Raw genomic sequence first — 104,929 nt, 5'->3', positions numbered from 1 at the left:
CAGCTTCTCAATGAGCCCGTCCAGTGGGGACCCGCCGGCCCTCAGACCCAGGGAGGTACGGTGCCTGGTGAGGTCACTCCACATCCCATCCAAGGGTGAGGTCCGGGTCCCTGCAGGTTTTCCTAATCAGTGCTGCCTGTCCCTCTGTCCTCCTCCTGGAAAGGGAAGAGACGCTGCTCTCAACCTGAGATCTGGTGCAGTCGCCGCAGCCTCCGCTAGAACCCAGCTGAACTGCTGTCCCCTCAGTCATTTCTCAGAAACCAGGTGGCCACCGTCTTGAGTTCAGAGCACTGAGATGGTGTAATTACTCTGTAATCATTTGGCGATGTGAAGTCACCTGCTACCGGTCACGGCAGCGCCTCTTGTGTTCAATCAGAATGACACACAGCCCGGGAGAGGGCGGAGCGCCAGGCTGGGGGACAGGCACGACGTGTCTGACGGCAGAGGCACTTGCAATACAACTGAACCCTCACGGGGGGGGACCAGGCCTCCGTCCACGTGTCTACCAGTCAACACTCTTAGCTGAATCCCTCTTCTAAACTGCTCACGGGCTCGTGGTGCTAGACAGTCGAGATCGTGTACGTGGGATTATACGAGAAATCAAGACTCAAAAAAGGAGCCTGGATTTTTGTCCCTGACCTTTTCAACAAACTCACGTATTAACAAAGAGTCAACATCTAAATAGACTTTTATTTTTTTTCTTTTACTTATTTGGACAGAAAAGAAAATTCATCAGCTTTCATTAGAGTCTCCCTAAGCGTTGGAGACGCGTTAAACTCGGAAATAGTGGACCTTGTAGAAAAGCATCACAAATTAAAAATAGATTTCTCCACGTGGTAAAAGTGCTTCCAATCCAATTAAAGGACACGGCGAAGGTGTGTTGAGACGCGATTTAAAATTTGGCCTACGATCCGTGGCACCGGATTAAAACCACAGGCGAGGTGACCGTCATGACCCCGGGGACAGAAATGTGAGTTGGGAGCATGCCGCCAGCAACACTTGTAATTAACTGAGTGACAAGGAAGAACGTCCCAAAGCCTGAGTAGAGTAGGTTTGCATCTGTAAAAATAAGGGGGCGACATAAACTGGGTCGAAGGGGGATCACGTAACTCTAGGAATGACTTGCTTCTTATCTGCGGGGACAGCCAGACCAGCCGACCACCCTGGCCGAGGTCTCCCAGGGAGACCTGTGGACCTCGGTTCAGAAAAGGCCCAAGTGTTCTGGGCAGTAAGCAAAGCCCTTGCTGCCAGCTGCTCGTCACGTAGGCCTTTCTGGCTGGCGGTGAGCAGGCCCCCGGCCTGCGGGAATCAGGCCCAGCCAGGCTGGTACAGGTGGGTTTGCCAATGCCCGCCACAGCGCTCTGAGGGGTGCTGTGAGGCCGGCAGACGCTGCCCGGTGACCATGCGAGGGACAGAGTTAGCCAGTGGTCATCTGCAGAGACATTCTGGTGTCTCAGCCAGGCTGTGTGTTTTCCAAAACAGGTAGTTCTGCTAATGGTGACAGAGCTCAAGGCCCGCAGGCCCCCGTGCTCTGATGGAGGCGAGGTGCCCTCTCTGGCCCAGGTCTAGGCCTGTGATCACATGCGAGGAGCCACGACGGGGTGGGGTGAGAGGGGGAGGTAAGAAAAGAAGAAGGATATCTCCTTTTACAGAAGATCTGAAGCAACAGTAAGAAAATAACCTGAAGACATATTTAAAAACAAAAAGCAGCCTCACACTTCACCGTCATCCTATCGCCGTTGTCCCTTTCTCCCTGTCCACCAGCCACGCAGGGATGGGCAGGAAGGCCGCGTGGACGTATCAGAGGGCCCCGCTCCCCACGCCCTCGCTGCCTTTTAATGGCGCCGTGTTGTGTTTCTTCTTCTACGAGCCCCGTTCTAAGCTGCCTGCGCGGGGCAAACGCTGGAAAACCCTCCGGGCTCCCGCACACACCTGAGCGGTCCCAGCTGCTCAGAGCCCACCCGGCTCGCTTCCCGCCCCCGCAGGCACGGCGAGACGCGGACCACGTCACGGATGTCTCTCCACCTTCACCGAGCAGAGCGCGCTCCGGCTCATCTCATCCCATCCCTGGCGCCCCTGGTGGCAGCAGCCCTCCCAGGTCCCCTGTGCTAAGCGGGCTCTCCCGCGGCCTCCGGGGGGTCGTGAGGGTGCCCTCCATGGCCCCCCGCTGGCGGCACGGAGGGTCTGGTTCAGGGCTACACCTGCCGGGTGCTCGCTGCGAGGCGGTGGCCGCTCTCCGGAGGGAGGCCGTGCTCTTCTTTGCGTGGAAAGCGGGATGACGCCATCCTCTGACCAGGTCCGTCCTGGTCCCTCCAGAGGCCCCGAGCACCCCTCCCGGGCCGCAGCCCCACGCAGGGCGTCTCCGGGTCTCTGGCCGGCGGGTCGGACGTCAGGCTCCCCCTCCCCTCCCTGGACCTGGTCCTTACCTAACCTGGGCCACGCCCCCGGCATCAGAGGCTCGGAGAAGTGTCCTCCAGGCCCAGCAGCTCTCGCACGAGTCTCTCCCCGAACTGGGCCCGGCTGTACCTCTTCACGTGGTAGGCCTCCGACATCTTGTACAGGATGTAGGCGTTATTGATGGCAATGCTTACGGCAAACCAGAACACCTGTTGCCAGGTCTTGTTTGGTTTATGAGAAATGAAATACCTACGAGGACAGAACGGCAAGAAAGGCTGGCTCAGACGGTGCCCAGGGACCCGGTGCAGGAGAGACATCCCTAAAAGGCCTCATCGGGGTCAGCGAGATGCTGCAGGGGACGCGGCGTGGGAATCCGGCTGTGGGGAGGGGCAGCCTCTCGCTGAGGCTCGGTCACGTGAACCGTACTTGAACGTGCAAACAACCCCTATCAAAGATCAGGTGGGAGGAGGCGGGTCACCACAGGGGACACCGAGACCAGGAGCCGGGCCTCTGCGGTGCAGCCCGGAGCTCTGGCGGGAACCGGGCCTAGGGGCTCCCCTGCTCGCCGAGGGCCCTGCGCAACTGCGGCACAGCCCAAGCCATCTCGCGCCGCGTCCGCCCGCAGCTCTGTGCATGTCTCTTCACCACGCCCGCCTGCCCTCAGTGGAGGCCTCCTCTGCCCCGAGGCGGAGGACGGCGCTCCCCCCGGACCACCAACTCAGAACCCATCCCTGCACCGCGCCCTCCGTCTGCACGTGTGTCTCTGCACCCCGGGGGCCAGGAGCCTCGGCACCACCGAGACGCCCAGCCAGGGCGGCCACGGATGTCCATTCGCTCAATCGTGCCGATTCCCCTGGAGCCACTGCGCAGGCCCGCGAGGTGCCAAGCACGCTGCAGGCTCCGCGGAGCCCGTCCAGTGACTCCGTGGGCAACGGGGCTCCCTCTTACACCCGGGCTTTCCCAGGGACCCAGGTCCACGTGCTGCCCTCCCCGCCCATAAGCAGCCCCGGGAGACGTCCGTGGCCCTCAAGGAGGGCTGAGAAAATGCCCACCACCTTTGGGGTTAGTGCAACCCTGTTTCAGGCTGAGGCTCAGGCCCAGTCATTTCATAGGCAGACCGAGGTTCAAGGGCAATCACTTTTTCCCTCCTGTTGTGGACACAGGAGCTCGCCCCGAGACAGCAGGGGGCCATGTACATGCACACCGTGCGGCGCTTGACGACGACCCCACACCTGAGACCGCGCCCGCACGCCAAAGAGCTCCGTAACCAGTGCCGGAAAACACGCGGCCCGGCCCGACGCCGCCCAGGGCCCAGAGGGTGTGGGGTGAAGGCCAGCGGCTGGGCCGGGGGGGAGGGGCAGAGAGGGCACTGGTGCAGGAGGTGGGGGGCTGGGCGGGCCAGGCCGCGGGCCCAGGATTTTCTCTCTCGGGCTCTCCCGTTGACAGCTCTGAACCTGGGGAGGCTGACCGCCCAGCAGCCGCTCTGCTCTCGGCGGCGAGGCCTCCCGTGCCGGGCGCCGGCTCACTTACTTGCTGTACTTGTCATCGTACTTGCAGATGTAGCTGAGGTGGGCGGCGAAGGCCTCCACGGCCAGGGGGCAGGGGATCTCCCCACTCCTCCTCTTGATGATCACTCCTGCGGGAAACAGACGGGACATCCCCTCTGAGCCGCCCCCCGCAGACCCCCGTGCAAAATGCGCCCCTCCCCCCTGCCTGCTCGTCAAATAGACGGCAGGGGACGAGATGGAGGAAAACCACCACCAACACCACCACTGCAGCTTCAGGGGAGTGCAGGACACCAGGCCACGACAGGGCCACGGCACGGGCCACAGCAGGGGAGGAGATGGAGGGGAACCACCACCAACACCGCCACCGCAGCTTCAGGGGAGTGCGGGACACCGGGACACGGCACGGGCCACGGCAGGGCCCGCTGCACCCGATGGGGCCTTGAGAGCAGAAGGGGAGCTCAGGACCCACCTTCCCCCTCCCTCCCTCCCTCCCTCCCCCGGGCTTCAACCCCTCCCTCCAGGGTCTGAGCGGGGTGGGAGGAGGTGGCCACCAAGGTCAGGGAGCCGGGGGGTCCCTTCCACCTGCCCCACCGCCCCCATCAAGGCAGAGGGTGGCACTAGAGGCTCAGGAGAGGCAGGAGCTGCCCCGACCCCAGGCTCTTCCACGCCTCGCGCCGCGCACAGAGTGCTTCACACCCAGCCGCCCCTGGCGCTCCCTCTCTCACACGCTTTCAAACGCCTCTTCCTCCCAAATACACGTGGAACCGCGTCCCAGGGCCACTCGCCAAGGTCACGGCAAGATTCAAACGGCCCACTGACCGGGCATGAGAAGCAAGAGGTCATCAGTCCTCTTCAGCCTGCTGCCCAACAACCTGTTTTCCAAGACCTGCCCCGCCCACCTGGGTGGACGTCCACTGCGCCCACGGAGGTGACGCGGGGGCGGGAAGGACGCTCCTGCGAGCGAGGTCGGGATTACAGAGCGCTTCCTCCGCGCAGCCCGCCCCCATCCCCGGTGCCCGCAGAACGGTGTGATAGCAGAACAGCGCCATTCAAAGGGCTGTGGGTTTTCAGCGCTACTTAAGTAGGCGTAACTGAAGTAAAAATGGTCACACAGGTCCATGTGCTGAGGCTGAGCCCTGAGCCGGGATCTTTTTTGTCTCCCACCCCGCTCCCCCAGTACTGAATTTTTGCACTGAAGAAGCACCTGGACATCTTGTGAGAGACTGAGAAGCCAGGCCCCGCCCCTAGAGCTGTGGTCTGGGGACGCCCGGGGCAGGACCCGGGCAACACACTTCCTAAAACCTCCAAAGCTCAGAGGATCTCTGTGCCCAGCCAGAGGGTCCTGGGCCCTGGTTGCTTAGGGATCCTTCCCCCACTCAGAGAGACGTTCTATGGATGGGTGATGCAGATGCACGTGCATCCTCCACGGCTGGGCTCCTGGCCAGAGGGTCCTGGGCCCTGGTTGCTTAGGGATCCTTTTCCCACTCAGAGAGACGTTCCATGGTCGGGTGATGCAGACGCACGTGCATCCTCCAAGGCTGGGCTCCTGCCTCCAAGGAGGGCTGTGTCTCTGCAGCACCCTTCCTGAGGGGACCTGTGCTGGTGTCTTTGCTCACCACCCCACCCGACCTCAAGTCCAAGTGGGCAAACACCCCAGTTTCACACCCCGGCCCAGGCACATGGCCTTGGGAGGTTTCCCACCTCCAGCTCCATTTTAATTTGCCCGACTTTCAACCACAGCCTCCTCTGGGACTAAGGAGGCGCCTGTAGGGCTCCCCAGAGTCCACATGTGTATGAGCAGATCAGACCATCCCATAAGGAAATAAAACCCCCTCCGTTCTTTTCCCAGAGGAAGAGGACAACTCACTCCGAGTCACCAGGGCTCCCAGCGGGTCAGGCCCACTGTCCGAGGGCCTCGGCCAGCACCGTGCCCCTGGGGCTCCCCGCCTGCAGCTCCGGCTGCCGCCTTCTGCACAGCCAGGGCCGCCGCTGTCCCAGCACACCCAGCCATGCCGGGCCTGCTTTCCTTCTCCGTTTCCCTCCCATCCCTTCGAATGTTTTAACTCAGCATGAGGATTGCAGCTGGAAATCTCAGGGGACTGGTTACAAAATCCAGGTGTGCGTCAGTCTCTGAGCATTTCCCCAAGTTCATAAACCAGTCCACGCTCCTCTCTGCTGACGTTTTGGATTTTAGATACTATTCGAGCTGGAAAGGGTAAGACTGCTGTCCTATAGTATCCTTTTCTGAGGACTGAAAAGCTTTAGACATTGGAAATACTGACAAGAGGTGATGTGACATTTATTGTGTCCCCTGGCATCATAACCAGGAATGCCGTGCTCTCCTGGGTGCACCTGTACATTTCCAGCCGTGTGGGGGACCCTCTGCGCACAGCTTCATTCCACGTGTCTACCTCTGTGACACTGTAGGTCCACGTGGGCCTATGAGAGAACCACGTTGTCTTCATGTTCCAGTGAGTTCTGTCTTCTGCCTTCCCCAGGCTTTTTCTGGCTGGGATGACCTTCTTTCCGTCCTTCTGTAAGTCTGAATGAATGAGCCAAGACCTGACTCACAGACCCATGCAGACATTCCACACTCACATTAGCCTCATGGAAACTGAACCCTAAGTGGGCAAAGACGGAGATGGCAACGAGACGGTAGACTCAACATGGATTCTAGAAGAAACGCAAAAGGATGCGGTTCTCAACGGGGATGTCCCTGGATGAATGAAAGCCTGCATGTGCTCACCATCTCTGAAAGAGGGCTCATTTCCCCTTAGAACCTGGAGTAAAGAATAATAAATCAATCCCTAAAATGTTCATAACTAGTTACATGTTTGCTAAAATTCGAAATTCTGCTCATGTTCTAGAAGAGCAAATACGGTCACGGTAGAAGACGGTATAAAGCTGAGATGCAGCCTTTAGAATACAGGAGACTTTGTCATCTGGGTGACGTGTAAAGTAAGTAGGGAATAAAAGAATTATCTGATAAATGGTGCAGGTACACAGGTGGGGCTGCTTGGTCAACCGATCTTTGCCACTTAACGAAAAAAAACATCGTAGCAGCCCGACTGGTGCCGTGACCAAAATAAATTCCAAGTGGATGGTTGCGAAGAGCACAAAATCACCCTATGAAACAACCAGGTGAACTGCACTTGCCTGGCCTTGGGACACAGCCGGGGCTTTTAGGCATGAGAGCAAATAACATGATCAACAGCTGTGCCTATGCGGAAATGAAAAACGCTTTTGATGTTAAAATTACTGGCCATAAATAAAAGCAAAAGGAAAACAAACGAAGAAAAATGTCTGCTATAGGCATAAAATCTGCTTTCAATTTCGGAAGACACATACCTCCAATGAAAAATTGACAAGAACATGAAGCAAGCATTGAAAATTAGCTGAAAACACAGGAAAAGATGTTCAATCCCACCAACAGTCACCGCAATTATATTTAAAATTCTGCAGCATTTTCAGCCATCATATTGACAAATTTAGAAAAGAAAAAAACTAGTGTTGATAAAGCAGGAGGAATAACCCACTGCAACGGCAGTAAGTACAGCCTTTTGGCAACACAGCATCGAGAGCCTTAAAAACGTTCAGACCCTTTGGCCCAGCCGTCCAACTTTTAGATTTACCTGGAGGAAGTGATCAAAGATGTACCTGAAGATTTACATGTGAAGATCTTCACTACATCATTCTTCATATTATGAAAAAATGATCATTCATAGGGGCCAAGATAAAGAAATTATGATACATCTAAGGATGGAATACGAGGTGCTTTTTATTATTATTATTTTTTGCAGGCCTCTCACCGTTGTGGCCTCTCCCGTTGCGGAGCACAGGCTCCGGACGCGCAGGCTCAGTGGCCATGGCTCACAGGTCCAGCCGCTCCATGGCATGTGGGATCTTCCTGGACCGGGGCACGAACCCGTGTCTCCTTCATCGGCAGGCGGATTCCCAACCACTGCGCCACCAGGGAAGCCCACGAGGTGCTTTTTAAAAATTATGCCTTTGAAGTACACAGAAAGGAATACTACCTCCTTCATTAAGAAACGAGGCCCTAGGATGTGGGCCAGGAGAAGGACTCCCGGTGGGGCGCGTGCCGGCCACATGGCCTCCGCTCTGAGCCCCCTGGGCCGCACCCAGGGTCTCCTCTCACCCGCCGGGCTCCCAGTGTCCACAGGCCCTGGGGGTGCCCAGGGGCCTGGTGGTGGGGGTCAGTCTGTGGCCAGGCTGTGGACACACTCCATGGAATTTTCAAGGGCGACTAGGATTGGGGACTGCATGATGTATAATAGAGTACGTACTTTAGAAAACTACCACGGAATTGAACACAAATACCAGTTGCGGCGTATTTAAAAATCCCCCCTCCCAATTTTCTCATCTAGCCTCAACAGCCTCCCGCCTCCTTCCCTTGGGGCCTGATTTAAGGGTTCTCAGGTGTGTCATCTTCAGTCCTAGTGCAGGCTTCTCCCTAACCTCCCCAGGTGCGGTCTTTTCTCTGCTACCTCATTTCACCCAGCTCAGACAGGTGCGAAGTCCTTGCTTCGGGACATCGTTTCAGAGACTATCATTTAACATAACTTGGTGGGAAGCAGCTCCCATGCCCTACACCCAGACCTGTTCCTAGAGACACTCTGGCCCCAAGGCCCGAACCGCAAGAGAGCCGAAGTCCAATTCAAACTGGCATTCAGCTGACAAGGTCAATTCCAAACCTCTCCTCTAAGTGCCCTTGACACAGCACTCGAGGGGGGGGCGCCTTCTCCACCCCCTACACGTAAGTAGGGTCACGACACCCACGTGCTTGAGTCCCTCGATTGCAATCCCCACTGAAAAGTAACAACTTAGGTGTGTGTGGGGGGTGAAGGATGGGAATAAATGAACAAGAGGCACGAAATACACACCCACATACCACATACACGCACACATACCACGCACACGCAGACACACACACACACATCGCACACCCCTGAGCTCCTTGGCAGTGTTCCTTCAATAGAGAAGAGGAAAGATGGCTTAATGTAAAGGAACACAAGGGACTTTTCAAATACACTACGCAACGATAAATATTTTTGTAAAGGGTCCCTTTGTCACTGCAATTTCCTTTTCTGTTGTTTAATCGTGTTTGAGCTGTAGGTTACCTTAAATATAGGCTCCTTGCTAAATGAATCCCCTTGTTAGCAATGGATTTTAAATCCCAAGGAAAATCAATGATACCAGCTGAACCCCCCAAAAACCCAACGCTAGCGATTAACTTCTAAGGAAGACATTTCAAAGATAAGAATGGTTGACTATTCCCCCGCCTCCCATCAGAACAGATTTTTCACAGAATCCTAGATGATGATCGTGTAAATACCGTTCAAACGGAGCCTATTAATCACACCGCGTACGACCTGGGGGACCTGCAAATGCCAGCCTCATGGCTTCTGTTGACGGCTGGCAAGTCCCAGGCAGCGGACAGCCTGAGGGCCCAGGAAGCGCTTGCCGTCCCGTGAAGGGCAGCAGCCGTCACCCTGCGGTCCAGAGCCGACGAGGGGCAGGGGTCACCCGACGCCAGAGCTCACCCACACCCCTGCCCCAGCGCCCACCGCGTGCCCACCTTGCTGCACGGGCGAGTAGGCATTGGTCAGGAAGCGGAAGTGCCCCTTGTTGTACCAGCAGATCAGGGACATGCTCCCCTTCGTTCGGATGCTGTGCTGGCCCCGGGCGGGCGGCAAGGCCGGGCTGTTCAACATGGAGGGCGGCAGGCCGGTGCAGTCACTCTTCCTGGGGCTGAGCAGCCCGCAGCAGTAGATCCCTGCGAGGACACGGACCGCATGGCCTCAGGGCGGCTCCCCCCGACCCCCCGGGCTCGGCCCTCGGGGGCCCCCTAGAAGAGATGGTGAAGTCCGGGGGCTTTCATCCCAGATGTGCCACCGCCCCCAACTTCCGGACGTACTAAGATCGCAGGGAAGAGCTAACGCAAGCAGGGCGTCGGCAGTAACAACGGCAGCTCTCGCGGCCAGAGGGCTGGCTACCTGCCAGCACAGGGCTGAGCCCGAGGACCCAACCTCCCACCTGCTTCTAAAAACTTCTGAGCACATGCGATGCACCAGAACTGCAGGCTCCCGGCTGGGCGGGCAGAGACGGACATCATTAGCACAGATCTGTCTGCCATCTAAGCCTGACCCAGCTAATCACCCTGCCCCCTCACCAAGACTCGCTGGGCACCCGGGCAGCCCCGGTCCCGTGCAGCCAAGTGAAAGGCAGAGGAGGCAGGGAGTCCTCACAGGACACGCGCGCTACACGGGGTCCTGCCTGTGCTGTACACCAGGCCCCTGGGGGCGGGGCTTCCCTGGGGCGGGGCTTCCTGGGGGCGGGGCTTCCTGGGGGGCCTCAACGCGCCCAGCACCTTCCACGGGGCAGGAGACCCTCCAGGCAGAGACCAGCAGGAACAAGGAGGCTTCTCTAAATTCCGCGGGACTCAAGGTCTTTCCCAGCCCTCCCTGCTCGTGGTCTCCGGCTCTCCCTGAGCCCAGGAAGCCGTGGGGAAGCCCGCCCCTCCCCACACCCGCGGGGAGGGGGACGTGAAGGGGCACTTTGACTGAAGGCCCGCGAGCAGTCCGCCCCTCCGGGCTCACTGACACTATGGGCACATGTCCCAGGCCCATGCGCTCCTCTCCACTGCATCCCCCCCAATGCTGAAAGGACCGCTGATGACTTCCTGTCTTCCTTGCCGCCCCAGGAGCAGCAGTGGGTGAAGAATAACACCCGCGGGGGGGTGGGGGGGGCAGGCCCCGTCTTGCTGCCAGAAAAAAGAGGGCTCCCTGCAGCTCCCATCTCTACAGATCCAACTACCCAGACTCCGCTGGCCTTGAGATTTAAGAAGAACGTGTCTTCCAAACAGGGAAGAGGATTAGACGAATGGGGATAACGTTTTAAATCGCCCATCGGGCTCGGTGAACCCACCCACCCAAAGGGCAGCTGCATTCTCCTAACGGGGAGGAAGAGAATCAGCAGCCCACGAGTTTACTTATGAAAACGGCCAATCTTGCGTGAGCATCCCTCCTGGCTGCTGTTTTACAGAGCAGTCTCCGTGCGCCCAGGAGGGACAGCCAGACTCTCAGCTGGGGCTCCTGTCTTCAACCCCGGCCGCCCTGCCCGTTAGACGCCCCTGGGGGCACCAGGCCAGACAAGGCAGTCAGAGTCCCTGCGGATGGGGGGCAGCCATCCGTGAGCAACGTGGAGACAACCTCCCCGTGTGTCAGTCATCACAGGGGAAGCCCAGGAGGTCGTGTGGGAGGGCTCACAGCCTCAGATGCTTCTAACAAACAGGCGAAGAAATCTCTGTCTGCTCTCGGAAAACTTCAAATTCCATGTCTAATTATTTTCTTCCCACTGGAAGATTCTCCTCCATCCTCCGCTAATTCCCCGTGTGGGGAGGGCCCAGGCCAGCGGCCCAGCTCTCAGGGAAGCCTCTGGCGTCCTCACTCAGCACCCCACCAGCCCACATGCTGCAAGCGGGTCCTGACTACGTCATGCGGCTCTTGGCCCAGGAGACAGGGACACCCATGGTGTGGGGCAGGGAGCGGGCCTGCAGGGCACACGGATGCTGTGGGGGGCAGTTCTGGGAACCCCGGCGGCCATGCACGTGACACTCACCCTGGGACCCGCACGAGCGGGCCAGCGGGTCACCCCACGCTCTGACACGGGCACCCATTGTGCTGGGTTAAAGTGCGTCAGCGCCAGTTTTCTCCAACTTGACTCCACGGCCCCTCTTCACATAGTCTGACCTCTCCACACGGAATTCTCTCAACAATTAAGCCCTGAGCCCCGTTGGGACCAGCCTTACAGATGAGTAAGACGCAGCCCAGGCCGGCAAGAGCACAGGGTCCAGGCTGAGGCCGTAGGTCGGAAGCTGTGGGCTCCCCATTACTTAAGAGGGTTTTGCTTTTTTTCTTTTTTTTGGCTGCGTCAGGTCTTAGTTGTGGCACACAGGCTTCTCTCTAGTTGCAGCATGCAGGCTCTCTAGTTGAGGTATGTGGGCTCAGTAGTTGTGCACGGGTTTAGCTGCCCTGCAGCAGGTGGGATCTTAGTTCCCCGACCAGGGACTGAACCCACATCCCCTGCATTGGAAGGCGGATTCCTTACCACTGGACCAGCAGGGAAGTCCAGAGGAGGTTTGGTTTTAAGGGCAGACATCAGATCTGTTGCTAAGCAACAGGTCTGCAATTCCAGCGTCTGGAGTAGCTGAGTGGGGGCTTTCTGTGTTTCTCCCGAGTGGACTGGATATAAATCCCAGATGTAGGATGAAGTGAAGGCAGATACAACCTGCCATGGGGCTTCCTGACTCGGCCCAGGTCTGTCTCTATAGCCCCATTTCTGCCAGAGCCCTGGAAGGCTTGCCCAGTCTTTGCAACAAACGAACCAGGCATCTTAGCACTGAGGGGAACTAACACCTTTCTGAGGCCCGTTGTACTGCTGCCTGTATTAATGCACACAATTCTCTGCCCAGCTGGAAGAGGCCACGTTACAGACTGGGGTGGGGAGTTCAGACTTCCTAAGAGTCTTAGTAGGAGCTGTGCCTTGGTGCTGCGGATTTAACGTTTGTGTCCGCTGCACCCCAAATTCCTATGCCGAAAACCTAATGCCTGAAGTGATGGTATTTGGAGGTGGGTCTTTGGGAGGTGCTTAGGTCATGAGGGTGGAGCCCTCATGAATGGGATTAGTGCCCTCATAAAAGAGGCCCTACAGAGCTCCCTAGTCCCTTCCACCATGTGAAGACACAGGGAGAAGTCTGCAACCTGGAAGAGGGCCCTCACCCGACCACACTGGCACCCTGATCTTGGACATCCAGCCTCCAGAACTGTGAGCAGTGAATTCCTATTTATAGGAACTATAAAAAGGATTTATAGGGTGGTCTATAAACCACCCACTCTGTGGTACTTTGTTATAGCAGCCCGAATGGACTAAAACACTAGGAGGACTCCTTGGATGGCCATGGCCTTACCACAAAGGACACAAAGAGATGTGCCCGGAAGACCTGAACTGACCTGTCCCCCAGACCACGAGTCTGGTCTCCCTCCAGACCTCCAGTGCCCAGCAGGGTGCAGGCAGCCGGCAGGTTGGCATGACCTGTCCCCCCAGGGGCGGGCCCCCCCGCCCGGCATCCTGTGCTCTGTGCTGCCCGCCACACGCCTGCGTCCCCAGCCTTGCCCACCACTTCTCGGGGGCGGGGGACTGCGCTCAGACTCGCTCCCCACTTGCCAAACCTTGCTTTTCAAACTCCTCAAACAGGGTCAAGCTGGTGATGCTGGGCCCCGTGAAGATGATGTAGTTCTTCCCGGCCGCGGTCCGGCACAGGCTCCTGGCCACCATGCTGTGCAGCTGTGGCTTGTTCTTCAGCGCGTCCAGCCCATCAGGGCCCCCGCCTTCCTTCAGGTGGACGTAAATCTGCATCAGAAACACAAAAGGGTCAGTGAGCTCACAGAAAGGTCGGGCAGGGGTCCAACCATTCTGGAAGCACAGGCTTCCGTCTCCAGGCCGGGTGTGTGGGAAAGCCACTCCTCCCCGGGCTTCCGGTTCCACAGTCCCCACTGATCCCAGCATCTCCGTGGCCCACAGAGGCCACCAGTCACTCCCAAGGCTGCCCATCAGCTGGTGCCTCAGCCCCAGACTCTGCAATTTAGAAATGTCAAGGTAAAGAAGGGAAAGGTCAAACTGTTACAAGTAATGAATCTGGCAGCTGGGATCAAAAGCAAACACATCCCCCCATTCGGAAGCACAGGAGTCAGTTCACAGTAAACAAGTAAAGGCTACTTCACCTGTAAGAGATAAACATATCCGTGCACATTCTGTTTGAATACAGCTTTTTAATTCACAGAGCACATCCACAATTACCCCCTTACTCTTTACAGTAATCACCGTGTGGGCAGAAGGGGTAATACTGACTTCATACTGCAGAGGAGGGGACAGGATCAGGGATTTAAAACTCACCTGACGTCCCAGGACCAGCAAGGATATGCTGCAACTAGTACACAATAATTTTAAATTCTGTCCGTGAACATCCTCGAGGAACATCATCTAAGAGGTGGGTGCAGGAAGTGGGAACGGAGTCAAGAAGCGTGTGGTCCTCCCTACGGCTGACTGAGCCACGCAGAATTATCATATGGGTATTAACCACTGACCTCCTTCAGGGAGAACAGCTCTTCTCATGGAATGTTCTGGGTGCCTTTGCTGGCAGCGGTTCACAGGCAGTGTGCCCGTCACACTGATCAGGGACCCTGACTGTCCTCCGAGGCATAGAATTGCTGAGTGCAGGCCCGTCCGTGCAGACTGAGCACAGCCGAGGGCGGGCACAGGGAGGACCGGCAAGTCCACGGTACCGCCCTCGGGCAAACGACTGCGGACAATCATTCGCAAAATACAGTGTCTCAGGTTCCTGAGGCAGACGAACAGCAGGCGGTGTAGGTCCTTCTCTAAAAGCAGCTCATCCTCCAAGGCTAATTCTGTCCCGAATACTCATCTGAGACGTCCCCAGGGAGGACCGACTTGCCCGCAGCCCAGCAGGCAACAGCGGGATCACGCAGCAGGACCCCAGCACTTCATTTTGGGGTCTTTACGCCTTCACCACCTCATTCCCAGGAGGAACCTCTCTGATAGAGAGTAAAACACCGACACAGAGAAGCCAATCGTCTTGGCCACGTGTCACGTGAGGTTGCGACCGAGCAAGGACATTTCCTCAGAACCCGCCTGGTCTCCTTCAGCAAAGCCCAGTCCTGCGGCTCCCACCATGGGTTCTGCACCAAGGCCAGCTCCGACTCACGGCCCCTCCCAGGTATCCTGCCTGAACTGCTGGCACTGCCACGCTGGGCACTGTGTCCCCAAGCCTACCTGGGGACAGTTAGTTTTGTCCCGGGTGTCCCTCGAAAAGCAATCATCTGGCTACACACACCCAGGGTTCTCACCAGGGAACAGAAGGTGTGCTGCTGGAAACTCTCAGGCCAACCCTGATGACACCCCATGTGGCTTCCAAAGTCCCCTGAGAGACGGGCAGACCGTGGCATATCCAGCCCGTGGCAGGCAATATGTCGTAGGATGAAATGCAAAATCCTACAACCAAGTTCAAAAACTTAACTGCATCTAGTACAGGATGCAAGAAACGTGACTTAGCAAGAATATTTTTGGAAAACAAACACTAAACCCTTGGAGATGGCCAACTGCAGGCCTCAGATACCATGACTGGCCTAAGTGATCATGACCCACATTAAAAACCAGGGTGGTGAGCATCTCATCCTTCCCTGGTCAGGCGTAAAGAGAAGGGTGGTGGTCGGCATGTTAGTTTGCTAGGGCTGCCATGACAAAGAACCACAGAGGAGCACAGAGGACTCCAAGAACTGCTTTGGCTAGAGAGCTGTGTCATGGAATGATGAAGAGCTTTCTAAGGCAAAACCAAGATGAATGTATACAAACAGAAAACAGATCTGCAAGCATCAGAGCCCTTACTAACACCCAGAGCTGTCCAAACACTGAATGGGTGGCCTCAGAGAGGCTCCAGGACAAGCTGGTGGCCCCTCGGGAGGTCTGAGCTTCAAGTACAGGGGGTGTATGCCAGTGTCGGAGGACGGTTCAGAACCACACGGATGCCAAGTTCAGGTGCCCCAACAAAGCGGCACATAAGACCCTGGAGCCAGCAAGGCTAAACGTGGCCATCGCAGGGCGGGCGACACCTGAAGCGTAACCTTGCCCTGCGTCAGTCCTAACAGCAAAGGGTGTCGGAGTCTAAATTCAGAGAACACCGCTGCTCTCCCGGATCTAATAATACCCTGGAGAGCATCACGTCTTTCTCACCAACCGCCTTCCCAGCTGAGGCACTGCGTGAGCCAGGGCCTTATAAACTCATTTCCAGCAATAAAGCCAGTGTTTTGGAAGGTGGGTTATCCAGGCTCCCGGATATGAGATGCTTTCAAAACATCACCCCACCTGGATTTCCAGACCCGACTCAGCTGCACAGACTGGTGTCCTCCCCCGTCCCGCCCCCGCCCTCTTTGGAAGCGTGGATGTCCTCGGGGTCGGCCAGGTGGGGAAGGGGTGGCACGCAGGGGCGGTGAGGACCTGCCACAGTCCCTGTTGGGACAATGCTTGGAAGGGAACCGGGGTGCCCGGTCAGGGGACAGTGGATCCCTCACACGGCCCCGAGGGACTGGCCGCTTCTGCTCATCACAAGACATGCACCAGGGTATGTGAGCCAGGAACTGAAGGCAAGGGAGGACCGTCCCGTCTCAGACTCACCCATCAGGGCAGAAGAGGGCCGAGGCGCCAGCTCCCACTTAGCAGTGATGTGCAGCCCTCCCCAGGACCCAGAGCTGCGAGACATCCCCTGAGGTCGTGTCTCAAAGTACCTCCCCTACTTGCCAGGCCACGGGCAAGGTGACGCGTGCCCCCTTCAGGGCAAACGTCGTCACTCCGCAAAACAGTGTGGCGTCGGGACTGCGTTGTGACTTTCGTGGGCGCTTTTGCTTCCACGGGCCTCTTCCTCCATGAGAAAGTATTTGAAATTATATTTTACAAGTGCATTGGCATACAGAGAAGTATTACACGTCGAAGCACTTCCTGCAACTTACAAGTTCGTTATTTTGTCCCTTCTGATTTTAAGAGAAACAGAAACACCGTCGCAGGCCCCTGAAGTGCTGTGGGCCTCGGCACTGATCCCGTCGTGCTGTGGAGCCGTCGGCCCCGGGCGGGCGGGCGAGGGAGGAACACACGAAGGCCGTGAAGCGGTGGCCCGGGCGGCAGGTGGTGCGGGCAGGATGCGCAGGCCCCGGCGTGGTGGCGTTGAGGGCCGTCCGGGCAGCAGCCACGCACAGAGGAAGGTGGAGAGGAGACGGTCGGGCAGGCAGATACAGGGGAAGAGTCGGCGCCTGTGGGTGCCAGGGGCTGAGCCGGGCCCCTGGGCCGCCAGCATTGGGGGGCGGGCCGTGGAGGAGGGGCTCACAAGGAGGCGTCGGGGGGATGGGGGGAGGGCACCCGGAAGAGGAGGGAGGGCTCAGGAAGGCCCAACAGCCCGGCTGGAAAGCAGTGACCGGGGGGGGACACCCGAGGACGCTGGTGACTCCTCCAAGGCCACGGGGCTCGACGCAGAACTGAAACAGAAATTCTGTTTCTAACTACACGTTATTTAAAATCCGGTCTAAAGGACGATTTCGACCTTCACACACACAACTGTCCTCTCCTCACGCAGCTTGTTCAGTATTTCTGGACAGATATCCACACTCAAATGTAGACACACTGTGCACTTGCCGCCTCTTTTCTGCTGGGTCACGAGCCACCACAAGCCAAGTGGCTTATACAGCACCCGCTGGCACTCCGGCTCTGCAGGGCACCGTCAAGGTTCTGCTCAGGGAACTGCGGGGCTGCAATCAATCAGCATCGCTGGCTGTGTGCGCCCCGTCCCCTGCTGGCCGAGCCGGGGGGGCTCTCAGCTCCTAGAGGCCCCTGCCCTCTCCCCCCAGGGGCCCCTCCATCCTCAGAGCCGGCAGTGGAGACTCTCCCTTGGGTTGAGTCCCTCCTGTGCTGCGTGTCCCTTCGCCAAGGAGAGCCCTGTTCCTTTTAAAGGCTCCCCTCGTTAGGTCAGGTCCACCTGGGATCATTTCCTTCTTAAAGTCAGCGGGTTTAGGACCATAATTATACCCGCAAAATCAAATTCCCTCCACAGCAACACCTAGATCAGCGTTTGAGTGAAGAGCTGGGGCCATTACACGGGGGCAGGAATCTGCGGGCGTCTTCGATTCCACCTGCCACCCACGGGGGCACAGCGTTTCAACAGCCGCGTGCCTATGCACCTGACGGACCCAAACACCACGGCTGATGAAGGCAACGCTCCCCCATCTCAGTAATAAACCCAGCAGGGTGCTGATGATGTCATAAAGTTGTTGATGTAAAAGTAAAGTGGATGATGTCAACTTTATTCCCTGAAAATAGACTGATTCCATGTACAACGTACGGAGACCAGCAGTGAGACCTCCCTACCCAAACACCCCACACGGGTGAGGGTTTGGGAGTGTTCATCACTGCTGGGAACGCTGCCTTGGTACAATCTTTGTGTGCGCGTGTGCGTGTGTGCGTGCGCGTGCGTGTGTGTGTGTGCGCGTGCGTGTGTGTGCATGTGTGCGCGTGCGTGCGTGTGCGTGTGTGCATGTAGATATGTTGACTATACCCTTAAATGGCTATTTTTATATGTTGCAAGTATAGATAATTTGAGATTTTTGTTTTGCATGCTAAACGCTCAAGCCAATTTAATAAAAAAAGACAAACTAAATATAATTATAGAAGAGCCCCCCCATCAGGGTTACCCGAGCATAGGCCCACGTGGAACTCGTATCTACTCCCGAGACAGCCCCACCTCAGTTAGCGCTTGTTAATATGCACTGCATTAAGCCCACACCTGGAGGTGATGACAGCCTCTTCGCTGGGATAACACATTTCTCCAAAAGCCATGACGTGTGGTGGTGTTACAGGACCATCTCAGATGACTTAGCTTCGTATGCCCACACAGACAAGTCTGAACACTGGCGTTTCCCCAGATTCCAGCCAGTCCCTTCCCAAGGAGTAGACACTCAGCTGCTGCATCAGGAGAAGGGGAGAGGTATGGGGTCAGACGTCTCCCTGTTCCTATTAGGAAATCTGGAAGAAGCCTGAGGCCAAAAAGTGGCACCAATAGGAGTCCAAGGAGGGTCTTGAATTATGGCACTCGTGCTAGAAGGTAAGGTGAGTTTATGTTTAAAGTGAATATAGGGCTTCCCTGGTGGCGCAGTGGTTGAGGGTCCACCTGCTGATGCAGGGGACACAGGTTCGTGCTCCGGTCCGGGAAGATCCCACATGCCGCAGAGCGGCTGGGCCCGTGAGCCATGGCCGCTGAGCCTGCGCGTCCGGAGCCTGTGCTCCGCAACGGGAGAGGCCCCAGCAGTGAGAGGCCTGCGTACCGCAAATAATAATAATAATAAAGTGAATATAAAATAGGATTTAAATAGGGACTTCCCTGGCGGTCCTGTGGTTAAGCCTTCGCCTTCCAATGCAGGGGGTGCGAGTTCGATCCCTGGTCGGGGAGCTAAGATCCCACATACCTCGGGGCCAAAAATACCAAAACATAAAACAGAAGCAGTATTGTAACAAATTCAATAAAGACTTTAAAAATGGTCCATGTCAAAAAGTCTTTAAAAATATATATATGTGATCTACAAAAATAGTAACCTCAAAAGTCCCAGCTGAGGGGCACGGTTTCCAATGAAGTGTTAAACTGGGCAGTCAAAAGGCTACACAAGGACTCAACCTGCCTGACCAGCGCCGCTGGGTCAGCCTGGTCCAGCTCCCACTGGTCTGGGTTTGCTTTGACTGAATAACTTTAGCTGGTCTAAGATGTGAACCTGTAACCCTGAGTTGGATGAATGAATCTATGACTCTATGAAAACAGTCATAAGCTCCCATGGAATCTTACCCCAACTACACGCCATTGCTCCAACTGCTGAAGACAGGCGGCCGATCGTGTGCAGATTTGAAAGCCCTCCTTAGACAATCCCATCACACCCCGACAGAGGCAGCCCCACTGAGCACCCCCACACACCCATACACCGCGCTGGCGGCCAAGGAAACGCCACACACCTAAGTGCGTAATTGCTGCCTCGTTGGCTTTTCAAACGTTCTCTCTCTCCGTCCACGCATGCAGAGAGCACCGTCACTGTACAACAGCCCCTCCTCCAGCAGGGAGGGGCACGGGGGGACTCCCATCGCTGCGTAAAACGGAATGTGCGGTTGAGACCGTTCCCCTCTGAGCTACAAGCTCGTTTGACAAGTGTCGTTAGGGCAGAAAAATGCATCTTTCAGTTGCCAAGCTTTTCACTTTTCCTGCAAAAAAGTTCTTCTTCCTCCTAGGATTTATTAACTTTTTCATATAGATTTAGAAAGAGAAGGAAGAAAATTTATTGATATATGATGTCATACGGTATTACATTTTGCCCCAGGATGTTTTTACTAATGTGTATTTTTTATTGACATCGTAACAGAAAGAATCTTAGGAAACATGGAGTACAGTGGTAATGCCTTGGGAGATGCCTGCACCACGTGACTGTCTATCTTAGCCCTACTTCTGAAATGCCCCAAGACCTCGAGAGGTGGGACCTAGTTCATCACCGCCTCCCCCAAAAGAACACTGGTGACAGCTGCCGTCACGGATGGACTCAAGGGTCATGAAGATGCACCAGCTGACGCCTCCACTAAGCTGTCCCTGGGCTTTGCTGGTCTTGACCACTGGCCCTACTTCTCTCGCAGAACAGACGAGAATCGGGTTTTTCCATGGCTGGTGGAGGGCATACCTGGGGACGGGGAAGTCATTCGTCGGGGACTACGGTGCACAGAGCAGGTGTAGGCTGTAATCCCAGCAGTGGGGCAACAGCACAGGAGTGCAGGGGCCGCACTCATGGAAACCACGCGGAACAAGCACGTGGAGATGGGTGGGGCTGTCACCCATGCGGGGGGACGGCCACGCGTGAGAGCCATCAGGTTTAAAGGATGCTCACTCCTCTCGCGAGGAACGGAGTCTGCCACCAGGAGACGATGAGGGCAGAAGCCCTGGATTCGATGGGCAAAGCCTCTGCCATTTAGCGGCTTATGTGATTTGGGGCCAGTTACTTAATTGCTCTGAGCCTTGATTTCCTCATTTGTAAGGATAGTACTACTCTCTGTACCTCGCAAGGCCACTGTCTTTACGTGTGAGTCGTGTGCACGGAAGTGATTTTTTTTTTTTATGGCAAAGCTTCATATCTGTGCTGTAGTCTCTAGATACATGGGGCTGTTTTAATTTAAATTCGCTGAAATTAAGTACAATGAAAAACTCAGTTCCTCAGTCACACTGGTCAGGTACGCAGCAGGCACATGTGGCTAGTGGCTGCCGTGGTGGAGCCCACGGGTACAGGACGTTCCATCCTCACGGGAAGTTCCACTGGACGTGCTGCCTTACGCCATCCTTGGCTCACCAGACTGGTTTTCCAGCAAAGTCTCCATGCCATCACCTTGTGGATGGTTTTTACTACCAGTGTTTTCTCAGGTCACCTCTCGCCACGACCACGGCCAGGAAGGGCTTGTGCACTGAGACCGTTCTCTACCCCGTCTTCTCCAGCACCTTCAGTACTACAGGCCCTTACAAGAACCTTGCTTTGTTTTATCCCAAAGCTCAAATAATCGGTGAGTCCATCTTTCAAAATGACGGATTGCGGAGGAAACTCTAATTCGAAAACATACATGCACCCCAATGTTCAGAGCAGCTCTATTTACAACAGCCAAGACATGGAAGCAACCTAAATGTCCATCGACAGATGAATGGATAAAGAAGAGGTTGTACCTATATACAATGGAATACTACTCAGGGACTTCCCTGGTGGTGCAGTGGTTAAGAATCCGCCTGCCAATGAAGGGGACACGGGTTCGAGCCCTGGTCCGGGAAGATCCCACATGCCGCGCAACAACTAAGCCTGTGCACCACAACTACTGAGCCTGTGCTCTAGAGCCCACGAGCCACAACTACTGAGACCACGAGCCACAACTACTGAAGCCTGCACGCCTAGAGCCCACGCTCTGCAACAAGAGAAGCCACAGCAATGAGAAGCCCACGCACCGCAACAAAGAGCAGCCCCCGGTCGCCACAACTGGAGAAAGCCCGCACGCAGTAACGAACACCCAATGCAGCCAAAAATAAATAAATAAATTTTTAAAAAAAGAATGCTTTCTTAAAAAAGAAAAAAAAGAAATACTACTCAGCCATAAAGAAGAATGAAATAATGCCATTTGCAGCAACATGGATGGACCTAGAGATTATCATACTAAGTGAAGTAAGTCAGACAGAGAAAGACAAATATCATATGATGTTGCTTATATATGGAATCTAAAAAAATGATACAAATGAACTTATTTACAAAATAGAAAGAGACTCACAGACATAGAAAACAAACTTATGGTTACCAAAGGGGAAAGAGGGGGAGGGATAAATTAGGGATAAATTATACACACTACTATATATAAAATAGATAAACAACAGGGACCGACTGTATGGCACAGGGAGCTACATTCAATATATTGTAATAAACCATAACAGAAAAGAATATGAAAAAGAAGAGATATATAAAGGAATCACTTTGCTGTGCTAACACAACATTGTAAATCAACCAACTATACTTCAATAAAAAACAACAACGGATTGGAGGAGAAGGTGGCTCTGCATCCCTCACGTGAGTGTAGTTCCTTGGGGAGAGGGCCAGGGTTTCATCTGATCCAGTTAGTGCCTGAGGCACCTACACGGCACTTACATCCTTTACTGTCTCTCCTTCCCTATACGGTAAGAAGGGCTGGGCAAACTAAACCGTTCCACAGCATGAGGAAGGGATTAGCGCTCAGCCACTTGCTCAAGGACACTCAGGTCTGTGACAGATGTCCTGTGCCCCGGCCAGTTCCATCCTGGGACACAGCCACATTCAACCTGGACAGGATTGAAGCCAGCATCCCGGCCACTGCACAATTAAACAGATGGGTATATGCGCTGCCCAGGTTTTGATTCCACAAGCAAAATTCACTCTTGTTAATTAATTCCATTCTGAGCCTCATTTTTCAAGCTAATCCGGTTAGTTTTAGGTCAGGAGCAATTCACTGGTACACAAAAAAATTAAAAGTCAAATAAGAAAAAAAAAAAAACCTTCAGTGCAAAATCCTCAAGTTCTTTCAATATAAAAAGCACGTCTCAAAATAAGGGAGATCAGTGACAATTTGAGGCTAGAACATCAATCACACAACAATCAAGTTGGGTAAGAAACAGAGACTTGGTTTTTGTCTCAAGGGAGAAAAGTTATCTCCCTGGGGACAGACCATACCCTAGTGGTCCAGAGGGTGGGCTCCGGGGTTGGGAAGGCTGGGTTTAATCCCAGGTCGGTCCCTTTAGGCTGAGACTTCGGACGAGGTAGCGAATCCCTCTGGGCTTTGGCTTCCTTACCGTGAAACAGAGGCAGGAGCACCCCTACCTCCCAAGACGGCTGTGAACAGAAAATGAGCACTGCACATAGAGTGCTTAGGTGTGGAGCCTGGCCCGCGGCAAGCGCTCCACGGATGCAAACTGTCATTTTCTGAACTGCAGAAGCAGCTCATAATCTACTGATTAGACTGAAGGGAGGAAAAGGCTCCCAGAGCAGCTGGTCCAGCCACACCAACTGTGCGGCCCCTCACAGATGCTCCCAGGGTCTCCCGGACACCGCCGGTGATGTGCACGGGGTCAGGCGGCAGGGTCCCCTGGCCTGGGGGCTCCATTTGGCTTCCGGCTTCTGAAGCCCAGTGTCTCTGGTGTAGGTGCACTCACTGAGCGGTAGGACCACGCTCGCCATTTAGAACGGCTCTGCCCCCGCTCGGCACCCAGCACTCAACCCTCTAGAGACTGTCCAGTTGTCCTCTGCAGGCAGAGCACCGGCCCCTAACTAAAGCTCCCGCACGGGCCTCCCAGGCCTCTGCTCTGTGCCCCACTCTGCCCAGTGCTCTCCCAGCCGCCACCTCCGGCACGGGGACCCTGGGTCTCACACTGCAGAGGCAGGCAGCCTATTTCAACACATTCAAATGGGAGAATTCGGCGCTTTTGACGATACCAGCTTTTTTTTTTCATTAGTAGACTCTTTTCTTTCTTCCCCAAAGAGTCTCAGGGCTGCACATAACCACCGTAGGTCAACACAGCATTAACTAAACTGTGCTCCTTTTCCCCACTTTATTCTCAATCTTTCTGACATGGTAGAGACAGAACAGTCTCTACAGAGACAGTTTCCTCCTGTGCCCATGGAAGGGTCACAGGCTTCCAAGGTGAGTGACCTCAGTGTCGCAGACTAAGAGCCCACGGACGTCCGGTGACACGGCTTCCCCTGAAACTGGACATGCCCTCTTCTGTGCAAACCCCTCCTTGCACCCCTCAGCTCACTGGGAGCCATGGACGAGGGCACAGGCGGGGACCTCAGCTCACAGGCGGCACGGGCCGGAGGGCCTGCTGGGGTCGGGCAGCTCTCGGCAGGCCTGTGACTCACCGAGAACATTCTCTCCAGTGTACCACGTGCCTCTGATCTGGAAACGGCGGTGGGTTTGCAAAAAGAAGGCATCAGCCGCGGTCTCAGAGCACAGAGCTTTGTACCCGAGGAGCAAGCACGTCTCGGGATGGTCAGAGCCTCACGTCACCAGTGATTCCCCCACCTGCTCGTTCCACTGCCGTCAAAACCTGGGGTCACAAAGCCTAAAGATCCTCCAGGGGACCCGCGACAAGTACTCCAGGCCGTGGGCGCCTCCGTCAGCCTCGAGGATTCTCCACTGTGGACAGAAACGCCGCCGATCACCTGATTCTCCTGAAATGGACACTTCAAAGGCGAGTCACAGAAATGCTCCGATGGGTGTCAAAGACGCCCGCCCGTGTTTGAAAGAAGATACTGCATGGGCACGCACTGGCCCCGAGCCGGGTCACCGGGTGTCTCCTCTCCCTCCCTGAAGGGGTCCTGGGAGCGGAGACCACGGAGTAGGGGGCCGGCCAGCCCTGTGGCTCACATCCCTGCCTCCATCTATCATCGCCTGGAGATCTGGGGTAAATGACTCCATCTCTTCGGTTTTCCCAGGTGTAAAGTAAGGACAGCAAGACGCCTGTCAAGGTTGCATCCTCTCAGTGGCCATGCTCAGGGCTGGCCTGTGGCGAGTGACACTGGCTCTCACCTGTCAACCTCAATCCCTGCCTGCACGGTCCACCTTCCCCTCTGGGGCACCCGGGAGCCTTTCTTAGCCCCACAGGCGCCACCCTACAGCCTCACAACATTCCACACACCCCTCACACGCAGGTCACACTGTACTCAGGGATATTTTTTAACTTGCTTTTTTATTGAAGTGTAGTTGACTTACAGTGCTGTGTTCATTTCTGCTGTACAGCACAGCGACTCAGTTACACACATATAGACATTCTTGTTCATACTCTTTTCCACGATGGTTTATCACAGGATACTGAATACGGTTCCCTGTGCTGTACAGTAGGACCCTGTTGTTTACCCATTCTATATGTAATAGTGTGTACCTGCTGACCCCAAACTCCCAGTCCTTCCCTCCCCCACCCTCCCTCCCCCTTGGCAACCACAAGTCTGTTCCCCATGTCTGTGAGGCTGTTTCTGTTTCATAGATGACGTCAGTTGTGTCCCACTTTAGACTCCACATATAAGTGATATCATAGGGTATCTGTCTTTCTCTGTCTGTCTTACTTCACTTAGCATGATCATCTCTAGGCCCATCCCTGTTGCTGCAGCTGGCATTATTTCACTCTTTTTTATGGCTGAGTAGTATTCCATTGTATCTATTACTCATGAATATTTTTCATACTTCCATCTCTCCTATGAGGAAGGCCATTAGGGCTCCATTCACTTCTGGGTCTTCGGTGCTGAGCACAACGCTAATCCCATAAAGTGTGGTTGGAAAACAACCTGCACTTAGGTTTTCCTTTGTAGACGTCTTGTTTTCCCATCTATTTTGTAAACTCCTTGATTATAGGGATGTCTCTGACTTCAGAAGAAAAAAAAAAAAGCTGGCAAGCCCCTTAGGCTCTAGAGAGGGAAGGCTGAAGAAGCCGTGGTCCCTGCCCTCTAGGAAGCCAGGGAGCCTCAGACACAAACAGGCTGTGTGAGTTAGGTGGTAGCGGAAATCCCTCTGCAGTGGAACCAACGGGATGGAGACAGAGATACAGAGAGAGGTCTATCCATCTATCCATCTAGCAAGAGATAGAGGTATTTATTTCAAGAAACTGATTGTGTGATTACGGAGGTTCATTAAGTCCAAAATCTGCACGACAGCCTGGCAGGCTGGAGACCCAGGGCAGAGCTGCAGTTCGTATCCAAGGCCGTCTGCTGGCAGAACTGCCTCTCCTTTCAGTGAGGTCAGGCTTTTTCTACTTAGGCCTTCAACTGATTGGATGAGGCCCACCCACACGAGGGAGGGCACTCTGCTTTACTCAAAGTCCACTGATCTAAATGTTAACGTCGTCTAAAAATACCTCCCCCGGGACATCCAGAATAGTGTTCGACCAAATACCTGGGTGCTGTGGCCCAGCCAAATTGGCACGAAACTACCCATCACGCCCTCCGAGCCCTGCTAACGTCAGAGGGTAAAGCCAGAAAGGCCGGGTCAGAAAAGAGGTGAAGCAGAGCAGGCATTCACGGGCACCCCGCAACCGCCCCCTTCCCCTCCCCCCCCACACCAGAGCCACCTGACAACAGACTGCCCGAGAACACTACACGTGACTGCAAGCACCTCTCCTGCACGGAACGCAGACGACCCGCGCTGGGACCAAAGGCCGAGCACATACCCTGTCCCGGCCACTCACCTGCCCGTAACTAGGAGTCCCAAAGGCACAGCAGGGAGAGCAGCCTGACCAGGGGGAGTGGGACCAGAGTTGAACATTCAACCAGACCAGGTGCCAGGTGACCCCGCCTCCGAGCTCCGGAAGCAACCATAGTGTATCCGGAGGATGCCTTTGCTCGGGGGGAATTCACGCTTTCTGTGTGATCGTGTATCATCCCGCGGCTAAGAGAGATGCTCCCGGCTGTTGGGGTTGATGAAACAGTTCTGGAGATGGATCGTGATGACGGCTGCACAACACTGTGATGTATTTAATGCCACTTAAAGGTAAATTCCACGTTACGTACATTTCACCACAATAAAAAAAAAAAAGATACGCTCCTTCAGGATAGGCCCACAAGATACAATACAAATTTCATCCCTCAAAGTCCTCGAATGAGTTTGCCAGATTACCTCAGACTCGTGGCCCCAGTCCTACAGGCAGCAGTCTCCTCCCCAGGGCAGTGTGGCTGGCCTCATTTGATTGTTCCTCGGCCCTGAGCACTGCAGGCTGCCATCGTCACATGCTGATTCGGTATTCAGCGTTCGGTGCAGGGGGAGACCCCAAGGTAGACACCTTGGACCCGAGGGCTCTTGTGGTGAGTAGGCCTGCAGGGAAGCTCTACAAGCGCCAAGTGGGGGACCGGCCCCACCGCGACCAAGGCCTCTCGTACAAGATTCTGGAAGGAGGGCTGGAGGAGAGCACTGAGGACAGACGAGGCAGCGCCACCTCATCACACGGGACAGCGTCTCCACATGGGTGTGAGTCTGCAGTGACTGCACCTCCTCTGATGGCTTCTTCCTCCTGGAAGAAATCCCTCCCTCCCTCTTGCACCCCCAGAAGTGAAACACATTAACTCCTTCATTTTCAGGGTGACACAGTTCACCTCTTCTCCCACACACCTCCCTACCGTCTCCTCACGGGTTAGATCACCCAGGACTCTTAACCACTTTCATCTGATTCTGAGATTCCCCTTCAGATGAATTCAAGAATAGTGAACCTATAAAAGTACTGAAAATACCGGGGTTCCTCTGGACACCCTGCCCGTTAGCAGCAGTGTCTGTCAAACTGTGGGTTTTCCCTCCTCGCTCGGGTGCCCTTAGAGCACTCACCGCTTCTGAGGTTGGAGCTCCTGGTCAGCTCTCACAATGACCTTTACTGGGACCACTTGAGAAACCACGACCCAATCTGGAATGTTTTTTTCCTCACTTAAACCTTGATCTAGAATCTTTCAAGCGGAGCTAATCCCCAATGCGGCCCTACCTCAGAAGCATGCAGTCCAGTCAGCAAACCTTACAGTCTTGGCCGAATGACACTATAAAGCCAAAGCCAGGCCTTGGGTCTCCTGGAATCCACTGTCCCTTCCAGGTATCAGCTGTGTCCATGACAGGGTAACAGGAGGAAAGTTATCTGGTCAGCTTTGCAGACCCTAACTGGCAGGCCCGGGACAATTCTGTTACTGTGTCACACACAACAGCAAAGCCTCAGTGGCCCGCGATCACTTTTATGAGTTCATGGTTTCAGGACTCGGCGATCCAGCCGGGACATCTGCCCATGGTCAGGGCGGAGAGGCCAGAGGAGAACCATGCACACGCCCTTTCCAACCCCTTCATGCGCCACGTCTGCCGGCCTCCCATCGGCCAGCCTCAGACCTGCTACCGGCAGGAGGGCAGCAGGGGGTGAAGGGCCACTTGGGCAGCAGCATGGCCACAGCCTCTTTAGGCTCAGCAACCGGGATCCTCCAGTGGAAAGTTATTTAGAAGAAGAATTTATTTGACAAACTTAAATGAAGAAAATGGGCTCGTGTACACCATCCCACAGGTGATGTTAAAAAAGAGAAGAATCACAGACCCTTGCAGTAGAAGGGGCCTCACCGATTAAGGCCCCCCATCCTTTCACTCTACAGCTAAGGACACTAAGATCCAGGACAATTTGGGAGCCGGCTTAGTTCACACAGGAAGTAGCAGAGCTGGGCTTGTAGCTGGCCCCCAGGACTGAGGAGGGGGTCCCTAAACATCAGCAGTGCTGAGCCAACTCATCTGGGAAACGGGTGTGAGAACAGAGGAGATGCAGGTGTGAAAGCTCAGGGGTGGGAGGCTCCCCCTGCCCCTCGCCCCATGGCTGGATCTGCCTGGGCCACTGCCTAACCAGGATTAGGGTCTGGGGGACCAAGACAAGGGCCAGGATGCTAAAAGGACAACCGTCCTCAGGCCGCGTGGGTCCTTCTCAGACAGAGGTGTCCCTCCCTGCTTTGCTGCCACCACAAACACCTTCATCTCGACCAACGAACCGGGGAGGCCACGGAAGTCCTCGCTCCACCTGCCATGGGACAGCCTGCAGTCAAGGGTAGGTACCCCTTCAGCACCTGCGTGCACGGGGCTTCCAGTCACCCCGGCCTCGGCGGAGCCCAGACTGCTTGGGACCGGGAGCTGCCAGCTTCCATCCTGACTTCTAAATTCAAACCCTCAAGCTGCACAAAGCTTCCTAGGATCAGAGTTTTAGAAATAAAAGGAAATTTCAAGGCACCATCGAACCTTTTATCTGACAGATGGGGATTTTATAGGTTTCACAGAAACTAGGAGGAACCTGCACAGAGAGGAAGAGAGAGAGAGAGAGAGAGAGAGAGAGAGAGAGAGAGGAGAGAGAGAGAGAGAGGGAGAGAGAGAGAGGGGCCTTGCAGGTAATGGTCGTGACTCCTCGCTACTCGTCAAGTTTACAGTAAAAAGGAAGTGGTGGGCTTCCCTGGTGGCGCAGTGGTTGAGAGTCCGCCTGCCGATGCAGGGGACACGGGTTTGTGCCCCGGTCTGGGAGGATCCCACATGCCGCGGAGCGGCTGGGCCCGTGAGCCATGGCCGCTGAGCCTGCGCGTCCGGAGCCTGTGCTCCGCAGCGGGAGAGGCCACAGCAGTGAGAGGCCCCCGTACCGCAAAAAAAAAAAAAAAAAAAAAAAAAGGCAGTGGTGCCAGATGCACACAGAAGCCACGTGCGCACATTCCTTCAGAGCCCGCACAGGCAGAGCCCTGGGAAGGCAGAGCCATGACTTTGTACCCCGGTGCCTGGCACGACGCTGCAGGCCACAGCACTCAGCAGTAAGTATTTACTCAAAGGATGACTGAATGTCATATATATACAGGGAAATGGGCCCCCCTGTCCCCAGGGCAGTGTCACTGCAAAAGATACTATAGCGATGGCAGGGGTTGTGTGGGGAGGGAGGGCCCAGGCTGTACGTCCAGAGTGTTTCCCGCTCTGGGGTGGGTCTGTCTAGCAACAGCCTGAAGCCTGTGCGTGAGCCCAGCTGGAGAGCCTGGGCCCAGCCCGACCTGAAGCCCCCCGGCCTGCGGGGCAGGGCGGGCTGCTGCTTGGGGCACATGCACCTTCCTTGCCACGGCTCGAGCACATGCGGCACGGAGATGCTCAGCTGAACCTCCCTACGAATCCTTCCCTGGCTCGGGGGAGCGGGGAGGAGGTGTGCAAAGCCCCTGCGCCTTGGGCCTGGGGCTGCAGCCGGGCAGGGCAGTGAGGGCCGCCGAGTGGCCTGAGCGGCAGGGCGGGAGGAACCAGCCCAGCCGGGGTCCGCTTCGCCAGCCCCATCTCTTCCTTCCGTGCGCCCCGCACCCTGCCGCTCCGGCAGCTCGGCGGCGTCTGACACTGTTCCCGCAGCAGAGCTCGGCCACCTCTGCAGGGCAGAGCCAGGGAGCAGGCAGCAAGGCAGGCTCAGAGGGCCGGGCTCCTGACGCCGTTGCAGGCCTCTGAAGAAGGTGTCCTTAGGACAGAGCCCCGGCGGGGTCTGGGGGGTGTTTCTGGGGCGTCACACGGCGCGCTCTCGAGAGCCATGGCAGCGACCTCTGTGCCCAGCATTCTGGTGAAGCCTTTGGCTGACACTGTAAGGGCCTGAGCCCTGATCGGTGTTTACGGCTGTTGTTTAACCCCAGGGGCCGGAGTGGGCAGGAAGAACGTGCAGCGGATAGCGCCAGCTAGCCCCGTGCCCCAGCAAGGAAGAGAGCAGCGCAGCCCAGCCTAAGCTGCAGCATCCAGTGAGGCGCAGTGAAAAGGGTAAGTGGGCAAGTTCACCGGTTACCAAATCCTCCCTCGGCCTCCAGGGCCGGCCCAGGGCTCACCTGGATGATGAAGCCAGTGGAAGAGCACTGCCGGACCCAGAGGCTGAATTTCCGCTTTTTCCTCTTCCGCAGCTCCCGCTCTGTGCACGTGGCAATGAACACAGGGTCCTCATCAATCAGGGGTTCGTGTAGCACCTGCCGGGAAAGAAAAAGCAGAGATTCTCATGGAAGGCAGCGTGAGCGCAGGGTGGGTCTTCAGGTCTGGGCTCAAATCTAGTCTCTGCCTTTGACCAGCTGTGTGACCTTGGCTAAGTTACTTTACCTCTCTGATCCTGAGTCCCCTTGAGTCTCCTCGAGTCTCCTCATTTGTCTATACCAGTGTTTGGGGGAGGATTAAATGAGAAACTGGCACTTAGCAGGTATTTAGTAAATGGAAATCATCATGATAGTTATTATTATTGGCCTAAGGTCCTCAGTCCAAACTCTCACTTGGGAGAGGGACCTCCAGCAGGGGTCCTGACTTCCAGCTGGACATGCCTGGTGGGGACACCCACTTCCTTTCAAGGAAGACCTTTCCACTGATGGACGCTCCAACCGTTCACTGACGCAAAGGTGACCTACATCTAACCTAAACCTACCGACCCAACTTCACACGATTCCTTAGGTTCTTTAGGTTTTCCGGACAGCTCTCATGCTGGCCCATGACCTTCTTTTTCCCAGGCTAAACATTCTCTTTTTAAAAACTCTTCCTGAAATGACCCAGTTCCCTCATTGCCACAACCGAGCCTCTGGCTCTCCTCTGGGTCATCACGTCCTTTCTGACGTGGGACTCCCCAGGCAATTTTTAAACTTACTTCACCTATTTCCACTTCTACATGGCACGGTGACAGGACTTTTTCAATGACAAGACAATAAAGTAAAAAGAAATGGCATAAAAACAGGTTCCAGGGGTTCCCCAAGTTTTGTTTCTTCAAGCTAAAGCTTTTGGGGGGACTTCTGGGTAAATTTTAGGAAGCTGCTACACTTCCCTTCCAATCCAGTTTCAAGCTTCCTTACGGATTGGTACGTACATGTGTGGTTCACTGAAATGAAGAATGCTGGAAGTACTATGATTCCAAGAACTCTTCACAAAACTCCAGATCGGGGCTGGCCCACTGCCCGCTGTGAATGAAGTTTTCCCAGAACCCGCCGTGCCCCTCACTGATGTGCTGTCAGTGGCTGCTTTTGGGCTACAAGGTCCCGACACAGACCACACGGCCCCCAAAGTCTAATACCTGGCCACTGACAGAAAAAGCGTGCCCATGCCCGCTCTCCGTCAGGGCCTTTCAACTTGAATGAACAAACTAGTCACCTGGGAATCTTACAAAATGTGGGTTCTGTTTCGGAAAGCTTGGGGCAGGGCCTGAGTTTCTGCATTCCCAGCGAGCTCCCAGGTGATGTCAGAAAGTGGCCTGACGAGGGCAGAACAGGGGATAACACTGACCGAGTGTGAGATGGACAGTGGCCTTCCACTCTCCCATCAATGTTACCTCGAATTCCACTTAAGAAATAATGGCCCTGCAGTGTTGGGTCTTAGGTGTTCATACCAGCCCCTCCAGTGCTCTGTTGCTGGAAGCGGGGGGCATTAAGCCCGGCCTCCCCTGCCTTGAGCTCACAAAGGGGAGGCTGGAGAGGCTGACCTCGCGCCCGGTTCCGTGCGGCTCCCCAGACCTTCAAAGCCCATGTGGAACCACTGCAGCAGGATGGCCACGTCCCACACACGGAGGGGCGGGCGGGTGGAGTGGGGAGTGAGGAAGATGCGGCCCTCTCTCTGCTCTCCAGAAAGCCAACGTCCTCTACTCCACCTGCACTTACCACAGAATCCCGTTCAAGTTTCTATTTAATCACATGCTTCACCGAAGCAAAAGAGCCAGCAGGAACGCCTGGCCTTCCATGGCTTCTCCTCTTTTCTACCCTCATTACAGGCATGTGGAACGGGTCACAGCTGAGCGCAGCACGGGGTAGGGCGCTCTCCAGAGCTCCGAAAACTGCCCCCTCCTCTGCCAGGCTGTCGTAGGCCAGCACTGCTGTCACCCAGCTGTGTGTTCTGAGTCCCTCCCGGGCATGACGAGCTCAGGCTGGGGGGGCAGTGGTTATGCAGGGGAGACACGGCAGCCACGTATTGACTTCCGCAATCCCTCCCCCAACCCTCCTTTAACTAATCTGCCCCCCGGGCTTGAGGAGACGCAGCAGCTCCCCATTTGGTAGCTGTGTATAAACACTCGTGCCTGGGCGCACCCCACTGCTGGGGTTACTGATGGAGTCTGGGGACTCTGTAAGCTCATCCCAAAGGGTCCCATTTGCTGGAATAAAAAGGCTCCAGAGACTGCAGGGCAGAGGGTGCCGTGTGCCGTGTGCCCAGGTGCGGTGTGTGCGTGGCGGCGATGCAGGGCTGTTCTCCGGAGCCTGGAGCGGAGTCTGCTGGCGGATGGGACGGGGACTGTTCCCACTGGTCTCAACAGGCAGAGTGAAGACCGGTCAATGGAGCCCTGAGGCCTCGGGGTGGAGGACTGCCACTTGAAAACACACCTTCTCCTTGGATGGAATGTTCCAGAGCCAACAGGGATTTCAGAAAAGGAGAAGCTGGAAAGCCAGGAAACCTTGAGGGTTTCCTTTATTTTACTTAACGAAGACGTATATGACCCTGACGTTTCTATGTGTAAGAACGAGGCAGCCTCTGCGGCAGTGAGGCAGAGAGGCTAAGGGCGTGCGCGTGTGTGCCCAGAGCCGCCGCTCGACGGCCCGCGTTGGTGGGACCGCCAGCCCACAGGAAGGCCTGAGCATGCCCCAATCCACGCTGCACCTTCTGGTCTCACGTCCTTTGGCTGGCCCTCCTCACGCAGAGCTGGCTCAATGGGGCCCAGAGTCGGGAGGAAGAGGAAATTCCAGGTGATGACCAGCGCACTGGAAAGCCAATCCCAGGGACTCGGACTTCCCCTCTGCCTCGTGTTCCTGTCTGGTGGGTGGACTCTACCGGGTACTGTTTGCCCCCCAGACCCCCTTTCCATCTTCCTACCCTGCAATGTGTCCTGGTGGCCAACCTCTTATAAACCGCACACCCCAGGGCCCTGCCCCCAGCACCTGGCTTGTGTGGCCACGAGGGAGGGATGAACAAGAGATGCGAGCCCTGCCTGCCTGCCCACGCCGTCGCCACAGGCTCACGGCGGCTTCCCGCTGCTGCCAGCCCAGGTGTTCGCCGCCCTGGTGATGCCCCTAAACCTTGACTGTCCACAGTCCCTGCTTCCAATTCTCTGCAACTGCCCTTCTGGAACATAGCATTTGTTTCCTGCTGGGATCCTGACCGACATTTAGAGCATGGGATGGAAAATGGTAGCAACAAGAGCACATAAGTTTGCAAATACAAAGGTGAAAATAAAAATTAAATACAAAGTAAAATTTTAAAAAGAAAAAGCGAAGTGGGGGGAACAAAAAAACCCAACGTGAGCAGAGAGCCGCGAGCCCTTCCCCAGACTAAATCTCACGTCAGCCCCTCTTTTCTCGTCTCAACAACTGGACGCAAAGAAAAGACGTGGGCGGCAAGAATAAAGTGACCGTCTCTCGAGGGTCTCCCCTCGCACCCATCTGAGCCGTACGACGCAGGAGGGCAGAGCTGCCGCCCCAGACGCCTGCCCCCCTCACGGCACCCATGCCTGGGGTTGGGAAGGGGTGAGCCCACACAGCTCAGAATTCGCTAGTGGGTGCTGCAGTGTGCCCACCGGCTAAACGGACCCTGGGGACACACACAGAGGCATGGCGATCGCCCGGGACGCAGGTCTCAGGTGTCTGATGCTGCAGTTCCAGAGGGATCAGACCACCCGGGGCCGGCACACGGCAGGCACACACAGACATGGGTGTAATCACGGGTACAGCTCGTCTAGGGGCTGGAAGGACCCTGGGCAGCCTTATCTTTAGGCTGTTGAATATCAATCATCCAGGGAGTTGCTTGCTTGACTCTGGGAAGATGCTTAGTCTTAGTGAGCTCACAGCCCTGTCCAGCAGCTCTTCAAATGTTTGATGCCAAAGATGGCCAGAATATTGATTTTTCCCCTTGCATCCCAGCTGGTCTGGCTCATTTTCAACCAAGCAAATATTCAGTGACACACACAAAAAAGCCACGCCCAGCCCTGAACTTGGTCCTGCAGGGCCTGTTATAAGGCAGGGCGTGTGTCCCCAAAGACCCCACCTCCTGGTAAGAAGGAAGGTGAGTGACAAGACAAAACGGCATTCGTTGCCCTATAAGTAGTTGGGGGATTCGGGAAGCCTGGAGTCACACGGGGTCCTGGAGATGGGAAACCTGCAAAGCCAGAGAGGAGGGAACACCTCCCAGGAGTCGGAAGGCGCGTCACAGACACCTGGAGACCCTCATGAGCCGGCACATTCACAGGACAGCAGAGCAGAGGCAGGAGGACCGTGCAGGGACCGCGGACCTGACACAGGACATTATCTTCCCCACAGAAACCCTGTGCTTTCCAGCTGTGCGGAGAAGGTGAGGCAGGGAATTAGGAGAGGATCTCAAAGAGAACAGCGGAAAGAACCTGGGGCTCGTGACGAAGGCCTTTAAGGAAAAGCACAGGGAAAAGTAGTTGGGTGGGTGGGTCTTTAAATGTACAGATAAAAGAGAAGTAAGATTCTGTCTCCGTATGGAACAGGTCAAAAGGAACTGGGCTCACGTGGGCCAAGAACCTCCTGATGTTGTCCTTAGAGAAATTTCTAGAAAGAGCCACCTCCTCAGTTTCCCGACCCGCAGAGCAACTTTGAGGACGATTCTGAGACTGTCTCACCACAGCCAAGTGCGATTGCCTCAGCCAACCAGAAGGCCTGGGCTCGGGAGCTGGGACACACACAGCCTCCATTTAGGAAGCGAGGAAGGTGAGGGGCCGTAACAGTCAGGGCCGGGGCTCTGTTACCTCCAGTCCAAAGGGGCCCCGCGCCAGGGGACCTCAGCACCTGAGCCACTCCGACGGCCTGAGGACGGCTGCAACCCCAGGTTCGTTCCCTTCACCCCCTAGAAGGCCTCTCGCCTCCTTTCACCACCAGCAGATGAGCACGTACTCGGATGATACAAGAAAATTAACATCACCCTGAGCAAACTATCATTTACAAAGAAAGTGTAATTAAAGGAGACGGAGGGGCTTCCCTGGTGGCGCAGTGGTTGAGAGTCCGCCTGCCAATGCAGGGGACGCAGGTTCGCCGGGAAGATCCCACATGCCGCGGGGCGGCTGGGCCCGTGAGCCATGGCCGCTGAGCCTGCGCGTCCGGAGCCTGTGCTCCGCAACGGGAGAGGCCACAGCAGTGAGAGGTCCGTATACCGCAAAAAAAAAAAAAAAGAGAAGGGAAACTGCATCTCGGAGCAAAACGCTGAATGTGCGTTGGAACTGTTCCTCCTTCAGCTCCCTCTGATTGGATGGGGATGGATGGGCTGGGGGACGAGCAGGGATACCCCGGAGGTGACCTCGGGGTCAAGTCAGGATGGGAGGGTGCCAAGGGCACCACCCACCGTTTCCCCAAACCACTGCCACCCCTGAAGGCCCGGCCCTGGCTGGCGGCCTCACCTGGGTTTGGGAAGGCCTGAAGGCGGCGTCGAAGCCATTCTGCAGGGAGTCCAGGAAGGGCTGGACCTTGTAGAGGCCGTGTGTGGTCTGGCTGGAGCGGAAGGCCACGACGTGGAAGTACTTGAGGATCTTCTCGAAGCGGGCCTGGCTCATGACCAAGGCAAGGCTGCGGTTGCTGTAGAAGCCGCCGCTCCAGATGCTGAGGACGGACTCGCAGTGGGAGGTGCTGGTGGAGATCACGTAGCCCAGGAACGCCTTCATCTCCGGCAGCGTCACGTCCACCCAGGCCCCGTCGCTCCCGAACCGCTCCTGGAACTTCTTGGCGTACAGGTTGGTCTGCACCACCATGTTCTTGAGGACGTTGTCAGGGACGAAAAGCTGGAAGAAGTCCACGGCACTGGCGCTGGGCGGCATCTTCCGGATGGGACCTGGACAGGCAGGCCAAGCGCCACTGCTACAGCCACTGGGTCCCCTCGAGGCCTCCGCCCGAGCGCCACCTTCCCTCCCGACTCCCTCCAGGGAGGAGCCCGAACACGCGCCCCGAAGCGTCCTGCTCTCCACCCCTCCCCCGACAGGACACGCCGCCCCGCTTCCCCACTGCGCCCTGCCCTCGGCCCCGCCTCACAGCTCTGGCAGACCAGAAACACCATCGGAGAGAAAGGCCCGCGGGGTAGGAGGGTGGAGGGCCCCCACCAGCGACACAGCGAATTCGGAACAGAGGAGCTCGGCGTGGCGCTCTGGCTCTCGTCTCCTTGTAAGTTAAGGTGACTTTGGAAATAATCCTTTCACCACTCGGGGCCCGAAAGATTCCGTTCAAGCGAGACGGCAACCTATTAGGTACTGTCTGGGTGGTGACTCTTAATTTATTAGTAAATAAATCCGAAGGGTCTTGTTTAGATAATTTCACCAATGCAATGAAAACCTCACAGTTTTTTACAAATGCAAGGACAGCCTTTTGAAACACACACACACACACACACACACACACATACACACACACATCCTTAAAGAGACATGGCTTTCAACTCCATGTAAGCCAGGCTAACAGCACGTAGAGACTTGAAGGGGACAAGCTTTGCTTCTACTGCATCCTCATAGTGACTTCTAATAAAAGCTGTGCACGTTCTTTGGAAGCTTAAACTCACCCCCAGCCCACCCCCAACTTTCCTCTACGACTGAATTAGGCAGTCTCTGAAAAACAACTTTTCTACAGCAAAATTAACACTGACAGTGTACATGAGGCATCCCAGGTCTTAAACGCAGATGGACAGATCTGGGACGTGCAACCCTAAATTTACTGCTCGCTAACTGCACGGTCTTGGATAGATTTCTTCATCCCTCCCGTTCATAAAGTGGGCACAGTAATAGCTGCTTTGCCAGGCTGTCGTGTGGGGCAGGCTGAACGGGGGACGCAGGGGATGCCCCGCGCACAGTGCCTGGCCCTACGGAGGTACCTACAACTGGGTAACCTTTACTGAGACGTTATCTACAGAAATCCATTGACGGCGGGCTGAGGGCTTTAGAATGCTCTAACTGCCCTCATTTTACAGAAGAAGAAACCAAGGCCCAGAGAGCAAAGCGGCCACCATATTCTTGCTCACCAGTCGTTTCTTGGAAGGGCTCCAGGCGGTCCTGGTGCCACGGGCACCGCCCTGGCTGACCTGACAATGAGGCCGGGAAGGCGACTCCACGGCCGCCCTGACTGAAATCATTTTATTTCCGCGAACCTTGCAGTAGGTGAGGCCATAAATTATTCAGGGGTAGCTTTCAAAAAGGAGGCAAACCAGCATTTTAATGGCTACATCATGCTGAGTAAGCAGAATGAAATGTTCTCTTCCAAAAGTTATGTTTAAAGTCATTTTGCCTCTCAGACCATTTCAAAATGAATTCACACAGGGGCCTGGCCGACCGCTTAATGAAGAAACCGGGAAGTAGCTGATACCCTCTTATAAACTCACACAGCCGTCTCCCTCCCCTCCCTCCTCACGGCCACCCACCCCATCGTGTCACCACACCGCTCCTTCAAGGCCCCATCGCCACCACCCACCTGGTTCCCTCGGCCTCCAGGGGATCAAACCCAGGATGTGGCAGCAGGCCTGCAGACCGGGGGGCCCCGACAGTCGCTCAGAGACTCCCCAGCCCACCGCATGCGAGGAAACCCTAACCCCCCTTCTCAGCAGCGGCTACAAAAGCAGATGTGCTGTTTGGAAAGGGGACGGTCACTCGAGGGTGGCAGGGAACCACCATTCAGTGAAAAACGTCGTGGTGACCCTGGGAACAGAAAGGAGTGCAAGCGGTATTCCCTCCCCAGACGTTCTCGATGGGGTGAGGGGAGCAGGCCACGGAGAGTGACCCGGTGACGTCAGGCTGGGGAAGGCTGTGCCCAAGAGGGGACCCTGAGTCCAGGGCCTGGGGACAGGGTCCGGGAGGCTCCCTGAAGGGGCCACGCGAGCTGGGCTTCATGGGTGGAAAGTCATCAGCCCGTGGGGCGGGGCTGCAGACGTTGCAGAGTATTTCGGGCAGAGAGAACATCTCGTGCAAAGGCCCCGGGAGGAGGGTAAGCGGCTCGAGGCGTCGAGGGGCATGGGACCTGGGCTGGCACCGGGGCCGGGCCAGTGAAGCACCGTGAGCACGACGGACCACACCTCAGGGGGTCCTCGCTGTCGCAGAGTGGGGGAGGTCTGGGCAGCTCCTGAAGTCACTGAGACCCGGCGGGGACCCAACGGAGCGGGAAGGGTGGCCACGGCCCATCCCTGTGCTTCTCGGGCTCCTCCCCTGGTCCCCCTGCAGGTGTGCTGGGCACGGGCACAGACTACAGGTGAGGGGGCAGTGGGGACGGCCTGAGCCCGGGAGCCTCCATGCAGAAGCGGCCACATCCACTGATCACTTCTGCTGGCACCAGGACTGGCACGCAGGCTGATACCGTAAGCTAACGGTGTCTGGACCGAAACCCCAGGCCCCCACTGCGCCCCCCACCCTCCGCTCCTCCCCACCGGCCCCCCGGTTACCTGGGCCAGACACCTGGACCACCGTGGGTCCTGCGCCTCCTGCAGCCCACGCCCACCCCTGCGGCACGTCCTGCCACCCTCACCGCCACACCGTGCCCACCAACCAGCGCATGCAGCCCGCCCTCCCACGCGGCCGCCACCTCTGGCCCGGACGATTAAAGCAGCCTCCCGCACGGGCATCCCCCCTCCCCAAATAACTGACAGCAACAGGGAAATTATTTTAAAGACACAAACCGGAGCACAGTACCCCTGCGTAAGGAAAACGCCCCCACGAGCGCCCACTGCACTTCAAGCAGAGCCACATTCCTCCCCAAGCGCTCAGGGTTCAGGGCCCTGCATGCCCCACCCCCAGGCTCGCCTGGGCCGCGCTGCATGCCGGGCAGGTGGAGCTGGTGTCAGGCCTGGGCCCCGGCATCTCTCCCCACCACAGGCCCTGCGTCCACGCAGGCCCGTCTGCGGGGACGAAGCCCTCCTGGCCTCTGGATTCAATGAGCATCCCCGGTAGGCTTTCCTGCCCACCCAACTGCAAGCTGACCAGCGCCGGGCTTCTCAGTCTCGGCCCCCACTTGGTCTCCCCGCTTATGTTCATCAGCCTACGGTGGTTTTCTTAGGGACTGACACTTGCTGTGGCCTGCCTCTGCTGCCCCACCCTCAGAGGTCGAGGCGTCGTATCACCCTGCCGCCTCGGAGCCCAGTACACGGTATGTTCATCACATTCCCGCTGATGGTGGATGGAACGTGAGTGGCAGGGAGGAAGGAGCCACGCCCGCCAATGAGATGCCCCTAGGCAGGGCCTGGTGTCTGGACAGCAGCCCCCGTGCTAATGCCTGGTGGAGAGGCCAGGCCAGCCAGCAGCTTCTGTGTGTAACAGGAGGCCTGAGTGGGCGGGCAGGGTGGAGCAGAGCTGGCACGCCCCTGGCTGCACCTCCCTGAGGACACCAAGCTGGGGTGGCCAGGGGAGCCCTGGGTGGGAAACACTTGGTCACGGACAGCATGTGGGAAGGGGCACGTCACAGACACCTACCAGGTGCCCAGCTTCGGTGAGCTGGCTTGGGATCTTGCTGGGTTTAATTTCCTCCCTCCCTCCCTTCCTGGATTGAGGGAAACCACTGCAGAACTCCCCCCGGCCCTTCTGTGTCTTCTGATGCCTTTTCCCCCTTCCCTGTCCACAGCTGCTGGCTGTGTGACCTTAGGCAGGCCACATAACCTCTCTGTGCCTCAGTTTCCTTACCAATCCGATTGGAGTAATAACCACCCTAGAGTGAGTGGAAGTCAGACAATGGCCGGTCCCGGCCAGTCCTCCCTGAGGCCCGCTGGGACGTGGGTCCCGGTCCCCAAGGAGCTTCTCCAGCTGCTCCCTTCCCTCCACGCACTGCACCATCCAGACCCGAGGCAGCGGGCACCCCGCGTGTGGCACTGACCCCCACCTCTGCCCTGTCTGGAAGAAAAGGCTGGCTTTGTGTGCTTTCGAAAGCGTAAGCTTTTAGAGACTGAAGCTTTCATTTTGAGATGAGATTGGCATTTTGCATACACTGGCACTTTGGGGTACAAACAGTCAGCAGTTTTGCGACATATACGAGGAACACAGTATTTTGAATTAACGGTTTAAAAATAAAAAAAAAAACTTATCTCCAGGCCAAATCAAACGGTATAAAAATATAACGGGAGGACTTCCCTGGTGGCGCAGGGGTTAAGAATCTGCCTGCCAATGCAGGGGACACGGGTTTGAGCCCTGGTCCGGGAAGATGCCACATGCAGCAGAGCAACTAAGCCCACGTGCCACAACTACTGAAGCCCACGCCTAGAGCCTGTGCTCTGCAACAAGAGAAGCCACCGCAATGAGAAGCCCACGCACCGCAACGAAGAGTAGCCCCCGTTGCCGCAACTGGAGAAAGCCTGCGTGCAGCAACAAAGACCCAATGCGGCCAAAAAAAAATTAATAAATTAATAAAAAAAATATAACGGGAACATCCTGCATCATTACAAAAATATTCCTCTCACTGGAGACACTGAAAAACCTTAAGGCAACAGTCCATAAATGGGTAACGCAGAAGACAGGCGGACCCGTTGTTCTCATTGCCAGCTGCAGCTGGTCTTCATCTTCGGTGGACGTAATCGTCCTGTCTCTCGCATCCTGCTCTCCTTCCCCCGGTGGCTGATAGGCAGGACAAGCCAGCTGTCTGACAAACACTTGAGGTCTAAGTCTCCACTGCAGGACGCAGCCAGGCGGCCACGGGAGAGCTCTAAAGTCTCTTCCCTTGCGTAACTTTTGCTCACAGCTAAGTGACAGTAACGAATGCAATTCACAGCCGGATCAAGGGGTCTCCAGGCAGGGGTAGGAGTCCCGGCTGTGTTCCCGACATCCCTGGATGTGTGGCAGGGGGAAGGGGGATACCTAGCCCTATGTCACCGGGCGGCTGTAGGCAGCACCAAGGCTCCCCTTCTGCTTAGGCCTGATCTGCAACGCTTACCAACATACGGAAATGAGCTCAGATCAGTGCTACAGTCCCCTAAATGGTGTCTTCCAACAGAGGAACATCTAAGGCCGTTAGAAAACCTGCAGAAACCTGGCCGGAAAACCCCAAGAACCGCATCAGTCACGTAACGTATCAGCTGTGGGGCTTCCTCGTTAGGGACGCGGAACAGTAGACTGTGCACGTGTGTGCGTGTGCGTGCGTGTGGTCTTCCTCGAGCTGACGTAGCACAGTGGCTGGCAAAGCAGTTGACCACACAAAGAAAACAGTTTTGGCGCCGGGCACCTGAGTTGATGCCGTTCACAGCGAACAGACCATAGAATAGCAGTGTGGAGTCCCTACAGAAAGAGGCTAGTGGACTAATGGAGACACTAAATCCAGAACCTTGACTAGACGTCATGTGGCAAAGCGCAGGTACACAGAGAAGGGGTGACATGCACCCGAGTCCGACGTGTCACCTTCAGAAACACTCACTGTAGGAGGCCCATACACACACGTAAGAAAGCCCTATTTCACACGAAACGTTCAGATTTCTGTGTGACAGCCAACTCGAGTTCCTCCACCTGAAGTCAACCTGCTCCGAGGGGTCTCCTGGGAGCGCTCTGCTGGGCAGAGGTGGCCGTGCCCATCTCCACGTGCACTGAGCTAAGACAGCCTGGAGAGAAAGGACGGCAGTGCCCGCTCCCCTGGGCCCGGGGAACCCCCCAGCCCGACCGTGTCCTCTCTGTCTGGAGCAGCGGTGTCTCTACAGTCGAGCTCACGTGCACAAACTATTCTTTGGACTCCGTTCGTGAAGAGAGATCAGATCAGACATGTTTGTACAGACAGAACAGGAATTCCTCCCCCTCCGACCAGATCTGGTTCTCAGCGTGAGTAGCGAGGTGATGACGCCGCAGAGCAGACGCAGAGGTCACACGAACGACACATGTCACTGTAACTGACTGCTTTACTGGCAGTAGCCCGAAGGCCAGGAGGCAACAAGGCTATTCTGCGACAATTTGTGAGTCTGTGAGTCCTGCCATGCCCAGTGTGCTGTGGCCTTCAACAGTCCACGCTACTGAGAAAGCCTGGCCCAGGCTCCCCCTGCACCCACCCTCCCCCCAGGCTCATTCCCGACCCACCGCCCGCCCTGGACCAGGCTCATCCCACTAAGATACTTGGGCACCAACACACAGCTTCCCCTCTCCCTTAGCGCTGAGGGGTGGGGTGGTGGTAAGGGTGGAGGAAGAGCTGCGCACAGCTGGGGCTGGGTCTGGGTCTGGGTCTCTGGGTCTGGGTCTGGGTCTCTGGGTCTGGGTCTGGGGCTGGGTCTCTGGGGTTGGTGCTGGGGCTGGGTCTCTGGGTCTGGGTCTGGGTCTCTGGGGCTGGGTCTAGGGCTGGGTCTGGGACTGGGGCTGGGTCTGGCTCTGGGTCTGGGTCTGGCTCTGGGTCTGGGGCTGCCTCTCGGTCTGGGGCTGGGTCTCTGGGTCTCTGGGTCTGGGTCTGGGTCTCTGGGTCTGGGTCTCTGGGGTTGGTGCTGGGGCTGGGTCTCTGGGTCTAGGGCTGGGGCTGGGGCTGGGGCTGGGTCTCTGGGGCTGGGGCTGGGTCTCTGGGTCTGGGTCTGGGTCTCTGGGGCTGGGTCTAGGGCTGGGTCTGGGTCTGGGGCTGGGGCTGGGTCTCTGGGGCTGGGTCTGGGTCTCTGGGGTTGGTGCTGGGGCTGGGTCTCTGGGTCTAGGGCTAGGGCTGGGGCTGGGGCTGGGGCTGGGTCTCTGGGGCTGGGTCTAGGGCTGAGTCTGGGGCTGGGGCTGGGGCTGGGGCTGGGTCTCTGGGGCTGGGTCTGGGTCTCTGGGTCTGGGGCTGGGTCTCTGGGGCTGGGGCTGGGTCTGGGTCTGGGTCTCTGGGGCTGGGTCTCTGGGGCTGGGGCTGGGTCGGGAGCTGCCCTGCTCCAGGCTCTCGTCTACCTGAACCTCCGGGAAGCTGCTGTTTCTCTGGGTCTCAGCTTCTTATTGGTAACTTGCATCATCTCCCTTCCAAGACTAACGAAACAACAAGACAATGATGTAAGTTATCTTGAGGAATGTCAATAATCGCATAAAAGTCTCATATCATCATTCTGAAATAGCTGCTGTCCAGACACGCTGAGGACAGCCCGTACTGGGCCCAGGTCCCCATGACTCGCCAGGTGTGGGACCTTGGGCACATTGCTTAACCTCTCTGTCTTGGTCTGTTTGGGCTGCTACAACAGAATACCACAGGCAGGGGCTCAAACAATAGAAATGTACTTGTCACAGTTCCAGAGGCCAAAAGTGCAGGGTCAGATCGAATGCAGGCAGATTCGATGTCCAGCGAGGTGACGGCCGCCTTCTGGTTCATAGGGGGCTGTTTCCTCGCTGTGTTCCCATATGGGGAGGGGACCAGGGAGCTCTCTGGGTCTCTTTTATAAGGCACACATCCCATCACGAGGGCTCCACCCTCATGACCTGAGCATCTCCCAACACCATCACACTGGGCGTTAGGTTTCAGCATATGAATCTGGGGGGCACAAACGCTCAGTCTACAGCACTGTGATCTGCAGTCTCCAAGTCGGTAAAGGGAAGATAACAGTATGAAATTCAGGGTTTGGGTGAGGATGAAGTGGGGCGACGTAGGTCAGGAGCCTAAGGTGCGTCGCACACACCCGACGCCCAGTAACAGCGCCTCACCACCTGCGGACGGCATCCGTGAACCCCGCATCCCCGGCCCCTGTCCCTCTTCCAGGAGCTCGCGTACCAGATGGCTGTGACAGAACAGCAGGCTTGGCGACCACACTTTGTGTTTCATTTAGACATCGTGTCTATTTTTCACACGAGGCTGTATTTTGAAAGCTCTGCTTGGGTACAGAAAGGACAGAAGGACACTTTCCCACTTGGGGAGCACCTGATGGGGGAGGGACGTGGTGGTGACGAGCAGTCCAAGGCCTGCCCGCCTCCAGCCCCAGTTCGTGCAGAGTGGCCAGGGAGGATGGGCCACCCGGATGCCGAGTTAACGTCCCCCATCACTTCCCAGATCTTCCCTGATGCCAACACACCCACTGCAGCTCTTCAGCCCCAATCGCATCGGGTCCGGGCCCGACTTCCATCCACCCGGGACACTGTTTATGCCTCAGGCTCCTTCCCCAGACCTACCTCCTCCCGTTCATGAGGGCTCAGCTGAGGCCACTGAGGTCCCCAACTTGCTGCCAGCCCTGGCCAGTTCCAGGTAGCATGGCAACCTCACCCGCACCCCCCAGACCACCTGGACCACCCTAGTCCCTCCTCCACGAGAGGTGACAGAAGCGGACCACGCCGTCAGGCGCCGGGGCAGAAGCAGTGAAAAGGATGTCACCACCCTAGGCTTCTAGAAGGGTGCCCTTGACAGGACAGAAGATCCTGAGGCGCTGGTGGAAGGTCTTCTTGGCATCGAGCACCACGGCAGGCGTGTAACTGGCAGTATTTTCCTCTTGCAACGGTCAACCAAGGAGGCCCTGGGATGCCCACCTCGCAGCTGTGGAGGCTCAGGCTCACGGGAACAACTCGTGTGAGGTCACCTGACCTGGGGAAAGACGCGCCGGAGAGCCTCGCCCCGATGCCCCTGCGCACGGGGGCACAGACGCCCCACACGGTGGGTCCCTCTGGCTTTGTGGTTGCTTGCGACCCTCCACGTACGTGATGAAGCTCTGACCGTGAGGATGGCTGTGAGGCAGCGGCTGACCAGGAGAAAGGAGGGAAAGCTGGAAGCCGACCACCGGCGCGCACGTGGGCTTGGGAGGTCTCCTCGTGGCTGAAGGAGATCCGCAGAAAGAACTGTGCGCTGCTGACGTGAAACGGCCCCTCCCTGAACGCCGGCGGGGATGCACCAACAGGAAGTCGTGGATACTGTTAGGATCCTGTCGGGGAAGTCAGGGTGATTCTATCACTTACGGTGACTCCCGGGAGAGAGGGTAACAGAAGGGGTGCGTGCAGGGTCCACGGGCGGGGGTCTGTCTCTTCTGTTCCCTGTTGCATCTTCACCGCCCAGAACACCGTCTGGCCCACGGGGGGCGCTCAGCAGATACCTTGTCGGGTGAGTGATGAATGAATGAGGGAGCGAGGGAGTGAAAGGGAAACGGCTCTTCAGGATTTGAGGGCAGTAAACAGAGGAGGTCAAAAGCATCGAGGGTTGGGGTTATGGAACCCGATGAAGGAGGGAGAAGACAAGGGAGCAGGTCCTGGAGCCGGGGACCCTTACCAGGCACCTGTGTGTGCGTGCATGCAGTGTGTGTATGTAGCCAAAGAGGTGAGGGACCCGGGCCTCACATTCCTCAGGACCCTAGATGTGGCCCTTTGTGCTTACCTACACATGAGATTAAATACGTGGCTATGGAGACACACACGCTGGGCCGCGCACAGAAAATGCGCCGTTTTGGGAACCCTGTCTCGGCACTGAAAAAACGCCGGGAGCCTGAAGAAGCAGACAAGCCAGAAGCAAGTGGCACAGGCTGGTCCCGAGCCCTGCACATCTCAGCCACAGGCCAGAGAGGACGAGTCTGGAGAAGCCAGAGGCCCTGCGAGGCCCCCAGGGAAACGGTGCGGCCCTTGCCAAGCCAAATGAGAAAGTAACGGTCACGCGGCAGCCTGCCCCAGACAGCGGGCCTCGGAAGGTCAAACCTGGACCTCCTCTCCGGGGCCCAGCCCAGCCTGAGCAGCAGTTGGTCAAGGATGTATGTGGACATGACGGCCGTTAGATCACTGATGGGCGGGGGTGGGCGGGGACAGCTGGTCCGTGCTCTGCTGGCCCCTACAATCCAGGCACTGCTGGCTCCCAGGCTCCCCTCCCCAGAGGGCAGTGGGCTCCGCCTGGTCCGTGCACGCAGTGATGGGGAGGTGGGTGGCACTGGACTCCCTCTGCAGGCGGACCTGCAGGACATGGGTGATAGCCCCCCACCCTGGTTCTCTTGGGCAACGCCCCGACACACACACACACACACACACACACACACACACACACACACACTCTCTCTCTCTCTCTCTCTCTCTCTCTCTCTCTCTCTCTCTCTCTCTCTCTCTGTCTCTCTCTCTCTCTCTCTCTCTCCTGGCTTAGAATCACTGGTGCGATCCATTACCTCCTCTTACAGACTCGTCAGTCACTTGAGGCCACACAGCCCACGTCTGCAGACCCGCACACCGTCCTCCTCCTTTTCCGCCGTCAGCCCCTCTGGATTCACTCCGAGCATCTGTGTGTGCTGGGGACAAGGGGGTGCTGCAGAGTAGCTGGGGTTAGGAGGAAGCCGCAACAGCACAGGGCCGTAGCTTCTACTACCCCAGGGCCCCGCGGCGCCCCACAGACGGACAGCCAGCCGGTGCCGGCCCTGTCTCAGCGCAAATGAAGGCACAGGAGCCGCTTGGTCCCCGGATGCTGAGGCGATCCCTCTAATTCCCTGCACACCCGCCCACACCCTGGCGGGAGAGAGAACGCAGGACGAGAGACGGAGGAGATAAGGAAAGGGGTGCTGGGATGGAGAACCAGGCCCTGAGGCGGGGGGAGGGAGAAAAAGCCTGGGCAAGTGAGGGACAAGCAGCACGGGCCCGGGATCCCCACTCTCGGCGTGGAGGCCGGGCGGGGACGGGCAGGACGCTGCAGGTGCAGACACGGAGGGCGACCCCGGAGACGCTGTGGGCAGAGGCTGACCCCGTCCCGCTGGTCACCCCGTGGCCTCCAAGACAGATGGCACGTCCGCCTCACTTTCCCACCAGGAAACAAGGACCAGAGACGGTCACGGTCACAGTGAGTGAGCTGGGGTGACTCCGGCCTCTGGCGTGCTGGTAGCCTTTCCCCTTTCAGGCCACACTCCAGAGCCCAACTCCACAAACGCTGCCCAGGGAGATATTTATGTATTTGTCAGTAAGTAGAAATAAATCACGTTTATTTTACTTAACAAAGACCTACATGACCCTGATGTTTCTACGTGTAAGCACGAGGCCGCCTCTGCGGCAGTGAGGCAGAGAGGCTAAGGGCTCGCCTGTGTTTGCCTAGAGCTGCCCCTCGACGGCCCATGTCGGCGGGACCGCCAGCTTCGGCCCAGGGGGCGGCCCTTGGCGAAGGCTGTGTCACCAGGACCTCCTTTCCCCTTCTGGGTCTGGGTGGGGCTGGGCGCCCGCAGACCCCGACCTGGGCCCGGGCCCTCTCCCTTCACCGGGAGCTCCACCATCACCTGACCAAACCCACGTCCGGGCACCAGTGCCCGGCTGTCCACGGCAGCACGAGCTCGGACAAGTGTCCGCCGTTTTAAACTGCAGTTTGTTTTCCAACACAAATGCTATTCTTGTCACCCATCTCGTGGCAATGTTATTTTTTCCTCAGCTTTAAATCATGCAGTTTCAGGATGAAGTTTGTACGAAAATTATCGGTAGGACAAATTACCCGGATGAGACCTGCTCTAGAAACACGATCACCTGTGCATCGTGGGCCACTCTGCCTGGAAGGCCCACCTGCTGCCGTGGGCTCAGCCCCTGGCCACTGGAAAGACAACCAGCTGACGCCTGAATTCTAAAGGATTCAGGGACGTTTAAGAAATACTTAGTCGTGCTCACTTCGGCAGCACATATACTAAAAAACTGGAACGATACAGAGAAGATTAGCATGGCCCCTGCTCAAAGATGACACGCAAATTCGTGAAGCGTTCCATGTTTTTAGAAACCAACACACCATCGTAAAGCAATTATACTCTAATAAAGAAGTAAAAAAAAAAAAGATACAAGGAAATAAAAATTACTCAAAACCACCCCCCCCAAAAAAAATAGAACTCAGGCCTACCGGACCTACTGCATCACAATCTGCACTTCTACAATCTCCCCAGTGTACTATGTACCCATGAATAGTTGAAAGGTACACTTCTACCTCGACATGTCTTTTCTGTCTGAGAAATACACACATTTTATCCAATTTGATATAAATAAAACACTCAAAAATGCAAAAAAAAAAAAAAAAAAGACTTAGTCTTTGAGGAACAGAAGGCGCAAAGGTGACCGCCACTGAGGCCCGGCTTCAGAGAACTTGAGAACAGAAACCCAGAGCCAGTTGTCTCGTGCCCAACAGGTCTGTTCAAGCTGGACAGTAGTCAGATTATTCCTTCAGGAGGGGAGCCTCTGAGGTACATCCTTTAATTCCACAACGTACCTAAGTTTGAGGTATGGGGAGGGGACCTTCATTTAGGGCTGGTGATGTGCCCAGAGCTGCACTGGAGACTCATGTATGTTAGCACCACATTTCTAAGGAAGTTTTACGGATGAGGAAGAAGAGACACAGACCTCGGGCCAACTGTTGAAGGTCAGAGCCCGAGCGTGAGCCCTAGTTGCCTCCTGACTCCATGCCGCTGCCCCGTCACGGAAGCACGCCTCCCACCACAGCGCCCCAAGTGCCATCCAGCCCTGCACCAGCTCCCTGGGCACCGAGCACGAGGACGCGGGCTGGGGGGACGGAAGGCAGTAACAGGTCCCATTGTGGAGCAGCCCTCCCCAGCCAAGGTGAGTGAGCTCTATCACCTAAGCGTCTCATAACAGAGGAGCGGGTCTTCCAGGCAGGCGAAGGCCCACGGCGCACAGGCAGCTGCACTTGTAACGCTGTGAGCCCAGGAAGAGCAGGGTGCTCTCAGCTCAGCGCGCCCTCCGACACGTCACACCACCCAGACCACAGAGACCCAGCACTTTTGGAGCTACTGCGTTGTTTAGATTTCCTCCCTGTTAAGGGTGACTCCACACCAGAAAGGCCAATTGCAAAGCACATACACAACGATTCCTCATTTTCATGCATAAAGATAAAAAACTAGAGTGAATAATCAACAGTGAAAGCAGTTAGGAGACCCAGAACACTATAAACCACACCTAGCAAATGCCCTACGTGTCTCCCCACCACCGTCCCCCTGTTGTCCTCTCATTTGGTAAGGAGCTCGCCCCACATACGTGCTAAGAGCACAGAATGCACCTTTCCAATGGGAGCCCTTCCAATTGGAGCAGATGCAGAAAGGCTGTCCTCCTCCTATAGAAACTCGGATTACGTCATATCTTCCTTAGCGAGATGCTCTCTGCAACAGACTCCGCTGGCTAAATGTCGACGGGGATGAAGTTAGTACTCCACTCACCCCTGTTCATAACCAGAAGCCAATCAGCATACACGATGCACAGGTCCCTTCCAGAGAGCCTCACTGTGGTCAGCCGGGTGAGGATGACCTGCAGCAGGTGGCCTGGGGCCTCCCGGCGCCTCCTGCCGGCCCGGCCTTTCTCCATGGTGCGTCTCCCACCCCCGTCTGTCCCTCACGACTCCAGCTCTGCAGCTCTGCCAGGATCTTATTAGAGAACTGAAGTTCCAGCGGAGAACACCTTCAGGCATGACCCTTCCCACGGGGGTTTTCATTTTAATAAAGGCTTTAGTGACTATCAAAGGCTTCAACTTCCTAAATCACTCCAGTGGCAGAGTGGCTAGTAGGCATGGAGAATGACACAAAGTGGGGCTAAGATTTGTAGCCTTTGTATCGCCCAGGGTGTGTCCAAAACCCATCTGTGCAGGTGCCACCCGACACCCAGTGCATACACAGGCGCTCACCTCCCCAGGAGTGAACAGAAGAGGACCTCACCCTCCACTTCAGCATAGGTGTCAATCCCTGTCCAGAGCTCGTGTCAATTCCAGTAGTTAGCAGCTGCCTGTACACATGTTAAGGAGGATTCTGAAGCCCTGTCTGGGGCTGGGGGAAGGTGGTGCTGACTCACAAGCAATGCTTGCTGTGGGGGCAGGTGGCCAGGGGCAGGGCCGCCATTATAAGCGATTTCCATTTTTCATACTTTTCTGAATGTGATTTCTGGGACTAATGGATATAATTAAATATATGGCCTTTAAACTTAGAAAAAGAACAGCAAATGACATTTTAAAGACTGGGCACTTGAGGTCCTGGTGTCCTTCTACCCGTCCTTTCAAGGCAAAGGGTTGGTTTCACTTGTAAAGCTAGAGTGGGATGAGGGGGTTTCTAGAATCCTTTCTACAGTGATATTCTGTGCATCACGGCCTATCTGCCTCGAGCACCAACTTCTACTCCTTAGACAGGAGGCCACATGAGCAGGAGAGAAGTCGAGCCCCAGGCCCCCCTTCTAGAGCCCGCGGCCCCCAGGCTCCAGCTCACTGCCTACAGCACTCCCACTGGGCGGCGAGGGGCAGAGGGCCCTGGGGCGAGAGCTCTCCAGAGGCTTCCAGAGACTTCCAGCCCCTCTTTCCTCTTTGGGATTCCACCTCCCCGACCTAAGTTTCTAAGAAGGAATAAGCGAGCGGACAAGCCAAAACACCCAACTTAGGGAGACTGAATGCAGTCCAGACCTCAGGGGGTAAATTTTTTATGGAAAAATGTAAGAATCCCTCAAAAGTTAACATGGTAGTCAAACACCTGCTTGTGCTTGCCACTGGTTACAGATACTCCTCTTTGTAACCAAGGTGTTGTTTGTCAAGACTTGGGGAAGAAAAGGCAGCCTGAGCAGATGTTGGCAAAATGCTAACGCAAGAGCCCCAGCAGGAGCGGGTGTAGCAATGAGGGGAGAGGCGGGGAAGCTCCGCACCCCAGACTCTTGTCTTCCAATCAGCTGTGCGCTGCTCCCCAAATCAGAAAGCAGGTTTCCAGGTTGACATTTCCACGCTGGACGCCGGAGATGCACTAAGGAGAAAAACTCTCCATCCTCACAACCCCTTACATGTGAGAGAGATGGCCGGTCGGGCTGGGCTTTGATTTTCATCTGAGCTTTCCCTTCCTGTTTGTGTTTTTTAAATATAGACAAGGGCTTCCCTGGTGGCGCAGTGGTTGAGAGTCCGCCTGCCGATGCAGGGGACGCAGGTTTGTGCCCCGGTCCGGGAGGATCCCATATGCCGCGGAGCGGCTGGGCCCGTGAGCCATGGCCGCTGAGCCTGCGTGTCCGGAGCCTGTGCTCCGCAACGGGAGAGGCCACAACAGTGAGAGGCCCGCGTACCGCAAAAAATAAAAAAATTAAAAAAAAAATAATTATATATATATATGTATATATATATATATATATATATATATATATATGTACACACAAAGAACCTCACAATGAAATAGCAAAACATCCAGGAGGATGTGAGCAGACCTAAGCAAGAGAGGGCGTCTCTCTTCCCTTTTCCAAACAGGCACCAGTGTCAGAAGCCGTCATGGGCGCTTCTACATGAGACTTCTTTTTCATCCTCCCACGACCATGGGGGGTTGAGAGTGAAGCGCGGCACCAGCAGCGCAGGGGTAAATCTGCCACTTGTTAGCTGTGTGACCTTGAATGCGATGCCTCCTCCGTGGGCCTCAGGCCACCTACCTCACTGAGCTGTTGTGAGGATTAAATGAGTTAGCACTTATCAGGAGGCACTCAGGAACCATGGGTCACTCCTCCTCTTGCTGTTGTTATTATTTTCATGGTCGAACCACAGTCTCTTGATGTGACATGGAATCAATGGAGAGCAGAGCGTGGGCAGAGGGCCGTGGGATGGCCAAGCTGTACAGACTCCTTCCCTTCTAAGGAGGCATCGTTCCAAAGGAACACTTTACAGAGGAGAAGCTTTGTGTAGTTTTATTATTCTTGTTTTAAAAAAAAATTACTTATTTTTATTTATTTATTTTTGGCTGCGTTGGGTCTTCCTTGCTGCATGCGGGCTTTCTCTAGTTGCGGCAAGCAGGGGCTACTCTCATTGCGGTGGCTTCTCTTGTTGTGGAGCATGGGCTCTAGGTGTGTGGGCTTCAGTAGTTATGGCATGTGGGCTCAGTAGCTGTGGCTCGCGGGCTCTAGAGTGCAGGATCAGTAGTTGTGGCACACGGGCTTAATTGCTCCGCGGCATGTGGGATCTTCCCGGACCGGGGCTCGAACCCGTGTCCCCTGCATTGGCAGGGGGATTCTCAACCACTGCGCCACCAGGGAAACCCTATTATTCTTTTATTATTTATTCTTCGCTAAGGTGAGTAATCCCAAGCCACCCAGGAGGCAGGCAGCTCCCACCAAACCTGGAGCTGGCCTGAGTGTCTACGAGAGGCCTTACCTTCCTGGACTCAGCCCGCCCGACCTGCTCCATCCACTGGCCAGGGTTCTTACACTTTGAGGTCCTGGGTGACTACAGAAAATATAACGATCATCCAAACCAGCAGTTCTATTTACAAGTGGGCAAACTGAGGGCCCGGGCCCTGGTTTCCCCTCTGGTGGCCCCTGCGCTCTGCAGAGCGGCCCCAGGGCCGTCACTGTCATCGTTCAACGGTCTGTTCACGTCACCGTTACTGAGCATTCTTATTCTAACCCCAAGGACTACTTTTGGCACACACTGCAGGGCCGGGGCCTGCTGCCTGCTGGCTGGGGCGGGCATCACGGGAGAGCTCCGACACTAGGGGGCAGAGCAGGGGCGGGGCAGCACGGGGAGACGGATGGGCCCGCGGCCAGCTGCACCGCCCACGAGCAGCCTGATGCCAGGCAAATATTCGTCTGCAGAATAAAAGGGTTGGACTGAGACCACCTAAGGTTCTTTCCAGCTCTTTCAAAAACATAATTGCTGTCCACAGCCAAGAAGCAGGCCCTACGAAATCTCCAGAGACAGAACGTTGATTATTGCCTCCTTGGAAAGTGGAGGCAAGGAGTATGCAGGGGTAGCGGAGCGACAGCTGACAGATAAGGCGTTTCTCCTTGAGATGATGATGTTCTGAAGCTGTGACGATGGCTGCGCGTATTTGCGGCCGTCCTAAAAACCACTGAATTGTCTACTGGAAATGGGTGAACTGTATGGTACGTAAAATATATCTCAAAAAAGCTGTTATCCCCCAGAAAAAAAAGAAGCCGGCTCTGACTTCATTGCTACTGCTCCTGCTGGAAGAAGGGGACATCCCCTCTCCCTCACAGGGCCATCAAGACGGTATCCGAACAGTTCTGAGCGCAGTGCCTGGTGCAGCCCATGTGCTCCGTGCACAGCAGCCAGTGGGGAAGGGCCTGCTCCTACAGGGAGGGCCCTTCTCCCAGGGAAATCTTAGAAGGGAGGTGAGGAGCTGCCCTGCCTTTGGCATGAGGTCAGTCCTCCCGGGCCAGACCAGCCCCTTCCTAATCGCAGGTGCACACAGCCCCCTGCCGCGGGAGGAGAGCCTAAGCGCGCAGGTGCACACAGCCCCCTGCCGCGGGAGGAGAGCCTCAGCGCGCACACAGCCCCCTGCTGCGGGAGGAGAGCCTAAGCGCGCAGGTGCAAGGTGCTGAGCGTGGATCCCTGTGAAGCAAGTTCCTTGAGATAAAGGGGGCGAAGCTCATCTCCCACAGCAGAGAGGGACCAAAGTCCTGCAGACAACTCAGTCTGGACGCTAAAGCTGTGTGCCGCTGGGGCTTGTGGAATCGGAGAGGCGAATGGCGGCTGCAGAAGTGGAGAAGCAATGGCAATCGGTGTGAAATGCTGCCGCCGACGGTGCCAGGCATGTGAGGAGAAGCAGCTGTGGTGCTGATGATGCCAGCAACGCAAGGAGGATGACCCGGTTCCCAGAGATGGAAGGGTCCCGCCAGGGCAGCTCTGCCCGGGAGTGGATCTCTCGACCGCAGACCCTGGCCGAGCACCGAGCTGACCAACTGCTGCTCCTGGCCCTGCAAAGTCTCCGAGGATGCTCTGCAGAAAGAGCACGGGGGCTGCAGTGAGGCAGAGCTGACCATCCAACAGAGCCCTGGGCAGGGCACATAACCCAACAGAGCCTCGGTTTCCCCGTCTGTAAAATGGGGATGATTGGAGTCTCTGCCCCCAAGAGTAACCACGAGGATAAAATTAAACACTGCGCAGAAAGCACAGCGCAGCAGCTGGTACACACTAAAACTGGAAACAGCACCAGCTACTGCTGTTGATGCTGCCTGCCAAGCGCTGACACGGGGCATGTGCCTCTCGACACTGACATGATGATGAGACTCAAGCCTCTTCCCTAAAGACCAGTGAGGCCGAATGAGGACGCACCCCCGGCTTGATCGGAGTGTGAGGAGGAGGGATGCTACAGCCAGAGACTGAAGATAAATAATGCAGATTCCTCATCAAGGTCCCATTGTGGGTGTCCATCCCAAGTCTAAGGCCAGGAACTCGTCAGGAGAGCACATCACCGGGTAACGAGAGCACTTTTGCTTTTGGGGATCAAGGGCAACGGAAGTTAATTTGGGGACACCTTGTTTTGGCACGCGGGTTTCCGACTATGATTTTAAGCCACCACACGCGAAGCGATATTCCTACCTTCCACTGCCTCTCGGTAGGGCCAGGATCTAATACAGCACTAAGGAATCACATCATCTCCTGTGCAGGGATTATTAAAAAAAGGGTCCTCTGGTGGTCCTTTCACTCATGAGACATGCTGTCAAGTTGATGCTGTCTGCAATGGGGGCAAAACAGGGTCCCCCACCCCATGGCCATACCTACCATTCCCTCTCTCTCGACATTGAAAACCCTCCCAGTCACCTGGAGTCGTGCGGCTCGTTCAGATCTGCTCCCCTACGTCCCCAAAGCATGCTTCAGAGTCGGGGAAGAAATGGCACGGGGGGCCCGCAGGGAGCCAGGGTATCTCCCGAGGCTGTGCCGTTCTCCACAGGAAGATGCTGCTTCTCTCTTAACCTCCCTTGGAACACTGCCCTGCTCCTCGCCTGCTCTACAAACCCCGGGGGGCAAACGTCCCCGTCAAGCTCCGCCCTGAGCACGAGGCTTCCCCGCAGCCGCCGGATCTCGGCGCGGCCACCGCCCCCAAGACCACGATGCCCGTGCGGAACGAGGCCCGCAGGCGGCCCATCTCCTCCGTCATCCCCGAGACGGGGGCCGATTTTATCCTCCTTTGTGGATGAAGACAAGAGAGACAACCCAAGGAGACAGCCGTCGCCCGAGGGCCTGCTGTGATATCCGCACGAGACAGTAAGGCCGCCCGAGGACCAGTGGGCGCGCGTCCACAGACCGCAGCCCACGCCCCACGGCCTCCCGCGCTCACCCCGGCGGCTACGCTCCAAGCTGGCAGCTCCACGTGCGCCCGCGACCCAACCTGCCCGACCCCGGCTCCTCCCCTCCCCGCCCCCTACCTGCCCCGGGACGGTCGTTCGGGCCACCGGAGCCCTCTGTCCACCCCAGCCCTCCGTCCACCCCCTGCCTCTCCCAAGGCAGGCCGTGCAGCTACACACCCTGAACGACGTCTCCCCCAGGCCCCTGCGCAGCCCCTCACGCCACGGCTGCCCAGCCTTCTCGCAGCTCCTCCCCCAGCCTGCCATCGCCTCTGCTGGCGTGACCCACCCCCCCCCACCCCCCCCACCCCCCCCCCCGCCTCGCAGCTCTACGTGAAATGCCGCGGGCCGCACTGCCTGCAGAGGACAAGTCACCGACCCTCCGTGAAACGTTTCTTATTGTTTTCAAATTAAAAAAAAAACCAAAACAACAACCACTTCTTCCTCTGGATTCTCAGCCCTGCCCAGTGCGTCCTGTGAGCCCGGAGCCTGTCACGGGGAAGCTCCTCAGCCCTGTAGGTTTCGATGCGGGGTCACCTCTGATTGTTCAAGAAGCCCCCATTCACAGCCCCCGTGTGTCCCCTGCACAGGCAGAAATGCAGCACAGGGCGCCTTCCTGACCTCAGATACAGCCTGGGCCGCCCTGTGCGCACAGCCCCGCAGGCATCCCCAGGCTGGGGGGAGCGGATCTCCCCAGGTCCACAGGCCATCCTGGGCCAGCCTGTATTCTGCCTATTCTGTCCTTCGTTCTAATTCTGAATCTAAACCATACCAGCTCCTTACTAAGCAACTGAATCGGGGTCAGGAGAGACAGGTACTCTCGGTAAAGGTGACTTTATTATTGGCTCAGAAATAATGAATCCTGGAAATGAGGTTCCAAGTAAGGTGATTTCAAAATATGAACGTCTTGTCTTTTTTGTCCATGCCTCTACTCCTTCTCGTTTAGAAATTTAAAAATTTTATACGAAGGACACTCTACGTACATGCACACATATATATACTACCTGTCTGCTAAACTACAAATTTTATTTAAAAATTAAAAGTTCTTCCAGCTCCATGTTCTAAAAAAAATCCAGCATCAAAAAATAGAAGAAAATGGTAAATGCATGTTTCCAAAGTTTGGTGAGGTTCTTCAGAGCCCCTAAGGTAGCAGGGACAGATGACGTTGGCTTAGAGTTAGTTGTTCAGTCGTAACCTCAAACGCACTTCTTCTAAGGCCATGATTTTTAGGTGGGTTTAAGGAGGAAAGTCTCTATAGTGATGCTGAACATTCTCCCAACTCAGGCTTCCTCTCCGAAAATCCCCTCCTGCATTTGGAACATAATCCAATAACAGGACAAAACACCATGTTGGAAATTAGAACTACATTTGTAACATATTTCACAGAGATAATATCTAAATATATAAAGAGTTCTTACCAAATCAAGAACAAAACTGATAACCACCTCAAAGGAACACCCACAAAGGACTGAACAGTAGGCATAAAACAAAAGGCCAATAAGTAAATGAATTCATGTTTAACAACACAAGTAAGCAGATGAATTAACCACTGGTGATGAGGCACCATTTATTTTTATCAAGCTATCGAAGATTTTTTTTAAAAAGGATAATGGCCAGAATCAGCATGGGAAAACGGGCACTCACGCTTCCGATGGGAGTGAAATTTGGCATCTGTCATCAAAGACCTTCTGTTCCACTGATGTATCCCAGGTAGGTGATCAGACAGAGATGAAGACATTCGGTATAAGGATGCTCACCGCAGCACTGATTATAAAAGTGAAAATCTGTACAAACCCTATACGTTCAGATAAGCTCATCTTTAAATTAAACATAGACACACACAGACATCCAGGTATGTGGAAAGATATTTACCAAAATGTGGGAATGTTGGGTATTTTTCTTTTTGCTTATTTGTATTCTCTAACTTTCCCTATAATAACCCAGCCCTCCTTGTGCACTCGGAAAGGGGTGGGCGCAGAAATCGACTCTGACTCGGCACACAGTGCCCATCGGAGACGGCCTGGACCATCTCCCGCCTTGCTCATCCTGCCATCACTTCAATGGAAGTCAAGCTTTCTTTTCCAAAATCCCTTTTGCATCAGGAAGGGGGGTACAAGTTATTTTAAAGATTCGTTTCATTTTTTTCTGCCATGTAAAAGCTGTGGGTCTGGCCCTTTAAAATACTGCTTAAAATTCTCCCTTAAAAAACAAGGCGATTACTTGCCAAGCCCCTGCTGCAGGAAGGAAACCTTGTAACTACCCAGCATCTGTCTCTCAATTCAAAGGCAAGGCTCCACAGCCAGGAGACACTGTGATTCAGAGAACAAGAGGACCGCGTGAGCTATGGGGGAATCTACACCCGAATCCTGAAATACCATGTGCGGGAGACTAAAACTTCAAACCTAAGGCTGGGTGTGAGTACATCACATGAGCAAAAAAGAAAGAAAAGCAGGCCTCTTTCATTGGGTACATTACGCTGCTGGGCAAAATAAAAGGCAGCAATTGTAACTGCCACCTTTGCAAAGAGCAAAGTTGAGCTCAGTGACTAAAAACGTGTTTACTCAACAATAGTCCTTTAACTAGAATAAGGAAGAGTGAGTAAGCCACGATGCCTAGAAAGTCAGCAGGCTCTGGACCAGCAGTGCTATTTTTGGAAACAGCTCTTTAGAGCAATGTTCAGCACTAAAAGGGGGAAGGAAGATGGGGAAGCACCTCTGGGTACAGAGACTTGTGTTAAGGACATGAAACACTATTTCCTATAATCACAAGAATGCCCATTTTACAGATGAGGAAACTGAGGTAAAGTGGCACCATGGCGTAATGGGAGAGTCCAGCGGACCTGAGATCCTGCCCCAAGGTCCTGTGTAGGCTTGCACGAATCACTTCTAGCCTCTCACTTTCCATTTCTTTATTTGTAAACTGTGGATAATAAGACACCTGCCATATTTGTGAAGCTGGACTGAGGGCACATATGGCAACTTTCTGGCAGAGTGCCCAGCACACGGCGGGTGCTCAGCAGATGGAAAACACTAGGAGGAGGGTTTATACTTGGCCCAAGGACCCCAGGCCTACATGCCAGAGGGCGGATCTGAACTTGGGTCCTTCTCTCCCCAGAGTCCCTGCACACAATCTCTCTGCACTGTTTCCCTCAGAACCCCTCTCCCTCCCCGTCTCCCACTTGTGAAACCTACGTCTCACCAAACTCTCCGGTCAAAACATCACAAGTACTAACACACGTTCCCTCTTTTGACTACTTTAGTTTCTTGTTTTTATTAACATGATAATTCAATAATAATCTCAAACTGAATCTTAATGGTTGCATGATCCAATGTTCCTCCAACTGTCATCTGCATGTCCCAGATCCTCTTTCCAAAAAGTATTCCCCCCGAAAAAATCAGGAATCTTCCTATCCACACAGCAAACCAGTTTCTTTGAAAGTCAAGAAGCTTTTTCAACAGCTTGACTGGACACGAAGGTGTTTTCGCCTGGAACCGACGAGGATGCCGCCGGTCCCCCAGGTTCCAACACCATTGTTGCTTGGTCCAGAGCCTCACCTGCCATCGGCACCTTGCTTCCTCACACCTGGGTTTCCGCTCCCGTCACTGCTCACTCTGGCAGCCCATGTGGCCTTTTGTCCCCAAGGCACAAGCATGCACGGTGCCTCCGATAGGAAGGTGCTTTCGTCAGGGAAGCCAGGAATGGAGGCAAAAGCCAGGTACAGCCAGCTGATGGCTGCCAGGCTCTGAGCAGTGAGCTCTCAAACACCCACAGAGCTCGGTCCCTTCAAAGGCCCACCAGTCCCAGATGCTGGCTCTCTGCTGCCCCCAAACTCACGCATGTGGGTCTCTCAAGAGACAGCGAGATGGTACAGGACCACCGGCCAGAGAGCTCCCCACCAAACGCCAACGGGAGAAAGTTTAAATGGAGGCCAGCATCCTTGCAGTGAAGTGACCACAGCATCTGGCATTTAAAGAGCCCTTAACACCTCACACGTGCTTTCATAACAGACTCATCTCCTCGGGTGGCCAACCGCCCAGTTTGCCCAGGACTGTCCTAGTTTTAGCGCTGAAAGTCCTGGGTCCCAGGAAACCCCTCAGTCTCACGCAAACCTGGACGGCTGGTCACCCTGTGACCCTTATGGCAGCAAATGAATCAAGCAACTCCGTGAGGTCCGGGATGCCCAGATCCCAACAGCCGGAGCTCCACCTGGCCATCACCAGCTCCACCTGTTCAGTCCAGAACAAGTGCTCACAGACAGTAAACTATGGGCCTGGCACTCACGGCTCTTCTCTTTACGTTATTGCTTTGAAAAACCTCCCACTTGTGGAAAACCTTGGAATTCCATCACTAGGACTTCACTGCTTTGGGTCAAGACCCTTGTGTCTTGATAAAAATTAAAATACTTCAAAATGCTCAGGAAGAGAAACAAATCATTAGCGTTAACACCTAGACAGAAAGATTCTTTCTTAAATGTCTTTTAACCGGAAGAAAGGAGGAAGGGGAAGAAACGTTTCTAAGAGGCTGAGATCGTGTGGGACCTGGGCCCCCAACATGAATTCCAGCCATCTCGCCACATTGCAGGTTCGCGCACCACCAGCCTTAAGTGGAACAGCCCAGAGACATTCTCCATTTAGCTTATATCTGCTCTCTCCTTTTTTTTTTTTTTTTTTTTTTGCGGTACGCGGGCCTCTCACTGTTGTGGCCTCTCCCGTTGCGGAGCACAGGCTCCGGACGCGCAGGCTCATTGGCCATGGCTCACGGGCCCAGCCGCTCCGCGGCATGTGGGATCTTCCCGGACCGGGGCAGGAACCCGTGTCCCCTGCATCGGCAGGCGGACTCTCAACCACTGCGCCAACAGGGAAGCCCTATATCTGCTCTCTTATCTCAAAGCGGCACTAAGAGAGATTTAGGACCCACAGGCCTATTTCTCCAAATTCCTTCTGCTTCTCAGATACATTCGCTTCACTGAATACTGAAATGTGTGAAGAGCAGCCATCAAACCTGAATGTGCTGGAAACCTCGGGGACCTGCCGCGCTGCCGGGTCGGGGGTCTGGGCGTTGGACCTGGATTTCAAGCAGCTCCCGGGTGATGCCCGGCCTGGGAGGCGCCAGGCCGTGGATCAGGGAGCAGGCAGGAAGCAGAGTTCTGCCCCTTGAATCACGGCCAATGACCAAATATTTCCCCAATTCTATTCAAAAGAGGAGTGACTCAGGTAGGAGTTTAGGTGACTGAGTTGCAGTTACCAAGTTCAGGGAACACAGTTTGCAGTGTGTCCTCTGGGGGTGGCAGATGTTCCCCAGGGAATCTGTGAGATGGGAGAAGACGGGCCACAGGCAGAAATGAAAAGACAGACAAGCATGTCCCCACGTCACCAGGCCCCTCAGCACGTGCCTCAGGAGTCAGACACACAGTCGAGAACAGGTCCTCAAAAACAGAGAAGGTCAAAGTCATTTACAACACCCAGATCCACTGACTTCTCTTTAAACACAGTCCTAGGGCTGCCTACGTGCCCGGTGGCAGCCCTCCCAACCCGGGGAATGGCCGGGAGGAGCTGTGGCCACCCCGGGCTCTGGTGAGTCAGGTCCCCAAGTGGGAAAGGAGGGGCCTGGTTGGAGAGAGGAACAGACGGAGTTGGGGGGACCTCAGGCCAGGGTTCCTGTTCTGGCCCCTCCAGCCAGGGAGACCGGGAAGACACCGGCCTGGGGCGTGGGCCCAGCTGCAGGGAGCGCGGCCGAGTGGGCCTGGCCCTCCAGCCACGCATCCTCCCCGCACAGGTCGGTACCGAAAGCGCCACGTTTCCAGGGCTTCCGGCGAGCTTTCTGCTGCAGTGCAAATCCCTTGGAGATTCTGCGAGAGCGATGACATTTCTCCGCATAAACATACACATGCACACTCACATGTAAAACTTTCCATGAAATATGAAGGGGTCCAAGGACTTCCCAAACCCCATCTGTGGACCTGCGAGCTCAGGTGTCCAGCATCTCTGCAGGCAGGCAGGCGGGGCCTTGTCCTTCCTTGGGCACTGCAGACACAGCACCTTCAGAAGGGCTGTGGAAATGCTCAAGCCCTGAAAAGGGTTTTACTGACTCCATAAAACAGAAAGAGGACTGAAAAATCCAGTCAGTAAACGTTGCGTTAAAACATGTAAAGTGTGGCCTTGTGTCAATTGGTCAACAGCAACCTGACTCCTGTTACTTAGAATTCCCAGGTGACTCGATGTGGAGAGCGGGACCTGTCTGCCATCATTTGGGATGGGACCTGAGAACACTACCCTGTCCCAAAGTGAGCCTGCCTAGGGCAGGAGGGCATCACCCATCCCTTTTATAAAGATGGACATTGGGGTCCAGGGGAGGGGGGAAGGGCAGAAAATAAAGCACAGCTTGGAGTTCGCAGTGACTGCCAGGTTGGGATGCTCCCAACTGACCATAAACAAGGCTCCGGAACAGACAAGGTGGGACATGCACAGGCGGCGTCCACACCATAAAATAACCGAACGCCCCAGGCTCCATCTGCCACGGCGGCCACTGTTGCTTTATGCTGCAAACCCGGCCCACGATCACCCTCCACCTTCTACATAAAGGTGACCGAGATGCTCTGTCACTGATGAGTCTGGACATCTCCCGGTCGAGAACTGGCCGCGGCTTGGTGTCCTCAACCTGCCTTAGAATCACCCAGCAGAAGCCCAGACCCCGTGCAGAGCCCTCCTGATGCCTCTGACCTCTCACCTGAGGCCCTGGGGTGCTCCCCTCCCATCCCAGCCCCGCCCCGCCAAAGCAAACTACACCGATCCAGGTTTATTAGCCAGTGGTATTCCTGGCTGTCTCTGCCGGTGACCTCCGACAAGGAGAGGGCAAACCTAGTCTAAGGCTGGGCGTCCCAGCCTTGCCATTGGCTGCTGGCGCGCTCCCACGCCGCCCAGCCTCTCCGCGCTCAGAGTCACCCAGGGGCTTAGCAGGGCCCAGTGGCCGTTTATCCACCCCCATTTCATACTGACGGGTCGGGTACTGGGCTCAGTCCTTCAGGAGAGCACAGGGCACGTGGCCGAGGATGGAGTTTGCCCGGGCATTTGTGTGACTGGGGGCGGGGGCTGCTGACGGGAGGCATCTGGAACGAAGCAGAAGGGGGTTCATGACCGCAGCTCAAAAGTGAGGGTCCGAGACAGGGTCCTGACTCACTCTCGTATTTAGTCATCAGAACATTTAGGAAGGATTCAGAAACCGCATATGGTGCCAGTTTAGCACTTTTCCAATTTTGCCCCCCTCATCTTTTTCCCCAGCAAAAAATACGTTTGCTCTCTCCTTGCCCACAGGGATGTAACAGAGGTCTTACAGACGGACTGCGTCTCAGACAGCAACATTATAAAATGGTACATACTGTGGGGTAACCCACCTATGACGCTGGTATCAGTGAAAAGTGTAACACGCTACGCAATGCCACACCGACTATTGCCCGTCAACACACCTGACGGGCTAAGTCCCAACATGCTTTTCTCCTTGTACCAGAACAGTGTCCAAGACCCAACTGTGTGATGCTGAGAGGACAAAGAACTGTATTTTGGTCATCCATAAAATACGGCTCCGACAGTGTTTTTGGTGCAGTTAAGAGAATGCGCTATTTCCAAGAGAAACCAACCTCATCCTCACCATCTCTAACAGCCAATAAACAGCTTTACAATTATGGAGCGCCCCCAAATGCCTGGCGCCAATCCTCGTTACAGCATTAGACAAAAATGAAGCCACGAACGGCAGGCCTTTCTTCCAGGCTACGCGGCAGCCCAAGCCTGCCCCAGGGAAGGGGCCGCAGGGAGCCAGACACAGGTGTCCTGCTGGGCATTCGCTCATTTAATGATGTGGTTAAGCAGAAGATGAAAGGAGCGGATGATGAAATGGACTTTTTACTGGAAAAGGCAGGACTGACGCTTCCCAGGACCATGAAGCTTCATTCCCAGATCTCAAGCCCAAATGAAAATCTGACCTGCTTTGAATCTTTTCTTTTAAAGTGCCTGGGTGAGCTCCCCTGGTGCTGAGTCCAGAGGAACAGCTGGCCCTCCCCAGGCCTCAGGGCGGAACAAGGGCCAGGAGGCAGGTGCTGGCTGGCGGGAGCAGGTGAGGGATTTGGTCCCGATTCTGGGACAGGTGAGGACCCTTCTGATCGTGGGCAGGAAGGGGGCTGCTAAGGTGTCCCTGCCCACAGGCTTCTCCATTTCACACACATCAGTAACAATCTGAAAAACAGAAGAGTACTCATAGGGTCCCAGAGTTTATTTTGCCATAAACTCCCTCCCCCTCAAAAACAAACAAAAAACAAACAAAAAAACCCTCAACCATTTTAACATTAAAAAAAAAAAAAAGGGAGAAAGGACGAACTCTCAATCAAGGACACATTATGAGACCATGACCCCAGGGTCCTGACTCATTTTCTTTTCACTGTGGACCAACAGGAACTTCCCTGTTGACCAGCAGTGGTCTGCAGGCTGGCACTCGGGAGTCCTCGGTGTAAGCAACAGATCCTGCTTCCTACCACCTTGAATGGCCTTTGGGACGGTTTGGGCGCACCCACACCCTGCCCTGCAGGGAGCCGTGCAGCCAGACCCAGCTCTGCGCCCAAAGCCGAACCTCCCTGAGCCTCTGCGCTCGTATCTGTGAAATGAGGGATTCCCAACGCATGCTGAACACCCGACTCCGCGCCCAGCACACAAGCAACAGCTCCTCTCCCCTTGGTTGTACCCAAGCCGGGTGCATTTCACACTTGCTCCACAGCCAGGAATGTTGGTGGGGCCCCAGCTGGGGTCAAGCAACAGATGACTACATCTACCGGGCAAAGAGGATCCATATCTGCACCGGCATCAAAGCCGGGTCCGCACCAGCATCCTCCCTCTCTTCACATGCCCTGCATCCTGAAAGATCGAGCAGAGAGAAGGCAACGGCCACTTAACAGCCACCAGGGTCTCCCATCAAAGGGCTCGAGGCATCATTGAAAAACTCTGCTCTTGTGGTGTCTGCGGACTGCAGCAAGGCGTAAAGAGGAGAGGACTCAGAAACGAGAGAAGATGAGCCTTGGACTTGGTCTTGGGCACCTGCTCCAGGTGGCCTCAGCACCTCCTGACCCCTATTCCACAGGCGTGGCACTGAGAGGTGTGGGGGAGCCAGGTGTCACCGGGGATCGGCCCTGTAGAGGAAGCCCTGCGGCCACCGGGATGCCCATGGCCGCCTCTGCCCACACCCTAGGGGCCTAGGGCTGGGATTACCCCCCCGTCTGTCCCACTAGGTGGGAGCAGCCCAGCCGATGAGGCGGAGGGCTCTGATGGCTGCCGTCTGAGCCTGTTTCAACCTAAAGCGTCAAGTGTTGTTTAATTCCAGGCAGCTCTTTCCCCCTCCAAAGTCAGTTAAAAAGCACCCAGAGCTCTGTCACTTTCACTCAAGGAGCCCTGGAGGGCAACGTGGCGGAGGAGGAAAAGGCGGCTCTCGGGGCTCTCAGGGGACACGGGAGGGTCTGGTCCTGGGGCACAGACTGGCTGCTTCCAGCGTCCGCCACCAGCTGGGGACAGAGCTCAGCAGAGAGGCTACCCATTAGGGTCCCACACCGCCCGCTCAGCTTAGAAACCCAGGTGGCTTTTAAAGGCTTTGCTGCCCCTGGCCGTGGGGTCCTGCCCTGGCACCCAGCACCCAGGGCCCCGAGCTCCTAGCCCTCCTTTCTCTCTCATCCCCAGCTGGGCTGTGGACCCTCCATAATCCCCTTCTCCTATTCCAACCCTACCTATGACTCCCCAAAGGACCAGCCCACATCCTTTACCCAGGTTTTCAGTGAAACATGCTATTATCTTTTTATCTCCCTGGAGACTACCCACCCCTTGGTCAGGATTATTCCCAAAGCACCAAGGTAAGGTGCCCCTCCCACCCGTGAACCGGGCAAGCACGCTTGGTGACCCTGCCCATCGCCCTCACCAGCCCTGGTGTGGTTTCCCTTACAGCTTCCACAGGGCCCAGGCCTGAGCCAGCCCTGCCGCTGCATTCGGGGCAGTGTTTCTGAGCGCCGGCAGGGGAAGATGCTCCCTTCGTCTGTTCCCGCCCCCCTCCTCTTCTGCCCCCTTGCCCCCCCCATGCCCTCCCCTACCACTCACCCCCTCCCCTCCCTAAGCACCTCTGCCTGAACTCCTCATTCCCCCCCTCCTCTCTCCTCACTTCTCCCCCCTCCCTGATCTGCCACCCCTGTGGGGCTCTCCATCCTAGGGACCTGCAGACCTGTCTCTGCATGGAGTACTGCTGTGCCTTTGCAGCAGGGGCAGGTTCGGGACACCCCCAGGAGCACACACTCCCGAGGTCCTCTGGGACTGGTAAGCTCCACAGGTACTCCAGGAAGCCCCATGGATGCTGAGGTCAGCATACCTGAGGGGCATCACAGGAAGCCCCTGGGTGCACCTGGCCCACCCATGGACCACTGAGAGCCTCCATCCTTTAAACCAGGACAGAGCCACCCGTGGGCCGTGTGAGGATGAGAGGATTAGTGTAACCACTAATGAGGTACTTAAGTAAACCATCACTCGAGTTTTAAACTCAGAAGGGTGCCTTGAAACTTCACGCACCTGGGGGCCACAGGGGTTTGGAGTCACACCTCGGGGTCCTTCCTAAGATGACAGCTGAGAGGCACACTGGTGCCACAAAGAGGGAGTTCCATTTTGTTCAGGCTGAATCGTCAGCTCTCTATGGCCCAATTCCGGGTGCTGGGAATAGACACGCTAATGAGATCTACAGCTACCCGGCCACCCACACCGGTACGCTCACATGAAAGCTTCAACCTGGCCCCTGCGGTTGAAATCCCCCGGCCACCATCCCAGCTCAGGAAGCTGTAAGGAGGGAGAGGATGCCCAGCTGTCAAGCTGTGATGGTTTGCCAAGTGCTCTGCTACCCTCACGGGCTAACTTGTCCAATTTAAGTTTAGGACACTGTTCCCCTAACTGTGGAATCCAAAGCAAAAACTCACCAATCGCACTTTACATAGAAAACATTAAAAATTTTACAACGTGAAGTTCTACAGCATAACAAAACCAGTAATCTAGAATCGAGTGCTGCTTTGACACCTCCCAATTAATCCAGGCTTCAAATTCTTAGTTTTTGACCTTGGAGGTGACATTTTTACGAAAGAAGATGAATCTTTAAATGGCAAACTCGCCTAGGCAACAGAGGGTATTAAGGAATATTTACCAAATTCATTCCTAAGAACAACGATATAAAAATAATTTTAATTACCCAGAGATGTCGCTGCCATAAAAATAGCTCCAGGACAACATTCTCAGGAAGCCCCCCCAGGACACATGGGCACACGCACACGCAGAACTCGGCTGAGCTGGGACTCCTCCGTTACATGTTACCGGCCACGTGACAACTAAGACACGTAAAGAAGGTCAGGGTCCTCAAGGAAGAGCGACAGCCCCGTAGCTTCAGAGCTGGATGGTATTTTCCCTGCGAGACCTGCCTCCTGCAGAGCTGAGATGTCTCATCTCAGCCCTGGGAGGCCAGCCTCCCTGCCTTGCTTTCTCATCTGCCTTTTGCATCTCCTTGCTGATGGTCTAGTCATCGGCTGGACTTAATAAAACAAAGTACCACAGCCTGGGAGCCTTAGGCCACAGGAATTTATTGTCTCTCAGTTCTGGAAGCTAGGAGTCCAAGGTCAAGGTGTCTGCAGGGGTGGTTTCTCCTGAGGCCTCTCTCCTTGGCTTGTGGCGGCCGTCTTTCCCCTGTGTCCCCAAGGGGCCTCCCTCTGTGCGTGTCTGTGTCCTGATCTCTTCCTATAAGCACCAGTGACATTGGATGAGGGCCCAGCCTAATGACCTCACTTCAATGAAATCACCTTTAAAGGCCCTATCTCTGAACACAGCCACATTCTGCGGTCCTAGGACTTCAACATACAAATTTAGGGAGGGGACATAATCAGCCCATAACAGAGGGAGGGGCTACCTAGCAGAGTAGGTGCTCAGGACAGGGCTGGAAGCAGAGGTCTCCCCAGCAGAGCAGACCATAAGCTCTCAGAGGGCAGAGCCAGCCCAAGGCCTCTACGCCGCTGGCACCCGACTCCACTCCCACGGTTCCTAGTCCTGGGTTTTCTGGGGCTGAAGACCTTGAGCCTCGGTCCTCAGCACTGCCTCATCTAGGAGGACTTAAAACCCAGCAGTGGGCCAGCAGGGAGTCCCCCGGCAAAACTCACGTGGGAGAAATAGGAGAGGAAGGGCAGGCTGCACAGGGCTCTGATGAGAGCTCGGGATGAGACCTGATTCTCTGCTCAGACGACAGGGAAGGACAGACCCAAGAACACACAGAATCTTCTCCCCACACAATGAAGCGTCTCTTCCAAAGTCAAGTCGGTTACTCGGCAAGCCTGACAGGTTACGAAGGTGCACCTCGCCCATTAGCAAGGACACACCAACAGAGGCTAGGCAGGTTTAGCAAATTTAAATACAGGACGCCTACTTCACTTTGAATTTCAGATAAACAACAGCAATGTTTTCATACAAGTATGCCCCATGCCGTATTTGGGGCAAACTTACACTCAAAAAAATGATTCACTGTTTATTTGAAATTCAAGTTGACCTGGCATCCTGTGTTCTATCTGGCAGCCCTCCTGCAAAAGAATAGCCCTCCCAGCTTTGCCGACGGCCACTTGGCATCTTCTCAGGAGCCAACTACTCAGAGAGCTGGAGGTCCTGCCCCGGGACGCCCAGGGGAGCAGGTCTTCTCAGGAGGGCTCCACAGCAGGGATAACCTTGGCCCCTCTTCCAGAGCCCCTTCCACTGGCCCGGTGATGCCGGAACATGCTCACCTCACAGAGGAAAGTGGTTAAGCCCACCTCCTCCATACCTGGGAACTCAGCCATAACGACCAACGCACACCAGGCCTTGCGGTCTGGTTCTCAGACAGCTGTTACCAACACCACTACCACCATCACCAGTGACAACGATATTAACAAGGACACGGGGGAGGCCGAGGGTGACTCAACTGCAGGATGTCAGGACACCCTGCTGACGTCAGCTCCACCCGGCGTCAAGCCAAGCTTTTGGGAAAATGATGCATCTTTCTTCCGTCAACACTGCCGACGGTTCCTCCAAAGCTCAGTCCCTAAGGTCGGATCGTTCGATCCATCAGGGCACGTGGTTGATTCTAGTTTCAAGACACATCCATCGCGGCCTGCACTCCTCCAGCCCCGCTCTTCAGGTTACTGCGTGGCCAGATCCTACACCTGCCCCAGAGCATCTCTTTAAAAGTTGTGTTGGGCCAGGCTACTCTTTGCTGAAAACACCCCAAAGGTTCCCCATCTCACTCCAGTTAAAGCCATGCCCCTACGACGGCCAGCAAGACCCTCCGTGATCCGCCTCCAGCCCGTCCCTCTGGGACTGCCTGTCCTCCGCACCGTCACCCACTCTCAGCAACTCGGCCTTCCTCCCCTCCAGGCACACCTCCACCTGGGGCCTTACACTGGCCGCTCCCCGGCCTGCCCGGGAAGGATATCCACCTCCCTCACCTTTGCTCCAATCTCACCTTCTCCACGGGGCCTAATCCCGTCCGCCCTACTGAACCGTGCAGCGGACTGCTGTCCCCTGCTCCAGCACCCCCGAGCCCCCTAATCCTGTTCACTGCTTCTTTCCTAATGTTTCCATTCTAACACACCATCTGTTCGCCCTGGTTATCGCTAACTGTCTGTCTCCCCCTCAAGAACGTATACCTCACGCAGGCAGGAATCTGTCTTGTTCGCTGACGAATTCCAAGAGCCTAGAACGGTGACTGAAACACAGATGTGCTCAATAAACACGTGTCTGCTTCACCGTCCGCCGCATGGACACGGGAGACCAGGAACAGGAAAAGGGCCAACACTTCCTGGGCGCCTTGCCACATGCAGGCACCATGGAAGGGGCTTTACAAACGCTGGACAGGTCAGGCGGGGTGAGGGGCCTCCAGTTCCCACATGAGAAACCTGCCTCCGAGGGGGTCACTTGGCTACCGAGGCACACGGTTGGGAATTCGGACGAGACGCGAAAGCCCAGGCGATTCCATCATCCCGAGGGGCGTGTGCTGTCTGCCGTCACCGGGGAAGCACCGCTGTCCCTGCAGCACTCACGCTGTCCCTCCCGCCTCGTGCCTGACATCTATCAGCAGGGGCAGCCCCGTGCAGACTGTCGGGCAGGGACTGCCACGTCCCCCTTTCGGGAGGCTGTGGGATGTGAGGAAAGGATGCTGGCTTTGGCCCCCGGGTCACAGGCCACCCACGGCCGTGGGGTGCACACAACGCCCACGAGACGCGGCCCGCGACCAGCCCGTGGGGCACGTGAACATCCATGTCCTCGGCATCCGGGAGAAGCTCAGTGACTGCCTGCTGGCACTGAGGTAGCTCTTCTCACAGGGAACTCCTGACCTGGCACGGGGAGGACCTCAGTGCCTGCGGCCTGGGGACAGAAGGGCGAGCAGCAGACCCTTCACAGGCCAAGTTCAAGGGCAGAGAGGGGCCGTGGTGCTGGGAGGGGCTTGTCGGAGCTGAGGGCCTGCCACGGTCAGGCCGGGGAGCTGCCCGGGGTGCCGGGATCCAGCGCGAGGTATCTTCTTTCTGAACGTGGGGATGGCAGCCAGAGCAGGGAGGAAAAGAAGTGTATAGAGTTTCCGCTCTCCCCTGACTTCCAGAGGGTCAAAGAAACACGGAAAACACGTCGGCATCAGTAAGTAACCAGGTTTCACACGCTTCCTCATCTTCTGATCAGGATTTCTGCTGCCCGGGCATCTCCCGAACTAGAGGCCTTGGGCATCTGCACGGCCGGCAGTGCCCAGGCAGCAAATACCTGCCGACCCCAGACGAGGCGGGAGAGGCACCTGGACGGAAGTGTGATGCGGAGGGGCCTGGGGAAGGGGGACCAAGGGCCGGAACTGCCTTACAGTGTAAGAGAGCAGGACCCCAGCCACAGAGCCCCTGCCAGGAGTGATGGCTGATCGAAGCAGGGGCGTCTGCCAAACAGGGCATCCAGCCTAAACCTGTGAATTCTCAGACTTGCCCGGTCTTCCCTGAAAAAAGAAATGCTTGTGCCAAACATCACTCAACATATTCTACGTCCACACTTCTCACAAGCAACGCTGTCCAGACGAACGGATTCTAAAGGAAACCGACACCCACGTGCACACCTGACTGGTCCCCCGAAGGGAGTGAGCCTGGGAGGCCCGTAGAAACTGCCCACGTGGCCCAGAGTGTCTCCTCTTCATCCTCAAGAAAGGCCTGGGAAGGGTTCAGGGGACAGACAAACCCTGTCGGAGGACTGGCTAAGGGTCAGACACAGACACTTTACAAACATGTTATGCCTTCCGACGAGGCTGTGAGGACCCACTATGTCCCCATTCTACAGATTAGAAGACTGAGGCTCAGGTTAAATTACTTTGCCAAGTGAATTACCAGAGGCTGGGAAGTCTGAGAACTCAAAAATTTGGCTGGACTCACAGCAGACTTGGGAACTTTGACTCAAAAAGTTCTTTACACTCTCAAGCTTCACCCGATATGAAGCCAGAAGCTGCCCAGGCGTCTGATAAGCTACGGCCGATGCTGGCACACGGGCTGGCTGAAGGTCACGGAACCTGGCCGGGACAAGACCAGAAAACGGGCCACCTTCTCTTGGCTCTGAGGAACTAGTCTTTTAATCTCCACGTTGAAAGCGTGGAAAATAGGTCAATATAATTTTAAGCGAGGCTAAAAGTCCAAAACTAAAAGTCTTTTATGGCAGCAAGAACAACGTTTAATAGGCCTCAATTATGTAACATTTGGCCCAGCTGAACACCCGTCCCTCCGGCCAAAGGCCACTTCAAGCCACTGCTCACATGGTCATGACTTTGGTGTTCCAGAATGAGGGTCTTCAGGGAGACTCCTGCCCTTAATGGCTTCTTGTCTTCATCCCAGCAACTACCAGACCAAGTCCTTGTTAGAAAGTTAAGGAATGAGAGATTAGGATTGACATACATACACCACCATGTGTAGAATAGATAGCTAGTGGGAAGCTGCTGTACAGCACAGGGAGCTCAGCTCGGTGCTCTGTGATGACCTAGATGGGTGGGATGGGGGGTGGGAGGGAGGGGCTATATGTATCAGTACAGCTGATTCACTTCACTGTACAGCAGAAACTAACACAGCGTTGTAAAGCAACTATATACTCCCCCCCCCCAATAAAAGAGAAAGAAATCCCCCCCCCCAAAAAAAGAAAGTTTGAGGAATGGAAGCCCTGAACATGAATCTCGTTGGAAAGCCACCCACCTCTCCGCTGTTTCCTCCAAAGCACCCACGTTTGTAGCCGTGGGGATGGCAGAGCAGTACAGGACAGTACGAGCCAACACTCAAGGGCATGCTCGCTGCGTGCCAGGCCTCTTCTCGCGGAAAGACCAAGCAGCCGAGTTAGACCCCTGCTTCCAGCACTACTGCTTACGGTATACATCCCTTAACCTCGCAAAGCCTGTTTCATTTGTATAGTGGGGATAACAATACTTAACCAAGTGTGCAATAAAATATTTTAAATGCTACCCGATAAACCTTTATTCTTTGCCTTCAGATAGTCTTTGACGTTTCTCTTTGAAAGAACACGGTGACTCCGACATGGCCCTTACCCGTCCCCACCAGGCCCCTCCGGTGCGGAGACCCGCAGGCTCCGGGGGGAGGGGAGCCTGCCCCCTCCTTTTCCTGTCTCACGCTGGAGGGACCGCCCCGGAGCCCCAGTTGCAGGAGGCCTGAGGACACCTGTGGACCTGGGAGGACGGTCAGCCTCACCTGTATGCTCACCTAGATTCCCAGGCTCCACAGGTAGAGAAGCAGCTGGAGAACAGGCGAGGCTTCCTGTCCCTGAGCCTGAGAGAACAAGCAGGAGGTCCTGCAGGTGTCAGCCGTGGACGTGTCAGCTGCCTTCTCTCTACCACCCAGGCCCACAAGCCCACCAAGAAAGACAGTCGCCCTTCCAAGGGTCTCACAGCACAGGGAGTATGGTGACCCAGAAGAAAGAGAACACTCACTCAGGGAGAGAGAGCTGCTGGCAGATACAGATGCCAACTTGAATTTTAATTAAAATAGTCATAATAGCACTCAAAGAGATGCAACGGCAACACACACGGGGGAAAAAAGATTTCCTGTAACTATAAAACACGATTTCCCCACTAAACAACCCTTCAGGCAAAGAGAACGAGAAGGTGGTCGCAGATGATCCCTTGAATCACTGACTCAGAAGATTGAGTCCAAGAAATAAAGCAGAAAAGCCCACGTATGAAGAAATGAAAAGCATAAGGGACAGGCTATGAGACTTTCAAGCTACATCCTGAGACAGAGAGAGAGAAAAGGACAGATGAAGGACAGGCAGTACAGGGCACCCAGCTCTGGACATAAGGGATAAGACAAGGGCCATATGCCAGTTAAGTTTCTAAATCTAAGGATAAAGAAAAAAAAAAGACTGTTCTTCAGGCAGAACGAACTCATACCTAAAAAGGAAACAGAACATGGAGATGGACACGAACTGGCTGTGGACGATGTCAGAGCAGCCCGGATGGTGAGAGAACGTCTGGGAACCACGGGACTTGAAAATGGCTCCCCAGGCATCAAAATAAAGGCTCCTCAGCTATCACGATAAAAGGAAAGGTCTTTGAAGACAAGAATTCAGAGTATATACCACTAGGCACCAGGCACCACAGCAGAGGAAAATCAAGGAAGGAAAAGCTCTAACAACAAATGGAACAGAACAAGACTCCGTGGAGCAAAGAGGAGCGAAAACTGATGACTAATGAGCTGAACGGTCTTGGCCTTGGCGAGGCTGAAGGCCGATGCCTGCGTCAGTGTCATTTCTGGCACCCCTGAAGTAATGGGTGATTGACACCATTTAGTCAGGTAGGTTCTCATCACGCCTAAGCAGTACAGCCATCTCAGGCACAAGGCACAGGACATGCCATTCAGACTGGTTATTAATATCTGAGTATTCACTTTCACTACAATTAAGCATTCTAGATATAACTCAGGCTGAAAATATAAGCTTTCTATGGTGGAATTCTATAAGTTAAAGTACAAATGTATATTTACTGGTAGGAGTAAAATGTTGCAGTAATTAAAGACTGGAATACCTGACCATTTTATTAAAAAAAAGTAGTAAGATTAAGATACACTGCTTTCAAATACTTAAATCAAGAAACAGAATGACAGTTAATACAAACATTACACGTACATAGTCCAGATAACTTTAGAAAAAATATCTGTCCTTCAGAACTGAGTCATAAAATTTAAGTAATGACAGAAGGCAGAAAAATAGATTATATCAAAATTATAATCTGTGTAGAATTATTTCATGCACTAGCTTTCGTAAGACTAAAGCAAACAGCCCTTGAGAACTTAATGTAATTTTATAATCATTCAATTTCATTCAGGCTATGAGTATTTCAAGAAAAAGTCCTATTTGTGAATTCTTCACCTAGTGAAGATGAATTAAAATCAGAAAGTCAACTCTGCCAGCTCAAAAATTCAGGAACAGAAAAAAATTCCACAATCATTTATGACAACATCCACAATAAATCACTTTCAATCTATGAAAAACAATAGAGTATGAAGAAAAGAAAGTGTTACAGAATAATTTTGTTTCCATTAGTCGCATTTTAAAATAACCTTACAAGAGTGCCCTTTAAGAAGACAACGTCTTGTAGTTTTAAGCCTACGGAAACTAACGCTACACTCAGAGTGTCTGTTGAAATGATTACCATGTGGGTAATAACTACCATCTTCAGTAGTTAGAAGATGAAGAACTGTTGAATCACCCGAACTATGAATCCTAGTTACGAAGTTCCTCCTGGAAAATGTGATTCTGAAGATCTGTTCCCCTGAATGAACGTGCTCCTTCTGCATCTTGCACAGCACGCGTGTGAAGGCTGCAAACACATCCAGAGGCCTCTGAACGCCGAAAGCCTACAGTGGTGAGGGAGTTACCCCCGGTCCTGCCTTTCTGGCTGGCCCGCAGAATCCTGGGTCACCAGGCTGACGTGTCACAAGAGCGTAAGTGTTCTTTACGTGATACGAATCGTCTCCGCGGGAAGACGCCACAATCCATGCACATATCCATGCTTGTATACCAAAATTCGAGGTGCAGACAGAAATTCAGAAATGATTTTGTTATCGTGGAAGAAAAACACACTGTTCCACTGACACGTTCCCAGTTTTCCCTCAAGGGGCTGCAGGAGGTAGCAACTGCAGTCGGAAATACTAGAAGTAAAAATTACAAGTGAGGCAACATCTGAAGTTTACTCCTAAAAAATACTCAAAGAATACCTGTAAGCAGTCAACCAAGGTTTAGTTCGTGGGATTTTGCCAATGACATTGCATCACCCCACAGACTGACCAAGTCCTCAAGTCTAGGAGATGAAAAGAAGGTAAGTCTCTACCTTCAAGAGCTACTGTGAGGGAGGAAGGTGCATTGTCACTGGCACAAGTCCCTGTGCTGCAGACACGACCGCCTTGCCCCTTCCCTAGCCCAACAGGAAGTGAACACAAGTGTGCGCAGTGGTGCGACTACAGGTACAGGAAAGCCACCGACAGCATGAGAAATGGCTATTCCTGTACTATACTGTCAACCTCTTGAATTTTGACACCTAAAATGTTTAATAAAATATAAATGCTTTTTTAAAAGAACAAAACTTTGGACTGTGTCTTTATCCTAGAAGGTCATTCTACAGTTGGCTTCAGTCCTGCCTTAGGCAAATGTTTAGCCATTTGGACAAAATGGGCAAAAACCGTGAACAAACATTTCTACAATATACAAATATATGAACGGCCAACAAGCACATGAAAAGATGCTCCACATCACTAATCATTAAGGAAATGCAAATCAAAACCACAACGAGATACCACCTCCCACTCATTAGCATGGCTACTACCAAAAAAACAAAACACAGGACTTCCCTGGCGGTCCTGGTGGTGGAGACTTCGCCTTCCAATGCAGGGTGTGTGGGCCTGATCCCTGGTCGGGGAGCTAAGATCCCACATGCCTCATGGCCAAAAAACCAAAATATACAACAGAAGCAATACTGTAACAAATTCAATAAAGACTTCAATAATGGTCCACATTAAAAAAAAAATCTGAAAAAAAAAGTGGTACACTGCTGGCGGCCACCCACTTTGTAAAACATTTTGTCAGTTCCTCAGAAAGTTAAACAGAGAGTTACCATACAACCCAGCAATTCCATTCCTAGCTACATACTCAAGAAAAATGAAAACTATGCCCACACTAAAACTTGTACATGAAGGTTTTGGCTTTATTCATAGTAACAAAAAAGTGAAAACAGTCCAAATGTTCATCACCTGATGAGTAAACAAAATGTGGTATATACATCAGTTCAATGGAATATTATTCAGCCTTTAATAAAACGAATGAAATTTTGACACATGCAGCAACATGGATGAACCTCGGAAACATTATGCTAATGGTAAGAAACCAGTCACAAATCACCACATACTGTATGATTTCATTTATATGAAATTTCCAGAACAGGCACATCTATAGAGACAGAAAGTAAATTAGCCGTTGCCTAAGGCTCGGGGTGATGGCTAAAGGTTTCTTTTGGGGATGATGAAAATGTTCTAAAACTGACTGTTCACACAATTGGGAATACATTAAGAGCCACTAAATTGTACACATAAAATGGGTAAATTGTATGGCATGTGAATTATATCTCAATAAAGCTCTTATCCCCAAAATGGAAAGAACTTCCATATTTATTGCATAAAAAAAGAATAAACAACTTGATCAAAACACCAAAAACAGGGAAAAGAGTAAGAAAAAAAGTGAATTAAATAATATGGAAGGAATAAAATCATGCTTGTTTGTCATCCTTTTAAGTGTGTACAGGGACTTCCCTGGTGGTCCAGTGGTTAAGACTTTGCCTTCCAATGCAGGGGGTGCCAGTTTGATCCCTGGTCAGGGAGCTAAGATCCAACATGTCTTGTGGCCAAAAAACCAAAACATAAAGAACAGAAGCAATATTGTAAGAAATTCAATAAAGACTTTAAAAATGGTCCGCCTAAAAAAAATCTTTAAAAAAATTTTTTAAAAAACTAAATAAAATGGAAAAAAACAGTGTGTACAGACTGATTTCTCCAACTAAAGAGTCTATCACGTTGTGTCAAAAATATATATCCATCTACATGCTGTCTGTGAAACACAAATAGGGGCAATAAGGGGTTGGAAACAATGCACCAGGCAAGGAGATACCTGGCAAATGCAAGGGAGGAGAAAGCAGGAAAGGCAAATTAACAGCCAACAAGCTGGATTTAAAGTTAAAGGTACTAAGCAAGATGAAGAGGGACATTACTACAGGCACACTTAGGTGGGAAGATATAAAAGGTATAAGTACTCGTGCACCAAACAACACGGCAGCTAAAGACTCCTAAATATGCAAGCATATGGTAAAAACTCAGCTCTTCAAATGGGAATATCTACTAGACAGAAAAAAGAAAAACAGAGAGGATAGAGAAACAGACAGACACCCTTACTTCCCTCAAATAAAAAATATATTTTTTCTTACCTATGTATGCCACGTTTGTAAAGATTAACTAGATATCTGGCAACAAAGAAAACATTTACAAACCTTTCAAACTAAAGGTTTAAAGGACAGCCCTTTGATCACAATCCATTAAAATCAGAATTAAATAATCAGGTAACAAAAACTCTTAACTACTTAGAAATTAAGAAATATACTCTTAGGTCAAAGAAGAAATCAAAAGGAGGATTGGAAAAAATTTGAAAGCAATGGAAAGGATACCAAAACTTACAGAATACACCAGAAGTTATACTCTAAGGATATTTTCGTGTCAAATGCCTTCAATACTAAAGAGTTTTTAAAATGAAAAACCATGCACTCATCTAAACCAATTAGAAAAGGACAGCTCAATAAATCAAAAGAAAGAAGTTATAACAAAGATAAATTTTTAAATTAAAGAAAACGTAACAGGGACAAATAAACTCAAAGCTAATTTTTGGTTTTTTTGGGGGGGAGGGCCGCACCACACAGCTGGCAGGATCTTGGTTCCCCGACCAGGGCTCGAACCTGGGCCCCTGGCAGTGGAAGCTTGGAGTGCTAACCACTGGACCGCGAGGAAGTCCCTCAAAGCTGATTCTTTGAAAAGACCAGTAATACAGAAAAACCTCACATGCCCAATTAAGGGTAAGAGAGAGAAGGTGGGGGATAGGGGGAGAGGAAAAGTGGAGAAAGTGAAGGAAGGAGGGGAAGGAGAGGAGGGGATAGGGGAGAGAGAGGATGTACAAACACAGAAGACCAGGGCTGAGAACAGACACATAAAAGCAAGTGCAGATTACGAAAGCAAATCCGAAAGAACCATTTTGCAAAACTGCATGGAATTTTACATTAACAAATTTGAAAACCTAGAATAGATGATTTCCTAGGAAAACATAAATCATCAAAATGATTCAAGACGTGGAAAATTCAGAAGTACTGGGACCAGACAGGTTCACAGCTGAGCTGTGTCTAAGGCATAATTCCACCGCTGAATGGCAACAGGCAATTAGACAATAATAAGCCAATTCATTTTGTGAAGCTGAGCATTATTTTAATACTCAGACCTGAGAGAGATGGGGGGGGAACAATGAACAAATCTGGCTTAGGATGGATTAGCTACAGAAACGCTAAACTAATACCAGCAAACAACGGAATTCAGCCATCTATCAAAGAGACCGACTTGGATACATTCCAGGAAAGTAAGGGAACCTCAATACCAGGAAATCAGTGAAATCTACTTCGTCCATAAATTAAATGTGAATAAAAAATAGGACCACAGCGATAAATGCATTTTGATAAAAATAAAGGCATTTGCTAAAAGTTTGGCAGTCATTCCTTATAAAAATAAACTAAGCTAGGAATAGAAGGAAGTTACTGATGAAGTATTACTGAATGAGAAGAGCATAATACAAAGTATACAAAGTGAGTCTGTATTTGTCAAACAGTGACCCCAAAACTCCTACACATGATGTATATGCGCAAATGTGTTTGCGAATGAGCAACAAGTGGTCAACACAGACTACACAGAGGCAGGCAGTGAGGAGAATTCTAACAAGAAAGGGGGAAACAGGACTGCAGTTAAACCCCATGTATGATATTAATGCATGTAAATAAAATTAGACACTTGAGGTGTATAATTTTTAAAAGACTGCACAGTATGAAAACTACCAAGAAAAGAAGTTTTCCTTTTCTTTTTAAGTCCACAACCATCACTGACTTTTTTTTTTATTCCCAGTAACAAGTTTAGGGTAAGATGATCTGTTGTCAGTATCGCCTTTAGCTGGACTCCTTAACGGAAACGGGAATCGGCTGCAGGTCAGAACGTAGGCACAGCTGTGATCCTTCTATGCAGAGCGATCCCGCGTGCCCAGCTCCTGATATCCCATCCCGGGGGAGCCACTCTGGAGCCGGTGAGAAGCAAGTATCTGAGCAAACCATCCTTGGCTTCCCTTGGTGCCGTGTGCCGGTCACATTTACAGATCTACAGAAGTGCTGGTCCTGGCAGCTCCCACAGCACCAGGATGCCCTTGTGCTTACGACAGCACCCACCATACGGGTCACAAGTCTTGGAGCACTTCCTGTCTTCAGGGCTGGGCACCATGCTTTCCTTATCCACTTCTCAAGCCCCAGCTGCTGACACAGTGCCTGGCCCATCACAGGCCACATGAATGAAGTGTATTCAAAAGAAGAGATGACGTCTGAACTCAAGAGCTTTTCTTTTGGGGGCCGTTTAACTTTAGCTTTCCAGGCAGCTGTACTTAAACGTTTTCCAGCCCTGCTGCCAATGACCTACTGGGGTGAAAGAATGTTGGCACACCCCAGGGGGCACATGGCTTTGGCTGGTCCTTTGGCAGCAGGGACACTGGGAATTGCTCTTAGGAGCCCAGCAAGACAGTGGGGAGGGTACTTCACCGAGCGCCTCCTCTGTCAGACCACATAGGATCTCGTTGGGTGCCTGGAGCTGCCCTGCAGGAGGCGGCGCTTTGGATGCTGAGCTGGGACAGGTCCCCCTCCCTCCCAACACAGCATCTCACGTGGAGTCTGGGCTGTACCCTGGCAGCCGGCCACTCCAACTTCCCTGATGGAATCTGCCGTCTCCCTGAACTTACCATCATCTTTTCAAAATCTTTCTATTTCTTCTCTGCCAAACTTCTTGAAGACAATGAGTCTATAAACGTGTGATACACACTGTGAATTTACACTTGCTGATTTTTACCTAAAATTCACCTCTTCCAATCTTAAACGCCTTCTCACTGGAGTTATCGCCAATTTCCAATTATGTAATTTTCTAGATTCCACTGGAATTCTGAATGCATGTCCCCTCAGGTGAAATACCTGTGGTCCAGTTTCTCAGCTAGCCAAGGAAGCCTGACTGGGAATTTTGCTGAAATACAATAGTGCTAAGAGCAAACCAAATGGAACATTTTTATGTACCTCAAACGCTGGGGCCCAAGGAAAGCAAGCATCATTACAGGCAGGTGAGGAAGAAGGGGTAGATTTTTTCAAATGTGAGTTCTAAAGTGAAGGTCTACTCACTCACGGAACCTCGGCGTCTTTACTCAGCACACCCCACTGACACAGCGGGGGTCCCAGGGAAGCTTCTTGAAGATACTACTGATTCTCCACTTCCCCAAATGTAGAAGGAGCTCACGTAAGCAAGCCCTTCATTAACCACTCTCTAAATGATTCCACTTGTTTCTATTTTTTTCTTCCCAGAAAATTATCCTTTATCCCAATCCCTTATATTCTCTTTGTAACTCTGTCTTCCAAACTTGAGAAAACAGGTCTCCTCCCTCTCTGGTTCTTCTAAAGTAATTACATTTTTAATCACCTTTGCCACAGAAGCTTTTTGGTGGCTCTGAGACAACAATACTGCATTCACCTACTGGTTTCCTCTCCACCATGGGAAAGAGGATGGGGCCCAGCAGAGCCGAGGACACTAACTGCTTCTCACCGATGTCCATCATCTGCCCGTGGAGTCTCTCTCCCCATCCAGCCTGGGTTCCACCAGATGAAGGCCCTCGACAGATGGGAGAGGGATCCTGAAACACCTCACAGGGTGCCACGCGACCGAGGGCTGCCAGAGAGGGTGGGGAGGCCAGCTGGGTGGGTTCCGGGGCCTCTCCCTCCGGCTTCCAAGAGAGCCTCCTGGTTTTGTCCTGAGGTTTCTGGTTGCTAAAAAGTTTTGAAAACCTTCTAAGTAGCACAATATCCATCCATTTTGGCCACATAGGAAAAAAGTAGTTGAAAGGAATGAGAATCAGCTACCTGGAACGAAGCACCAGCTCTGTGCTTTCCCGCATGTCTTTACTGATTCTCGGTGCGGAGCTCCACTGGGTCCCCTGCCCGAGACTGCAGGGCGAGCACGCAGCAGAGCCCAGGCCCTTTACCCTGGGCATGCTCGCTCCCACCAGAAACCGACCCCCAAGCCCCTTCCAAACCCTCTACCACTTCAAAACATCAACGTGCGATGAATAACTGCGTCTAGAATACTCCATGCACGTTGCTTACCTGCGTCATCTCACCTGTTCCAAAGTTACAATGGGAACTTCACGGAGAGAATGCAAATAATTCATTCTTTTTCTCTAGGCTTTTTTTCCCAGTCTCCCCTCGTGAATCCTGCATAGATGGTCAGCGAGAGCCCTGCTGGTCTGAATTCGCTTCCCCCATCCGTCTCTGTTCTTCAACATCTGCGCAAATAGGACTCTGCTGGCTCCTGTAAAACCCGCCCTCCACCACATGCCCCTGCCAAGAGGGAAGTTCATTTCTTCATAAATTTAGTCCATGACAGATATGACTGATCCACAGGTGGCTGTGCTCCGAATGCTGATTCAGACACAAGGTCCTCTCATCTGCTGGCCCCAGCATCTCTGACGTGTGGCCCAGAGGAGCCTTCCTCCTGGTCAGGCCCGAGCATGGGGTCCACACTTTGCCTCATCTTCCATTGCCCAGAAGCCAGGCATCGGCCCTTCTCGCTGCACGGGGTGGGGTGAGGGGGCGTTGGAAAATTAAGTGCAGCCAAAGCCTGGGATGAGAGTCAATGGGTGAGACAGATTTGGAGAATGACAATGGTCTTCAACTCAGAGCCCCCTGCAAGGGACTTATTTTTAATTAGTTGATCTGACCGGCATATACCATGGTTCACATTCATGCTTAAGTATGATGCTTACTTGTACCCTAATCAAAGGGACCAGTCCATACTATGTCACTTAACCTCTCTGTGACTCAGTTTCCTCATGTTGAAAATAGGAAAAATAGGGCTTCCCTGGTGGCGCAGTGGTTGAGAGTCCGCCTGCCGATGCAGGGGACACGGGTTCGTGCCCCGGTCCGGGAAGATCCCACATGCCGCGGAGCGGCTGGGCCCGTGAGCCATGGCCGCTGAGCCTGCGCGTCCGGAGCCTGTGCTCCGCAACGGGAGAGACCACAACAGTGAGAGGCCCTCGTACCGCAAAAAAAAATAAAAAATAAAGTAAAGGAAAAATAATAGTCCTGACCTCACAGGGTTGTTATGAGGATTACATAGGTTAGAAAGTGCTCAGGACGCTATCTGGCACACAGTAAGTGATACACAGGCGTTTGTTAAACAATTAAGCTGTACAAGGAGCTGGTTCCCTGCAAATTCCTAACACAGACCTGTCTTGGAGGTCTCCAGCTACTAGAAAGTGGGCAGGTTGTAGAAGCCCAGGGCTGGAGTGTTCCCCAGAGGCCAACGAGTTCAGTCTTCCATCCAGGATGGAAATCCCTGTTAAACACATCCTAGACTTGCTTCAGTGCCTTCCTGGGAAGGAACTCATTCCCCATCCACGCTTCCACAATTTAGATGTTAAAAACGCACAGGTCCTTGTAAACATTTATTCACCGACACCAATTCCCACCCCCATTTAAAAAATCTACTTCCGCATCCATCCAGTCTTTTGTTCATTCATTCATCCAACAGAACTTGAGGAATTACCATGTTCTAACCATGACCAAGACATCCAAGATCTCAGCCCTGGGAAGGAGTTAGCTTATATGGGTGCTAAAAGGGACCAGAGGGAAGACAGTGATTTTAGGTTCTTGGAGGCAGTGACATTTGAACCAAGACCACCATTTGAACCAAGACCACCAAGACCACAAGCAAGGGCTGCTATTCGAGTATTGGGAAGAACATTCCAGGTGAAGGTCTGGCAGGCACAAAGGCTCTGAGATGGACAGGTCACGTGGCGAGAGAGTGCTGTAGGACAGGTACCCAAAGGAACGTGGGACAGGAAGGCTAGCAGGCCCTGTGAAGGACTTGGGAATTCCCTTTGGCTTGAAGTTGAAGCCACTGAAAGGTTTTAAGCAGAGAAGTGAGTGGATGAGCTCCGGTTTGTAAAGATCACTCTTCTTCCATAGCCAATGGGAAGAGAGATAGAAGCAGGGGGCGGGGCATCAACAAAACTGGAATCTGGGAATCCCAGCAGATGAAGGCTCCAATGCCTTGACCAAGGAGTGATGTTGCCTTGGTTAAAGTTGGAAGCAATGGCAAGGATATAAGAAGAGAAAGAATTTGTGGTTCTAATTGTTTTAATAAACTGATTTATTAAATACACACCTAATATTTAGTATGCATTTAATAAATCAAAAAAAGTATGGCCAGACAGTCATACTTCTGTAGTAATTCTTCCTGGAATTCACAAGCAAGGGGAAGAAAGTTCTTTATACCATGTGCCAATCCAGGCAGAGCGGCCCTTTACGTTACAGGATATTTTAGGTATCCTATTGTTCTTGTAGCATGACATTCTCCCCCTCACCCTAAGTTAATATTGATACTATACATCCTTTGGCCATAAAGGTTTTACCACACTGACTCTGGCTGTCATTCATATCCCCTCTTCCTTCCTTAAAGAAAAACCCCCAGTGCCTCTCCATGGATTCCACCCTCTCTAAGCACTTATTTCTCGCCAAACCTGCCAAATTCCCCTCACTGGGGGATCCAGCATTTGCTGGGTAAATCCGTACCCATGCCTGGACTTCAACTTCAGATTCCAGCTACAGTTTTCTTGCAATGGTAACAATGACAAACATCAAATTTCAAGCCATTTTCACTAAGGCCTCAAGTAAAGATGCTCAGCTCAAGGGAGAGTGGGGCTGCCCGTAGGCAAAGATGGCAGAGCTTCTTTCCACCTTCCGCCCCAGCCTTTGCCTAAGTTGCTCCCTTGTTTGAGATGCCTTTTTCCTTCCTTTTCACCTGATTCATTTTTATTCCTCAAGATGCAGCTTCGGGGCCACCTCTGCCAGAGGATTAGGTGCCACCCAGCTGGATCAGGTGAGGTACCTCTGGAATCCCGGCTAAATGCAGGTTTACTTTGATCACAGACTCTTACCTCTTTTTCTTCGCTTTGTCTCTCCTACTGGACCCCAGGAGACATGCCTTACTTACCCCAGCAGGGTTCAACATGCTTGCTGAACGAATACATGGCGCATCTCACACACCACTGGCGCATGTATAAACGGAAAACCATTTGGTAGTATCTACTGCAGGCAGTGGTTCTCCACTGCAGATGACTTTGCTCCCCAAGGGATACTTGGTAGTGCCCGGAGAGAAGTTTGTTTGTCACGACTAGAGGAAGGCATGCTGTTGGCTTTCAGCGGGCAGAGGCCAGGAGGGCTGCTGAGTATCCTTCAACGCACAGGACAGCCTCTGCGACAAAGGATCCCCCCGGCCCATGGTGTCTACGGCGCCAAGGCTGAAACGACACACCTGTTCTATGACCCAGAGATCCTACTCCTAGGTATATACGCCCCAGGGAAATTATGTATATGTCTATCAAAAACATGCTCAAGAATATTGGTAGCTTTATTCATAAAAGCCTGAAAACAGTCCAAAAGTCCACTGATAGGATAATAGATAACAAACTGTAGTATTTATACAATGGAATGCTACAAGGCGAAATAAAAAAGACTGTAAAAATAAGACTTGGATATGGGCTTCTCTGGTGGCGCAGTGGTTGAGAGTCCGCCTGCCGATGCAGGGGACACGGGTTCGTGCCCCGGTCCGGGAAGATCCCACATGCCGCGGAGCGGCTGGGCCCGTGAGCCATGGCCGCTGAGCCTGCGCGTCCGGAGCCTGTGCTCCGCAACGGGAGAGGCCACAACAGTGAGAGGCCTGCGGTACCGCAATAAAAAAAGTACTAGGTACTGACTGGGAAGGGGCTGGAGGGACTCTACCTTCACCTGGGGAGCTGCAGGGCTGTGCTGCACACGGTGACTCGCGTGCTGTGTGTGTCACACCTCAGTAAGCTTTATTACAGGGAACACCCTCTCAGGGCCACACTACCAGCAGGAATCACACGTTGGTTCGCTGCCTTAGAAGCCAGACTTTCTAATGGACTTTCTGGTACACTGCTGGCCAGGGTGTAAGTAGCTGCGTTTCCAGAATGCTATTTCACAAGAGAGATCAAAAATGTTAAAATGTACAAAATCCTTATTCAACTCTGCTTTGATCATTTTATGCTAAGGAATATATTAAAGATGAGCACACAAACTTAAACTTCAAGAATATTTATCACAGCAGAATAAATATAAATAAATATATGTAAACAGGGAGGGGGGCAATGAACCCAACGCCCACCCAAAGGGAACTGGTTCATTAAAACGACACTTTAAAATTGAAATGGAAAAGGTTTACGATATATTAATTAGAACTAAAAAGCAGGTCACCAATAATATGTAACCTAAGATTTATGAAGGGTACACTCAATGAGTTAACTGTGATTATCTCTGAGTAACGGGAGATTATGGGATTTTTAAAAATTTTACCGTTTTTCTTCTTGGTTTTTTTCCTAAAATGAACATATATTACTTGTTAATAAGAAAAAAATATACTCACAGCTCTTAAAAATAAAGGTGAGTGTTACACTGTAAAACTGAGTACTAGACCACACTAAACTCCCAGGGTGCTGGTGTATTCAAAGCCCTGCTCCCCGCAGAGGAGCTCTGACCTCCCATTACCATGGCTCAGGGGAGCAGGGATTAAATCAGAAGCTAGATGAAATCCTAGGTCTTCTGTTTCAGTCCCGGACTGCGGGGCTGAAATCCCACTGAAATACACAAATCCATACCTGCATTAAGCCTCACAGGACTATATATGTTTCCAGAAAAGGGAACGGCAAATCCACGTATAAACGTGAAAACCAATATAAATATTTTTGACTGGAAAGAATTCTAGGTGAAAAACAAACACACAAACAAAAAAAACCCAACCCACTACCTTTCCTGGATTATCAAGTCTGAGCAGTTAGACGGTGGTGATCACTTAACCAAGGTAATCTCGTTACCCTCAGACTCTGGCAGAAAAGCCCCATCTGTCTTTCTCTGTGAAGTGGAGAAGAGAACTCCCACACAGAGTACCTGTGCCGATTCAGTGCGATAATGCATGAAAAAGCAAGTTACAGATGCAAACTGTAGGTTATTATACTCCTCATGAGCTCAAGTTTCCCCACCACAGGAGAAGACTCCTAGGAAGAGAGCAAAACACCTCTCCCAGGAAGCTCCCTTCTCGGAAAGCTGCCTGGCCGCGCATGCGCTTGAGTATTAGGTAGCACTGCATGCGATTAATCTCATAGCTCACCACGATCTGAGCTCCCCCCGGAGCCACAGAGCTAAAGGTGGGAGCAGCTGCTTACCTGACACCAGAGGGGCCCAGGATCTTAGCTGACAAATCCCACTACGGTAGAAGGTCTCGGTTTAATTCTGGTTTTAAGAGAAAGGTGCTTCTCTTCTTCCTTGTTAGTCAAAAAGACTCTAAACCAAATAAACCAACAACAAACTCTAAAGATAAAACATTTCACAGTGTTAATTATCAATGCCATACGTCCCCCCCCATCTTCTCAAGGTCACACCTCCCCACTGCATGATGACAGAGGGTGGCTGACATGGGCCATGGGAAGACAACTCCTGTGAAGTCCACGCTCTCATGGAAAGAGTAAATAGCTCAGATCCCAGCCTCCCACGACAAAGGACCCACAAAGCCAAACAGAAGAAACCCCCGAGCATCTGTCAATCTGCCTGTTCCTTTGCCTCCTCAGAAAGAACGAATCACAAGACTGCTCAGAAAGGGCAGGAGCTCCCAAAGCAGCTGAATTTCATGCTGTTTCCAAAGAGTGCGCTTGCATGGTTATTTGCACGGTGGGCAGACGAGGCTGACAGCTTGAGGGGGCTATTTTAGGGGGATACCCTGCGAGTCTGGTTAGAAGACAGTCCTGGGCCCTGAGCTCCCAGCAACCACTTTCTGCCTCCAGGCAGACCCCTCCACCCACCAGGGGTTAAAATGACCCACACAGGGTCTCTGTACTTAAACCATCCCAAGAGAACCCAGCGGGAGGAGAGAGAAGGGAAGGGGGTGTGAGAGAGAGGACCTCCCCACCCATAAGTGCACTTCTGGAGAGCCTCCCTAAGTGCACTTAGGGAGCTAAATACACTGAAAAAAACAAAACGAAGAGGCTGAGAAGACAACCTTAACCACAGAAATGCTTCCTCCTCCCTCCCCTCCTCCGGGGCATCCAATGTCTCCCTACTGTGTACTCTCCCTCCCACGCCGGGCCAAAAGCAGCTCTGAATGCAGATCAAAGGCGGCTCTGAAGGCAGATCAAAGGCACAGTGGTGCCCAGCGTCTCTCTCCTACACAGGGACTCTCTGAAAAGGGTTCCAGGTCATCAAGAGGGCTCGCAGACAGCGGTCATAACCTCTTTCTGATAGAAGAAACCAGGCTCAGCACAAGCGATAACGCATTTTCACTTAAGACAGTCACATGCATACACGCCTATTTCCATACAGACGCCTACGTGGTTTTTCACAGCAGGAGGCAGGCAGGAAGCCTGTTCCATGAGTCTAGAATCCTTTGCTTTCCTCATCTGATTCTAGCAGCAACAGCAATTTCCATTAGGGGTTTTCTTTGATGAGGGCTGATTACAGGTCAAAATGCCACGCTCTGGCTTGGTCTCCTTCCCACCGTACCAGCCCAGTGAGATCCATCAACAAACTGGGAAACAAAGATGGAGGGAGGTGCAGGCTGCGTTCCTTAAAAGTGGGGAGCACACTCTGGCTGGAGCGTCTGAGCTACTGGACTTGGTAAACTTTGCAGGCTGACCCTTCTTTGCTCAGGGCATCCAGGATGCAGCTCTCATGCCTCTTAACACACCTCTCTCTCCACACCGGTAAGGCACAAGGATTTTCTCTCACCAGCAGCATATTTCTGCACCTATTTTCAGCCCCCGTAAACCCTATTCCATTGTTTCAGGGGACCTGAATTCTTACTTAATAAACCATCAATGTCATCCCTCCACCGCTACCCCAAATTCCCTCAGGGAGAAGGCGCTGCAAGGAAGAAGAAAGTTCTTAACTAGGGCTGTGCTCCTACACAAAATAGGAAAGCAAAAATAGGTATAAATATACCATCAAATAACCACTAAGGTCTTTGCTTATAGTGCTTGACTGCGATTCTCAGGTCCAGGTGTGAACTCAGTGGACGTGTGAAGGAAGGAGAACTTGAACCTAACGCCAACTGACACACGATGCTGCTCTTCCTGACCGTTTGTGCTGCAGTGGCTAAACTGCTCTGCTGCAGAACTTCTCCCATTTATAGGTTACTAAGAAACATAATATTGCTTTAAAATTTCAGTGTGTTCAGCCTCCTCAAACCAGCATACTCATGAATCTTATTCATAACCAGGCTGAACCCAACACAATTTCCCTGTTTTCTCCTGAGACAGTGGAAACGCCGCATCCTCCCAAGCAGACACGCATCACAAGTGTTCCAAGATCAAAAACTGGATCACAGACACTCACTGCATAAAGCCTGCCAAACCAGGGCTCTGGGTAGGTACAAATTCTTAAGAGCCGATATGAAAAACAGCTGTCTGGGGCTGGAAGACTTTATGACCTTTTGGAAAATATGGGGGGGGGGTGAAAGGATTTATACAGAGTGATGTGACTGAAAACTCCCACACTCTTAATCAAAGCCCAAATAAGAACCTGCTTTTAAATGTACCCACCTCCAACACTGCACAGCTAACCTGGACTCTGGAGGCCCAGCTGTAGCTTAGCATATCCACACTGCAGCCTGACTGCTGGAGGCTTGCAGACCACTCCTTGCTGAGAGTCCAGCCAGCCCTGGCAGCAGGCTGCAGCCTGATGTCCTGATCCGAGTCCAGCCACCAGCCAGGGGTCCCTTGGTCCTGTCCTCCTATGGGCTGTGTTCCCGACCAGTCAAACAATAATCGGGGAGAGCCTCGGGGAGAGCCATGGGGAGAGCCACAGGGTAAGCCGCAGCTCACCCAGCATCATGCCCACTGCGGCCACTCCCTGGTCGTCAGCATCACCGGCTGCTTGCCATTCCACCCATGAAAACATTGTGCAGAAACCAGGGGCTGCCACGGAAGGCGGCGCAGAGCAAGGAACAAAAGCATCAGAGGACAAGTGCAAATGGCTGGCCTCCAGCTCCGGGAGAGAGCAGAGGCTACCGAGCTTCCGCGGGGCAAGTGGAGGTATTTTAAAACCACCTCCCAAGAAAGGAGGCAGCAAAGAGGACCTCAAGCAGCCAGAGCTGCCAGCCCTTCTCCAGGTATCAGGGGCTGGTCTATGACCGTAACAGTAAGCAGGACACACGTGAAAGTGCCTTCCGGTGCAAAAGCATACGCCTTGATGCTGCCCAACTGGTCCTTTCACTCTTCCCTGTTTTTCGCAAGAGATTCTCAACGGCACGGACACGGAAAGTTTCTCAGATTAACTGCAGAAAACTAAAGCCCAGTGAAGACGCCATGGGTGGCCTCTCAGCCCTCCCAGGGCCTCGCTCCAACCGCTACCTGCCCCACCCCTGGCGCCCGGGTAAGGCTTGCTCTGGGGCCAGCAACGCAAAATGACTCCCCCGCCCTAAGACACGCCAGGTTTTCAGGATCCCCTCAACTAGGAGAACCTAACTCTGACCCACCCCCCAGGGGCGAGTGGCTTCTGGTGCGGGACGCGGGGACACTCCCAGCACGTGAGGGTACACTCCCCCGTGCTGCCGCGGCCTCGCCTCATCCTGTCCACCCACGAGGAACTCGGCGGAGCCCCGGCACGCTGCCGCAGCCTCGTGTGTTTCCTGAAACGCACAGCTGCCACCCGCAAGCCGACCCGTGGAGCGTCGGGAATTCTCGCGCCCCCGCCCCCGGGCCGCGCCTTACCGCCGGTGCCCTCGAAGCGCGGGGCCGGGCGGTCCCGCAGCGTGGCGCTCCAGCCCGCGCCAGCCTCGTCTTCCTCCGACTCCTGCGCGGCGACGGCGGGGGCGCCGGGGCCCCGCGCGGGGCCGGGGCGCTCGGCTTCGTCGTCCGAGGATCCGGCCGAGGAGGAGCGCGAGGCGGCCGACGTGCTGTAGAAGGGGTTCCCGCTGCTGTCCGGGCCCGACTCGCCGAACACGTCGTCCGAGATGTGCAGGCTCTCGTAGCGCGCGCGGGCCGCCTCGAGCAGCGCCGGCGCCCTCCTCCGCGCGCCCCCGCCGCCCTCGGCCATGGCCCCGGCCGCCGCCCGCGCGCCGGCCCCCCACAGCGCCTCCCAGCCGCACGCGCCGGGCCCCGGGCCCGCGCCGCGGCCCGCCGTCCCCCACCAGCGCAGCCCGCAGCACAGCGCCCGCCGCCCCGCGCCCGGCCGGCCCGCCGTCTTGGCCGCCTCGGGCCCAGCGCCCGGGGAAGCGCCTCGGAGCTCGGGCGCCGCGGGCTGCGGGCCGCGGCGGGAAGCAGGGGTTGCGGCCCGGACCAGGCGCCGCCGCTCCCGTCGCCGCTGCGTCTCCTCTGCGCCCGCCGCTTCGCCGCGCACCCTACCCGCAGCGGCTACCCGCGCTCCCCGGCCAACCTTCCCGGGCGCGAGCCGCCAGAGGCGGGCCCCGCCTCCTCGCGCCTCCAGCCTGCCGGCCAATGGGGAGCCAGACCCGGGCCGGGCGAGAGGGACTGGGCGGGCTCTGCGCCGGGAACGCCCCCCCGTCCGCCCCACCGGGGCGGGGCGAGACGAGCGGGCGAGGCGAGGGGCTGGGGAGGCGGGCAGGGGGCGGGCAGGGGGCGGGCAGGAGGCGGGCGGCGGCTCCGGCCAGTCCCCTCGCATGTCGGGACGCGCCGCCCGGGACGGCCACAGCAGGCCCTTCGCTGCCCCTGGGGGAAAAGGGAGGAACCAAGTGGGTCTCCCTGAGGAGGACGCAGTGTGCTCTTCCGCCGCCCGAGCCCGCTGAGGGTGCGCGGACCCTCCGCGCTCACGTTCCCTTCCGCAGTAGGCGCCCTACACCGGGCGCCGGGGAGCTGTCCGCCCCGGTGGTTCTGAATCAGGCGCTGCGGAAACGGTCCAGGTAGGCGGAGGGTCACAATTCCCCGGCTGCTTCTGCGCTGCTGCTGCTGCCCGTGGGTCACGGCGGGCTGCGCCGCTTGCTCCTATAAATACAAGGGCTGTCCGGCTTCCGGGAACCTTGCTGCGATTAGGAGCCGGCCTCGCCGGTCCATTTCTGGGGTCAGTCTCCCTTCGTACCCCTGTAATTTGAGGGTGGCGGCATCGGCAGTTAGGTAGTCATTCGTCATCGTCTTTGACGTTTGACATCTTTTAAATTCAACATATTCACTACCACCAAAATATTGATTACTCTAACACCGCTATTTCAGTATCTCCTTCCCTCAGACATTTGACACACTCGTCTGTTAAAATATAGCACAATCACCCGGGCTTCAGGGCTCTGATAAATAGAACAGAGAGGTTCCAACTGCCCCTCTTCCATGGACAGGAGTGTGTGGCGGTCATCCTGTTGATGGTGGTACATAGGATCCGTCTGTCTTGTCTTCTTGCGCCCCCTCTCCCTCCCACAAATACTGCAATAAGTCACACTGATGTTAATTGGGTCATAAAGTCACTATCACTCTGAAATAAAATAAATCCACAGCAATGTGAGGGCTTACAAATCCTACCGGGTATTAGCTAAATAATTACACAAAATGGAAAGGCATGTTGCTATTTCTAAGCAGGCATAAAGGATAAAGATGTGGGGACCATTCTGCCATCAACTGAGGTCAGTTCTGTCAGGCAGGTAATTTCTGTTCCTGACCTCTCTTCCCAGCCCCCATGTTTCCTCCTCCCAAACCAGAGCCACTGTACAGGCAGAACTTCATGAAAATCACCGAAAGACAACATATAAGAAGGAAGGGATTCACATAACATGGCTTGCTTTATGGATTGACTGACAAATGAGAAGTGTTTGCAAAGCATTTCAACTCCCTTGGAAGAATTATGCCACAGAAAAGAACTGATTTCCAACATATCTATATACTGTGCCAACCAGCCAAAGAGTTTAAAGAGGGTATGTACAGGTCCTCAGGCTTACCACAAAGGGTCATGTGAAGCATAGACCGCAGATGCAAGGAGCAAAATAAGACTCCATACTTCGAGTACAAATCCTGCAATTAGAAATTGTGTAAGACTCCTGTGAGATTTCATGTTATCTATTAAAAATAATTGAATAGGATCCAGAGGGGTGGATTCTATGGGAAAGAATTCCTCCTTCTCTCCTTCAGGTAGCCAATGAAAGAGTCAGCAGCTAAGGCAAGTGTGTGTTTTTAAAACAATGGATTGCTTTGCTACCGCTAGGCAGCACAGAACAGAGCAGTGAGAGTCACATGGATGGACACAGCCTTCCACTGTCCTTAATTTGCATTTGTATGGTACTAATCCCAAGGAAATGCCGGGCCTTTGTGCATTCCTGACCTCAAAGTGCTTGTAGCTCACACAGCATGTAACAGTGGGAAGAGGATTATTTGGTCACAAAAGACCAAATTTCCAAATCAAATTGTTACCCCAAAGCTTGTCAAATAAAAATTAGATGACTAGTCCTGTTTAGAATCAATGTTTAGCATGTTACTTTGTTTAACCCAGTAAAGTAAAAACCTAGAAAAGTAAAAATATTCCAACCTTTAAAGACAGTGGCTGCTTCTCATTGTGGAGGGAAGAGAGGAAAGGAAGAAAACAATTGGAAAACAAAAGGCAAAAGAACTTTCCCATCTGCCTGGCAACTTCCTACTTGAAGCTACCATGATGATTCTACATCATTAACTTTTATAAGTAACATATTTGTGAGGATAATTACAGAACCAATGTGACACTAAGATCTTTTAATTTTGAGTCATTTGAAAACATCTTCCAAATAATATAACGTTGTAATATAATTAAGTAATTGTAGGTTAATATTGAGCTTTTGGTTTATAGTCTTCTCAAAGAGCTCCAGGTAGCAAAAGCAGTTCATTTGTGTAGGAGATTCCTTAGGTTTTGTTAAACCAGGGGTTCGTACTTTTATGCACCTGGGGCCAGTAGCCGTATTTCATTGAGTCTAGGCCTCCTTTCATGGTATAGTACACTTTTGTGGTATGTATCACCACGAAAGAAAAAATGCTACCATTTAAACTATGATACAGTGTTTTCTTTTCCCTAATAATTTAAATTTAAACATATCAAAAACACCTCTTTGATAATTATTTATAGTATCAAATCTAAATACAGATACAGATTTTTATCATGTAGCACTCTAATGAGCACATAAAAATACGTTAAAATAATTGGTTAGCATTTTCCTAAAACTTCATCTCACTAGTCTTATTTACTTTCTCACTGAGAGTTTTCAATGCCCAGGTTTTCCCCACGGGTATGTTCCTCTGAGCCACCCAGAGCCTCTGTCACACCACACTTCTTATAGAAGTGCCTTGAGGTCATCCAAGTTGCTGCCCTCTGTTCTGCATGGCTTAATGCTGGTATTTGTTTGTTTGTCTTATCCAAGGTTTTCATACAATAACCAGCTTTATTTTCCTTCTTTAATTGGTCATCAAAAGGTCCTCAGCCTAAAGTACCGAGGGGAATAGACAGCCAGGCATGCCCTGGAATCGTAACCTTGCTGACACAGGCTCAGGCTACGTAGGAATTCCCACTTGCCCACCACCAACTACAAGACGATTCCTGATGTTTGAGATGTGAAATGTGAGAGAGAGAGAGAGAGAAAAAAGTGGGTATCTTAGAATGATAAAATATGGTGTATATTTCTTCCTGTCGGTACTTTTACAATTTTTATTTTGCAAATGGCCAAGCTGCTGCAGGGAATGGAAACGCACCAGAGACTGGCCTGGCCAGCCCCACACTTCACAGGCCAAGTCAGGCTTGGGCAGTCTGTGTGTTGCTGGGTCACCGTGGGCAGGGAAGGCAGAGATAGAGTCGGGGCAGCTGCTGCCTCTCCCCACATTGCGTTCATCACCCAAAAGGAGGGGGCTGGAGCTGAAAAGGAGCTCCTGGAACCGACAGGAAGGAAGAGACACAGCTGCTGAACCATGGCCAGTATGTGGGGGGCAGGAGGTTGAAGGCCAGTGTACGTGGCAAGGTGTGACTTTTGGGGTCATATCTGACATAGGGACCTAAGGATTAACCTTGCTCAAAATGATTTTATATGAAGAATTTATCTAGGAGTCAACCCAAAGAGGCAGAGAAAGAATGATACAGGGTAACACGATAGGAAACTATGGGGAAAAAATCCCTTTCTAGGATTGAGATGCCCTGACATTTCCATTGCTTGCTTGCTTGATTGACTGATTGATTCATTCATTCACTAATTCATCAAAAATGTACTGAGTACCTACTATGGACCAAGCCCTCTTCTAAGCACTGAGAATAAATCAGAAAAAAAAAATCTGTTTTTATAGCACTTACATTCAAGTAGAGGGGGAGAAGAGAAACAAATAAACAAATAAATATGTAATACATCAGTTGTTGATAAGGGGTAAAAAGTAGAGGGACAGAGATCATGGTGATTGTGGTGGTGGTGATAATGGTGTGTGTGTGTGTGTGTGGTGGCAGACGTTGCTCTGGTAGAAGACACTGGGGCATATCCTTGAGAGAGCAAGTCCAGTGCATTCAGGAAAAGGACACAAGTGCGAAGTCCCCGAGGTGGGCGCACACTAGCTGTACTCAGTGAGCACTAAGGAGGCTGGTGCTGCTGAGGCAGAGAGCGCTGAGGGAAGTGTAGGAGAGGAAACTGCAGAGGAAGTTGGCTGTTAAATCTTGTAAGACTGGATTTTGAGTGAAATGGGGAGCCACTGGCGAGCTGAAAGCAGAGAAGTAACAAGATCTGACTTGTATTTTAAATGGATCGCTCTAGCTGCTGAGTGGAAGATAAACAGGAACAGAGCAAAGATGGAATCCGGAAGACCAGTTAGGATACCACTGCAATAGTCCAAGACGTATAAAAAGGGTGTTACGGAACAGAGTGGTAGTGATGGAGGTGATGAGAACTGCTCAGACTGAGAATATATTTTGGAGGTAGAACCCACAGCTTTTACGGAAGAGTTAAAAGCGGACAGTGAAAGAGATGAGTTGAGAATGATTCCATAGTTTTTTACTTGAGCTACTGCAAGAGCAGCAGGATTGCAGGGAAAGAATAAGAACCTGGTTTTGAACGCGTCGGATTTAACACATCTAAGTGGATCTGGAAAGCAGGCAGTTGAAGAGAGGAACCTGGAATTCAAGGCTCCGGCCTGGACTGGAGCTAGAAATGTGGGCGTCATCAGTAGGTCGGTGGTAGATAGTGGACAAGACCACCCAAGGATTAGGAAGTCTGAGGGGCACACTCATATTTATTGATTTATTTAAGCTTTGCATTTTTTGTATTTTATTTTTTTAATTAATTTTTATTGGGGGATAGTTGCTTTACAATGTTGTGTTAGTTTCTACTGCACAGCAAAATGAATCAGACATACACATACATTTATCCCCTCCCTTTTGGACTTCCTTCCCATTCAGGTCACCACAAGTGCATCAAGTAGAGTTCCCTGTGGTTACAGTTATGTCCTCATTAGTTCTCTATTTTATACATAGTATCAATAGTGTATATGTGTCAATCCCAGTCTCCCACACACTCATATTTAGACATGAGGGAAATGAGAAGAAACCACCAAAGGAGACTGAGAATTCAGAAACCTGAGACAAAGCAAAGTTTTAGAGGCTAAGCGTGTATTCTGAGGAAGGTGTAACTGTCAAATGCTGCTGAGAGATCTAGTAGGATGAGGGCTGAGAATTAATCACTGGGTTTGACAACGAGGGGATGAAACTGTGATTGGAGCGGATTTCAGAAAATGAGAGAAGAAATTTGGGTATTGAGTAAAGACAAAGTTTGAGGAATTTTGCTGCAAAGAGAGGAGAGAAAAGGGAGGTGGCAAAGGTGGGTTTGGGAATGGAGAAGAGATTTCTTAAAATCAAGAGAAGTTTGAACAGTTGTGGACATGATTCAGTAGAAAGGATACAAGAGAGATGCTGGAGAGAGAGGGAGCAGTGACTAAACGAAGCCCTTGGTTGCTCGAATGGTGATGGGCTGGAATGCAGAAGCAGAGGGGTTGGTCTTCTCTCAGAAGGGAGTGAAGGCCCCGTGCAGGTAGATTTGGTGAGAGTCTGTGGGTGTTTTTTCCTTACTGATTGGATTTTCTCAGTGCAGTCATCAGAAGAGTGATCAGCTATGTCTGAGGAAGGGGTTGGTCCTCAATCTTGGCTGTACACAAGAGTCACCTGGAGAATTTTAAAAGCACGTTCATAGGGCTTCCCTGGTGGTGCAGTGGTTGAGAGTACGCCTGCCGATGCAGGGGACAGGGGTTCGTGCCCCAGTCCGGGAAGATCCCACATGCCGCGGAGCGGCTGGGCCCGTGAGCCATGGCCGCTGAGCCTGCGCGTCCGGAGCCTGTGCTCCGCAACGGGAGAGGCCACAGCGGTGAGAGGCCCGAGTACCGCAAAAAAAAAAAAAAAAAAAAAAAGCACATTCATAGCAAGGCTCCCTGTTCTATCTACACAATTAAATCAGATTTTCTGGAGTTGGGGCCTGGGCACTGGTGCTTTTTACAGGCTTCCAGGTGATTCAAAGGTGTGGCCAGAGTTGAGCATCCCACGGTTGGGGGTTTGAGGAAAGAAGGTGTGAAATAGTTCTCTAGGGGCGCAGGGACTCAGTCGACTAGAGATATACAGTTGGATTTGTGGTCGAGAATTTACTGTGAAACCTGCCAGCATGGTTGTATTTTTCTCCAACTACGTTCAGCTGCCAGGAAGAGACATGGGGTTGACAGACTGCTGGGTTTTACCCAGGTGGGATTTTGCCAGGTGTGTGTGATGGAGGGTGACAGCACAAGAGAGTGATTTTAATGACAGACCTGGAATCTATCAAGTGAGAATTTGGGGAAAGATTAAGGGACATTAAAAAGGAGTTGGGTAAATGGCTTTTTAATCACAGGAATTTTTTTCTCTTCTGAGTGGTTTAGATCATTAATATTTCCACAAAATAATTTAAGGCAGCTAGACCCCTGCAAAGCATCACAAACAACTCTGATCAGTGTTTCCACCTACCTTTTATTCCCAGGGTTTGAAATAAATTTTTTTCCACAAGTGAACATATGAGACATTTAGAGAAAAGAAAAATAAAATACAAATTGGGAGTTAGCTTTTCACATTCTTAGAAAATGGTATAGTTATGGAGTCAGGGCTGAGTCCAAAGCCCTTCCCACAATTTTCTACTTTTGTCTGGTTCCTTTCCCTTCTCCTCTGGAGACATTTTTCCGTTTTTTAGCACACCCACCCCCCACCACCAACAACAACTTGTTCTCCGACCAAAGAAAGAGATCTGATATGAACACCATCCCTAAAACTCATTTGCTTTTAAAGGAGAAACTGCAGTGAGAGGTTAGTGTTTAACACAAGATAGTGAAGCACTTAGTAGTAGAAACTCAGATATGCTAAGAAACAGGGAGAGATGCTCCCTGGAAGAGAGGGGACCTTCTCCACGTTCCTAAATTCACAAACCTATAGCGGATGCCGACACAACTCAAAAGTGTAAACTGGCGTTGCAGGGTCAGGTGCTGTCTGGATTACTGAACTGATATGTCGTTGTAAACTCAATGTTAAAGCACCTCTGTCCCTCAGGCTTCTTACAGTGAGAGGGACCAGAGGATGATTCTTACGAGGGTGTCTGTGAAAGGCCAAGCACCTACAAAAGCACGTAGCAGACCTGAACCATCACCTAAGTAGGATGTAAGCTGCGTTCTTATTAATCGCAGGAGGCAGAGAAGAAACACTCATGTCAGGGCTTCCATCGAATTTACTGCAACCTCCCATCGCTTCTCTATCTTCATCTGCAGTAATCTTTTGTAAGCATTCATGTCGGGATTAATAATGCCCTTGGTCACAATAAGCAACTCAATTATCAGAAAAACTTTAACGTTTCTTCTAATTGCTAAAGCAGAAGAGCTAACAGAATTTAGACGATTTTCAACAAGGTTTAAACAAAAAGGATTTTCCACTTCGTTCTAATTAGGTCAACACAGATATCACTTTCCCATAACATCCGAAGCAGTTGATATTTTTCCGAGATACCTTTTGGCTCTTTTAGAAAGATAAAAACAGAGGTCCATAAAAATGATAATCAACTGTCATGTATGCCTTCTGAATGCCAGGAAATGTGCTGAGTGGTTTACCTGGAGTATCTAATTTAATCCTCAGGACAGACCCTGTGAGGTCAGTATTCTCATTACTCTCATTTTTTGTTAACAAAATAATGGTTAACCCTTTAATTATTACACTTATATGTACAATTCCAGTTTATGAGCGCAAAATAAGTCATTCTTTAGACGTTCAGCTATATTTAAAGTAGCACATTTTATAACTTTTGCAGCACTTAAAAATGCAAAGAACATCCTAAAATGACAATAAGCTTCCATTAATATTTACATAAAAACGAGAACATAAATTATTGGCAGAGTTGCGAGAAACAGATGTGCTCTTGCAATCTGACTCAGATTTTTAGGAGAGCGGTAAGACACAGAGCAATAGAAAATGAGGTGTATCAACTGTTCCCGTTCTTCAACCAGGTCACCTGACTTTGGAGCAAGTGGCTCAAAGAATCGACTCAGAAGAAAGAAAAAGGAATCTACATCGAGAGGTTCATAGTGCATTATTCATAACGGTCGCACGCTGGAAACACCCAACGCCGTTCAATAAAGACGATAGACCAGGAGACTTCCCTAGTGGCCCAGTGATTAAGACTCCGCGCTCCCACTGCAGGGGGCACGTCCCACGTGCCTTCGGTGCAGCCAAAAAAGACAAAGAAAAACAAAAAAAGACAATAGACCAGACTCTAGTGTTAATACCGAGAAGCGCATGTATGTGATGGGTTTCACATACTGACTGTAAATGTGAATTCGGTACATCAAAAAGGAAAAAGAAAATCAAGTAGCATGTTGGTTCTCTTTTCCTTACAAAATATCAACATAGAGAGTGTTTCTTTGAGTCACCAACAAAATGACTTTTGTTGTATCAGAAAAGACATATTGAATACATGCAATGGACTATTATTCAACCATATAAAGAGGGAAACCTTGCCATTTTCAACAACATGGATGGATCCCGAAGGCACCATGCGAACTGAAATAAGTCAGGCAAATACCCCGTGATCTCACTTATATGTGGCATCCTAAAAACCGCCACCACCAACAACAGAAAAACAACAAAAAAAACCCCAAACAACAACAACTGAATTCACAGACACAGAGAACAGAGGCAGGGGGGTGGCGGTGGATGAAACAGGTGAAGGAGGAAGGTGGTCAAAAGGTACAAACTTCCAGTTATAAAATAAATAAGTTCTGGGGATGTGATGTGCAGCCTGGTGACCATAATTAATAACACTATATTGTATATTTGAAAGTTGCCAAGAGGGTAGATCTTAAAATTTCTTGTGAAAATATTGTAACTATGGATGACAAAACTGATGCTTAGAGAGGTGATTTTCCACGGCCATACAAGTAATCTATGAGGGAGCCAGAATTAGAACTCAGACCGTCCAATTCCAGCCTGAATTCTGTTTGACTGTAACCTGCTCCAACCCCACTTCCTTCTGGGGACAAGCTGCAGTATCTAAACCACAGTGGCCGTGCATGAGGGGTGACTGCTGGCTTTGATTATTTATATGCAGGGTGGAAGGGCTGCCTCGTATGTTCTGCTCCTTCCTCTGCCCAGGAAAGTATCCATCCTTCAAACCATCAGTATTAATTGTTGTTCAGAGATGAATTACGCTTCAGGGGTCACACACAGTGTACTATGTCGTCCATATTTCTTTCAGAAAACCTAAATAGCATTCGCTTGGCGACAAGGAGGAATGACGAGGGGCGCGGGGCAGGGGAGGATGTTCAGAAGGGCTCCCGGAGGTATTTCTGGACCAGTAACGATCACTAGCCCTTATGTTACTCTTGGCGTCATTTTGCTGATTCTTGAAATATATCAGTTTGCCCTAAGATCACGTGGCCCCTCATAATAATCAAAAGCTGCTAGGGTGGGTCAACGTGTTACCCCATATGCTGTGAATCTGCAGTTTGAATGTATTTCTCGGGCCCTTTCCTGAACATGCTGTTTTAAGGGGAACAGTGACAGGTGGGCAGACATGTGACAAGTGACATTATCAGGTGGGAGGGCACCTAGGACACTGACGGGAAGGAGAAGCCCATGCTCCCTGCTGACCTGAGCATTTCTCAGGAATGCCCGCACCCTCTGCAGCTGAGACCTCTGCTCTCAGGCTCCTGCCCAGCCAGGGCCAACAGGGCTCTTGCTAAGGGCCCTTTGTTTGTCCCAAGAAGAAACACCAATCAAGACTTCTCCTCCCTTCATCTTCTGGCTTTGTCTCCCTGGCCAGAGACTTGGCCGAAGCACCCATTTGGGCTTCTAGGCTGAGGCAAGAGGCCACATACGGAGCGAATAACGTTAGGCAAGTGTTGAACTGCACCGGACCTTGATTGTAACACCTGAAAGGTGGGGAATGTGTGAGGACTAATTAAGACAATGCTGAATTGTTATCATGGAATTGAGGAAAAGCTCTTGAATGCAGTGCATTCCATCTTACCCAAATAGGGGGCAAATCATATTGAATTTTATATATGTAGATATAGAAATGTGTACATATGTAAATTAACACAGAAACACATTTAATATGTGTATTTATATTTAGCTTGAGCTGCAGCACTACCCTCCTGAGCAATGGAAGAAGGGCAGGTTTTTGCGGTGATTCACCAAATGGTCCGACCCAACAGAAAGGCCAGCCTTGCACCACGTTATAGGGGAAAGCCTGGGGATGGGGAGGGGACCGAAAATACTGAGCAAAGAGAGTCAATTAGTCTTGAAAAAACACCAACTCACCACAGCAGTAAAGCATTGGACATATTTCTTTAGTTTCAACTCCAGTGTCCAAAGCCTGAAGGTCCTTGGGGAAGGGCAATGGCGAGAGAGGCAGGGTGGACTTCACGGTGGGCAACGCTTGGAGTTGCACAGGGCCCCGCCTCCAAAAGGCCCGGCTCCCAGAACCCCCCACCCCCAGAAGGGCCCACCTCCAAAAGGCTCCACTCCCAGAAGGGCCCGCCCCCAGATAGGCCCCACCCTCGGAAGGACACCCCGCTAGATTTAATGCTCTGCTGTCCCTTGAAGTTCTTAGTAATTTTATTTTATATTATTTTATTTATTTATTTATTTATTTTGCCGTACGCGGGCCTCTCACTGCTGTGGCCTCTCCCGTTGTGGAGCACAGGCTCCGGACGCGCAGGCTCAGCGGCCATGGCTCACGGGCCCAGCCGCTCCGTGGCATGTGGGATCTTTCCGGAACGGGGCATGAACCCGCGTCCCCTGCATTGGCAGGCAGACTCTCAAACTGCGCCACCAGGGAAGCCCAGTAATTTTATTTTTGAACTTGTGTTTTGTGAGTGAAGTGGATGGGACAACGGAGCACGTACGTGAGCAGAGGAGACGGCCCATGTGCATGTCCATGGTTTCTTACCTTCTCATTAGCATAGAGCGGTCGCCCTGCCTGTGAGCACAGCCTTGAAGTGGACATGCTATGCTCATTGACGCTCAAAGTGAGTACAAGGTAAGCACTCACGTCGATGACCACCCACCCTTTCCCTGCAAACCACAGCTTGCTTTAAACACAGAGAGAAGGCAATGGCCTTTTGCGAACAACCAAGCACCTGCCTTACTCACGTTATTTCTCTGTTAACCGACCACTAAAGCTGAAAATAGTGACATAGAAGGAAAGGGACAGAAAAGCAGCCTCCTGTTTCTGAACTGTTCAGCTGTTCCTTATTCAACAGTACGATGATGGGTAGGAGGGTTGGTAACAGATGTGTGTGTCAAGTGGAATGAGCTAGGCTTGTGCAGGATTTCCACTGTTCTGGTGAGAACAAGATACTTGTGCACCTACCAGCTGTGAAATAGGAACTGAGTCCCCATACAAATTATTTACAACTGGCATTGTCCAATATAAAGATGAATGGTAAAATTCGTGTGAATAATTAAATTATTCACTTATATCGGCATTAAATAGCAAATATAAACTACCATCCACAACAAGGAGAGACCAGGGAGGACAGGAGCCTTCTGTTTTACTACCTTTAACAATGCTTTGTTCAAGCATTTGAGCAAAGACTCCAACATGTTCATGTTGCACTGGGCCTGCAAATTATGTAGCGAGCCCTGGGAACACCTGTGCGGTGTCTGGAAGGCCCAGTGGGGTAAATGTCATGAACCTCCTGCCCTGACACAGTAGCATAACACAAGCTCCCCCAAACTGAAGCAAAACTTTAGGGTAGGGCTTCCCTGGTGGTGCAGTGGTTGAGAGTCCGCCTGCCGATGCGGGGGACACGGGTTCGTGCCCAGGTCTGGGAGGATCCCACGTGCCGCGGAGCGGCTGAGCCCGTGGGCCATGGCCGCTGAGCCTGCGCGTCCAGAGCCTGTGCTCCGCAACGGGAGAGGCCACAGCAGTGAGAGGCCCACGTACCGCAAAAAACAAACAAACAAAAAAAGCTTTAGGGTAAAAAGGGGGTCTCCTCAAATTGAAAGAGATGATTTCTGAAACACAGCTGTATTCATTTGCTCTGGCTGCCATAACAAAGTACCACAGACTGGATGGCTTAGACATTTACTTTCTCACAACTCTGGAGGCTGGAAGTCCAAGATCAAGGTGTCAGCAGGATTGATTTCTTCTGAGGCGCTCTCCTCCACTGGTCCATGGCCATCCTCTCCCTGTGTCATTAAATGGCTGTCCTTTGGACTGTATCGTCTGTGTCCAAATCTCCTTATCGTGTTGGATCAGGGCCCACCCTAATGACTCCAGTTTACATTAATCACCTCTTTAAAGGCCCTCTCTCCAACTACCGTCACATTTTGAGTTCCTGGGGGTTAAGGCTTCAACATATGAAGTTGGGGGGACACAACTGAGCCCATGACAACCGGCAAACCTGGATTCAATAAAGAAATTTACACATTTAAAAAGAAGTAAAATCGTATTTTTTGTGCCCCTTAGTTGATAGACTGAGATGTATTTGCAGCCTTGCAGTGAAACATTCTTTGGAATGAGCAATAGAGCTTCCATGTAATTCCACACGTCTGCAGTCAGAACAGACCCCGAGGCTTCCTAATTTGGGGTTTGGCCACTCTCTGTTCAGTGGCAACAGAGACTTGGGGCTTTTCTTTTGTTCTAGCAGAAAATCAGCAGGAAGAGGAATTAAGCACTTAGACATCGCGGTGGTGTCTGCTTTTCATCATACTCTATTCAGCCATCGGAACCTAATTAAGCTCTTGGCGTCACAGAGGAGGGATGATGTTAGTCATATGTCATTGGCCACAATGCGCCTTTTTAAAATTATTGTTACTATTTGTGTTATTTTTAGGAATAAGAGACAAGCTTTATCTTAGCTCAGGTTGCTATAACAAAAATTACTGTAGATTGAGTAAGTTAAACAACAGACATCTATTTCTCACAATTCTGGAGGCTGGGAAGTCCAAGATCAAGGTACCAGCCAATTTCACGTCTGTCTGAGGGCCCGCTTCCTGGTTCACAGTGCCCATCTTCTCACTATACCCTCACGTGGTGGAAGGGGTGACGGATCTCTCTGGGGTCTCTTTTATGAAGGCACTAATCCTTTTCAGGCTGGCCCCACCCTCGTGGTACAAGCACCTCCCAAAGGCCCCACCTCCCAACACCATCACCTTGGGCATTAGGTTTCAACATAGGAATTCTGACGGGGACACAAGCATTCAATCTATAGCAGGATTCATTGAGCATCTTCTATGTCTAAGGCACTAGTAATTGACAAAATTAACCATTCCCCCACAGCCTTTGAAGAGAGAGCCATTCTCCACTTTGTCTTCCTTGAGAGCTTTTTTCCAGGGGGAATCCTGAAAAATTCAAAAAGGATTCAGAAGAAAACCACTGACAGCTGGCTGAATCATTCTTCCTAGTAGAGCAGAATTTATCCTAAAACAGGTTCATCTTGGATATCCAGGCAAAGAGACTTTGCTTTAAAGTCATCTCAAATTATGTTTTGTTATTATGAATAATAATAACTGTAATAGCAATACGACGCACCAGGTACTGCTGTGCACCTGAGCTACTCTCTCAGCGTCCTCACCATAGCCCACTGACAGTGACGCTGTTCTCATCTCCAGATTAAGGATGAGTACTAAGTCCTGGCAGAAGTCCCACGACTCTCCCCAAGTCACGTCACTACCAAGGAGACGACTGGCTCTGCACCCACTTTGATTCCAGAGCCTGTGTTGGCACACATGGGCCACACTAGCTGTTCAGGCCGTGGGGCTGCTGATAGGGGCAGAGGGGAGACAGCAAACTCCTGGGGCCACCCTTTTCCCCACACCCTGGCCGTGACTGTCTGAGTTGGGGGTGAGGTCTGGATGCAGAAAGGGGTGTATTTCAGGGAGCAGATGTGGCGGCAAAGGGGCTCACAGAATGGACACAGGGAACCAGGACTGGGGAAAACGTCTATAGACTGGGTCTATAGAGCAGAGGTTTCCAAACGTTCGTGACTGCGCGCCTTTCGTTCTCAAAAAAAGATTTTTTTTTTTGAGAACATACCAGCAACGTAAGCATATTTATTTATGGATGCATACTTATTCACAAGTTATAAACTTATACGGCTGCACTAAATTACTATGTGCATTATAAATGGTATACAAAAGATAAACGCTTAAAAGGATGACATGGAAAATTAAATACAAATAAAACTTCTAATATTTTCTTCCTGCTCCATACCAGACTATCTTTCAAACCTCACTTGGGAGAACACTTTTCAAAAGAGAGGTAGGGCACTTCGATTTTTACCATTAAATCCCAGGATTAATATGGAAAGTGGGAAAAGAGCTTGCTTCTTAAAGAAACACACTGACAGTGAATAAAGAGGGAAGCCAGTCCGTTCCTGGCCTGCCTGTCCATGATGCAGCGTTCATCCGAGTCTCAAAGCTGCAGCTCTAGGACAAGCCCTCTCCTCCCTGACTCGCCAACTCAAAGCTTTAAAAACATATTTTGGGCTTCCCTGGTGGCGCGGTGGTTGGGAGTCCGCCTGCCAATGCAGGGGACACGGGTTCAATCCCTGCTCCGGGA

The 104,929-nt window shown here is 52.8% G+C and overlaps 1 protein-coding gene and 1 non-coding gene across 3 annotated transcripts; one reads left to right on the top strand and one right to left on the bottom strand.

The window, feature by feature from the left end:
• Window positions 1-682: 682 nt before the first annotated feature.
• PGBD5 (piggyBac transposable element derived 5) lies at window positions 683-89,973 on the bottom strand. 2 transcript variants are annotated; one of them, XM_060033788.1, is made up of 8 exons: window positions 89,649-89,973; window positions 35,959-36,386; window positions 30,428-30,562; window positions 13,154-13,334; window positions 9,502-9,699; window positions 3,928-4,033; window positions 2,427-2,646; window positions 683-1,059 (listed from the first exon to the last, which is right to left on the bottom strand). In XM_060033788.1, exons 1-7 carry the CDS (start codon window positions 89,971-89,973, stop codon window positions 2,451-2,453), a joined length of 1,569 nt encoding a protein of 522 aa, XP_059889771.1. In that variant the 3' UTR covers window positions 683-1,059; window positions 2,427-2,450. The 2 variants fall into 2 exon arrangements, with proteins under 2 accessions (XP_059889771.1, XP_059889770.1); XM_060033787.1 differs by having other exon boundaries at window positions 683-2,646.
• Window positions 47,999-48,107, top strand: LOC132440096 (U6 spliceosomal RNA). Its single transcript, XR_009522506.1, has one exon. It is a non-coding gene; the product is annotated as a U6 spliceosomal RNA (small nuclear RNA).
• Window positions 89,974-104,929: the final 14,956 nt, after the last annotated feature.

This window comes from Delphinus delphis, chromosome 16 (genome assembly GCF_949987515.2).
Source record: "Delphinus delphis chromosome 16, mDelDel1.2, whole genome shotgun sequence".
NCBI classification, from domain to species: Eukaryota; Metazoa; Chordata; class Mammalia; order Artiodactyla; family Delphinidae; genus Delphinus; species Delphinus delphis.
The sequence above is the reverse complement of the archived record's forward strand: the minus strand, read 5'-3'. Positions and strand labels throughout refer to the sequence as shown.

Excerpts from the sequence above, each read along its gene's own strand:
- PGBD5 (XM_060033787.1), bottom strand. The coding sequence starts at position 89,973 with ATGGCCGAGGGCGGCGGGGGCGCGCGGAGGAGGGCGCCGGCGCTGCTC. Across the intron at positions 9,700-13,153 it reads TGAGGAGTTTGAAAAGCAAG|GGATCTACTGCTGCGGGCTG; the intron begins GTTTGGCAAGTG and ends GTGTCCTCGCAG. Across the intron at positions 4,034-9,501 it reads CTACTCGCCCGTGCAGCAAG|GAGTGATCATCAAGAGGAGG; the intron begins GTGGGCACGCGG and ends TGTTTCCCGCAG.